This window comes from Sturnira hondurensis, unplaced genomic scaffold (assembly GCF_014824575.4).
Source record: "Sturnira hondurensis isolate 20B ecotype Veracruz unplaced genomic scaffold, ASM1482457v3 Scaffold0019006, whole genome shotgun sequence".
Taxonomy (NCBI): domain Eukaryota; kingdom Metazoa; phylum Chordata; class Mammalia; order Chiroptera; family Phyllostomidae; genus Sturnira; species Sturnira hondurensis.
The window spans coordinates 5,518,094-5,662,272 of record NW_028091637.1 but is presented as its reverse complement, the minus strand read 5'-3'; the positions used below and the strand labels follow the sequence as shown (position 1 = coordinate 5,662,272).

The 144,179-nt window shown below is 41.8% G+C and overlaps 1 protein-coding gene across 3 annotated transcripts; it reads right to left on the bottom strand.

The window, feature by feature from the left end:
- Window positions 1–31,755: 31,755 nt before the first annotated feature.
- LRRC3B (leucine rich repeat containing 3B) lies at window positions 31,756–117,601 on the bottom strand. Of its 3 annotated transcripts, none has more exons than XM_037070784.1 (3): window positions 117,057–117,601; window positions 92,088–92,174; window positions 31,756–33,383 (listed from the first exon to the last, which is right to left on the bottom strand). In XM_037070784.1, the coding sequence occupies exon 3, from the start codon at window positions 33,217–33,219 to the stop codon at window positions 32,440–32,442; it is 780 nt and encodes a 259-aa protein (XP_036926679.1). In that variant the 5' UTR covers window positions 33,220–33,383; window positions 92,088–92,174; window positions 117,057–117,601; the 3' UTR covers window positions 31,756–32,439. The 3 variants fall into 3 exon arrangements, with proteins under 3 accessions (XP_036926679.1, XP_036926678.1, XP_036926680.1); XM_037070783.1 differs by lacking the exon at window positions 117,057–117,601 and adding an exon at window positions 114,811–115,178; XM_037070785.1 differs by lacking the exons at window positions 92,088–92,174; window positions 117,057–117,601 and adding an exon at window positions 114,811–115,178.
- Between the last annotated feature and the right edge of the window lie 26,578 nt (window positions 117,602–144,179).

The following is a 144,179-nucleotide window of genomic DNA, read 5'->3' as shown; positions in this document are numbered from 1 at the left end:
GTACTGAGTACGTACTGTATGTCAGACCATTATCATATCTAATCTATGAAATAACTTGATGAGGTAGGTGCAAACTGGTCCTTATTTTATACAAAAGTAAACTAATAAACAATGTTTATGAATTTACCTAAGGTCACATATGAAACGAAAGATCAAACATATAAACTAAAACAGTTTAACTCCAAAACCCATGCTCTTAATACCAACAGTTGTCGGACCCTACTTTTATATCAGCTCATTTATCTTCAGGACCATATTTAAGGTCCATATTACTGCAGTCACTTTATATTTTAGGAAACTAAAGTTTAGGAAAATTAAATCATGCATCCAAATTCCATATAGGTAGTGTGTTGAACCAGATAAAACCTAAATCTGACGCCAAAGTTTGTGTTCTTTATCACAACGATATACCCCCTCCTTAATCTCTTGACCTCTGGAGCTATGGTGTCAAGTTAGGCATCAACAGGACAAGAAGGAAAAGGTTCCCTTTCCCATCTAAAATCTGCTCTGACTTGTAGAATCAGAAAAGCACACCTTCTTACTTTGGTTTCATAAAGCCATTGCATTAAACAGGGGGCTAGGGAGGGGTTGCCTCTAAAGAACAGTAAAAGAATAAATGCACAAAGGATACCTTCTCTTATTCCACCCCTGCCAGTGATAGAGTAGGGAAGACAATCTATTTAGAGTGACAGGTTTTGAATCCTGTCTTAAACACTTATCAGCTGTGCAATGCTGGAAAAAAATTTTAATCTCTCTGAACTTCAGATTCTGTATCAGTCAGCTATTCCTATAATGCTTTGTAACAAAACTCAGTTACAACAGTGGGCATTTATTCTCATGTTCAGAGCCTGTAGGTCCATGGTAGATTGACCAGGCTCAGCTGAGTGGTCCTGCTTCGAGTTGTGAGCTGGACTTGCCTCCTCACTGTATCTTAGAATTTCCCTACTTGGATTAATTCTGAGGCCTAGGCCGAAGGCACAGAAACTATTTGGAATAAAGCTCTTCCCATGATATTGGGAAATGCACAGGAAAGCGTGCTTAACACAGCCAACTTGATTCATGCCTTTGCTTGCCTCATAGCCACCAAACATGCCATTGGCCAGAGCAAGTCACATGACCAACCCAGACACCAATAAGGATAAGGAAATATACAAGTAGTTAAATATTTGACAAATAATTGAAACAACCATGGTTTCCTTTTACATAAAATAGAAATGGTGAAAACTAATTTTAAGAGATATGAGGATAGAATGAAGTAACATACATCAACAGGTTTGTAAAGTAGGAAGAATTATTTGAAAGCAAAATATTGCAATTATTTTTCTGGAGAGAGGCATTGCTAGTCTGCAGAATCTGTTTCTGCCTTGGGAGGCATTGATATTTCCCAAAGCAACAGACCAGCTAGTGTCTAAGGGATGATGGCTGCTGAGCCCTTTAAAGTAACTGGTGAAAATGCTGTTTACAGATAACAGGCTATGTCTGCCAGACTTGGCATTTTGATAGTTATTTTAATGTCTCAGGGCAATTAAATGCTGGCAGTAAATATTCACACATTGCAGGGAACTGGATAGGTGATTGAAATGTAAAATTAGCGTTAGATGAGGCTTCAGGGAGTTGAATGTGACAATGAGCCTAGGTGTACTGACAGTGTCATTGGAGTAGCTGGAGAATGAAGACAAAAATCAAATAAATTAAATAATGTCTTAGTGGGGAAGATAGAGTAAGTTCGAACAATTCACTGCTTCCTCCATAAAACAAGTGGCCATCACAAAGTTCTCTGTTGGCTCCTCTGGCCTTTTCTCACTCCCTCTCTGTCAATATTTTTCTGAAAGATAAAACTGAGATACTAACGAGTGAAGGAAATTGAATTCTGAAGCTTGCAAGGAAAACAGGTCTTTCCCAAATGAGACTGGGAGAATCCTTTTGATGGGAAGAGTGGATGGTGTCTGTAGATCCTTCCACTATAATGATCTGAGCCTCAGGCTGGCCAGAGTTTTGCCCTGCCTCCCTATTCCCAGACCCTACTTTATACCCACAGATTCTTCACTCATCTGCATCCAAAACACAACTGAATTTGGACCTTAGTCTGAGCTCCAGTTTCAGATTCATGTTTAGACAATAAGTGTCCTGGGGCAAGTTCATGAATTCCCAGAGGTTTATGCACAGAGTTGAAGGCTAATACTAATCCCACAGGTTGTTCAGTGCACCTGGGGCTACTCTGTGTCTTTAATAAATGGTCCAGGAAGCTCAATGGAAGGTAGACCATTTGGAGCAGAGTCATGCCTGGGTCTTGTGGGGGCATAAGAATCCAAGGACACCCTCCTCACCAACACTGGAGGCCAACAGTGTTGTGACTTGTGTCATGGCCTGCATGTCACCACAAAGCCCAGTCAGAATAGACCTCATGAGGATGCAGCCCAGCATCCTGCCAGGTGGGTGTTCTAGGTTGTGTGGCACTATTTTTATGGCTGTCTGCTTACAATATTGTTATATTTTTCATTATTAGTGATTTTTATGTCTCCCAAAGCTCTTAAGCAAAGGGCAAAGAGGAGCATTTAAAAAATTACAAACCTCATACTTTGGGCAACATAAAGAAAGAGGAGACAGGAAAACAAACCCTGATGATATTTTAGCAACATTCCAACATATTCACAGGAATTATTTGGGATTTTGGCCTTAGAGTGCCTTACTATGTCTCTGTCTCTCTCTCTTTCTCTGCTGCTGCTGCCGCCACCCCTGCTGCTTCCTCCTACAACCGTATTCTGTCTCGTCTTGCAAAGAGGCTCTCCCATCCCCACAGTCCTCTGTCTGAGCCACATCCAGAGCTAAGTCATGAATCCAGTGCTGCAGAAAAACTAATTCAAGCTTGTTACTAAGTTTTCTGCTAAGCAGCACCCTCTTCCTTGGCCCAACATTTTTCTGACCTTCTCCCTTTCCCATTATTTCCGAATATAGTTACAAAAATAGAAATTAATGCTTGTGAGGGCTAATGTGAGCCCGTCATTAGACTCAGTGCTTCGTGTACTTTCCCCTGTTCTTCTTCACTGACATGGTACAAGGTCATCACATTTTAAATTCAAGGAAGCAGAGGCCTAGTGTATATACTGAATAGCTTTAAATATTTGCTCTGTTTCATTTTTTAAATTTGTAAAGACTCCAACAATGAAGATGGCGGATTCTTTAACTTTACTTATTATTTTCTCTCCAGTCTATCTTATCTATTCCTATTCCATGTCCTTTTATTCAGTATTCTTATTTCTATCCTTTTGGCCTGCTTTCCACTGGTCTCTTTTGATTCCAACTTCATTTCTGTGATGGTTTTGCTCTGCTTTGTTTCATTTCTTTCTTTCTCGAACCCTGCCCGATCACCTCTCATTTCCTCCCTTTGCCTCAACGTCTCTGGATTCTAACATTTATTCTCTGTGATCTTCCCAAAGAGACATCATTGCCTAGATTAAGTTTGTAATACACTTTTTCAGTTCGTGGAGAACTATTGAACAAATATACCCATACCGTGGCTATAACAATTTCTTGGAAAGTCTGGGTTCTTGTATTTTTCTACTGTAGTAGCTCTCTTCTGGGTTAGCACCCCTCCTTTTTATTGCTCTTTAATTACTTCGAGGGTGAAACCTTCCAGATCACACCCCAAAGTTCTCTTCTCGTCTGCTGTGGAGACAGACGTCCTTTTCTCAGTATGGGGGGGTGGGGCGGTTGAAGGAAGAAGGGGAGGATTTTTGCCACTAGTCCTGCTCATCTCAGTTCTGTCACTGGTCGTTGGAAATGTAGGGTGTTCCACAGGCTGAGTCCTTTACCTTCATGAAAGATGTTTTTGTTGAATGTTCTGACTTCTGTCTTTTGTTGGCCAGATCACCACCCTCTGATCTCCTTCTTTCTCCTGAGAGGTTTTTTTGCACAATTTGGTTTGTTTGGGCAACCCGTAGACATGTTTGGAGTCTGCAGATTATGCATACTTGATTTGTAGTTTTGCTGAAAATTAGTTTTGTATTTTTTCCTTCTCTCTATAAGATGTCCAGGAGGAAAAGAGAAAAACTACTGACTAATACAACCATATTTATACAGAAAGTGATGGATGCTTAGAAAATAATATTTCCAATGCCTTGATCATTCTTGGATCACAATGGCTTTAGTATAAAAGGTTTGTATTCATGGTTCTTCTGTTAAAGGTGAGTGCAGAATAAGAAATCAGTAATAAGTGATATTTCTGTACCCTGTCTTGGGGTACAGACCCTGTCTTGGGGTACAGACCCTGTCTCTTAGGGTCTCTGCAGTTTGGCTCAAACCTAGCAAACATCACTGGTATTCCCTTGACCCAAGGGAAACTAATGCGCTTGGCATCTCTCCAATCTCTTTTCTCGTTGTTGAAACAGAAACATTGGGATGATTGTGAGAGTGATTGATCATTTAAAGTTCCAACCTCAAATGAATAGGCTGCTCTACTCTATGTAAGATTTGTTTGTTTGTTTTTATCTGAACTCACGTGTTTTTAAGAAAGGAGGACATCCACACAAGTTCCCATGGTGACAACCCCTGACTTTAAGGATCGTATTCCTCCCTCTTCCTCCTCTCTATTCATGATCTTCCTCTCATATTGTCTGAAGGAGGATTGGTGTTCATTATTGGTCAAGCACAGCAGAACAGTTGGTGCTTAGAGTTTTTTGTCTGAGCTTGAGGCATGGTTGCCAATCCTGGGCCAATAGAAAAGTCCAACTCAGGTTTTTGCAATGCTTATGGAATATTATGTGCTATTATGGGCTGGAGTGCAAATACGTATCAGTCAGGGTCCCTGCACTGAAGGAACAACTAGTTTTGTTAGAAATATAAGAAAAGCTAGAAATGTTCTTGCACAAGGACAAGGATGATTGAGTCCATTGTAGAAGTCACAGTTTGCTATGAGATTTTGGCAAAAGGATTCTGACCATTGAAACCCTGGAGAAGACAAGATTTGATTTGGGAGATGAAATGAGTAGGCAGTCAGTCCCTCATGAACCATTTTCTCTCAGGGTCATAGAAGGCTTGGGTTAGAAAGGCCCTTTCAGATTATTTATTCTTAAGCATTTGGAAAACCAGGAGGCAAGCTCAGAAAAAAAAGTTTCTCTTTCAGGATTGTACAGTTAATATCTGAGCCAAGGTATACTAGGATCTTAACTCTAGGCCTGGGCTCCTTCTTTCACACGATGTTGCAACACATCCAAGTTCCAAGACCACGTCAAAGCCAAGTACTGGCCATCTTGATGTGGCCCAGCCGTCCAGGTCAGATGAGGACCAAGAAATGAGGTCTATGTGTGTGCTCAAATTTTATGTAAACTTAAGGGTCTTTGGTGACTTGCCAGAAATAATCAATATCAACTCAGTAACTCCCTCTGCCGGTTCTTTAAAAGTCTGAGGATAAACACGTTTAGTCCCAATCTCCATGTTTGCTATACATTCCTTTCCTGCATTTTCTACCAACCAGCCCAATATGCTTTGGTCCATTGATTGTTTTCCTCTTCTCTAATGTTTTAATTATATTTATTTATAAACACTGATGACAGGTAGCAAAAATTTTAAGATAGTACTTCCGCAATGTTATTACTTAACCTTTGCAGCACATTTTTGTTTATAGAACACTTGCATTCTATTTAACTCTCTTCACCAGCCTTCTTGGAAGGGGGCCAGGCTGTTTATTTCTAGGCCTTACATAATAGGCTTCGATTAATAATGACCCTGTGGGACTAGAAGGGACTTTAAGAGATTACAGAAATGTCTGCCCTGCTCCCAGAAAAGCCTGCATTGAAACTATCCTGATCTCTTTCTCCCAGCTTCTAATCTTCATTTCTTCCTTCATATCATCTTCTCCTAGGTTCTCTAGGGGCTCCTAGTGCCAACTGATGCCTTGTAATCTCTTCTTGTCAGGGAGAAATTTGAGGTACGAATTCCTTGTGTTTTAATTTTGGCTTCTCAAATCCACCCATTGGAAGCCAGCAGCTCCAAATGGTCATGTTATGAACCAGGCGGAAAATCACTGTGATCTCAGTTCAACAAAGCTCTTAGGAACTGCTTTGCACAAATTCACTTTGTGGTGTTTTAGAAACAGAATGTCATAGACAAGAAATGGAAAAAATAGGGGAACTTATACTTATGGCCTACTGGTTATGGGCCATTCATTTTTCTAGTCATTTTATATACTCGATTTCCTTTAGTCAACGTGGTAGCCAACCAAGATAGAGACTTTTATCCCTATTTTTAGAGGTGAAAAACCTCAGGTTGAAAGATATTCAGTAACTCACTCCAGGTCTTCAGGGATAAGCTTGCGCTTACAGCAGGCCTGGGTTGACTCCCAAGCTGGGCGTCTTTGTGCTCCAACACTCCCAGGGAATTTGAGAGCACCTTGGGATTGAAAGTTACAGAGACTGTTTTGTTGTTGCCTTCCCAGCATTCAGTTCCCCTTAACTGAAAGTTGTGCCTGAGTTCCCCTCGGAGGATCAAACTGCCTCTGCTTTCAGTCTATGCGGGGTGGCTTGGGCTGCTTCCCCACCCCACCCCACCCCCGAGGTAAAAATGCCAGCACGTGTCTGAGGGGTGGCCAGTCGCAGCAACTCGTCTCCCTGACTGTGGAGACTTGGTCAGAGATTAATAGATGAGCTACCCTGGCTGATGAGAGCCTGTGGTCGATAGGAGAATGGTCCTCCCAAAATGTCTACATCCCAATTCCCAAAGCTTGTGACTATTACCTTGTGTGGAAAAACGGACTTTGCGTGTTTGATTAAATTAAGGATATTACCGTGAGGAGATTGTTTTAGACTAACTGGGTGGGCCCAATGCAATTATGAGAGGGAAGCAAGGAAGTTTGGGTCAGAGTGTATGAATCTGGTTGTCCAGATACACACACACACAAACACACACATACTGGCTATATACAGAAACAAATTTATATATTACATATGAGAAAATATATAAACTATATGTATAAACTGTATATAGAGAGAAGCAAATGTATGTAAACCATATATAAACAACTGTAGATAAATTATGTATGTAGAGAGAAACAACTATAAACCATATATACAAAAATGTGTATTTTGGGAGAAATAACTATGTACAGACAATCTATAGGGAGAGAAACAATATATATGAAGTATACATAAAGTGAAAAAGGTGTATCATAGCTGGCTTCTATGATTATGGAGGCCGAGATCTGCAGTGGGCAAGTTGGCGACCCAGGAGGGCGGCCGGTGATGTGGTTGCAGTTCTGGTGTGAAGTCAGAACCTGGAGGGCCGTCAGTGTGGGTCCTCAATTGGTGGGCTCAAGACTGAAGAAAAGCCAAGGTTGCAGTTGGAGTCCAAAAGATGTTTTAAGTATCAAAAGCCATTAAAATGTTATTACTTCTAAAAAATGATCGTGCATATATTTTAATAAAGTAAAGTGCATTAAACCTGTAGTTAGTCCTGATATATCTTTTCATAAAATCTGTGATTTTTTTCCCCCATGAATCAGACTTTGTGTATACATCAGGTATCTGAAAGAGCAGCTCCTTTGCTCAGTTTGGCGTTCATGCAACATGCTACAAAAATCAACCGAAAATAGAAACTCTGGGTTCAAATAACAAGATTGAGACAAGAACACAAGCTAGTATTTTTCTTGGTTGGAATCCTTGGGAACCCTGAATACTCCCACATAAATATATCATTGTCGGATTTTCTATGTAAATGCTTATTTATCTTCTTTTGGGATGCCTTTTGTGTGGAATATGGTTTTCAAAAGCATTGAAAACTCTCCTATAATTTTTTAGTAACCTTCTCCAATGGGGCTGGGAAATGTCCTTTTTTCTAACCAGTGGGAGGAAATGACTGATTTCACCTTTGAAAATATGAACATTAGGTTTTTCCTAATGAAAAACACACTGCATAAGACTCAGGGTGATATTTCTAGTACTGTTGTCATTTGTGGGCTCAAAAAGTACTTATTAAAGACCTACAATGTGCCAGACCCCACACTAAAAGCTGGGGTGGACATTTAAACGAAAAATGTGAATAAAATATTGCCTTTACTCTCATACAGTTAAGTATAGGAGACAGATGAGGAAGTCCACAAGCACAGCCGAGTGTGAGGAACATCTCACTGGTTCTACTGAGAAGTATAGGAACACAGTGTTAGGTATCCTGGTAACTGGGGTGAGGGGAAGAAACTCTGTTAGAGGAACATGTTGCAGACCTTGAGCTCTGAAGGAAAAGGAGTCAGAGCCCTGTGGTGAAAGGCGGTGGTAACATCAGAAAGAGGCAACTGCATGTGTGCATATATGTAGATGGAACCTCCACTGAGGTCTCGCCTTCCTTTTGCTTTCCTGCCCTTGTCTTCTCTTTATCAGTTTTTAAACTAGGCATTCATTTCCCCTTCTCACTAAGCTGACCACACAGCATTGTCTGTACAGACAGCTGGTAAAGCAGAGAGAATAGAAAAGACTGTTAAGGTTATGTACTTGAGCCACTGTATACGACGAGCCTGGATTTTGAATTGCCCCTAAGTGCCCTGGCCCTCCTAACAGTGAAGCTGGGAGCCGACACAGCTGCTCCCCCAGTGTGATCAGATGCACTGACTACAATGAGCTCATCCTGGAGAGGAGGCTCAAGAAGGCCTCCCAGAGAGAGCAGTTCCGGGAAAGAAAGGAAGTCTCTCCTTCTCTGGAGCTCCACCCCCAGCACTGCAGAATTTCATCCAAGGTCCTTTAGCTCAAAGGTTTGTGTCAATGTCATCACTTAGTGAGGGGCAACTGAAAGCAAAAACTGGGATTCTTTTTTTGGCTTCTCCTCCAGCACAGCCTGAGAGGAAATCTTGTGGGAAGCCAGGGGACCCTCCAACACTGCTGTGAGGTAGAGGGAGTGCAAAGCCAAATGCTAAGGAACGGCTCACACCTGGGTTGATTTGTGTTTCTCAGCATGAAAGCTTTCTCACGTTGAAATTCCAAGGGAGACTAGAGGCCATGTGCAGGCTATGGTGGGAGGTAAAATCACAGAGCTTCCTCAACACTGAGCGAAGCTGTTGTGAGGACTGGACCAGTTCCCTGGCGCCCTGAAGGGGCAAGAAGAAATATTTCTCTGGTACTGCAAACAAAACATCCGGGCATTGGCCTTTCACAGTCACTCCTATTCCCTAAGACGGCACATACTCCTTTCTGAAAGGGAGGTGCCATCTATCTTGGCGCCAGTAAATTGGGTGCTCCTCTCTTTTCTGCTTGTGTAAGTCTGTACATGTGCTCAGGATACGAGGTTCTCTGAACACTTTTTTGAATCCTGATTTTGCTCTCTTTATTAGCTGCATAATCTTGTGAATTCCTCTTTTTTTGTGATGCATTTTCTTCATCTGTAAATCAAGGGGAATAATAACAATGTCTCAAGGAGTTTAAAATTAAATGAGAAGTCCTTGTAAAGTGGTTGCTTCCAGATTATGTGGCAGAGGTGGCTCAGTGGCCGTCTACAGTAATTGGTGGAATGTGGTTATCCATTAGGGAGTACATTTTTCAGCTCCCTTGCACCAGGAGAGAATGATATGATCAGTTCTGGCCAACAGGAAATGATGTGTCCATCCTTCATCCTAGGTGGTTGGATGTACCTGTGTGTCCTCCTCACACTTTGTTCATTTCACCTTTGACTGTCTTGCCAAAGAAACTTGGAGCTTCAAGGTGGGAGCAATGTGGCTTTGAGGTAATCTTCACATGGTGGTTACTCAAAAAAGTTTCATTCACAGTTGACTTTTCAGAAATGAGAAGGAAGAAACACCTCCTTTGCTTCGAAACACTGAGAGTTTTAGGTTATTTGTTATAAAGTAAACATACCTTGATTAACAGGAATTATTATTCCATGGGTGAGTCACTAATCTATTATTAAGGATGTTACTAACACCATTTCACATTTTTCTTTACACACCATAACTACCGCAGTAAGTGATAGGCTTTAAGTAAGTTAGTGTTAAAAAGAGTTATCAGGAGGCTTAACACTAAGTAAGAAGAAAAAGGTCTTAAGAACACTGTACATTTTATGAGGGCAAAAATCATGTTTATCTCTTTTTTACCATTTTACTAGAGCCTAGTATAGTGTAGGTGCTTAATAAATATTTATTAACTGAACGATGTACTAGGTAGGATAGCTACTGAATAACGAGCATACCTAAAATTTCAGTAGATGACCATATTGGAACTTTTAAAAAAGATTTTATTTATTTATTTTTAGAGAGAGGAGGAGGGAAGGAGAGAGGGAGAGAAACATCCATGTGCAAGAAAAACATCAGTTGCCTCTTATGCCTCTAGCTGGGGACCTGGCCAGCAACCCAGGCAAATGCCCTGACTGGGAATTGGACCTGTGACCTTTGGTCCACTGAGCCTCACCAGCCAAGGCAGAACTTTTTTTTTGTTTTGTTTTTTGCTTATATATCAATTCAGTGGGGTTTTCTGGTGGGCCATGTACCTGGTGGAGATTCAGGGAAGCAGGATCCTTCCACATTCTGGTTCTAGTCCCTCACAGAGTCATAGAGGTCTCTGCCGCATTATTTTCATCGAGCAAAAGGAGATCATGAAGGATCATTAAAAATATTTTGTCGCCTTCATCTGGAAGTGATGCATCTCCCTCTTGCCATGTTCCATGGTCCAGAACTCAGTCATGTGGCTGCATTTCGCCTAAGAGGAAGTTGGAAGATGTGGTTCAGCCGTGTGTCCCAGAGAAGTGTGTGTGTGTATCCTCTTGCTGTTCTAACAAATTGTCACACATTTGGAAAATTAAAATACGACTTTTTTGTCTGCAGTTCTAGAGGTCAAAGTGTTAAAACTTGCCATCACATCACCTACTGTTCCTCTGACCCCACTGCTTTCTTCTTCTACGGACCCTTGTGATGACATTTGTCCCCACCCGGATAATGGAGGGTAGTCTTCCTGTCTCAAGATTCTTAACTTAGTCACATCTTGTAGTTTCATTTTTTCTACTTAAGGTCACTTATTCCCAGGTTTTAGGAATCAGGTTGTGGACATCTTGCACATCTTCAAGCGGTGCTGGGGGCTCATTCTTTGAACCACAAAGTGGAGACAGTTTGTGGTGAATACATAGCAGCCTCTGCCACAGATTAACAAGCATTTTCCCTGGAGGATCATCTTTGACTTTTTCCCACAGATTACAGTTTCCTAGCAAAGTGATTATGGTTTAAAGAAGGACTACAGTTTGGAGAATTCAAACACAAATAAAACAGGAATCTAATTTAAAAGAAATGAGACAATTGTGCAACTTCTAGAACTGAAAAGTAATGTGAAACCTTGCTTTCTCTCTTTTTCTCTCCCCCCTCCCTCCCTTCTCTTCCTTCCTTCCTTCCTTCTTTCTTTCTTCCTTTCCCTTCCATCCTTCCTTCTCTCTCCCCCTCCCCCCTCTTTCTTTCTTTCTTTCTCTCCACCCCCCCCCCCCCCCCCCACCCCCCCCCGTCTACAATGAGTCAGGATCCAGTTGTTACAATGACCTTTGACTGGCTCTCTTGTCTAAAATAAATACCAGGGTCTCTGCCTCTCAAATTTCTTTCAAGACTTAAGCCATGATTTATGTGTATTTCCTCAAGACCTTGGACCTAAAAAACGAGTGTCCTCCAGTGGAAAGTCCCCATAAGGGAAATTATGGTGGATACTATTTAATTTTACAAGTCATAATTTAAAAATATCTGTGTTTGCTAATTAGGAGGCTTTTCGAATACTGATTAAAATATCCTCAACTGTTGGCAGGCAAGTGCTGTTCTTAATTTGAAGACACAGCCTTAGAAGAAAAGTTTGGAAATATTAAGGGAGAATAGACTTTACTCTTGCCTCAACATCCTAACTACAACAGCTTTCATACATAGAATACTACATTGATTCCAATAATAGAAAAAACTCTAATTCTCTCTCAACTTGATAATATTAGAGATAGTATATAGAACTGATTATACTTACTTTTATGTATCTAATTTATATTTATTTAACAAAAATCACCTCTTTATACCTTTTCCAAATGTGTAGTCAAATCTGAATGCAGTGGTTCTTTTCCATTTCCAGAAAAATGCCATGATGGAGTACTCTTGGTGGAGGTTGTTAGTCACTGACAACAGAATCCACTATGGCTATTAATCAGGCAGAGACATGAGATGGTATTTAGCATTAAATGGGTACTCAGGCTTAGACGTTGCTCAGTGCAGAGCAATGCAGCCTAATGGATCAAACATACGAGGAAGTTCTCTGCTAGAAACCTCACTGCTGATACCACCTACCAGTCAGCAATGTGATGCCAAGGACTAGACCTTAGAGTGGCCCTCGTGGTGCACAATAGTCATATATCTGTTAGGCAAAAACTGGGTCTTTCCGATGAGGGCACTGCTTTCATTTTCTCCCTTGACCTTTAAGACATGAGGAATTATATCTGTGTGGGGAAATAGTTTTCCTGTGGATTTCTACCTTCTTTACAGTTTTAAAATGTAACTTTTAGTCTGACAGATAGAGCTTAGGAAAGCAAGCTAGAATCTGTGTTGAATAAAGCAATATACAGTATATATGCCATAAATGTTGTTTCCCTCTTTTGGAGTAATGTTCCCCTAAAAGTAAAGTGTTTTCTGAACAGGCAAAGCCGTGTATCTGGCATTGTATGCTTTTGCCAGGGCGGAAGGTAAATACCAAACATTACATAGACCCCGGGTAGCCTTGACCCCTGCCATATAAGGATCCTGTGGCATCTCTGTGAAACGGTGGCTTGCCACTGCTCCACACTGAGAGATTCTGTCTTCGGTGCACTGTCTTCAGTGCATGTATCTCGGTTCTGCAATTCAGAAATCAGGAGGAATTTTGACTCCAGGTACTGTGGAATGTATATGGCATAGGGTGAGTGAGGGTAGCAGCCCATGGCAACCCAGAAGACTCTGGGTGTGTTCTTTTTCCTTCTGGTTTCTTGTTGTCAGTGAGAACATGCATCCTGTCGGAGAAAATGGAGGGGAAAATCACACCATTACACATTTATAAAACACTCATACATTTACAAAGCACTTCCTTGAGAGTCTTGGGAGGGAGGCAGTTGCAAGGGAAGTTTCTGATTTCAAGTGGTAAATAGCTCTTTGAAGGGGAGAGAAAAAGCATAGAGACAATGTGGTAACGTTGCCAGTGGAAGTACAGTTTTGTGGCGTCTCAAAGAAAGCATTCCAGGAGACCCACAAGGGAGGATAAGGTCTGGTGATAAAATTTATTTGTAGTGACAGATGAAAATCAAAGGAGTCCCCCTGGGTTCCCAATGTCCCATCTCCATCCATTCCACCACGGAAAAAGTCCAATCTTGCCTTTATCAGGGCCAAAACAAAGGCCAGTGTTGAGTTTCTGCTTCATATCAAAGCTTAGTCCCTTGGAGCCCACATGTTCTGCTGCAAGTCCCAGGTGGCCTCTAGACCCACACGGCTACCATACAGAAAACATGTGAATGAACAGGGGGAGCATGTGTTATTGGCAAGACAGAGAAGGGCTTTGTTCCCTGGGATTATATTATTTTGCACTTGGGAAGGACCAGGTGGTTTTTCAAAATAACCAATCAACTTTCTGAGCTTTCACAGGCTGGCGATGGCTGCAGCCCCTAACAAATCTATTTCCTTCCCAGGCTAGACCGACAGGCCTCAATGGCTGCCATCTTGGCTCCTATTGCACATGCCTCGTAAAAGCGCTTCCCCTGAATAATTTTGACTTCTGTGCATATGCTGACCTCCGTCTTCACTGTTTTATCCCTTCCCCCAGGGATCTGCAGGAAACAGACAGGTGCGTCCCCAGGGAGTGTGAGAAGCTGTGACTTCATGGTAAAGCAAGCAGGCTTTTGCTCCCCAGTTGATTATACTTAATAATGTCTGAATCCCTTTGAATCCTTCCTCTATTAATATCTAGCTAACTACCCATGCTAACAGCAAGTGCAGGTGTAAAATAAGTGTGTAGCACTTAGAGTAAGCTAGTCAACACATTTAATTGACCAGAATAATTCCTTCCTGGATAGCTCTACATGAAAGGAAAATTGGCTGTATCTTGACCCTGAATTGAGCTACAGCTCTTGGCTAAGTGATGGGTCTTCATGGGGCTGACTACTTTGTTCCCTGGCGGATGGCTTTTAGTTGAGTTATAACAATGTCTATCCTTTAGACACCTGGTCATTTTCCTAGAAAAATGCTTGTAGTATTCCAGAAACCTCTCCAGTGGAAGCCATTTGTCCTCAAAAGGGCATTATTAGTTCTACAAGATTTTCACAATTGCTTTGGAATTCTTTTTTTTTTTCTATAGAAAAGAAGTGGATCGATCTTTGTCCTCTTGAAACTTTTAAAGTGATGAAAATCATATACAAGAAGAGCTGTGGACTGGAAGCTTCCCAGCTAAAAATAGAAAACTCCCTGCCAGTCACCAGTTTCCATTCTTCCTCTCATCTGCATATCCAACAAAGCTGAGAAGTCTTGAAGCATCCAGTAACCCAAATGCCCTGTGGCCCTGCGAATAAAGGAGATGTGATTGCATGAAAAGAAACTATTGCCTTGAAAATTTGGGGAAAAACCCATATTTCTCTAAACTTATCTATGGGCTATGTGCTAAGGTGTCTCTGCACATCCCACTATTGCAAGGTTTAATTTTCTACCTGGATTCTCAAGTCTGGACACCTTGAAAAAACTATTCCTCATATTTATTTAACTTTGATTTTCTTTCTTAGGAACCAAAACTTCTTGGCATTAAAATAACCGAAAAAGCATTCACACTTTCTCTGAGTTGTATCAAAAGCATCTCATATTACCATGACAATGAGGCTCTCTAAACCCAAATCACAAAGCCCCAATCCCTGAAATAAGCTCAGTCAACAACACACAATGTTAGTTTCTGACTCAAATGGAGAGTTTCTGACTAAAGCAGGAATTATACATTTTGGGTCATTTGGGAATTGTGAGATATTGAGACAAATTCCTCAGACAAAAACAGATGAAATTGCCAGCTTGCTTTAAAATGAAATCTCTATTCCAGAATAATAACTAGGGAGTACGGTATGTGTGTTTGTGTTTAGGTTAAAAATTGACACTCAGATGCTATTTTACATCAGCCATAAAACATTAAAAAATATCTGTAATTTTTCTGCACCTTTTCTATCTACAATGGCATTGGAATAATTTCTCAAGATGTAACAATGTTTTTATGCTGAACGTTACTGACTCTTTTTACATTTCTAATGTGATTTTGTCCATTAATCCAGGCTTTTAAGACTATATTTCAACTTCTAATTCTAACTTTTTGACATAGAGCCGTACCAGCAGAGTAGAACAGAAAGAATAGGCTTCAACTTTTCCTAAAGGCACAACTCCTGGTTTCCTAATTCTATAATGAGATTTTTTTCTGAAAGTTTGAAAGGCACCATTATTTTCCTTTAGTGATCATATTTTATATCACATTTCAACTTCTATGCCTCAGGTATTTGTCACCTCAATGTAGCTCTGTCAAGCCCTTAGTGTGGCATGGCTCCCTTTTTATTCTGCACGGAATGAAAAAGAGCATTGAGGGAAAACTGACACTTTTCATGAGTTTATCCTGGGGTAGGGATTCATTTACATGGTAGCAATGGTATTCCAGTATCACACTGGGCAAACCAAACTTCACAGTTGAGTGTTGGGGCCTAAAGACGGCGGATGCAATCTTTTCAAGAAGATAGCACCAGGAGGGCTTGGCTGAGGCAGCCGAGCCAGGTAGCCCCCACCCTTGTGGGCATCCCTTGATCACGAGTACTACCTACCAATCAAGATGCTGATCACTCGTCCACCCACCAACCGTCGCCAAGAGCATGCAGTGAGCATGCACAGGACAACCTATCAGGACCATCTCCCCTTTTCCCCTGCCCCCTATATAACAGCCCGCCTAAAATAAAATTTGCAGCTTGATCAGAATCCTTTGTCTTGCTGCCTTTCTTTGCGCCTCCTGTTCCCATCCCTATTCATCCGTTTCAGGTAGACTCGGGACCCCCGCTGACTGTTCCGCGGGACGGAACAGTTGAGAACATTTAAAATTAATAATGCTGCTGTTCCAAAGAAAGCTAAATGGGACGAAACTGCTGTCTGCTGTCACAAGATCTCCTTTGATTTAATTTGCATGCTTCCAGTATGATGTGTAGAAGGTGGTTTGTTTTGGAGGCTCACATGCATTTCCTGCAGGACATCATGTGCCCACTTGTCTACATTTTTGCTTTCTTTTTTTGGAAATAGGGCACAAGAAACATATAGGATATTCTCCCGTGGGAACGCACAGACATTTGTTCACTGTGTTCCTTCCCCGCTGACTCCTGTGTTATCCTCGTTCTCTTCTCAGATCTTTTCAGACTCAATGCCCCACCTTCTTTAAGGAGTCTCCACCTACTCTTCCCACAGAGCGTTCCTCCTGTTCTTGATTTTTGTCACCTTAAGTTCAGGGACCATGTTTTTAAAATCTTACAGTCTTATAGTGCTAGGTGCGTAGTAATTTTGTTTCACTTTTGCATTTGTTCAATCAATAATCCACGTTCGCTGAGAGCCCTCTAAGTGTGAGGCATCACACTAAGTGCTTTGAAGGCAAAAGGGAACAACACACTCACTATGTTTTATTTAGTGCAATGACTGAACCTTCCAAAAGACTTGTTCCTTGGGCAGTATAGCAGCAGCCAGCGATCGACGGTGTGCTGTGTTCATTTCTAGCTTCCTGCAACCCCACAGAGGTCGTTTTTGCATTCCAGCTTCTCCTCATCCACCTGGAGTTGGGCCTGCATGCCCAGGCTCCCAGGCCAGGAAATCCCCAGGATGCTGAGACACAGCCAGCGACAGAGCCAGGATGCTCTGACGCATCACTCTGATGGTCCCACAGGATCACAGTGGGGAAAGCTACCCTGGGTGTGTCCAGAGAATTGTGATGCCTATGGAACCAGGCTTTTTATTTCTGTTTCCTTTACACTGTGGGCCACATGGAATGAGAAGCACAGAGGCCAAGGGTCCCTTGGTCTCTCCTCATTTGGGGTCCTTACTCCTTTCCCCTACTTCCAGTATCTAAATGTCAGCTCTTGGGTGACAAAAGACAGAGGATGACCACTTCTCCACTTTGGGAAAAGCAACTTAAAGGGATTTCTAAGAGGCTGGAGAACAATATTAGGGTTTGTTTTTTTTATAGTATGACATTAGTTACCATTTATTTTTAGCATCATATTAGGTCTTTGCTGTGATCATCCCCTGTTTACCACACTGTGAAGAAAGAGATTCCTGCCCCATAGAGATGGCCAAACACAAGACATCCAACACTGGGCAGGAAGATTGACAGCCATTATTAGTGACATATACTCCCAGCCCAGGGCAGGAGAACACTGCACATACTATGCAAGGTTCACAGGGGTTGCACTTAGGGACAGAAGGAAAAACCAGGGGCTGTGGGCAGGGCCCCCCCTGACTCCCATGGGTGGAAGTGATTGACTTATTTGACTAATTCTGTGGCTGGCAGGAAACTGAAGCCAACTAGTTGAGGATAAGCAAGGACTGTGACTGGTCCCCATGATAAAGGAGGATGTTTGGCTGGGAGCTCTTATCCACAGGGTCAGAGTGTTCAGAGTTAAAAGTGATCATGCAGGCCCTTCATGCCCTTTCCAGTTTCACCAGGTGTCAAAGCAGTACGCAATACTGAACCTAAATCTGAGGTCTGGTATCCAAGCCTTATACTGTGCATTTGACACACAATATTTTATTTAAACTTCATAATAACCCCAGTTAGTAGTTATTATTATTTCTTACTTTACAGTCCCCAAACTCAAATTCATAAAATTTAAATCACTCCAGGTGACTTCCCAGGAAATGAAAAATCCAGAATCCAAGGCTAGATCTGTCTCACTGTGTAACGGTGACATATGTAATGACACAGCTTGTGACGGGTTCTTGGCAGATCACACCAGGCCGCACTTTAGACTGACAAGGTGTTTTGTCACCAAGATGTGAATGAAGAAGTGAGGTGAAAATTCTCCATGTTCCTGCCACCTACTTAGTATCGTCTCAATGAGCTGCCGCTTCACAGATGGGAAGCCCTGGGGTACAGTGAGTACTTTGGTCCTTAAACAAAGTGCTAATTATTTTGCAAAACCTCAACATATTCCATCCCCATGGATTATGTGTCCTTTGAGTTTTGGGGCAATCTAGGGCGATAGTTTAGATAAAATGTAGACATATAACTTGGAATGATTTTAATCAGCTTATGTATGGTGATTTTGGAAAGGAGCTAAACATTTGCTGGTATTTACGACTACAGTAGTTTGCTTTGTGTGTGAAAATTAGATTGAACACACTATACAGTGACATTTCATGTTGATATTTTTACCCAAAGAATCTTACAAAGGAAGAACTTGGATTGTTTCTATGCATATTATATACATAGTATATATCCCCTTGTAATAAAGGGTGTCCTCCAGGCATAGAATGAAGTAACATTAATCTTTTTTCTCCCCATTTATGTTGGGGACTATTCCATTAAAGCAGTGCACAAAATTCTTGAACTCTTTTGTTCATACTCTTAGCTTTAGATGAACTTTTTTTAAAAATATTTTATTTATTTATTTTATAGAGAGGGGAAGGGAAGAAGAAAGAGAGGGAGAGAAACATCAATGTGTGGTTGCCTCTTGTGTACCTCCTACTGGGAACATGGCCCACCACATAGGCATGTGCCCTGACTGGGAATCGAACTGGTGACCCTTTGGTTTGCAGGTCTGTCCTCAATCCACTGAGCCACACCAGCCCAGATAGCTTTAGATGGACTTTTATGGTTATTTCTTATGGATTGTAATAGTCAGCTATTGTTGCCATAATACCTCATAACAAGAAACCTAAACATCTAATGGTTTAAAAAATGTTATGTTTCATCACTACCTTGCTGAGCGGTTCAGTTGGATGGAACATCATCCCATACACCAAAAGGTTGTGTGTTTGACTCCCGGTCAGGGCACACACCTACCTTGTGGGTCAGAGACAACCAATGGTTGTTTTTCTCTCACATCTCTCTCTCTCTCTCTCTCNGAGCCACACCAGCCCAGATAGCTTTAGATGGACTTTTATGGTTATTTCTTATGGATTGTAATAGTCAGCTATTGTTGCCATAATACCTCATAACAAGAAACCTAAACATCTCAATGGTTTAAAAAATGTTATGTTTCATCACTACCTTGCTGAGCGGTTCAGTTGGATGGAACATCATCCCATACACCAAAAGGTTATGTGTTTGACTCCCGGTCAGGGCACACACCTACCTTGTGGGTCAGAGACAACCAATGGTTGTTTTTCTCTCACATCTCTCTCTCTCTCTCTCTCTCACCATCTTTCATCCTATCTCTCTAAAATCAATAAACTTATCCTCAAGTGAGGATTAAAAAATGTTATGGACTGAATTGTGTTCCCTTAATATCTGAATGTTGAAATCCTAACCCCCAATATGATGGCATTAGGAAGTGGGGCCTTTGGGAGGCGATTAGGGTTAGTTGAGGCCGTAAGGGCAAAGGCCTCATGAATGAGCTGAGTGCTGTCACAAGGGTCCTGAGACAGCTCGAGACTGACTGCCCTCTGCCGTGTGAGGATCAATGAAAAGATGGCCACTATGATCCAGCATGTGGGCTCTCACCAGACGTGGCATCTGTTAGCATCTTGATCTTGGATTTCCCATCTTCCAGAACTGTGAGAGTTTGTTGTTTGTTGTTTAAGCCACTCAGTCTGAGGTACTTTTGTTATAGAAATCCATACAGACTAAGACAATGAGGAAACATTTATTTTTCTTGCTTACGGCTCTGAAGGTCAGTAGGGCTGATTCTGCTTTAAACTACTGGGTGATTTATTTCAGGAAGTTCAGGATTTATTTCAGGAAGTCCAGTCTGTTTCATGGGTGTCTTATTCTCCTCAGGCCAGTATCTACCTAAGATACATTTTTCTCATGATGAATGGCAGGAGCACAAGAGGGTGAGTGGAAGCATTTGATGTGTCTTAAGTCCTAGACCCTGAACCGGCACAGTTACTCCTTTACAGGAGGAGCTGCTGTAAGCCATAGGATATGGGGTCATGGTCCAGTCTCTTCAGGGGTATTTGTTTTTCTCCTATTGGCTTTTCACATGGGGTCTTCTGATTCCTATACTGTATACATGAAAAGCCATTTTAAAATGTTGTTTAATTCAGGTAGGGCTAAAACTCTAAGAAAGAGCAGATAAAATTATAAAGAGATTATTTTGTTCCCAAAGCTGCTATTTTTCTTTTTTTTTTAATTTAAAATTTTTTTTATTTATATATCTTTAAAGGGGAAGGGAAGGAGAAAAGGAGAGAAATATCACAGTATGGTTGCCTCTTGTGAGTCCCCTGCTGGGAACTGGCCTGCAACCTAGGCATATGCCCTGACTGGGAATTGAACCTCGATCTTTTGGTTCCTAGGCCTGCGCTCAATCCACTGAGCTACACCAGCCAGCGCCTATTTTTCTCCCATCCAAGTACTAACCAGGCCCGACCCTGCTTAGCTTCCGAGATCAGACGAGATCGGGCGCGTTCAGGGTGGTATGGCCGTAGACAGCGCCTATTTTTCTTATTTTTTATTTTTTATCAGATTAAAAACAAAGTTGTGTTTGAGAGATATCTGTTGTTTAGGAAAAATCAGAGACAAAATTTACTGCATTCTTCCCCAAAGAAAAGAGTGTATGTAATGGCTACCGCACCCCCTCTGTGATAGAGAAGAGCAATCAGGATCCAGCATGTACCCAAAATGTGGTCACTGTAGTTTATCATTTTGAGCAAGACCTTTGACCTTGACTATAGAATCTCAGTCCTGGCAGGTAATGCAGCACAGGTGAAAACAAAACACTCCTGTAGTTATCAAATGGTATAGTTTATTACTTACAATAAATAAGAACTAGTAAGTCATGGCAGCTTGGTTAAGACATACAAGTGATAACTTTGATGAAGTTTCATGTCCCTTAATTTACAAAGTCCCCAGCGATGCTTCCCCATGACAGGTGGTAGTCAACCTGGAAAGGGACTGCCTGATCTGAGATGGGATGTGTGAGGTTGACATAGGAAATGCAGCACAAAACTTCCTGCAGCAGAAGATCGGGGCGCGGTGCCTGTTCTGTCTGCCTCACTAGCTCAGGCAGAGCTGAGGAGGGGAGTGGCTAAAGGTTTCTGGTAGAGCTCCCTACTTACAGAATGAGGATGACAGCGATGCCTGGTGTTCTCAGGTTTAATGAATTTACACAAGGGTTACACATTATGATGATGAACCATGTAGACCTGTGTTTTCCTGGCAAGGAGAAGCGCTGTGAAGCTGCGGTTGGGTGATGTGGCCTCTGGAGTTGGGTTGCTGGCACCGAAATCTCTGCTGTACCTTGGACAAGGTGTGACCTCAGGTGAGTTAATTACCTCTCTCTGCTTTAGTTCCCTCCTCTGTAAAATGTGAGACATAATATTAGTGTCCATCTTCGAAAGTTGCTGTGAAGAATGACGAAAAATGGTGTGAAAAGTGCTGAGGTGATACCTGGAACACAGTAATTGCTTAACAAGTGTTATCAACTAAAAATTATGATTTTAATTATTTTGTGGTACTTGTTAAATTTCTGCAACACAATAGGGTCCTGGAAAGCATTTTGTTTTATTGATTGTTAAAAATGATGCACTTCATTTTATTTTTTGGTAGCCAAACTTTAACCCTTTATAACAGTTTAACTGGCCTTTTAGATTGCATGAGCTGAGGCTTCATTGGCATGGAAAAAATATTCCAATTGTTCCCACCCACTCTTAAAGAACATCTCTTTTTGTGAGCTCAAGGTACCAGCATCTTGTATCCTAGTCTCCTGAACAAAAGCTCAGAGGTGGCCCAGGCCACCTAAGAAAGAGTTGCATGGAGATCTGGGAGGAGCTAGAAGGACAGAGATTCCAGCTGATTATGACTCTCTGATCAAGGATTAGACGAGAAATCTAATAAACTGCATTAACATGAGCTCAGTCATTTCCCCACAAGGTGACAAGTGGGTACGGTTTTTGATTTAAAGCCTTCATTAAAAGAGGTCATTCAAATAAAATGAACTTCATCCTTCTCTGACAGCCAGATTTAAGACCATTTAATCTCTGATGAAGTTTAAATCATGTCTATTTTTGGCTACTTCCAGTTAAACCTGACAGTGAAACCATGTTGTCTAGCTAGAATAATTAGGCTGGTTTTATGAAGCCTCATTGGTTCCCTGTATTTGATTGATTCTATTATTTCCACATCTAACCATTTAACTTTAGGGCCAGAACATGACCACAACAATAAAACTATGATGATGATGATGATGAACTTGATGGTAACGATGACAACGATGATGATTATAATGATGGCAGCATCTACCGCATGCCTGACTGCATCTCCCAAGCATCTCTCAGACCCACACACTCTCTGACTCCACTGTCACAGTTCCTTCCCAGGCCACTAGCTTTTTTCACTTGACTTTAGTGCAGCAAATACCTGGGCTCTATATCTTCAGTCATCCCCCGCCTCTGACAATTCTCTCTGACTACTGCTGCCAGTTAGCCTCCCAAAATGTAAAGTTGATCCCATTCTTCTCCCATGAGTTTCCAGGAGTTCAAGATGGGAAAGTCAGGAACCTAGTGGGCCTGGGGTTGGGGGGAGGGTCAAGGCAAGAGATCATTCTGGAAAACTGAACAAGACTGACCAGGAAAGGCTGTGTTAGCATTAAGGAGTTTGGCCTGGACATTATTGAGGGTAAAACAGGGTGCCATCTAATGTATTTGAAAAATATGCACATTGCATTTTTTTACATAAAATTTTATATATGAATATACACAGGGAGAGGCCCAGAAAAGAGTTCAAAATATTAAGAGTAGTTATTTCTGAGTAGTGGAACTGGGAGTAATATGTGCTTTCTTCTTCATGTTCTTTGATATTATTCTCATTTTCTACATGGTTCTATAGTCTCAGATTTTTAAACATTGAATTTATTTTCATTTTGCAAGCAAAATAAAACAAGTCTGTACTCTTTCTTCCCATACCACAAGCCAAGTTAAAACACAGGGCTAATTGGGCCTCACACACTTGAATCACTTAGACTAGCTGAATCTGTGACCTATCAAGCTGTGTTTGTAAAAAATTATTTTATTGTTGTTCAATTAAAGTTGTCTGCATTTTACCCCAACCACTCCCCCTTCAAATCCCAGCCAAACCCACCTCCCTCCTTTGCTTCCACCCCACCCCTTGGTTTTGTCCATGTGTCCTTTGTACTTGTTCCTGAAAACCCTTCCCCCCATTATCCCCTCCCACCTCCCCTCTGGTTACTGTCAGATTGTCCTTAATTTCAATGTCTTTGGTTATATTTTGCTTGCTTTTTTGTTGTTGTTGACTAGGTTCCAGTAAAAGGTTCTCACCTCACATGGTATTTGCCCCTTACTGCCTGGCTTATTTCACTTAGCATAATGCCCTCCAGTTCCATCCATGCTGTTGCAAAGGGCAGGAGCTCCTTTCTTTCTGCTGCGTAGAATTTCCATTGTGTAAATGTACCATAGTTTTTTTATCTTTTCATTTACTGATGGGCACCTAGGTTGCATCCAGCACTTGGTTATCATCAATTGTGTTGCTGTTTTCTTATACAGGCTTCCCATTGTCTCTGGCTTCTAAGTTTCTGGCCCATAGAAGTCTGTTGAGTGTCTTAAGTAGCTGAATTGTAGTTGCTGATAGTGTGTCATTGACCAAATGGTGAGCCAGTTCCAATTACAATGTTTTATTGCTCTGTGAGAATGAGAGGCTAGAGCCATCCTTTACCACCCTGGTTGGTGTTTTAAAAGCCCCTAATCAGAGAATTGATCATTGGCGTTGTAAACGGAGCTAAGCTGCTGTGAAAACTGCTGTAAAGGAACTGATTAAAACCCTTCCCATTGTAACCCCCCCTGCTCTTAAGGACGATTGGTTTAATGGAGTTGTTGGGATTTTTAGCTCTGAGGCAAATTCCTAATGAAGCCGGGACAGGAGGCGGAGTAGGACTTCAGATGTTATTTGGATGTAATTAAATGTGGGGCACACAGATAATTTTATCATTCTTTTAATTAAGATGCTTTCTCACCTATGGCCAATCTGGAAAAGAAGCCAGTGCAGTCCTCTAACTTATTCATTTTGTCTTTTTGCTCTCATATATCTACATGGATGCTCACATTTCTCAGAATGACTACACTTATTTTTCAGCATGGGGGCATTTCTGGAGGATAGAGGCAGATCCATTTCTAAAGCAAAAGTGTCTGTAAAAACTAAGGGGAATACAGAAAAATCCAGATGTGTGAAGGCATTAATTGTATTTCCTGCAAAATACTCACTGAAAATCAAGGGTTCGTGTGATGTATTAGTTTGTTAACCCTACCATGGTTTGGGGGGCTTTAACAACAGGAATTTATTTTTTCATAGATCTGAAAGTCTAAGATTAGGATGTCAGCAGGTTTGATTTCTTCCAAGGCCTCTCCTTACAGATGGCACCTTCTTGTTGCGTCCTTATGTGTTCTTCCTGACACATGCATCCCTCCTATGTCCTAATCTTCTTTTCTTATAAGGACACCAGCCATATTGGATTTGTGCCCACTCTACAGGGTTCATTTTAATATAATTATCTCATTTAAAGGCTCTTTCTCTAAATACAGTCCCATTCTGAGACATTCAGTGTTAGGAATTCAACATATAACTTTTGAGAGGGACACAATTCAGCTTACAACATGTGGCATCAGTTAGAAAGAGTAAATGAAAAAGAAAACAATAAAATATTAACTATTGCTGTTGTCTTATAATATCAGGAATGATGACAATATACTCTGCCAACTTGGAATAGAGATAAGTGCAAACTTTTTTCACCCAGAACGGAGTGTTCTCTTGAACCGGATCGTTACTGTTTTCTCTGCTGTTCCCTGAAGCTTCTCCAAAGGCATTCATGACTCATTGATGAGAAGTGTGGATAGAGCGAGAGAGCTCGGTTGTCAACAGCACCCTCCAAGTCCCAGCTCACTCACTGGCTTACCTGTTGACACCTTGGCTGGGTCTCTTAGCATTGCTGAATCTCAGTTCCTTCATTCTGAAAATAATGTTATCATACCCTCTATCTCCTTCCTGACAAAGTGGGTGGGGGAATCATGACAGATAGCTATTGGGAGCTGTGGGATTGTGAGGCTTGAACTTGTATTTGATCCTAAATCTTGGTGATTCAGACGTAGCTTCATAGAAAAGGATGACAGGATATCAAACTGTTTTGGAACATGGAAGCAAGGTGGAAAAAATTATAAGAAGTCAGAATTTAGGCAGTACAGAACAGGAGATGGGTCTGGATTAATCTATACATTTGGGGAAAATCTAAAAGGCAGGAAATAAACATAAATTTTTGTCTCATTACACAAAGGGTTTGAGGGGTGTTAAAGACATACTTATAAAAGAGAAAAAGACAATAAATTTAAAAAATCAGAATAACTGATGCCGTCCATGTTGCAGCAGACAAAAAGTAGGAGAAACTACACTGTAGCTCAACAGACTATGAGATGATATAAAGTTACTAAATTAGAAGCACAGATTTCTGTTTTGTTTTCTCTTCACGTCCTGGCATGCGAGGCAAAAGAGAAACTTTATTTTGGGTTCACATAACACTCACTCTTCATGATGAAATAGCGGTTTATTTTTTTAAGGTAGCTAAGTTTCATCAAGTACCATGTTTGAGGAGAAATTCTCAGTACAGGATAGCCTACTGGTCAGTGGTCACTGACTGATCAGATCACTGACTGATCACCCTAGATCTCCATGGAAGGGAGGAGCCAACAGAACAGGCAGAGGCCTGAGCCCAGCCTCCAGGGGCTCCAGTTCAGTAGGCCTGGGTAAGGTATAGGTACTTGCCTTTCAAAAGCTGTCTCAGGCTATCAGATCATTAGCCAGGCATGGAGAGCATTGATATAGGGTATCCTCAGATATCGTAGTTTGGGTTCTTCCAATTAACAAACATTGAGACAAGCATTTAGAGTGTAAAGAGTTTATTTGGGAGGTAAAGGAGACACTAATAGGTTAATGTGGAAATGAGACAAGAAAGAAAAGACCCCCAAAATAGTGCCCCACCAAGCCTGTTACCGGGATAGGCAAGGGAGCTTCATCACGCTGGTGAAACTCTGTAACACAGAGTAGGATACATGCTTCGGAGAGCAGAGGAACAGGGCGATTACACACCAAGTCTCCAGTAGTCATCACTTGAGGGCTACTCCCAGAGGGTGGCAACTTCCTAGCATCCTCAGCTTTCTTTGTAAGTGGCAAAGTGTGCTGTGCTGGCCAGAGAAAATCCTCATGCAACTGCATGTGGGGGTACCAACTGAAATTTGGCTGGTGGACACGCAATTGTGGGAGTTAGGGTAGATGGGGCTACCACAAAGCAGTGTATTTGACACCACCCTCGCCACCATCCCAGGACCAACAGAGGAACCAAGGGGCACCGCTTCCTTGATGGAGAGCTCTCTTCATGTCTGCCCCTTCCCAGAGCATGGTTTACTGGCTGTACATGTGGGATTTCAGGGCTGGGCACAGAGTGGTGGATGTGATGAGAGGATGAACCACTGTGGTCTCCAAATACCAGGCTCTGCTAACTGGCTGAGTAAGCTATCGCTTTTTCCTTTTGAACCTCATTTCTCTGTTGAGCAAATTAAGAAAAATGTCTTGCCCTATCCTCTTGCATTTATTATCATAGGCCTAAAATGAGACTTCACAAGACTAAAGGATGATGCATAACTAGGAAGTGTGGCTTAGGTGGAAAAAAATGACTTTGCAGGTAACAGGATCTGGCTCCACTATTGCACATCAGCTGTGTCATCTTGGGCAGAATATCTTTTGGGTCTTAGTCTTCTCATCTGTAAAATGGGAACCATGAGGAGGCCTACTTGGCAGGACTTTTGTGAGAACCAGGGAAGGTGGGAACAGTTGGAAGGAACACTGTGCCAAGTAATGACAACTTTGGATAGGGAGAGGTGAAATTATTTGACAGAAAATCCTTTGGTTTGTAAAGGGTTCTTTATCTGTGACTCATACACAGGACTGCTTCAGTTCATGTGTCAGTGTGAAGATAAGTCTTGTCAGTGGTGAAGGGCAGAAAGTGCCAGTGTAAGTCAGTCCTGTTCGTTCCCCTAATGCCTTGCTTCTAGGTAGCACTTTCCCAAGTTTTTGTGTTTCCTTTCTCATTTCACATTCTCCTCTTGTTACTGCAGCGGCCTCCTCAGAGACAGGGAATTGGCAAGGGTGTGAGGATGAAAGACTTGGAGAGTGAACCAGCATCTCACATACATTTTTCCTACTGAAGAAATGTGGCGACCCTAAGGAAGCTGGAATAGCCCCATTCTACTTCCTATGGGTGATTTTTTAAAAAAAATATTCAGTAAGCAATGCTATTAGCTCAACAGCTGGCTTGTTAATCTTAAGACCAACAGGCAGATTTCAGATGGCCTTCTATTTTATAAACACTTCTCTGAGAATAAAATATAAATGAACTATTGGAACAAAAAATAGAATGTTGGTCCCAGAAAGACTCACAATATATCCTTTTGCAGCCTCACTTTTAAGGTCAAATTTGAAAACTTTTGCCAGTTGGATGCTCATGCATTCACAGGCAAAGAAAGTAAATCCGTTGGTTCCTTTTTAAAATAATGAGCAACATTTGGAACATTTAGCCAAAGAAGGAGCATAGTTCACAAACTTGATCAACTCAGTTGCGGTTAGTAAGAGGCATAAATGTTTTCAATGAACTTGGAGACAGCCTTGAAAGTACATCAGTAATTTCCCCAGGAACTTGAAACCGGGTCCTCCCTAAACCAAACTACTGACAAGCAGATTTTTTTTCAGTGTTCTTACTATCTCCTTTCCTCATGCTCTCAGGATCCAATTCTCCATGTCAGTCCCAGGTGCACATGGACACACACACACACACACACACTCTTAAATGATTCGCACTAGCTCTGGTTCTTTCAATGTTGCCGGAGCTAGAGCCACAATACAAGTGGATTTCCTTTTGCTGTCACCTGTCATTCCCTGGGCTGAAAGGAAGAGGTCTTGGACCTTGAGAAATCGCCCCTGCTCTGTCTCTGCGACCTACTGAATCATTTGGTGCATTTGTGACCATCTGTGTAGCAAGTGTGGGCAAATAGGGCATGAGGAATTTAGATCTTCCTTTTCCTTAAATTCTGATTCACCTATCTGGCTTTGGGAGAGGGCTGAGGAGGGCACTTTCAAATGTGTTGTACATCAGTTTGCCTCTGATTTGCTTTGTCCGGGTCAGACCCAGCCAACCAGATGAATCAATGATAACTGCTTTGGGAAGCCAGGGTGACAAGAGCTCTGGAAATGGAGAAGAAGCTTGTTTCAGGGCACTCGCTCCCCACCTGCCAGCAGCGCTGCACTTGGCCACTCAGGGTTTATGTTGCTACTCAAGGTAACAGATGCTAATCAATGCTTACTTCTTCAGAAGTGGCATCAAGATTATTTTTCTCCACATCTCCCCTGGAAAACCAGCTCACGGACAGCGCTGGGCATGTTATCTGGGGCTATTTGTGAGAGGGAAACAGATTCTCTCATTATATCTGGAAGAAATAAGAAGCTTTTAACAACCATGGATATTCTTTATTACAACTCTGTGACAATGTAGGAACATTCAATGTCTTCTGAATCCGCAAAAAAAAATGACTGCCAATAGCCAGTGGCATTTTCCTGGTGCATATTATGATGCAGATCTGTTTCTTTGAAGACGGGAAAGAGTTTATTAAGAGAGACACTGGCTGGGGGATCATGGAGTCAGGAGTGTCAGTCCCCAAGCCTGTAAGGGTTTCAGTGTCAACACCTGTAAAATCAGTGGGTGAGATTATCTCCAGGATTCTTCCAGGCCTGAAATGTCAGGACTTTGCCTATCTCTGGTACCCTGAACATTTAGCTAAGCATACTTTTTCTTTCTCTAACTGCCAGATACATGAGAGAGCCTACCGTATGAATTGAAAGTCTTGAGCTAGTAAGGAAAATCTACTCTCATCCCAGACTGACTTATGCTTGTTGATGTCAGAACAAGAATTACTGTGGGTAATCAGAGGAGGACCTGAAGAAGAACAGCGTGTACCTGGCAGAATTTGTGTATCAGTGCGTTACACTTTGCCAGCGTGTTCTTGAAAGTTAAATCTTCCATTACATAACTTTGTATTCCTTTCTTTAAAATGTTCCAGTTGGGTTGGCATATTTTATGATTTCCCTTGCTTCAGAGATTAGCACATTGTCAGTGATTAGATTGAAATCCCCAGGTATTTTTCAATTTAAAAGGTTGAGGCGGTGATATGAAAGGAGAAGGCTGAGCAAAGAAACTGCTACTTAAAATATTTAAAAAGAAGGTATGTGCCTTAGATAATGAGATTAGAGTTAATTTTGAAAATCTCGCAGTCCTAAAGTAGGTAGCTGTCTATGTACACAAACACCTGCAAAGGGTTGAAAAATTAAGAAGTGTGTTGGGATCAAAACCAGAACATCCACATGGGGCCTTTTTCTGCACAGCCGTGAACCTCCGTAAACTGTCCCCACTCGTCGGCATCCTGAGCTGCTGGCCCACTGGGGTGCAGTGTCCTTACAAACTGAGGGGAAGAGCATTTCCCTTCAGTGTGGCCATGAAGGAGTCTGGTAGTCCATCAGTTATTCAAGAAATAAAGAATTTTTTCCTCCATTGGTTTTAAATTAAAACGCACATTTTATTAAACAGTGAAATGAATCTTATTATTTTTTAAAAAAGCACTTGCATTTATGGCAGCATTGACTAAAAATCTATATGTAAAAATCAAGCAAGGGGATAATTTTTAACCTAGAAGGCTCCTCTTAACTCTACGTATGCAGAGAATGACAAACTAAAACATCGGAATTTAACTGCGCTGTATCTGAGCAAGAATACGACTATACTATAACACTCCTCAGAGATTTTTCCTATATATAATGCTTACACTTGAGTAATTGGTCATTAGCAAGATAAGCTCTTCTTATTAGTAAAAAATTTAGAGGAGCAACCTGGAATGGATTATGCAATCTGTGAAAGCTTTTCTAATATGAATGTGACTCACACACTCAAATAGATACAATTTATTTTAAAATTTAAAGGGTTATTTTAGCAAAGGCTTGATTTTCCTATTCTTTAGGGGGAAAAGAGTGGGGGCTGTATTCGGGTAGGCATCTTTTTACGGCAGTACTTACAGAGATCTATTATAATAATGTCCTCCAGGGGGCGTTAAATCTTCAGCAAAGCTCCAGCTTCATCTGTAGGCCTGCAAATCCGGTTAGCAAAAGCAGACAGTCCAGCTTTCTTCTCACTGGAATGCAGTAGTTCTGGGGCCCATACCCTGAATTTCACATCGCAGCCTTCAGAGTAAGCTGTACGCTTTGTAGAAAAACTAGGGTGGGCATGAAAAGCCTGTGCCTTAGGGTGTGAGCACCAGTGTAGCCTGGCCACAATGCTCTGAATGCCCTAACAGGTCTTGGGTTGGCTGACCCTCATGGTCCATGCTGGTAATCCTTTTAGAAACAAATGGTGTGTTTAAAAACCGTAGTGCCTTCTAAGGGCAGAAATGTGATTCCTGGACGCCCAAAGGTAACCTAATATGGACTGCAGATGGCGAGGTGGGTCAAAATGGCAAAGGATACCTCCTTCCTACTTAAGCTCACAAAGAGCTATTTATCCTGTTGTTTTTGAATGCAACCATCACTTAGGAGTCTGAAAACCTCTAGGTCTGGGAAACCAGCAACTTTCTGTAGCAAAGTCTATTACTGTGAAGTAACATAGTTCAGTGGTTCAGAAGACTATAGGTTCTGGAGTTGGCCGATATGGTTCCCTTATCTGCTTTGTGTATTGTAAGTGCTAGGGTCCTGAATTCATTACTTAAATTCCTGTGTCTCTGATTACTCATTCACTAAAGACTATCTCCAAAGGTAATTGTGAGGATGAAGGCAATCTCAAAAAAGTACTTGGGGCATAGTAAGTGTTCCATAAATGCCATCAGTGGCATAAATGCCATCTTACCCCGAGTTTGGAACCGAGATCCCCATGGTATGGCTCCAATTTGTCTCTCACGTCACCTGCGCATAAACTCCTTCTTCCCAAATACCTCCCTACACTTTTATCCCTTTGCTCCCTCTGCTTCCTCTGCCTTCCTTGGCTACATCACCATCGGATGAGATCCCACCCAAATTTCAAGAATTACCTGTAATGACACCTGCATGTCCCCCCCCACCCCCTACAATTCCCTACTTTAAGAACTAGATGAGCTTCCCTCTATTTTCTGAACAATATCAGGGACATAATATCTTGAGGTGTATACATTTGTTAAAACTTATTCAACTGTACACTTAATATGGGTGCATTTTTTAAATATGCAGATATACCTCTTTAAGCCAACCCAGCAGGAACATAAGAAGATCTCACTCTTCAGAGAGAGGAAGACTTGGGTAAGTTCTGATGCTTTCTACCTGGCAGGTTGTTGAACCTGTTTCACCCGCAGTTTCCTCTTATGCAAATGGGGTACAGTTGTCACTTTTCCTGTCACAGTGCGGGCTTACAGACATACTGGTATATAAATGACTTGCACAGTGCTTGCACACAGCTGACGCTATGTGACTGTTAGGACCTTCCCTTTTAGCTTTGCTATTTCTATCTCGGTCACACACCCCTGTCCACTAGAAGGTAATGTTGGAAACAGAATATGGGTAGCCTTTTTCTTTTCTGTGTTTCTAGAAAAAAGTAGTGGTGTCTTCTTACTGCTATACACACCAGCTTTTGGATAACAAACACTTAGAGGCATCCCACTTGACCAAGCCTCTGCGGGATACCGCACTGTGTGCTATCTATCACCTGGATTCACCAAGGCTCGGTATTCTGAAGTACTGACAGGTCCTTTACTTGGTAAATAATTCAGCTATGTCTCCCCAGTGTACAGTAGGGTTTAATAACACATCTTTCACTCTGATAGCTCTTTAGTTTCACCAAGGTTGTTTGTTTCCCTTTCCTGTACAAATGGAATAACTATACTGTTTTCTTGACCAATAAGTCACTCTGTTTTCCATGGTTCAAAGTTAAGCTTTTATTTGGTTTTAAATTAAAAAAATAAATTTCATTATTAAATAGTGAGATGGAGCTAAATAATGTTCAGATAGTAGCTGACTCGGGGATATATCACCGGGGTGGGGGGGGGTGGATCACCTAAACTAAAATCATTTGTTATGTTGTCATGTCTGTTAAAAGGTCAACAGTGGCATAATTCAAAAGAAACTGATATACAAAGTTTGAAATGTTTACAACTGATGAGAGAAGTAAACCACTTATTCTACTGCAATTGCACACAAATTTCTTTCTCAATGTCGGTCGGTTTGGACACTATACCACAGTGCTAATGTCGTCGGGTTCATCTGCTTTCTTTTGCCTGCTTGGTAGGGATTTCAAGTATTCGAGGTGTCTGCGGGCATCCTCCTGGTTTTGCCTCACATAATATACCACATATGAGATCACCATGGTGAACCAGCCGAACATAGTGACCAGCATGGCGTAGTCGGTAGTTTTTTTAGGGAGGTTACAAAGGTCGGCGTCATTGGCAGCATTGAGAAATGGTCTCCCCGCGTGCTCATCCAACACGGAAGTCTTACAGATCACGTTGTGGGCTGTGTCGTGATTGGACGCCATGCTCCGCAGAACTTGCTGTAGAGTACAGTCGCAGTGCCAGGGGTTGTTGGCGATTCTGGCCCTGGCCTTCAGGTTATTGAAGGCGTTTTTGTGCACACTTTGAATCCGGTTGTCAGACAGGTCCAGAGTCTGCAAAGTTTCAGCTACTCCTTTGAAGGCATGCTCATCGATAAACTCAATGCCATTTTTGGACAGGTTGAGAACTCTCAGTTGATGGAGGTCCTTAAAAATCTCATTGGGAATTGATGTGATCTGATTGGAGTCCAGATACAATAAGGCTGTTTCAGGGGGAAGATCTCTAGGTATTTCCTTGAGATTTGCATTGCTGCAGGTGACATTTAAGCCCCCAGAGGAAGAACAAAGGCAGCCCTTGGGACACATACTGGCAGAATGAAAGCACAGTATCATAAGAACAAAACTTTGGAGGAGGAGACACATGGAGAGGGAACGGGTCAACCACAGGTCTACCAGATTCATGCTGGAATGTCAGCATAATCACAGGCCCATTCCTCATTTACTCCAACAAACAAGCGTGGCAATGGTTCCAGCCCTGTCCACACCACTGATTCCCTTCTTGCGTGGTTCAAAAGGCTGCCACTAACACATGTGTCTCTTCATTATTCCAGTCCTTGCTTGGATACCTAAAGGAAAGGGAAGCAGATGCCATTAGCTCATTTGCAAAGGGAAGCACATTGCAATTAAAAGTATTCTCAGGCACCTGGCATTCTATGTGGGCAGGAGAGTTGGTTATGCAGGTAATTTCCATGAACACCACTGGGACTTATTTGCGTAATGGGAATCTCCAGTTCAAATCCCAGTTGCTGGGGGAGAAAACTGGCAATAAATGAAAACATATCTGAATTATGTTGCCTTGTTTTTAGCTATACAGAATAAGAGCAAACAGTCCAGATTTCTCTCATCTCTACTGGTTCTTCTCCTGAACCCATTCTGACTTCTACAGCCATACATTTTAATTACACTTTTATCCCTACAGTTCCATGCATTAATGTGAGTTAGCCCTGCATTTTAAAATAATTCCCTGCATTTCTGCAAGGAAAAATAACAATGATATTTCACAGGTAATGATTAGAGGTAGTAATATCTGTCATGGCTTCTGACATTCCAATTTTGCATATTTTTTCTCACTTGAAATGAATGAGCGCACTCCAATCTTCACAACAAAATGTTGCTAGGGGCTGTCGGCCCAGAATCTCCAAAAGAGTTGCCTCCCCTGTAACCTCCTGAGATTACATCGTACCTGGGAGGATGCCCTTAACTGAATTTCCAAAGGATTCTCTCTCTGTTTTCTAAACAACATATTCCCACCCCAATAGATCTTTAAACATGACACATACATCCAAGCCTTTAATTTTTTAAAATTAATTTTTACAGAGAGAGAGGGAGAGAGAGAGGGAGAGAGAGGGAGAGAGAGAGAGAGAGGGAGAGAGAGGGAGAGAGGGAGAGAGAAAGATCTGTTGTTCCACTTATTTATTCATTCATTGGTTACTTCTTGTATGTGCCCTCACCAGAGATCAAACCTGCATCCTTGGTGTATTGACATGATGATTTCACCAACTGAGCTGCCCAGCCAGAGCCTCTCCAAGACTTTTAAAAATATAAGATGGGAAATAAGAAATAATAGCCTTTAAGATTTTCCCAACAGCCTATTATTTCTTTCCAGTCATAAATACAGTGTGGGGCAAAAGTAAGTTTATAGTTCAGAGTATGCAAAAGAGCTTATTATTACATTATTATTTATTATTTATTGTATTATTTTCCATAAGAACAACTATAAACCTACTTTTGCCCCACCCTTATATTATTAGTGTTTAAAGGGGTCTCAGAAATTGAAAAAAATCAAGTAATATGAGCAAGGTTATGAACTTACTCAAAAATGAGAGGAGAATATAAGTTAACCTTCAAAACCCTCTCATGTAAAGAGGAGACACATCTTTGCAGCCAGTTTGCAGAGGAGGCAAGTGGATCTGGGAGAGATTATGTGACTTATCCAAGGTCAAATAGCATATAAGTGGTAAAGAAAGGACTCAGGCCAGAAACTTTGTTCTGACTCATTAATCTCGCAACTGTTTCTGCTACCTCCACAGCTCTGCCCCAATCCATCTGTTCCAGGAGGACAGTCAGGATCCAGGGAGCATTGCTTATTGTGAGTTCTGATGCAGTTATGTTGCAGCTCAATCCCAAATGGAGACTCCCCATGGAGCTCCATGGACGGGGCTCTCTGCCTTGTGTAGGGGATCCATGCCTGACTTCAGAGGTTTCTCTCTCAGGACTGGAGAAACCTTTAGCCCTCTTACAGCAGTGAGGACCAAACCTTCAGCCCTCTTACAGAGTTTCAGCACGAGCAAAAAATGACTCTCTGCACACTTATCTTTTCTAAAGATCCCAGATGGATAAATACAGAGGGAAATGACTCCAAATGTCACCGAACTCACAGAAGAGAAGATTAATGTGAGCTGAAAACATAATGAACTGGGTTGTTAATCATGGAAAAAAATGAGATTAGCGACAGCAGACTCCTGTGGATGTGCTTTTGAAATCCTGAGTCCCTTAAATGCCAGAGAATGCTAAAGAAGGACCCCTAGGCTTACTGAAGCCATCCATCAATAGCTCATTTCACGAGCAGTGAAATTTTCTCTTCCGTCCATGTTGTCTTTCTAAAGTGGCATTTAGGGAGTCCAGGAATTGTCTAAATGGAAGAGAGAAATGAACAGGTATGGAGGGGAGGACACTCAGAAGAAAGAAGGCAGCAGAAGGACAAGGCAAAGTGTGCCAGGAGAAAGACATAGGAGATGGGGGAAATGAATGAGATCAGACAAAATCAAGGGCATCCATGTCATTAAGCAACTTCCATCAACTGAGTACATATGGCTAGCCTAAATCCTGCTGAAAGGTGGGAAGCCTCCTCTGGTGGACTCTCCACATCTTTCCAGAGACAAATTAAGAACCTGTCTGAAGAAGTGTGTGTTCTAATTTAGACTATTAGTTTTGAGAAGGCAGAGACTTGTTCTGCCTCATATGGAAACAATAGTAAACAAAAAGCAGAAAGTACACTGGGTTTGTATTCCAGCTTTGATCTTTATTAGCAATGTGCTGCTGGGCAAGTGGTTTAACCTCCCTAAACCTCACTCTCCTTATCATCATGTAAAGATTAAAAAAAACAACACCTAATTACCAGGCTGATGTGAGCATTTTATGAGATAATCCATGTGAAGGACTTAACACAATTCTTCATTGGTAGTAGAGAACTCAATAATTATTAGCTATAGTTACTATTATCCTAGACACATTCCCAACTCCATAGTCCTCAACATGTAGAAAGGGCTAAATACCTATTGTACGAATGAACCAACAGAGTACTGAAGCCTCTAGCTGTGCTTTTTCTTCCTTATGGTAATTACTTGTACATAAATATTGGCCCATGAAATGTCTCTTGGTTTTACATCTCAACATGATGGTTTTAGAAAAAATCCCGAGTGTAGGCTTCTGTTTGATAAAAGGTAGAATAGAATTCTTTCTTAGTAGGCTTCTCTAGACTCAATCATGGTTTCTCCAGAATGGTCAATCTAGTGGTCACAATCACAGACAAGAAATGGTTAGGGCATATCTTGAGTTTTCCACATCAAAGTGCAATCCCTGTGGAAGTGGTACCCTTCATACCCCAAAGGGTTTGCCTACACACTAGATGGGATGCTTGTTAGGAGTACAAATTCAGGGTATCCCTTGCATTCAAAGAGGCTAGACTCAAACTCAGTATTTCTTCATTCTTCTTCCTATGACGTTCGATAAAAGGAACATAAAACCTTTTGGGATTGCCTAGATTGCTGGGAGTTATGACTCAGCCTCCAGAGCCTCCGCCTGCAGCCAGGATGAAGAGATAAGAGATGCAGGATGTAGAGAGCTGAGCCCTCGGATGTCCACTAGGCAGACAGTAAGACCAAAGATACCGAGCCAGGCCATCTTCAGCAGGGAGGATGGAAGACCTGCCTCTTCACTCTATTATGCTGAAATGCTATTTTACAAAGGGATCGCCATATTGTTATTGCCCTAAATTACTGGATAGGGCAACAGTGGTTCTCAGAACAGGAGAACATGGGGAAATGGGCCTCAGAGTAAAAAAAGTGAGTATTCTTCCGATATTGGTTATTGTGCAGCAGAGTACAGAGCTAAAGAGGAACCTGAAAAACTCAACCTCCTTCCTGCTGTTTCTAACCAGGTCTAGCTACAAACCCCAAATAGCAAACAAAGAGTGGGTAGAACATAGAGGAGGCTTGGGGTCCCACTGGTTTGGGCAACAATAGCTATAGCAGACACTGCCTGTCCTTCTGATAAGGAATAAGACCTATCAAAGGGATGGACCAAATCCAACAGCATCTTTTCTACTTCTTAAGTCCCCATCTGCAATTCTCAACTCATTAGACTACTCTATCCTTGTCCCCTCATATCCTTCTAATACATCTGGGGCAATCAGGAAGCTATAGTATTTCTGGATGTGATGTCCAGGGATGAGCTGTGCCGCCAAGGATGGCCATTTTATCTGTGATCCCATGCCTTGCTTATATTGTCTTGTCATTCGTGCTTCTTAGCTATAGGAACTAATGCCAGGATTGGGTGTAAACCACCAAATACTATTTCCAGAAGGAAAAAATGGGGCAGTTAACAAACTGACTGAGAAGGCTTTTCTTTCAGAGGCTGAATAACAACTCTGTTTTCCTTTCTATTTCTTCTCATCATTAGGAGATTCTCAGGGTTTCTAACCCCCAAGCTTGCACTAACTTTTATGAGATAGCAGAGTCCACCAATTCAGAGAGAAATACCAGACACTTCGCTTTCTTCCAACTACATCCCATGTAATTTTGCTACCAAACAAAATTTTTTTAAAAAGCAAAAAAGAAGGTCTTTCGATTGAAGATATACAATTCAGATCAATGAGAAAAACAAACTCATAAATTTAAAGTTAAAATTAAAACATCTTTAAGACAAAAAGTAAGATCATAAATAAAGTGAAAGATGATTTAAAAAGAAGGCCTGATTTCTTTAACATAAAGAAGTTCTTATAAAGCAACAAGGAACTGATCTAATGGAAAGGTGGACATAAAACTTATTAATAAATCAAATGAAAAGATTCTTGATCTCACTGACTGTGAACTAAATTTGATCTCACTGACAGTAAACTAAATTTAAGTTAACATACCTATCATCCTGGTTTAAATTTGGAAAATGTCAATAAAAGTGGAAAGAACAAAGTACACTCAAACACTGGATGAGGGGAAAATTTGGGGCACTCTTTCTGTTTGAACAATTTAAGAACATCTATCAATGATTTAAAATTTAAGAACAAGATAGATTGACTTGTACTAATATAAAGTTCTCCAAAGATGACCACAAAAAGCAGCTTGCAAAAAAAAAGGTTCTTGGTGTAACCACAGCAAAAATTATAACTAGACTACAAAAAAATATCACCCTGAACTGTCAGAAAACTGAGCTGTATGAAAGTCCAACAACCAAGGAATTAAAGAAGCCACATTCATCTAGACAGGCCACATCACTAAGATGGGAGTCAAAGCAGCTCTACCAAACACACAGAAACAAACACAGGGAGGCTGCCAAAATGAGGAGACAAAGAAATATGGCCCAAATGAAAGAACAGAACAAAACTCCAGAAAAAAGAACTAAGCAAAATAGAAGTAAGCAATCTACCAGACACAGAGTTCAAAACACTGGTTATTAGGATGCTCCAGGAACTCACTGGGTACTTAAACAGCATAAAAAGACCTAGGCAGAAATGAAGGTTATGCTAAGTGAAATAATGAAAAATTTTACAGGGAACCAATAGTGAAAGGGATGAAACTAAAAGTCAAATCAATGATTTGTAACATAAAAAAGAAAAAAAATTTAATCAGAAGAGCAAGAAGAAAAAAAGAATCCAGAAAAACAAAAATAGTATAAGGAGCCTTTGGGATATCTTCAAAGGTACCAACATCCAAATCATAGGGGTTCTGGAAGGAGAAGAGAAAGAGGAAGACATTAAAAACTTATTTGAAAAAATAATGAAAGAAAACTTCCCTAATTTGATGAAGGAAATAGATATATAAGTCCAGGAAGCACAGAGAGTCCCAAACAAAATGGACACAAAAAGGACCACACTAAGACACATCATAATTAAATGCCAAAGGGTAAATGTAAAGAGAGAATCTTTAAAGCAGCAAGAGAAAAGTAGACAATTACCTACATAGGAGTTTTAATAAGACTATCAACTGATACCTTAAAAGAAACTTTGAGGCTAGAAAGGACTGACAAGAAGTATTCAAAATGATGAAAAGCAAGGACCTACAACCTAGATTACTCTATCCAGCAAAGATATAATTCAGAATTGAAGGACAGATAATATGCTTCCCAGACAAGGTAAAGCTAAGGAGTTAATCATCACCAAGCCCTTACTATATAAATGTTAAAAGAACTTATTTAAGAAATAGAAGAGCAAAACTATAAACATTAAAATGGCAATAAATTCATAACTGTTAACAGTTAAATCTAAAAAAACTACACAAACAAGCATAACAGAACCAGAATCATAGATATGGAGATTAGTTGGAGGGTTATCATTTGGGAGGGGAAAGGGGGAGACTAGGGGAAAAGGTGCTGGGATTAAGTACAAATTGACAGGTACGGAATAGACAGGGGTTGTTAAGAACAGTGTAGGAAGTGGAGTAGCTGGAGAACTTATACGCAGGACCCATGGACACGAACTGAGGGGGGCGATTGCTGGAGGGAAGGTGGGTACCAGGCAGAGGGGGTAAAGGGGGAAAATTGGGACAACTGTAATAGCGCAATCAATGAAATATATTTTGTAAAGGGTTCTTATAGCCCAATCCCATTTGTGTAAAAAGTTTAAAAAGAGAAGGTAAATATGAACTGTAGCCATGTAATTTCCGTGTTTACATATGCATAGATCATTTCTAACAGATGTGTAAGAACCTATTAATAGTGGTTAACTCTGATGGGAGGAACTTGGGAAAGGGAAAAGGAATTGTCTTTTTATTTTATACCCTCTGTATGGTTTTAACTTCTTATGGTATGAAGGTGTTTTGTTTGTTTTTTTACAATAGAGCTTTAAAAGATTTAATACAAAAGGACATGGGATTAGCTGGAAAAACCAATCCAAACATACACCTTAGAAAGCCACATTTGAGTAGCTAAAAAGATGATAAAATGGCAATAAATATGTATTTATCAACAATTAAATTAAAAAAATAAATGAATAGGCAGAGCAGACTCATAGATACAGAGAAGGTTTTGATGGTGGCCGGATGGGAGAGGGATTTGGGGGATGGGAGGTTGGGTGAAAATGTGAAGAGATTAAGAAGTACAGATTAGTAGTTAGAGGATAGTCACGGGATGTAAAGGGCGGCATAGGGAATATAGTCAATAATATTCTAATAACTATGTATGGTGTCAGATAGATATGACATTTTTTGTTATTACGTAACTTAGTAATTTATATAATGTCCACTCACTTGGCTATATACCTGAAGCTAACATCATAATGTATGTCAACTGTAATTGAAAATAAAAAATGATACAATAAAATTAAAATTAAAAAAGAGCTGGGACAGTCGTGGCCAAGAGGGTCAGACAAGTGTGAAGATAATGAAATTTTAAAAGCTGAACGCGTTTCCACATGAAAGACCGAGTACGCCAATGGACAATCGTGAGGCCATATATAAAAAGAAAAGTCTAACAGCATGGCTGGAACTGGAAAGCATTATGTGGAGTGAAATAGCCAGGCGGTGAAAGACAAATACCATATGATCTCACCTTTAACAGGAACCTAAACAACAAAACAAACAAGCAAGCAAAATACAACCAAAGATACTGAAATACAGAACAGGCTGACAGGAACCAGAGGGGAGAGGGGAGGGAATTTCAGGGGAAAGGGGAAGGACTCACAGGAACAAGTGTAAAGGGCACATGGACAACAACTAAGGGAGGGTGGAAATGGGAGGGACGTGGGGAGCACTGGATTGGGGGGGAAGGCTGGGATGGGCGTAAAAGACAGAAAACTGTACTTGAACCATAATTTTCTTAAAAAATGAAAAAAAGAACATGCGGTATGCATGCATCTACACTGATCATTATGAAAGATAGACTATTAACTTGTTAAAAGTAAATCATTAACTAACTGGAAAAAATAAAAGTCCGTTTAACTCACAACCTGCAGCAGCCGGCCCACATCAGCCAGGTCCTGATCAGCAGGAACTGCCCGCTTTCCTCATTTCTATGCCTGTGTCCAACTTCAGAATAACCAGGGACGGCCACATCGGCTCCCCTAACAAATCCCAGAGAATGATCTGGTTCTGATGAGCCTGCCGCCAGCTTCCCCGCGCCCAAAGCCTCCATCAGGGCACACAGAAGGCTTTCGTTTTTCCCACTCCAAAGCTTTTACACTTTCCTTCCCAAATTTGATTCTCTGCCAACTGCAAGGGATCATGGTTAAGTCCCTGGCTATAAAAAGCTTGGAAAAAATGGCCTTTGCTTGTTCTCCTGTGGGTAGTGTTTGTTTATTTTCACACACACTAAAGTTTGAGTATGTGATATTTTCAGTGCCGTATTTCCAAAATTAGCTTTATAACCTGCAACAGAAATTATATACTTATTTTTTAATATGCTCGGAGTTTTTAAATAAACTAACTATGGGTTGTGTGAGCCATCAATATGTGTAATTCCTGACCAGAAATTTAGGGAGGCTTGGGGCCTGAGTCATTCCGGTGAACAAACGGTACAAGTCGTTTTCCCTACTGCTGCTCTTTGAGGTCACGTTCGTAGCTACCGTCTCCTTCCTTCACATCTTCAGCACTGAGGCCCACCGTGAATTTTAGTTCTGGGTGTCTATTCACGACCACCTCTCACCAGAAGATTCCTTCAGGGGTTCAAACTGGGCACACCTAAAAATAAAATCATTTCCACCCTTCAATCTCCACCCAGTTACCTTCCTCCTCCACCGTAAATCACTCGTTCTTCCCTCCTGATTTTCTTAAAGTTTTTATTCTTATTTTCCCTTCTATCTGTCCCATGCTTCATATTTCCACCGCCTCTTTCCCGTCTAAACCTCCATCACGGCATTCTGAATGAAAGCAAAAAAACCTCCTTTCCAGACTGCCCACGTGCAGCCTCGCCCTGGTTCTGTTCCTCTCTAATGTCAGGGTAAAGGAACACTCTAATCCCATACAGTATTCCCGCTGGTCAGAATGCTTTACTGACCCCCTGTTGCCCACAGCAATCCTCCTTTTCCAATCCTATCTCCCACCACACTTCCTTACCCAGCACAGAAACCTGAGCTCAGTAGCATAAATCAGTGACCAGAAAGATGAAATGGCACTTGAAATATGAGATTTATCAGGAGCCATCCTCAGTGAAGAGCTCTACAGCTTGGAATAGCTTTCCTGGCTTTAAATCCGACTATGACAATCTGGCCTATAAGTCATTTAGGTGGCCCATTCCTAATGGCCGTACTATCCCTCAGTTAGGGATATGCACTGATAAGGCAGACAGATACAGGGGGACATTGGGGATCTTCATACTTAAAAGAGTATAATCTGCTTGCGGATCCAGACTATTCAAGGCAGGGAGCTGCCCAAACCTTCAAATGCTCCCTTTTCTAATGTCCTAGCCTATTCTATTACTTATCATTTTCTACTCAAATTAAAGACATCTGTTTATTTGTACTGCCAGACTATGAGATTTTAGAGGGCAAGTCCCATGTCTTACTCATTTTTATATTCTCACATTGCCCATGGTAAGGATTTGATAAATATTTATTATTAAAATGAATTAGGACCCAGTCTAATTTGATCATAAATCAGTTGTCACTAGTTTCACATTTATTATATGCCAGGTATTAACTAAGTGATGACCTCATTTAACACAATGGTAAAATTGAAATTCTGACTAGGTTCCTGGGTCAGTGGATATAGAAATCCAAAGTGACGTGTCACGTTGCCATGTGAAGGTCGGTTGTTACAAGTTCTGTGAATCCAACATCCCCTTGCCCATTTTGAGGGCAAAATGCATCAAGGCACATCTATCCTGTCACCTCCCCGTAAAGAGGAGAGAGTTATTACATGACCCCCAGAGCTGGGGGGCAAAATGTCCTAAAACAAGAACCGGGTTGATTTATTGTTTGGTGAGGGAGGTGGGTGATAGTTCCATGTTGGGGTGAGCCTTTAATCCCGGAGTTTATCAAACAAGGGAAAGGGACCTATAGGTCAGATATGGCCACGTTAAGGAATGAGATCCCCAGTGGAGAATATTGTGTGTTCCAGACCTCAGTTTCAGGCCCTGACTTTCCCCCTTTGAAACCTACTTCAGAAAATAAACATTTAAGCAAACCCTCAATGCATTAGTGGGAAAGAACAATGTCTTATGAATACATTGCCTCCTTTCTACATGATCTGAGGCCCAAGATCTCCAGGGTGGATTTAAAAGTTCTTCCCACCAGGAACACACTGGAAAAACAACTAACAAAGACAATGACTTTTTTGGACCCACAGTCTATCTTGCTGTGGGTACCAAACATAGAATAAATAGAAGACTGTCTTTGCTAACATCTGTATTTATTATCCAACATGATGCAAGTTTATAGAGACTGTGTGGGAACTCACACATCTCAGTTCCTTTCTGCTATTCTTATTTCCCAGCAAGTGCCTATGGCATTAACAACAGTGATAGCTCTGCAAACTCTTAACACATAATCTACATAAATGTAGATCTCAAAGACTCATCAGGGTCCAGAGGCAATTAGAAAGCTGCTTTTAAAAAGCACTTACTAAGGCTGAACTCTGTTGCATTTCTGAGTAGGGTGTATGACTGTTACCGTTATTAAAAAATAGATCCTGCTTAACCTTATCCACTGACTGGGTCAGAAGGGTACAGAATTGAGATCCAAAACCAGGGTCCAGAAACTAGATTCAAATTTTCTGAGGAATAAATTCCAGGAATTGAGTGAGTACTCACACATCCATGCCTTAGCTGCCCAAGGACTGTGACCAGTAATATTCACCTCATTGGTCTCATGGTCACAATGATAAAATGAAATAAATGTATGTGAGATGTGTTTTAGAAACCATAAGCGATCATTTAAAGATGATATTCTATTATGGGTTTCAGTGCTTAGTTGTTTCCTAAAATGTCAGCTCATTCTCATTCTAGAGTCTTATATATTTTTTCTTAAGCATAATCAACTAGGAAATGATTCCTGTGCAGTGGTCCCCAACTTTTTTGGCACCAGAGACTGGTTCTGTGGAAGGCAGTTTTTCCATGGCAGATGGGGTGGGTGGGGGCGGGGAACTGAGGGATAGAGACAGGAGGTGGAGCTCAGGTGGTGATGCTGGCAGTGTCCATGGAGAGGAAGGAGGGAATTGGGGACCTCTCTATACAGTATTCACGCCAAAATACCTTCAGCCCGAATCTCATGGATGGAAAAGGAACTGCCCTACCCAAAACTTGAGACGTGGTACAGGATGACTAGGGCTTTTCAAGGGTCATGGGAGGGAAATAAGAGAAAACAGAAACAGGCTGTGGAGGTGTTCTAGATGAAAGGAAAAAAACCGTGACTACTAAAGGCCATGCAAATGGACTTCTGGAATTTAAAGAAATGCTAGAAAGGGCCCTGGCTGGTATAGCTCAGTGGATTGAGCACGGGGTCTGTGAACCACAGGATCGTGGTTCGATTCCCGGTCAGGGTACATGCCTGGGTTGCAGGCTGGTTCCTGGCAGGGGACTCACAAGCGGCGACCATACATTGATATTTCTCTCCTTCTCTCCTTCCTTCCCCTCTGAAAATGAATAAAATCTTTAAAAAAAAAAAAGAAATGCTAGAAAGGGTCATTATTGGAACAGTTGGGTAAAATATTAAATACAAACTATATGTTAACTATTATATCAAATTTAAATTTCTTGAGCTTTATCATATGAGTAGGAAGGAGAGCTTGTTTGTTTTTAGGAGGTACACACTGAGGTATTCTGGGATAAAGTGAAATGACAACTGCAACTTTTCTATCATCCAGCAAAAACAAAACTATATTTATATGTGAAAAGAGAGACAAATGTGGCAAAGAATTAACAACTGGTAAATGAAAAAGTGACATATGGAAAATGGTTCATTGTACCAATTGTTCAATGTGCCTGAAAGTCTCAAGTTTTAAAAATGAAAATTGGGAGGAGGGGAGAGTCAATGCTTAACAATAAACAACAACAAAACTGAACTTCAAGAGGAGGAGAAATCCCATTATTGGAGTACTAGTGAGCATGTGGCCTATATCCTTGTAGTGACAGAAAATGGAAACCCAAGGTAAAAATGAGCATTTTTGTATAAGTTGCATTGCATGCCGAACCTTGAAAAAGGGCTGGCATATTGACATAGCACACCTGTGTGGTTCTGTTTTTAACTGGGCTGCATGGAATGCGTGGCTTGGCTACTTAGTAATCACGTAACCTCTCTACCCAAAACTTTTCTCAATGGAACGTGGAAGGTAATAATAGCTTCCTCCTCAATGGGTTTTATAAGAATTAATTAAGAAAGCACATGTAAGCCCTGGCTGGTGTAGCTCAGTGGATTGAGCGCGGGCCTGTGAACCAGACGATCGCGGTTCGATTCCCAGTCAGGGCACATGCCTGGGTTGCAGGCCAGTTCCCAGTAGGGGACTCACGAGAGGCAACCATACACTGATATTTCTCTCCTTCTCTCCTTCCTTTCCCCTCTAAAGATAAATAAATGAAATCTTTAAAAAAAAAGAAAGCATGTAAAACATCTAGAAAACCTTCTGTTACATGATAAACTCTCAGCAAGAGTTGCCATTATTGTTATTTCTATTACTACTATTATTGATATCACCATCATCATCGTCATCACCAATGTGGGGTCTAGGGAGGGCCACCTTCCCTTTATTCCAATAATGGGAATAGTTCTGATGGTGGCTAAAATTCCCTGGGCATCTACTGTGTGCAAGACATTTGACCAAATGCTTTAATTTCAGTTGGAGAAAAGTTTTTTCCCAGAGTCTCCTCCTACCTGCTTTAGATGACTTAGATAATGAGATCTGGGGCTTTGAGCAGATGAGAGTTGGATGAGATTTTGAATTTTGAGCTGTTGCTATAATGGATTAAGACTTTTGGGGATGTTGGGATATGATGAACATATTTTCCATGGGGCTGGATGTGAATCTTCAGGGGCCAGAGAATTGATTGTAGCAGCCTGAAAAATGTCCCCCAAAATATCAAAGTCCTTGTCACTAGAACCCACACATGTAACTTTTCCTGGAAAAGAGACTTTTCAGGTGTGATAACGGATTTTGAGATGAAGGGATTTTCCTGGATCATCTGGGTATGCTCTAAATGTAATTACAAATACCCTTATTTGAAGGATAATTGGGATGGTCAACACAGTAGAGAATGAGGTAATATGACTACTGAAGTGAACATTGAAGGGATGTGGCCACAAGCCAAGAAATTCGGACAGCCATGAGAAGCTGGAAGCAGCCAGAGAGAACTTCTCTAGAGCCTCTGTAGGCAATGGCCCTGCTGACAAACTGATTTTGGTCCGATGAAACTGGTTTCAGACTTCTGGAATTCAGAACTGTAAGACAATAGATGTGTGTTATTTTAAGCCACACAGTTTGTGGCAATTTGTTACAGCAGCCATAGAAAATGAACAAAGTCATAAGTGGGGGAAGAGAGCACACAGTCACTTCTAGCCAACTTCCCATTGCACAGGGTCAAGGACTTCTGCTGCAACCCCATGCCTGCCTTAGCTCAGAGCCTCCTGGCAGCCAAAGGAAGAAGACAAGAACATCAGATTATAAAATGGTCATTATCTAATATAATAAAAAGTATTCATTATTAGCAGAGTGAAACTTTTTCAAATTCTCAGAATTTATGGAGGATCCTGTGAAAGGGCTACCATACAACTTAATGAACAACAATATCTTTTTACATTTTCACTGATGATGTACCTCTCTTCTCCTTTGGCTTTAGGTATAAGGTGAAATCACTACTCTGCGAAAGACTTTCTAAGCCATAGAAAGCTAAATGACTATCTAGGGATGATGTATACTACAGATGCATAATAAAATAGAGAAAGAATAATTAGCATGTCCCCCATAATGTGTGTGGCGGGGGGGGTGGTTCATATGATTTATTATGCTAACAAAGACACTGATAGTGAAAAGTGGTACTGAGACAACAGGCTCAAACAGAAACTGTTCCAGATGAAATGAGACCCAAGATCCTATTATCATACACAACATCCTTAACAGTTAGGAGAGAGCCTAGCCAAATCCACAGAATGCCACTTCTAAACAATGTGTCAGTCCCTGACAAAGACTAAAACAATTTTTGTTTAGGGCTCACAGTCTTCCTAGATATCAGCATAAATTATATTCTGTGGACTACTAACTTTTAATTTTACAAATACTATAAAACAAATATAATTTTTATAAATTAAAAAGGCTATCCAGAATTCAAACATCTAACAAGTCAAATATATTATTCTCCCAGGACTTATAACATATGCACACACATATCTAATTTTATAATTGCCATTTTAGCATAGGTAACATTTTTTTTCTTTTTCAAGGTTCTAAATTCTCATGACATTTCTCATTTTAATACCTGCATAATGCCCCAGTGAATGGAATTATATATTAGATCCATTTAAACATTATTCTTCCATTAGATTATTTTGGTCTTCTTCCAATTTGGCCGATAATTTACCATAAATGGTGTGAAATTGAAGTGCATGTTTTGAGTCAATAAATTTTCCCTGTCAGATTACTTTAAGATAATTCTGAGAGGTGAGATCACCTGCATTGAAAGATTCCCAACTTCTCATCTGGAGTCTGTTCATGGTCTACCATCAGGTCTACCAGGGGTGTCCAACCTTTTGGCATCCCTGGGCCACACTGAAAGAAGAAGAGTTGTCTTGGGTGTACATTAAATACACAAACACTAACAAAAACTGATGAGCAAAAAAAAAAAAGTTTTGAGTAAATTTACAACTTTGCGTTGGGCTGCATTCATAGCCATCCTGGGCTGCATGCAGCCAGCCCTCAGCCCGCGGGCTGGACACCTCTGGTACGTCATCGAAAGGACCATTGCATACCATGAAGGGCAGTGTCTTTCAAATGACCAAGTTTGTTTTTCCTGTCCAGTTTATGTGAAATCTGTGTCCATAGTGTCAAAAGCAAATGATGCAGAGTCACTTCATGGGGCCTGTGGCAGCTCCTGGAGGCAGAGTCTCCCTTCCCGGGTCTCACCCATTGTGGATCTTAGTCATATGATGCCTTAAGAACAGCTGGCTCAGTCCATTTTCTCCCTGGTCAGAGCAGAGCAGACCAGAGAAGCAGGATACTATTTTTGGTCAAAATTGGCATTTTAAAAATCTGTTTATTTACAGCTCTTATAACATTTTCTTGGCAATAGCCCACTATTTTTCTTAAGAGGAGTCACTGGGGAAAAATAATGCCCTGTACATATTTTTTGGTTTTCATTTAAAACATAACTGTGCAGAGATACATATATAAGATTGTTTCTTCACTCAGGCACCGTTTATCATAGCAAAAGCAAAATATAAAAATTAAAAAATAAACTGTACCCTAAAAATTTATCAGTCCACCACAAAAAAACAAATAAGTATATTAGTACATCAGTACAAAAGAAAGAAGCAATCTACAAATCTTTATTTAAAAAAGATCTCAAATATATATCAGGTGAAGTGTCCATGTATGATCACATTATGTAAAGCAAAACAGAACTATTTATACACACAAATATAGTTTTAAAATTATGGAAGAACAACAAAAATTGATAATAATCTTACCTCTTGGACATGGTTCTGGAGTTGATGGTATACAGAACAATTTTTAATTTTTATCTTATAGCCTTTTCTACTATTGCAACTTTTGGCCGTAAGCATGATCATCATAATAACTAGGTAATCAAGAAAGGGATTAGCCGGTAGGCCTTGACTGATAACCTATTTTCTATTAGGAGTTATAGTGATTATAAAATATACAAGAGATGGTGTTTTTTTGAACCCTCTCCCCGGGCAGTCATTGAAACTCTGTGACTCTGAGCAGGTGTTTCAGTTATGGCACGACTAGGGGATCTTGGGCAAATAGATTAACTGCTCAGTTTCCTCATCTATAAATCTGAATAACACTTACTTCATGGGTTTCTGGTGTGATTCTGATAGTGCCTACGTCTTAGCACATGTTAGACACAAACTATTAACTCCACCTATACCTTCAAAGAGATCTGAATCAAGGTCAGATTTTCTAAGGGTCCTGTGGAATACTGTGTATCTGAGAATTTTACCAAGTGAATATTGTGAAGTCACATACGTTGGAGAAATGCTCTCTTTGAAAGTCACACTGGGCACAAGGCTTTAGAGGGTTCTGAAAAATTAGAGCAAAGTATTTCCTAAAAGTTCTCCTGCCCAAAGGCCTCCCCGTGCTCCATTATTTTACAGCATAACCACCCACAGCATATGATACTTGCTAATCAGATAGAATTAAACCACATTTACTACTACTCCTACTACTATACTTTCATGTTACTCAAATATTCTGGACATGGCAAGCTTTGCAAATAAAAGTTCTATTTGCACTCGACTGTCTCAGGCTTTATAACAATATTACCAAAGAAAAACACCCAACACCAAAAAAGTTAATCGTCTGCAGCTGAGGACCACTTTGTTAAAGAAATGCCCCTTGATTAAAGCTATTTATGCCTGTCAGTACATGCAAAAGAATGGGTTGGAATTATGTTTGAATTTTACCCTCTTCTACTTCTTCATCCTCAGAACCTACATTCATGTTTGAAAAGGCCATTAATGACATGTTCCCTAAAGGCCTGGAAAACCTTAGAGTGGTGTCTTAAAGGACTTTGGTGTTAGACATACCTAAGTTTGTCTACCTTTGTCATTCAGCCGCTTTGTAGTGGCTAATTAGTGCAAATAACTCACTACTTATTCATGATTAAGTTATTTTCATGCCTTTTAGGGAATGTTACTTAACACCGGACATGGATTTTTTATGTACAATGGTCACAATAGTTCTTATTTCATGTAGTACGGTGGATTGTTTTTAAAAAGTGACTTCCACTATTCCTGATCCTTATCCATCCTCTCTTGCAATGTTACCTGCAAGCTCCTTCCATGAAGAGGTGGAGTCTAAACCCTCACCCCTCGAATCTGGGCTGTCTTTGGGATTTGCTTTGACCACAGTGAGGCAGGAATGACATTATGCCAGTTTCAAGCCTAGGTCTTTCCAAGAGGCCATGCATACTCTTGCTTTTGCTCTCGGAATTGCCCCTTCCCCCAGTTACCACGTGAAAAGTCCCTGGCTAGCCTACAGGATGATGAGTGATCATATACAGGAGAGGCCAGTTGTCCTAGCAAAGGTAGCTCAGTCTAGAGCCAGCCATACTCCAAACAGGTGAGAAAGCCCAGCCTAGATCATCAGAGTCAACTCTCTGACCTGCATGTGACCACAGAGTCAAGAGTGAGCCCAGCCAAGAGTAGGAGAACCACCCAGTTGCTCATGAATCTGTGAGCAATAATAAACGCCACCGAGCTGGGGGATACTGGTTAAGGAGCAAAAGCCAGTGATATACATGATGATCTGAACAATTAAAAAAGTTGATATATTTATGTTTCTAAAATAGTTGACATATTTGTGCTGCTTATGCCAAAGCTTATTAATATTTAACATATATGCACTAACAACAAACAGAACAGTATGCTTCTTTGCAAATAAAAGTTCTATTTGCACTATTTTGCACTATATACTATTTAGTATATTATACTAAATAGTATAATATAATAGTATAAAAGTATAATAGAGATCTTATTCAATAATGTTGTAATTGCTTAATGTTGAAAAACATTAACAGTTACATTATCATTAGAAAGTAATTTATTTAATTCTATTTGGTGACCATGATAGTTAATAATGTTCCAAATTGTTATGGCAACCTCCAAATAACTCAGAAAAACTGACACACAGACAAAAGATATCCATCCAATTCCAAGGTCACATTGGAATAATACCTTTAATTATCTCTTGCTCCCATACCCTTGGTGCCTAGCACAGTGCCCAGTGTGGGGACAGTGCTGCATTGGCGTGGCCCAGTGGTTATGAGCAAGGGCTCAGGTGTCAGACTTTCTGAGTCTGAAAACTTCCCACTTCCTTCAACCCCTTTGCCTGGCCTCAGTTTCCTCATCTGCAAAGCAGGATAGCAGCTTTGCTTACTTTTTTCATTTGTAGTAAGGCTTAAGTGAGATTCCTCAGATAAATTACTCAGACCAGTGCCTGGGCCACAGTCCGTGCACAAAACACGTTGGGTATTTCTCTCTGTTGGGTGACTTCTGTTTTAAACGTGCTCCAGGACACAGAGCCTATGCAGAAGTTCGGGGCATGTGTGTGCAGCCAGCCCTGGTGCTTGCTGGTTCCCTCAGGCTGTCAGAAGCTCTCCTGCAAACACTAAGACAAACATCAAAGAGACGACGATAGAGGAAGCAGAGTTTCTAGAGATTCTGTGAAGAAGTTAAATGTCATGTCTCAGCAGCCGTGATGAAACAGACTGAAATAAATAACAGTGTATTAATTCAGGATCTATTGCCAGCAAGTCTGATACTTATAGGTGTGCATTTATTGTTTTGTCTGCAAAAGATGCCATTAAATAAAACCACCATCCACGATGCAGCCGTGAAGGGCAGAACTGCAAGTGACTGCTTTCTCTACTTTCATTTTGGCCACTCACCCATCAACAAGCCTGTCAGACCTGTGCTTTCACACAAATTCGCACCAGATAATTTGGCTGATGACCCAAGGCTGACATGTGGACCCAGATTTCAATGAAAGGTGAATAGATAACTTATATGCACTCATATTATCCTTCCTTGTAGAACCTCATTATTTTCCTTCCCAGAACCCCTATCTATCAAACCAAGTAGAGAATTGCTACCAGTACAATTTGTTAACAGAAAACAAGGGATATATAAATCATCCCCGATCTTCATGTAATTTGCCCTTGATTTCACATTGAAATTCTTCATTGTGTTAGCACTTTTGAATTTCATCTTCTCAGTGATCACACAGGGGATCCTGTAAGATCAAAGTTTACCTCATTTTTCTCATGACAAATATTTTTCCTAAAATGTATGTGCTCCCTAAACATGAAGACAGAATGGAAAAACCAACCAATACGCACAGAACAATAGTCATACTAAGAACTCCCTTGGGTATTACTGATTTAATTCTACCAGGAGGGATTGGTGTTTTAGGGTTCTTAGGATACAATCCTAGCAGTGGAATTGCTGGGTCAAAAGGCAAGTCCAATTTTAGTTTTCTGAGAAACTGTGCACCCAATGTTCATAGCAGCACAATTTACAATAGCCAAGAGTTGGAAGCAACCTAGGTGCCCATCAGTGAATGAATGGATCAGAAAACTATGGTACATATACACAATGGAATTCTATGCAGCAGAGAGAAAGGAGCTCCTACCTTTTGCAACATCATGGATGGAACTGGAAAGCATTATGCTGAGTGAAATAAGCCAGGTGTTGAAGGACAAATACCATATGATCTCACCTTTAACAGGATGCTAAACAACAAAACAAACAAGCAAGCAAAATATAACCAAAGACACTGAAATAGAGAACAGGGGGACAGCGACCAGAGGGGAGAGGGGAGGGAATTTCAGGGGAAATAGGGGAGGGATTTAGAGGAACAAATATAAAGGATACATGGACAACAACTGAGAGGGGTGGAGATGGGAGGGAGGGGGGAGCACGGGGGTGGAATGGGATGGGAGTAATAGACAGAAAACTGTACTTGAAAAATAATTAAATAAAAAAATGGAAAAAAATTTTAAAAGGAAAAAATATAGCATTTAAATTAAAAAAAAATTCTACCAGGAGGATCATCAGATAGGCAGCCTTCTGTTTACCTAACTACGCTAATGGATGAATGGGGTAGCCCTTGTTAGATGAATGGATTGGATATAGTCTAGAAATATTCTTGTCTCTTCCTATCCTCTCCCTGAGCCCTCAACCTTCACAGTTAAACATAGGCTTATCCCAATATTCTTTAAAAAACCTTCCTTTCATAGTAAAGAAACTGCACAAAACAAAAAGTGAAGTCAGAACTGAAAACTGGTTTATCTTTTCCATGCAGTGCCATTCACTGAAGTTCTACTGGGAAATGCGAGGCTTGATTTACCTCCGGGAATCACCCGGAAAAATTAACAGCTACCCAGGGACTTAGCTTGTGTCAACAACAAACCAAATACAACTTTCCAAACTCATTTAATGGTCTGCAGGATGTAGTAGGTCTTCCTGTATCTCCTTGCTCAGACATGATATGCCAGGTTAAATAAAACTAAATTGGCATTCCCCATCCTAATATTTACTATAGCTCAGTGAACCAACCAGCCAGGTGGAGAGCAGCAAAGAGTAAACCTCTGTCCAGGCAAAGCTAAGAAAGTCAAGAAGAGGAGAGAGCCATTTCTAGATAAAGATACATAAATCCCAGCCTATCTCCTCCTCTAAATGCTTGTACACTTTTTAAAAAGAAGACCATCACTACTCACCCCGGCACTTCTCGCCCTTTCTCTGTTTCTACTTCAGCAATGTCTAAAGTCACAGATGGGCAGGTTGGACAGAACAGGGCAGAACATCCATGTGTGGGTGAGCCTGTGGACCATCTGAGTGGTCCTCAAGCATCCCCCCAGTTACCTTGGGACCAACAGCATGGTACATGCTCAGCAAAAGATCAGATGGCTGAAAACACAGCGAAAGCTTTTCAAGAACCTGAGTCCGAAGGGGTGGGGGCTGGGGTCCTGGAAGGGACCCACCCTCTCCTCACCAGTGCAGACTTCCACACTCCACCCCATCTGCATGGCAGTTCCCATGGAAATGGGGGTGGAAAGAGAGCCACTAATTGTGAGCTGCTTCTTGTGCAATCAGGTTCAAAATAAAAACAGAGAGCCTCTTGCACTGGGGAAATGAAGAAGGCAGCATTCAAACCATGAAAACCGGCATCCAGCCAAGATGAGGAGGATGACGTCTCTGCTCCCCGCAAGCCACCCAGGGATGGCCCTGGTCACAGGAGGCCATGATCTGAGATGGCTTGCTACTATTAACATGGGGATGGGTCCTGGTGTCCCAGACATACTGTCACTGAGTCTGTGACACTGGCTTGGCCCATGAGTTTCAGAGACATATATTTAAAACGTGAAGGAAAAACATATACAGGAAGCAAGTCACAGAGAGAGGCTGCATCTGTACCAAGGGGATGTTTCACTTTAAATTTGCAGCATTTCCCTCTTTATCTATACTGTGTCTCAGCTCCAGAAGGTAAGTCTGCATCCCCAACCCTGAGGGACATGGGGCGTCTGAAAGTCTACACGGCCTCTGTGTGCTCAGCTGCTGGAAACTCCCTGGAGAGGAGGCAACCCCAACAGGGCCGCAGACACCAAGTTCTCTCTGGCTGCAGAAGCAGATGGTACTCATCCCATGATGAGGAAACCACAGCCATGGCCACATGAGGCACTGATTTTTCTACTATCCAGATTGTAGATTCTTGTCTGTCTGGGGGACTCAGGTGGGTCTGTTCAAACTGACCAATAATTATACAGAGCAGGGACTGTCCTGCTGTTGTACAGCCAGAACTAGGAGTGATAGAAAGGTGTACTCCAGGCAGGAATTATGGGAGTGTGAAGGAAATGGTCATTACTCTCTACTGGTGCTGGCAAATATTCCCCAACTAGGCTGGACTTTTGCCCCTGGAACAAAGAACCAGCAGGACTATTATTCCCGTGCTCCTTTATCCAAAGTGGGTACCTGTTTTCTGCAGGGGAGAATGACTTGTATCTCCTGGCCAGAGAAGGACAGAGGCCTGGGTGGGTATGTGGGGAGGAAAATATTTTTGAAGGTTCATTCCTTCCCTACTAATCAGTCATTGTAAAACTTCCATGCTTCGTCTTCCCAGGTAAACCTGGAGCACCTGAACCTTTTCTGAGATGACCAAGGTGAAAGCTTCCACGAGGTGCTTTTATTGTGTCCACAAGAGGAGGACCGATGGAAATCTTTCCAGAGGCCACTTGTGGAATGTCTCCTTGTTTGGTGGCACTGGCCCGTGGCCGCATGAATTAGAGCCCTGGGAGATGAAGGAGCCATCTCAGAAAGGGCTAATTCTTGGTTATTCAAACTATGGGTTATCTCGAGTCCTGAATTCTCTCCCCATTGCAACTGCCTCCTGCGTCCTGGGTCATTTTCACTGCTTGTTATCGCCAGCACCAGAGGGAAGGCAGATGAAGGGGAATGGCATTCAAACGAATCTCTCCTGCCACTTGTTAGCAGCTCAGCTCACATGTATACAAGGGGGAGGCAGCTGCAGCTCTTCTGTGGGTTTCAGTTCTTCATGCTATTCTTGTCCCCCCTGCTGCCAGGCAATATCGAGTGGGCTGCATGGAAATGATCTGTGGGATGAAAGAAGAAAGGAGGGAGGGGGGAGGCTCCCTCTGACAGTAGCTGCTTCAAAGAACAGGAAAGGGAATTATATGCTCAGTGGCAGCACGCCACACAGATTAGTCCAAATTGTATTAAACAAACTCCTGTTTGGAAGCATCGTATCCCCTCAGAACTAGAGGAACAGTGAGGCTGAGACCATATTTAGAGCAATTATAATGCAGAGGATGCACTGATTGTCATAGCAGCACAGAAGAAAAAGAGAAAGAATTCTGAAAAGAGTATGCCAAGGACAGCAAAAGCAGAAACAAGCAAAGACTGTCTCCAACCCTTAAAGAATAATGGAAAGAGAGAAAAATACATTAAGACGTTTAAACCCACTCTCGCCAACACAGACAATACGGCAGGGGGAAGATGGAACTCTTGAGCAAAAGCAAATGTCCTCCTCTCTCTGAGCTTATGACACAGGAAGGGGTTGGGCTATGGTTCCCAATGTCCTGTCCTGCTCTGTGGTGGACACTGAGACGGGCCACCCAGCTGCCCCTGCCATGAAGGGCTTATCCTGGCTGCTGGGAATGCTGGTGGCAAAGAACTTCCAGCTACCAGACGCTTTGGGGCTTGTGTCCATGGCAGACTTACCTTCCCTTCCAGCCAAATGACTGGTCACATCGAATGGCTGACTAATATAGGAAGGCAAAGGCCTGGCCAGTTTGGCCTAATGTGGGTCAGCTCTGAAGGCCATTCTAGATCCAGGGCTGCCTGTGGCATTGGCTGAGGCTACCACTGAGTCTGCACCACAGCTTGACTTCACCTTCTCTCTAATCCACCCCATCCCATCCACAAATGTTGATCTCAGGGGTTCCTCTTAATAAGCCTCTTGTACGTGGAATCCCATCTCCAGAGTCTTTTCCCTCGCAAGCTCAATATGCAGTAATCACTACTTCTTTCTCATCCTGACTGGGATGTACAGCTTATCACTTTTTCTGAGCTGAAGATTCACGTTTGTGTATGCTGTTGGTATATGTCAGAAGAGATGCTATGAAACCAGTCAAAGAAGAAATGCAAGCTGGGGGTGGGGTGGGAAATGCCAGTGAGAAAAACACTTTCAATGAGATGAATGGAAATAGAATAAAGAGATTTGGCTTCACATTTATCAAAAGGATCAGTATGGATGTGACCATTAGGAACATGAAACACCGAAAAGTCACAACTATATCAGTTAAGAAATATTTATGGTACCTAGATCAGGGCCAAGCACTGGGAGGAAAACAGTGAGTGGGGACAACATGGTGTTTACCTAGGAAAGGTAAGGGACATAGTCCGTGGCAATCCCCTCCTATAGCTCAACCCATTAATGAGCAAGTAACCTCTTTGGCTAAGCCAAGGAACACAACATTTTTTACTGGGGGAACTGCTTGCAGTACAATTTTAGAGAATGTTTGCCACCAGATGAAGACATCAATAGCAGAGAGACTGGACTGAATTATTGATTGATCTGGACACACTCCCCCACTGACTGTCATTAGACACAGCCTTTAGACCCTACGGAGGAGTAAAATGGGATACAGCTCAATTAATGCAGATTCATGAAACCAAGATCTTCCTGAATTGTCTTATATGAGCTTTCCATCAACTGAACTACCTAAGAAATTTAAGATAGAGCCAAAAAACAGAATAATATGCATCTGTTTTTTTTAAAGGTGAACACACACACATGCATACATATAGGCATATATGTAAAGTCTATTACATCCTAATATTAAAAGGAAAAAAAAAGCCAGTTGTAGAATGGTGTGCATGGCAGTATACTATAGTATAAATTCCATTTAATCAGCAAATCCATATATAGCATCAGAAACTACACCTGGATTAACTTCACAATTACTAACTCATTGACCACACATAACTACCTTTTAAGAAATTTACACATATAGGCTCCTTTTTCCAGGTGAAGAAATTGAAGCACAGAGAAATGAGCGAATGTGCCCATGGCCACAGAGTTAGCTAGTGGCTCGGCCGGAATCGGAACTGCTCTCTCTCATCAACACATTGGAGCCGGCCTTTGCGAGGAGGAGGTGTACTGACCCCACCTAACACCTGGGTGATGTCTTAGGGTTCACTGTGTGTTTTACAGAGGCCTGGCTGCCACTGTAGTGCTTCACACAATTTCCAGTGCTCCTTCTGGGAACTGGCAGGATTGCCCTTCTCCATCCCCTTTGAACTTAGGTGGGGCCATGTGACCACTTTGGCGAGTGAATTCTGAGCAGAACTTCAGTACTTTTTAAGCACCTCCCCTGCCTTTTGCGTCTCACCCCGTTCCATCTTCCTGGATCATTCTGTAGCTGGGAGAAGCGGATACCCTCACTGACTCATGCGGACATGTAGTGCAAATAAGAAATAAACGTCTTTGCCTTTTTAAGCCACTGAAACGGAGCTTATTTACTACTGTAGCATCACCAAGCTCATCCTCACCATTACAGTTGCTTAACCTCCTTCCACATGCCAGTAAGATGAAAAGTCCTTTGGCAGCAGATACTTAGGGTCGAGAATCCTTTTAAGAAAAAAAGGACAACTTGAGCAAAGTCAAGAAGGCAAGAAAGTATATCTGAGCAAGTGCAAATATCCAGCGTGTGTGCGAACACTGAGGTGCTGACCAGGGTGAAACCAGAATGCTGAATGCCACGTGAATAAGGAGTTCATTGTGAACTTACGAAACATAGAAAGTTATTTAAAAGAAGTGGGGCAAAGGACCAGAAATTGTTAGAGAAAAGATAGAAAAGTGTAAGCACAGATGCAACATGTGTTACGGTCAAGACCAAGACGTCATCAAGATTTTCCTACCAGTCTGCCCAATCCCTGAGGCTGCACGGTCCTTTCCATGCTGTGCCGATTGAGGCTTCGACTTGATTTCATGGGAACTAGCTGTGCGGGCCAGTCCCACACAGTCCGCTTTCACCTTTGGGTCCTTGGCCACTATCAGAAAATGCAAAGCCTTCCCAGAGAGGGCTGGAACTTTCCCAACTTTATTTTTAAAAAGAGAGAGAGGGGGGAAAAAGATACCAAGGGAATGTTCACCCTGTTGTGATCCTGACTGAATAACCCAAAAGCCATTTACACCCGCTGATCCACCAGCAGAAACGGGACAGATCCACAGCGGACAATTCAACTGGAGCGTCCTGAGTCAGTATGGAAAGGAACAAGCCTGTACACTAAGGATCAGCCAGTGTCAGACATTAATTACCATGCCTTACGCTCAGAAGAGCCCAAAGAGTTGGCTCCGAGATTTGCCTGGTGAATTGCTGGGAAGTAAGAACAGAGGTTTAGTCATGAGAAATTCTGCTGCAGGTAATTTAGGAAAAGTGGATGTCCCAGCTCTGCACAAATAAGCAGAGGAATACAAAATGGAAGGCTGGCCAGGCTGCTCCTAGAGCCAGAACTGATAGATAACTAGTGGGCTACAGTGTGGTGGAAGCTGTCCTGCTCCTGGGAGGCAGTTTAGGAATAGAGTCTGTGGCTGGTTTCAGTGCTTCAATAGGGCAGAAACCTCCGGCACTTATGGGTCCACGTAGCCACAGCCCTTACGTACTGGACCTTGAAAAATGGCTGTGCTTCTGTTCCTGATCTGCACCCTATCGCCCTTGGTGGGGCCCTGCCATGACTCTCTCTGCTCCTTGGGAAATCCAACCCCCAGTGTAACCTTGCCAACCCCTTCTTCATTTGGTTTAAATAATGGGACCCCAGGAAAAAACTGTGGGTGCTGCAACTGCTCAAATCTGGCTTTGCCAACCTTTGGAGATTACCCACGCTGCTGCTGCACGCAGATGAAATGACTGTAATGTTAATGCCTTCCTGCATCAAGCCAGTGCTTGCCAGGCCCACACAGTTGTGAGCGAACTGCTGTCTCCTACCTGGATGGAGCAAGGAAAACACTGTAGCCTCATGCATTTCCCTTCCCTAGATCCTGACCTTTCTTAACCTCCTTTCATTTCCAAAAGGTATGGCTGAAGTCTCAGCATGCCTTGGGACTAAGCATGATTAGAATACAAAAGATCTCAAAATCGAGTTGCTGGGGTTTAACTGGTATAACAAAAATGAAGACAGATTGCTTTTGCACGTCACTTTTAATACAGGCTGCAGAATGCCTGTGTAGAGAAACACAGTGTGTAAATTAGGAAATCGCAGATCGTGCATTGTGTTGGGTAAACACAATGGAAAAGTGAAATAAAAAATAGAGAGTTAATTGATGTAGAAGAAAGAAAAACAGCAATCTTTTGATGTTAATGTTCTTTGGGTGAACATCATGTGCAATATACAACGGGAAGGCAAAGAACCAGCCCACTGGGGTAATGACACCCCCGTGTGAGAACCCTGAAGTGAGGGGCCTTCACAGAAGGCCAGTGTGGCTTTCAAATGAACAATTCCACCACCAAAGAGAACATTTGATTTTTTTCCAGGCTGGGGTCTGTCTCTCTGGTGGCACCTGGCCAGGAAGGCTATTTTTCCGTCTCAGTGACGGGACTTCCCCGGGGGAAAATAAATAGCTCTTCCCACCAGGAACAAAAGCAAAAGGCAATGTAGTTACACAGTGAACCGGGTGACTAGAGAGCAACCAAAGAAGTTCTCTTCTGCAGGTGACAGTGTGTGTATGCAGGGAGGAGGGTGGGCGGGGAGCAAAGCAGAAAGAGGGAGTAAACTTGAAAATTTATAAGGGGAAGTGGCAATAATGAGACACGGATTACATGTCGAGGAGATCTAAATTCTAGGCAATGTGTAAGAAAAACAAAATCAGCATGAAATGTGTGGGCAGGACAGAGAGCAGGGGCTGGTGGCAGAACTGTGGCCACATCCTGGGTGAGAAAAGATTGAGGGTTGACTGTACAACAAGACCACGGCGTAAAATGCATCTGGTTAACTGCAAAATCTGGGAAAGCCTGCACGTGCTGATTTATTCAATGGATTGTTTCATTTAAATTTTCAATTCCAGAGCTTTTGCTTCTTTTGGAAATATTTTCATTCACACCAGGTTTATCAACCATCTCAGTTCCAGACAGTGATTGACAGCAATGATAACATAGTGATAACAATGGTTGTTATAATTGCAGTGGGTGACATTTATTAGCCCTTACTTTGGACTCTATGCTTTATACAGGTCAGCTCATCCTATTGAACCCTCAGAGCTATCTGGAAAGGTGGGAACCACGATCGGCCCCGTCTACAGATGAGGAAATCAAAGCTCAGAGGAGTTGGCTTGAGTCAGTGGCGGTCCCAGAGATGCTGACTGCACAGCCTGAGCTCATAAATCTTAGGGAATATTATCTCTTGCTGTGCAGAAGTGATGGATTTATGTCAACTCTTCTGTATCAGACTGTGAAGAAGAAAGTTTCATGAGCTACAAGTTTAGTTGTGGTTTTCAAACTGATTTCCCTGTACAACCACATCTAAACATTACACTATATTAATCATAAATTCTACACCTATGATTTTTTTGTTTGTTAACACTATTTAGTGCAATCCCACAGGACTGACATTAGGTAATCACTGTCTAAAAAACATCCATATGCACAAAAGAAAAATAAAAAGGACAAGTAAATGTCAACGAGAACAGAAGCTCTGTATTAATTACCTCATTTTCTAACCTTCTCCTAATTCTTTCTCACGTCCTCTAAAGCTATTATTTTTAAAAGCCTAATCCAGACCACATTATTTAACTTGTCTTGTGTGGTATGTGACAAAAATATATGAGAGGACAAAAGGCTTGGTTCAATGTTACCTTTGGGTAGTAGCTTTCAAAGGAAAATTCTATAGTTAATAATGGAATAAGAAAGATGAAGCTGAAATATTTGGAAATCTGTGTTTTAAGATATACCACAATAGGTCCCACCTTTTGGGCTGGACTTTAATTCTTTTGGTGACCAGGGAACAAAAGACCTTGGAGACGAAGAAGGAGGAGCCAGCTACAGTTTCCTTTACCAAATGCAACAGCCAAACAATTTTTACACGGGTTTCTGGCATTCTGCCTGAACAAACAAAAGGTCAACTGTTTGAACTATTCTGGGCTGCAGAGTAGAATAGGAGTTTGACATGGAGTGACAGAGAGTCTACAGGAACTTAGAGTGGTGTCTTATGTGTGACATTTCTGGGCCACCTACCCTTCCAAAAAATGGGTAAGATGAAAAGTCCTAGTTCCCAGACCCATCAGGAAGTTTACAGTCTCTGTCCCTGGCATTACACCTCATCTAGAAGAAATGCTATCAAAACTTTTAAAAGTTTTATTGGTGAAACAAACACATACTTGATTCCTAAGTAGATCAATGAGATATATTTCTCAAAAGTGCAACTTAGCAAGATTCTGAAACATAGAGAGCTCAAGCAGAGCATTCGTGCATACAATTTTCTTCATCAGTGGATATTTTCATTGGGAAATTTTTTGAGACCTTGAGACAATAATCATTATTTATTGATATCTTTGGATTAACATAAGAAGGAACAATTTCTACCTAGCAAGAACCAGAAGATTCAGATTCTTATGGATACTAAAGCTCTGTGCACCCTATTTTCAATGACTCAAGTACATATGACATTTCTTCTTAAAAACAAAATAGTTATTCTAAGCTAGAATCTTTAAATGATCATCTATGTAATTTCCAGCAAATTACTTTAACCTCTCTCTACGTTGGTTTTCTTTTCTGCAAAATGGGGACAGTTGTCCCAACCTTAAGATTTACTTACCCGTTTCCACTGTCATTGTACTAATTCTCTCTCTACCTGACTCTTTCATAGAGTAGTAAGGACCTCTGACCAAACTCTGCAGGTAGGAAACTTGATATTCTTGCAAATGTAGTGCTCAGAAAGTCTCTCTCATAAAAATAGTAATAACAATAATAATAACAATTTGCAGTGAAATGGATTTTCAGGGCAGCTATTCTCTTTTGCATCCTGCCAAATGTATCGTGGATGTTACATGGATATATTAATTAATGTATTAATCGAATAATATACCCTTGAAATTCGAAAAGGATGGTTTTCCGCGCTGAACTGTGGCGGGTGGGTGGTAAAGTGGTGTCTGGTGTCATCATCCCAGCCCTCCTTCACAAATCATGCCTCCGGGCTGGGCCTCGCCTCTCCTCCAGGTCTCCGGGTGGGGGGGGCAGTGAGAGAGGAAGTGTCTGAGGTTTCAAGTTAGGGATTCTCGGTGAGGATATCAGGGTTGCCTCTGTGTCTCCTGGGATTTGGGTGGAGAAGAGAATAAACCTCTAGAAGACAAGAAGGATGTGGAACGCTACTGGAGAGGAAGAATGTGACAAGTAAAATACAACCACAGTGCGTCCCACCCACTCTTAGCCCAGGTGTTGCTATAGCCCAGAGTCCAGAACAACTCCCCAGAAAATGAAATACTCATCTTTGCAAACAGTAATGGCATCCATTTATTCAGCGGCTTTGTACTGGGAGCCTATTACATGCCAGGCACCGATTAAGGAGCTGTGGATGCAGAAATAAATATAACAGCACAAAGTGCTCCTTCACAAGACTAGTCTTCCCACAAGCAAGATGGGCACCGCCTCCCTATTTGACAAATGGTTCCTACGTCTAAACCTTAGTGACCACAGGGCATCATGGGAGGCAAGAAAAAGCTCAAGGCTCATGGATGTGCAGTCCTGGCACAGCAGTGATTCTGGGCACATGACTTAAGAGTTCTGAGGTTCTGCGAATGTACTTAGAAAATTCAAGCAAGAGCCCTGGCTGGTGTAGCTCAGTGGATTGAATGTGGGCCTATGAACCAAACAACCTTGGTTTGATTCCCAGTCAGGGCACATGCCTGGGTTGCAGGCCAGTTCCCAGCAGGGGACGCATGGGAGGCAACCATACATTGATATTTCTCTCCCTCTCTCTTTCCCTTCCCTTTGAAAGATAAATAAATAAAATCTTGAAGAAAAGAAAATGCAAGCAAGACCATATGGTCTCTCATGTACTTTCTTTAGTCTTCACCTGTTAATTCTAAATAAAATACAGAGAGAAGATACTTTCCTGTTCTGGCAAGAAAATCTCCAGGACAATCAATACAGAATGTTTAACACTACAGATTTAGGATTCTTAATGCTATCCAACACACAGTTCCCATTTCCTAGAGGAAAAGATGACTCACCATCCCATTTCACCCGCCACCCCAGGACTCTGGGCTGTTCGAGAAATGATCCAGTCATGCTAACACTGTACCAAATTCCTAACCAGACTGGCCCAGCAGGGGTCTTTCTCTACTATCAGTAGAAACAGAATGAAAAGGCTAAATAACTCGTTATATATTGATACCCAAAAGCATGAAGGAACTATCCAAATAAAAAAGCTCTTATGTTATTTTGGCTCTTCAGCAACAATGAGACACATGGAAATTTAAATGTTATAATTTTAAGAAAAAAGAAAGACCCAGGACAAGTTTTTTTCCCCCTTGAAATACAAAACAACACCTGGGAAAACAAGGCTTATTTTTAAAAATAAAAGTAGTAAAAAAAATGTATGTCCCAGAATTCCAAGTAATCTGGGTTTTTGTTATTTTACAGTTTCCATGACCTTTAGTAACTTTCTTAAAAATCAAAAGTAGCATGAAATTAGATACTCAGGACAACTAATCCATTTTTCTTAGTTGCCCTGGAGTGAGAAGCTGAGTCACACCTGAATCTTTACCTTTCACCTGTCATGACTCCATCTCGCCTGAGACCCAAAGGTGTAGACAGCAGGTGTGTGGAACCACGAGGGCAGGGAGACTCTGGCACCCTAGGGTGGCTTGGTTGCCCTTGTCCGTCCCTGGTCTATGTACCAGCAACACTCACATTCTTAGAAATACAGAATCTCAGGTTCCTCTCAAAACCTACTGCATGAGAGACTGCATTTTCACAAGAGCCAGGTGATATGTTGTACAAGGAGGCCTGACTCTCTCTGCCTGGGCCACCTCTGCAGACTGAAGGAACAAAGCAAGTAGTCACTGCAGGGGACAGGTTAACGGAGAACGCTAAACTAAGGGACTCCTGCCCTCCTTCGTGTGACATTCCTTTGCTTTTTCCCCAAGTCAGTCCTTGTATAGCTTCCCTTTTATTCATTCATTTGCCCTTTTCATGAATATTTACTTATTTATTTATTTATCTTTAGAGGGGAAGGAGAGGGAGAGAAACATCAATGTATGGTTGCCTTTCATGCATCCCCTGCTGGGAGTTGGCCTGCAGGGAACCAGCCTGCAACCCAGGCATGTGCCCGGACTGGGAATCGAACCTCGACCCTCTGGTTCGCAGGCCCGCGCTCAATCCACTGAGCTACACCAGCCAGGGCCCTTTTCATGAATATTTTTTTATGAGCTTCCCATGTGCCAGGCACTGCTCCCCAAGTTGAAGACAAAGCAGTGAACACGACAGACCAGGTCTCTGCTCCCATAAATCTTTACATTCTGGTGGAGGAGGGTGGGGCAAACAAGAGGCAAATAAACTGTTGAAAGTTAGGAGCAACAGCTCCTGTGTATAATAATACAACAAAATAGAAGAATGAAGCCTGTTGGTGTGTGACAGTGCTATTTAAGAGAGGAGGATTGGGGATACCTCTTCAAGAAGGTAACTTTTCAGGCAGGGGCACAGTGGTAGGGATAGATTTGGGGAGGTCAATAGAGGCCAGACCATAAAGGTCCTCAAAGACCATAGTCATGGTAGGGGGTTTGGGTTCTATTTTAAACATGATGAAAAGGTACTGGAGGATTGTGAGCAGAAAAGGAAGATGGTCTGATTTCTACATTGAAAGGATAACTCTGGCTGTTACGACCACACCCATGCAATTTGCCATTACCTTTCCTGCAGAAGCACCTACACCCCCATAGCTTGTCCATCCTGGAGGATTTTGTATTCCCTGTTCAAGTACTTGATGACTGAATGAATAACTGAATGTGTCCATGAATGAATGAAAGTTTCTAGTAGTCAAGATCTTGCCTACTCGAGGCAAACAATGGTATGTTATATTATTCATTAAGATCTTTTCTCATCAAATCTATATGGATTTGCCATTGGACAATAGACATGTCAACAGGAAGTACACTAAAATATTCCAGGAAGATCTAAGCTTCCTAGAGGAAGTTGAATTTTCACTTTGTTTTCAATGAAAGATAATGAGAAAATACACATTTTTTCTCACAAGCAAAAGTTAAGTATAGGAAAGAAATTCCTAATACTTCCCCCTAGAAAGCTTTTCTTCCTTTTTTTATTCTCAAAGGTTTCCATGCTAAGCTTCCACAGACTGTGAGTTGGGTATTGGATGATCTCCAAAATAATTTTTACTTTTGTTTCAATGAATGTATGATTTTATGTCCTCTGATTATGGTGTTTTTCCAACCTTCCCACCAGAAAAAGCTTCAGAAACCAGCATTATGCTTAGCACGGGGCTTTGAGGGTCCCTTGGCTCACAGGTACAATATCTGGACCCCTGGGCACCAACACTGACCTACAATCCGACCACTGTCAGATGTTCACAAGATCCTCTCTGGGGCTTTCCTATGTACCGAAAACCACTCTAACATATCCTAATCTGGCTACTCTATATATTCAGTATTTTTTTTCTGTCAATTAAAACATATACAGAATGACAGAGTTGTTTAGCCATAGTTGTTTTGTTGCATTGAACATCTTGGTAGGTGGACACCAATTTATTTCAATGGGTTGGAGCTTAGAGTTGGAAAGAAGGAGAGTGCAGAGTCACCATGTTTTTAAAAGATCTATAAAATGAGTTTGACAATGAGTTCTTGTTACTTTATTGGGTTTTCAACTTTCTGGCAGGGAAATAGATCTTGTTTTTATTTATGTTTATTTTTTAGTGGTTTTCAAATTGTATTTATTTTTATTTTTGTATGTATGTATGTATGTATTTTTAAATCTTATTTTTCCTTTTTTAAGAAAATTGTTGTTCAAGTACAATTGTCTCCATTTTACTGTTACCACTTTCTTGTTTTTAAAGCCCATAACATTTTAATTCTTGGCTTTTCTGTTAGGGAAGGATGTAAAGCACAAGTTTGCAAATATAGAAGAAAACATTTTAGGACAAAAACTTGAAGGCCCAGGATGTGGTCCTGGTTCAAATAATTTGCTTCACATCCCTGAGCCTCAAGTTCTCTATCTGCAACGGGAGGCTAGTTTTGATACTCTAAATGCAGGCATTATTTTGGTAAGACACATGCAAAGAGGACTGGGTCCACCTCTCCCGAAGTTAAGCACACTGTGATGGGACTGGCAGAGTATACACAGAAGACACACTCAGTGAAAGAATTGAAATATCAGAATTCTCTGGCTAGTTCTTTCTATGTAATAATAAAGACATGAATGATTATTCAGCTTCTATTATGTTCCCAGCATCTCACTGAACTACTTATGTAAATTATGGCTTTCCATTTCTTAACCTAATGAGGTAGTAAGTGTGATTATCTCTATTTTATGCTCGGGGAAACTGAGACACAAAGTGATCAAACAATTTGCTCAAGGTCACATAGATAGCAGTAGGACTGGGAATTCATACCAGATTCATTATATCCTTCAAAAAATGACTTTTGCCTTCCGTTTATTATAAAAACTTTGACATCATGAAAGTTCCTGATATTCCCATATAGCACATATGGTATTTCATGGGATTCCCAACCAACCAACCTGGGACTATCATAAGCTCCATTTTATAAATTAAGAAACCCAAAGCTCAGAAAGAAGAAACAAGTTACAAGTGGCAGATGAAAAAGAATTCAGTATGTCAGAATAAAAATACAATGAATGGCCTCTTGTATCACCCATTGTAACTGTCAAGTATGCAATGAGATAAGAGGGAGGGGACAGGACTCAAAATCAAATCCCTTGTTATTTTGGGAGATACCCTACTAATATGTCTGTCTGTATTCTAAGGGACTGATTCATGTTTCTTATTTGTAAAAAGCAACGTGATGAAATGATTTCTCTTTGGAACTGAGTGTCTACCAGGAAGTGCAAACCCTTTCCTAAATGCCCCCCCGCCACCTCTTCTCTTGTGATGAAAGTAATGGATTAATTAACGGCACGCACGGGCTAAAAATTAATGGGACACAGGAGAGAAACGGTTACAATGAGGGGCTAAACTGATAGCAAACTCAATCAAGTACAGACAGGGAAGAAATATTAATTCAAATAAGTTAAAGAAAGCTAAGCAGTGTATATGGGAAGGAAAAGCCTTTATCAAGCTCATAGAAAAGTGCTTAAATTTGGAATATAATGGAAGGACGAGGAGGCTTGATTTTTCATCTGGCAGCCAGTCCCCATCCGCCAAGTAACAGAGCTGAACACAAACAAAATAACCTGAAATACATGGTTTGGAAGGGGTATCTGTTAACACTTAATTCTGCTTATGGAAAATCCAAGGAATCAACTTTCACCAGCAGCCCTATGACTTTTAAGTAAGATACAACTTGGGGGAATGAAAAATAATAAAGTGTGTAATAATTTTTTCTTTAGAATGGCAAATAAAAAACCTCTTTTATTTTCCAAGTTATTGGTTTGTTCTCTTCAAGTAAGACACATTTAAGGAAGAGAATAAATCTGAAAAAAAAACCTTAGAAATTAGTAAAAGTTGGGATTCAGCTCCATGACCCTTAAGATCCTAATGGGGTAAAAAGGCAACAGTCACCATCTCCTTCTTTTATAGATATTGTTTTATTTTTTAATGTTTTTAACATAAAATATTAAACAATATTTTGGCTTCAATAATCAAATCTTCCATTTTCTGAATCTATCTAAGGCAGCTCAGGTTTGTTAATACAACTATGGAAGAAGAACCACCCAACTACGGGAGGAATTTGCTTCACCTTCATGAAATAAAATGAACGGCAAATCAAAGGCAAAGGCAACTCTTCTGGAAGCACGTGACTGGTGCACTGCAGTGGGATGTGGTGGAAGCAGCAGTGACTCTGTATGTCCCTTTTCCCCTCATCCAATTTTTGTTCCACGCTCACAAGTACAAGGACCTCTTGGGAACACCAGAGCCTCTGTGAATCTACCATAATATAGTTGAATTTTTTAATGTTCATTGACTGAAAAAAAAACTAATGGTAGCAAGGTACTCTAAATTCAGTAGTGCTTTTGAATGAATTTACATTTATTAATTTCAATAAATAGCACCTTTGTATGTTTACTCAATGGTTGAACATGTATATGTGTGACATTAAATCGTTCAACCTACAGACGATGTTGATAAATGGATGGCTTTGAGAACCCTTATAAGCAATGTGTGGTGCTTCAGGAATCTTCAGCTACTAGACGGAAACTATTAAACATTTTCTTTCTCCTAAGAACTCCATGGTACAAAAATAGGCTTTTAGAAGGAATTCTAGCACGTTACCCTGTAAAAATTTGCAGCCTATATGCATTGAAAAAGAGCCAGAGAATTATACACTGAAATGGTAACAGTATGCATTGCTGGCTTAGAATAGTTTCAGGTTTATTTGCTTTTCTGTATTTTCCCATTTTTCAACAATAATGATTTGTTCCTTTCACAGAAAAAAAAAACAAACAACAAAAAAGCCAAACATGAACACTTCACCAAAGGTTTTCATGCCGCACCACCAGGGAGGCCCTAAGAGTCCCAAAGTCTTGGAAAATGTCCCTAGCATCTGCTCTCAATCTCTCCTGGGGACCCATTCCTTCAAAGTGATGTCACAAACTATGGGAATCTAAATGTGTACTCTACTACCACATATTCTCAAAACCAAAGTTTGTGGCAAGAATAACTCCATTTTCATTGTGAAAGTAATCCTGTCTGGCTCCTGCCTAAGTCCTTCGATGGCTCCCCCATTGACCTGTAGGGTAATTGCATGCCACAAAGCTTTCTGATTCTGCCGAATGCCTAACCTTTCTGCTTAGTGACCAACTCTGGATCTGTTATGACCCTTGAGGGCCATCTTGCTTGCCACTTCCTGGGAGTCTAGTCTTTTCCCAGAGCACATCCTCTGGAACAAAGACTCCCCAGTTCTTTCAGTAGGGCTCAGGTAAGGAAAAGGATGAATTCACTATTCTACCCATTCCCAAGATCGGTGAAAAAGAAAGTAAACCTATTTTTAAAGGATTTGACTGCAATCTAGGTATGCCTCCATCATCTAGTTATTTGAAAAATATAGGTCCAAAACACTATCCATGCAAAAATTAACGAGAGGTCCCAAGCAATGTTGAGTCCAAAAACTCAACGTTGATGGTGCACTGAAAATTGTTAGTAACCCAAGTATCAGTGTTTATATATGCAGGGGGGATGTACAACAGTGTCAAGTATGGTACTGACCACTATTTATCTCACAATTTTCAGTCAATGTTTGCTTGGCACATGTCTACCTGAAATAAAAACCATGCACCACAGCCTCTTTTGTAGTTAGTTGTATCCACATGACCAAGTTTTGGTCAAGGAGATAAAGAGCAAGTTTTGTTGTGCTGTACTTCAGGTCTCATCAGAGAGAAGGCACACATGCTCTTGCTCCATCCACTTGCATGGAACGTGGATGTGATGAACGATGCAGTTTATGAGCCCTTCTGGACCATAAGGTTGGGAGCATGCTCTACAAATGACAGAAGAGTGAATTGGAAGGGCTTAGGTCCCTGAATGAATAATTTCTATGGCTCTTATTGCAATTCTAGATTGCCTACTCTAGAAGGTGTGGAGTTGATTGCCTACTCTGGGTTGTTTCCAGGTGACGAAAGGATAAATATTTGTCTCTGTGTTTGTGGGACAATTTCTTTTTTGAGATCTCTATACTTGTAGTTCAAACTAATCTTAAAGGATATATGAAACTTTGTATGACAACCAGGCATTTTAGCAGAATACATAATTAGAACCCTTACTAAAATTAATAAACTACTAAGTTCACTAGGTAAATAACATGTATTAGGGTTACTTAGCAACTCATTTAGAAAGTTATCATTCTCATCATTCTCCCAGAGATTGAAAGACCATGGGGTTGAGTATACCTGCCTAAATTGAGTTACTTTTTTCTCTTTTTCTTGGAAGGAAACCTTTACTAACAGTGAAAAAATTACAGAAGGAGACTTCCCAGAATTTAAGTAGCCCAGGCTTCACTACAAAACAGTTCAAATTCATTCTTAGTTTTAACATTGTTGCTGGCAAAAATTGTTAGTGATACCTCTCTTCTCAGCTTAAATTCCTATCTTTGAAAAAATGTTATAATTGATATAGTTCTAAAGTATAAAAATAGCAATTTCCATCCTACAAAATACCAAACCAACACTCCTCAAAACTGTTGCAGTCAGGCAAAACGAGGAAGGATTGAGAAATTGTCACAGACCAGAGGGGATAAGGAAGCATCACCTCAGGGTGACGTGGGTCCTGAATTGGATCCTGCGGGGTTGGGGGGAAGCGCTGTGGTAGAAACAATGGTGACATCCAAACAAAGCCTGCAGCTGGGCTGGAGTTCCGATTGCGACAAACCAGGCCAATATAAGGTGTGAGCAATCAGGGAAACTGGTGAGGGCGCACAGAAACTCTGTTCTATCTCTGCAGCTTCCTTTGTGCACCTAGAACCATTCTAAATTTTACATTATTTACTTCAAAATAGCAATATGTATTGACAAGCGCTTAAAAGAATTGGTTGAGATAATAGGTATAAACCCAAGGGCTTGTCAAAGGCATCCAATATATGGCAATATCCTTCCGTCCAAGTGAACCCTTAAATCCCACCAATGCCTTTGTTTTCTGATAAATTCTATGGCATGTACTTCTGTTTTGGCATGGCTGAAGAACTTATTTTCTTATCCTAAACTTTCATACATTTGAGGGTGTTTTCCTGGGCTTTTCTTCTCCACCATCAATTATCTATTTGTCATCAGCTTTTCCTCATAGTTCCTCCTCATTTTTCCTTGAAATCCTTTCTCCCTGCTATTTTTCTAAAGGCCACACATATCACTATATTTAGGATCTAAATAATATGACGTCCTCACAAAGACATCCCATAATAAGCTTCTTAACAACAAAAGTCCTCTCTTCTCCCTTCCTCTCCCTGTCCCCAGGTTTCCTAGAGTAGGTTCACAGTATGTTTCTGTTAAATTGATTTAAGTTAATAAAATTGGACTATAGTGGAAGAATGGTTTCAGGATTCTTGAATGATTTATTACCTTTGCAAACATTTCAGCATGACGTAAGATTTAATTACAACACTAAACTTTTCTCTCTCTTATATTTATTTCAAAGTCCCAAGTTAGACAGATTGTCTAGTACATGAGTTACTCCTGTGAACGTCAGATGCCTCTGGGAGCTCCATGAACTGTCAAACCACCAGGAGGAAAAAAGTGATGGAAACCCTCTTAGAGTAAAATAAAAGCATACCTAATGTTTGACCAGAATCCAAATTGCCAAAAGATTCCTCACTTATTTCCAGAGAGTGTCTGGCAAATCACACAGTATTTTTTTGAGAAAAAAAATCTAGGTTCTTTCTTGCTCATTCAGCCAATTTTAGTGTCTGGTTATAGATTTCTTGCACCATATATGTTTTATCATCTCTGGCCTCAATTCTCTCTTCTGTAGTTATCAGTAATACATTGCACTCTTTTCTAAGAGATACCATTTTGAAGTTTGTTTTGGTAAATTATGATAAAAGAGAACACAATGAGTCATCTGGGAAGAAAAACACATCAATGAGACAAAGCAGTGGTGCTTCTAGGAAATAGATTTTTTTAGCAGAACTGAATGAAGAACACAAGAAAAGAGCAAAAGATGGTAAGAAGAAATAGTTTAGTGCATGTGATTTTTAATCATAGCAAAGGGAAGTCTGACGTGGAAGTTAATTACTCAGGTAGGTCAGTCCCCCAAATCCCAGATGGCCTTGTATTATAAATGGGGCCAGAGGCACTCCAACCTCTGGGCAGCTCAGACCCTGTTGGGCATTAGTCATGACCCAAGCAGATGGTCCACCCTCATCACCAGTGGTTCCTTGATGGTCTTTAGTCCTCCAGCTTCTAGTGTGCCTTTACTCCCTACAACCTACACTCATGCCTTCATTGTAAGATGACCCTCGAGGTGCTGGAACCCATTCTGCTTAATCTAATACTTCTCAAANAGGTAGGTCAGTCCCCCAAATCCCAGCTGGCCTTGGATTATAAATGGGGCCAGAGGCACTCCAACCTCTGGGCAGCTCAGACCCTGTTGGGCATTAGTCATGACCCAAGCAGATGGTCCACCCTCATCACCAGTGGTTCCTTGATGGTCTTTAGTCCTCCAGCTTCTAGTGTGCCTTTACTCCCTACAACCTACACTCATGCCTTCATTGTAAGATGACCCTCGAGGTGCTGGAACCCATTCTGCTTAATCTAATACTTCTCAAAGTATGATCCACAGACAAGGAAATTCAGTGTCACCCGGGGACTCATTGGAAATGCAAATTATTGAGCCCTACCCCAGACCTAATGAGTCAGAAACTTTAGGGATAGGGCTCAGCAACCTGCATTTTAATAAGCCCTCTGCTTTATCCTGACCCATGCTCAATTTTAGCCTTACTGACCACAAGTGGAAAGCCAAATGACTGGAAGATAATATTTTGGGGAAGAGGCAACCCTTAGCCCATGCAAATAAATGTGCAAATATCAACACCCTGGCTGCCTCACCCTGGTGGGGACAAATCAGGGGTGGAACCCAAACTGTCTCCAGAACTGCCCTGTAGAACAGAAGCAAAATGACCCTCCGTGGCACTCTCTTGATGTGCAACCTCACTTGGTCTTCTTCCCTTCACTTCTCTGTCTCACTGCCTAACATGGGTCTCCAGCTAAGTATCTGTTTCTAGGGGACTAAACCAAAAATACCTCTTTCAGTGAAAACCTCAGTGTCACTGGTTACAGCCTGGGGGCTCCAGGCACTGGATATCCCAGAGACTGGCCATAACAAGATAAATAAGACTCTCTCTGACCTCAGAAAACTTAGAGCCAGTGGCCATAGTGGTGGGGAGCGGATGCATAAACGCATACTGTCAAGTTAACACTCCTGAAATTCTCCACTGTGCTAAGGAAACATTTTTACCAAAATCCTTTAAAGAGGCAATAGGCCCAACTAACTGCTGAAGCATGGACAAGAATTCATGCGTTGGGTTATGAAAAGTTAAGTATTTCAGCCAAAGCCATGAACTGGAATGTGGAAATGAGGAACAGAGAAAAGCCACACATCATTTGGTGCTCATGTGGTATCAAGTAGAACTCGCAGATAGGCAGGTGAGGAACTTGAAAAACTGAGAAAGTTTATATCCTGCTAAGCTGTGTGGGCTTTACAGTGTGGGTGATGAGTATTCACTGATGAGTTTTAAGCACGAGAGTAACATGTTCAGAAGTGCATGGAAAAATCCTCCTGGCTGAATTAAGAAGAGCAATTTCGTCAGCAGGGAGACCAAGTCAACGACTATAGTGATCAGCTAAGCGAGACATAACAAGGGCCTGAACTAGAGGAGCATATGGAACCCAAGAGATATTTAGGATGTGAAATTGGCTTTGACCGAACAAATGCAGTCCTGGATGAGAGGGAGGAATTAGGCAAGGCCGAATCCAGGTTTTTGTGCTTGTGTGGAAAAATGAACTTAGAGTCACAATCATTTTCATTTTGCTAGTTCAGAGTGAGAACTAAAACGGTCATGCTAGGAATCGCTCCCCTACCTTAGGAAAGTCGGATACAATTACTATTCTAAATCAACAGCCAATAGGAAACTTTGTGGGAGCTGAGAGACACAAGGCAGTTTCGATTAGCTCTGATACGGAATTGCCAATGATACAGAGGGGGTAGGGTTGCCAGGATATAAGGGAAATGGGAGGAAGTTAAGGGCTAAATGGGGGCCCCAAAAGGGAACATAGTGGCAGAAAGTATTTATTAATCAGCACTAGTGCATTTCAATATTTCAACATCTAGTATGCTGGTACCATGCATGTTAGATGAATAGCAGTTCTAGAAAACAAGATTGCTTTTCTTATATTAAATTCTCCAAATCTCAGAATGTGGAGTATGGAAGGAATCTAAGAATAGTAATGAATTAAGTTAACTTAAATCAGCAAAAACACCAGGCACCATCGATCAGCCCTTTCAGTTAAACCAAGTTAGGCATCATTACTTTAAACGGAAAGTTAATGAAATTTTTCATTCTTTCTTAATTAAGAAAAGTCTAAGTCAGGAGAAAATTAGACAAGAGACATGCAAAAGCTTACTAAAAGAACAAAGAGTAAAATGAAGATGTATGTGTATCTGTTATATGGGAGAGACAAAAACATAAGCAATGTGAGCTGTCAACAAAATAAATTCCACAAATCACTCTTTGGACAGAAACAAAGATAACTCCTAACTCTGGTATATAAATATCCTCATTAAATGTGCCCCCTTTTCAAAGACACAACAAGATTTATTAATCAGCACAGAACTTTATTTATTAATCAGGCAGAAGTATATATTCATCAGTACTAACGCACTTCAATATTTCAACAATGGGTCTGCTGGTACCAGGCATATCAGATGAATATCAGTCCTAGCAAACATGGATGTTTTCCTTGTATTAAACTCTCTTGACAAAGCCAAAAGATGCTTACAAAAAAGGGATACCCCTTTGGAAATGGTTTGGAAGAGGTTTTTTTTTCACTGGTGTCTTGGAGTTCGGAGGGGCCTAAAGTACAATCCAATCTAGTCCCACCCTCTTGCTCCCGAGGCCTCAGTAGCACAAGTGGCAGAATGGCAGTGCCAGCAGAAGGTTTCCATTCCCCTTCCGCCCAACGGTTCAGTCTCGATTCTTAGAAAGACCTCCCTGAGTACCACAGACGCACATGCTCGCTTCGCGCCTTTCCCTCTACTCCATCTGCCTTCAACTCCTTGGTATCAAAATGAGAGAAATACCATGAGGAAACACCAGTTTCAGACTTTCACAAAAAGAACCAAAACATCAGTGGGTCTCATCGCATCATCATAATTGGAGAAAAGATTGTCTGCTAGAGGAGCAGGCTGGGATGGAAGGCAGCTATGCTCACCACTATACCCCCAGTGCCGCACAGGCTGGGATGGTAAGTGCAAGAGGTCGTGGTGGGAATCAAGAGACAGCTCCACCACCAAGGGACCTGCGCTCTCTCCAAGAATGGATAATTGCCGGCTCAAGTCCCACTTTGAATAAAGCAGACTATAGTGTTACACACACACACCTCTCTCTCTACCATCTGAAGACATGGACAGAAACCAATCAGCATGAGCTGATAGGGGCTGGATGGTAGAGAGATTTCAGAGGACGGTCTGGGGCTGCCAGGGTATAATGGAAATGGGAGGAACTTGGGAGCTAAATGGCAGTCCCTTAAGGGGACACAGTGGCAGAAACTATTTATTAATCAGTATTAATGCATTTCAATATTTCAACAACTGGCCTGCTAGCACCAGGCATATCAGACGAATATCGGTTTTAGTAAACAAGAATATTTTTCTTATGTTAAACTTTCCAAATCCCAGAATGTGGAGCCCAAGTCGGGTATGGAAGAGAGTCTGAGGACAGTAATGATTGAAATTGGCCACAAGGATCTAGAAAACAAAAATGATAGGGCAGCCTAGCACTAACAGCCAGAAGAAATGACAATTATCTAACTCTAGAGCAGATCAAAGGAAATAAGATCTGAAATTCACGTTTTTTAAAAAATAATGAGGTTAACATGAGCAGTTTTCTGAAACCAATAAGTAAAGCTGGGGTGATACATTAAGGGCAACAGCATTTCTCAGGAAAGCCTCAGCTTGGAGTTCCTGAGGGCTCACAGAGATCGGAACACAGTTACGGGGCAAGCTCTCTGTGCAGAATGAGTACATTCTCTCCATTCCAGACCTGTCTGCGCTTTCCTGACCTTCCAGCCTTCCCAAGACACACTACTGTCAGAGACCAACTTTGGGCTTTGGGTTTTGGTCTTGAGCTGGAGGAAGCTAAGAAAATCAGAAAACTCAGTGCAAGAAATTACATCGACCCAGTTCCAACTGATGATTTTCACAGATTTGCCACGTGTGGGACATGAGGGTTCGTTTTCACAAATGCTGCAGGGTTAGCGTGCATAGACATGTCCTGACAGCCGTGTTTATGACAGCTCGTTGGTTGGACAGACTACAACACATGCACTCACTGTGATGTTACACAGCCATTGAAATGATGTTTATAAAAGCGCTATCACAGGCCTGGCTGGTGTGGCTCAGTGGACTGAGTGCCAGCCTGTGAACTAAAGGGTCGCTGGTTCGATTCCTAGTCAGGGCACATGCCTGAGTTGCAGGCCAAGTCCCCAGGAGGGGGTGTGTGAGAGACAACCACACATTGATGTTTCTCTCCCTCTCTTTTTCCCTCTCTCTCTCTAAAAATAAATAAATGAAATATTAAAAATAATGCTAAATAAATCTTGCAATATAGTGAAAAGGGAGGATATAATATAATTAGCTGCACAGTATCATTACAGCTAACTACAACAAAATTCATAAAGATTAATGGCACTTGGTTGTGGGGATTAAGATTTTGAGTGGCATTTCTTTATCCTCCTAGTTATTAACATTTTCCCAATTTATTTTAACAAATGAATAGAACAAACCAGTGTGCTTCGGATAAATTGTGGGCTCTTACATGCTTACAGAGTTCTGTTGGTAGTAAATGTGATCTTCAGATATGAATTACCCATTTGGTACTAAATTGAAGCCATAACATGTTTTATTCTCTTCACATAAGATGTTCCTGTAAATAAAGTCCATTGAAATGTTAATGTGTGTGTGTGTGGGCGGGGCACAGGTAGTGTGGGGATTTCAGTTAAAGATGCACACACGTCCAGAGTCAGCATTTGCATTGGCTGGCTTGAAAGGCACCTATAATCCATTCAGGATGCTTTTGATATTGTTCAAATGTCTAAAAATATAAAATAAAAGAAAGAAGAAAAATAAAACCATTGAAGCTATTAAGACTACACATGGCTTAATAATAATAGGTCAAAAATGAAATTATCTGAAAATTAACTGAAGAATTTTTATTTTTTAAAAAATTTTATTTATTTATCTTTAGAGGGGAAGGAAAGGAGAGAAGGAGAGAAGTATCAATGTATGGTTGCCTCTCATGAGTCAGTCCCCTCCTGGGAACTGGCCTGCAACCCAGGCATGTGCCCTGACTGGGAATCGAACCGTGATTGTGTGGTTTGCAGGCCTGCGCTCAATCCACTGAGCTACGCCAGCCAGGGCTTAAGAATTTTTATTTTTTAAAGAAATATATACTATGCTGACATCATGGCAGTACAATACCCATCACAACCCTGTGGGGTCAGTACACTTATCGTCCCCATTGTAAAGATGAGGCAACAGAGGCTAAGGCAAGATAGGTAACTCACTGAGAGTCATGCAGCTAAGAAATGGAAAAGGCAGGAACGGAACTGAGTACTCTCAGAGTTCAAGTTCTGCATCTGTGACCACCACTCCACATCATCTGCATTTTTGACACTGGAAACACACACCTAGATACCTCGACAGTCAGCAGGCCGCAGAGACCATCCTTCCCTATGGATTTTGGCTGTGGAACAAACCAGAGAAGGTGAGTGATGCACTGGAAGACACAGATACCTATTCACGACTAGTTCCCTACACTGACCACATCAAAAACCTACATGACCCCTATTTTAGAAGCCAACAGTTAAAGAAAAAATGATGATGTCATTGTTTGATCGTTCTCCTTTTTAAATCATCTTGAAAGTGTTACCTATCTGCACACATCAAATTCATTCCATCTTTGCTCTGTTTTGAACTTGCTACTTTATTTTAAAAGATAATTGGGTCTAACATTTAAGCTGAAAGGCTTAAACCATGATTTTTGCCTAAAAGAAGATAAATTCTGATTGGGTTCAATGAAATGAAATAAAATAAAGTTCTGGTTTTAAACTCACTTGCTTTACTACTGTGGCTTTCTGACAAAGAGATAAGAAAAATTAATCTCTAATTATACCTTTTTAGTTGAATAACCAGGAGGGACTTTCCCCACATACATTCAGGAACTAAAGTCATAGAAATCTTGGCCCCAGCAACACAAGCAAAACCCCAATAAATTCTTCGTCCTTATAGTTCCCTGGTCTCAAGTTGTCTGAATTCTCAGGCTGAGCAGGGATGTACTAATGTACAATGATGAGACCTGTTTTATCTCCCACTAAAATTTAGAGGAAGAAAACTGTGTGCCACTGGAACATAGAGATTTTAAGAAAAGTGAGGGTTTTTGCAGAATGAGAAACATGTTAGAATGAGACACAGCAACAAGAGAAATCATGAGCTAAATCGGATGTAAAATTCTGTGGTGAAACTGGTTTCATGTTGAAACACCTTTCCAAATGAAGAGCCAAATACAAGAGGAGCTGGGGAATCTTTTTTTTTTGAGAATCATTTTGTTTCAGAGGGGCTGACACTGACAAAAAGAATCTACAGGGAATAATATTTCACAGAATGGGAATGAATGAAATCAGCTGATGGGTCTTCTATTGGTTTTTGGCCTCTACAGAACATTCTGTTTTCAGAAAACCTAAAGAAATTAAATCCAAAAAGAATTTTTTTAAGTGTTCAGGCAAAACAAGCTCTTCCTGAGGAAGCAGCAAATATATAAAAATATAGACTAAAAATATAAGCTGGCTATTTACACAATACTATTTAAAATGTCTCAGCTCTGACAGGGTGACTTGGTTGGGGTGCAATCCCATACACCAAAAGGTGGCAGATTTGATCCCAAGTCAGGGCATATACCTAGGTTGCAAGTTTGATCCCCAGCTGGGGCACATACAGGAGGCAATCAATCAATGTTTCTCTTTCACACTGATCTCTCTCTCTTTCTCTTTCTCTCTAAAGTCAATAAACATATCCTTGGGTGAGGATTAAAATCAAATCAAATAAAATAAAATCAAATCAAATATATCAATGATAATCAAATGTTTCTACCTAATCCTAAGAATCTGTCTCCATGGTTGTATATAATCCATAAAATTTCATACGCATTACCTTATTTTGACTTCTCAACAATTCTGAGAGGTTGCCAGGGCACCATTAGACTCATTTCATAGATGATGGATCTGAGACAGAGAGCCTAAGGATATATTAAAGGACAAGGCCAACTTGTGGAATCTGAACCTGAACCTGAACTCACATGCACTTGTCACAGGTGAATCCAGGAAAAGCATGGTAAGAGAGTGTACTGAGCAGCCAGCCTGCCCAGGCTCAAAATCTAGGCTCTGCTGATCTGGGCAGTGTAAGAAACAAACCTTTCTATGACTCAGTTTCTTTATTTATAAAGTAGAGATAATAATAGTACCTACTTCATAGGGTTGTTGTAAGGATAAAATGAGTTAATATTCACAAAATGCTTGGCACCTGGTAAGCACCACCCACGTGGCTGTTATTATTAACATACAGATAGCTATTTGGTTCCACCTCCCCTTTTAAATATAAAGTGATGTTTGTGAAGTTTTGTTTCCAATTTTTATACTTATATGTACTAATATTCTCAATGTGCTAAGCAGAATCATTAGCAAGTTAGCATGTGACACCAGCCCAGAGACCTAATTGTCTGTGGATCCTAACACACCCTGCAATCACAGCTAACTGCCCCTTCTGTCAGGTTATTGATTATAGTCATGCCCATCCCATCACTCAGATGAAATGGGATCTGGTATCTTCTCATTTATTGCCGCCATAGACACGACCTTAGAAGCCATGCTGCCTAAACTATGCAAGCTCACAATGACCCAGAGGAAGCACTTGGTAAAATACTGTGCATTGAAAAAACATGAAAGATCCCCCTTTCCTCCTGATGGCAATTTTTTTACCTATTTCCACAACTGCAGCCTGGTATTTACTCCTTATCACAGACACCATGTCATCTGAAAATGTTTTGTGTAAAGAATGAGGCCTTGGTAAGGATGGGCGCTGCTCTGCCCCAGCTCTCCCCTTCTTCTCAGCCATGTGGCAGCTGGACCAGGACCAGCGGGACCTGGGGAGCTTGTGGGAAATACCAGATCCCAGGCCCCACTTCAGACCTACTGTATTAGCATATGTATTTCAGAAAGATCCCAGGTTCCCATGTACTCAAAAGTTGGAGCAGTGCAGGACCACCTCTCTGCAGGTGGTTTATTTGCCATTTCCCTTTTGTTGGAAGGGAATAATAAATGGTTAGCTGTTCAGTGCCTGGGTAAAGTCAAGACTGGCCTGAATTTGATAGTCAGAACTATGATACACTTCAGCAACCATTCTAGAACTAAAGGCGGCCAGTCTCGTGCTGAGTTTCTCTAATGTCTCTTGTTATTTACTTACCAAAGCTTGAAAAAGCAGATGTGGCCTCAGCTGCCACAACCCAGAAAAACACAAGAATGAGCCATCACACTCCATAATTAGATGAGCAGGCTTGGGTTTATAGTTGGATGAACCCAGAAATGAATGAAAAGCCAGGCCAGACAATCATCCCTTCCCAAAACTGGGCTCGGAAGGCAACCTGGAAAGGAACAAGCACCTTGGCTGGAATGAAGAAGTTTAGGAGTCTCCCAACTAGTTAAAAAAAGTGCAGGAGGGTAGGGGGAGTAACTTCATGAATCACGCTAACTCTGGAACCACTCAATGCCTGAAAGAAAGTCTGAGTCTGTTCAAATGACCAACGCCATCCATTCAGGAAGGTGACCTACCAGGTAAAAAAGTTGTAATGCAATCCTTCAGGGTAAGCCCTACCCTCAGAGAGAGACATAACCATACCAGGTTATGTCTCAGGGGGGTTAGTCACAAACCATGATTGCACCAGCTCCTTGGTCACTTTGTCTTTGGCAAGAAAGTATATTTGAAAATGGAATAAAATTCAGTAAGTATCAACCGGGTGGCAAGCATCTACCTAGCGAGGTGGGAATGCCAATCATGGAGGTGATTCAGGCGGTCCTCTCAGGAATTTGCAGTTATTCACGGTATGTTATTTTCATGCATAAATATTCTACTTCATTTGTGTGGGGAGAGAAGGGCAAAGCTGGGTGTTTGGGGTCCAGAAAGCACTCTTCGGGTGACGGGTCCTTAAACAGCAGGACGGGTGATCACCAAAATGGCACATGTTAATATCTCTTTGACATGTGATGGTTTTCACACACTTATGGATAGGCTCTTGACTTGAATGTACTCTGGATCCCCATAAAGAAGGTAAAGGGAGTGTTTTTTCCTCTTAACAAACGTTCTGCAGCTCAGAAGACTGGGTGAGTCACGTCTGCATGGCCACAAAGGGCCAGAAACAAGAATTGGAACTTGGATTCTATACCAGTCTAGGTCTTTGTCTGCTCTTCCATGCGTAGTCCTAAATTGCTTGCCAAGAATGTCCACGCACCTATTTCACTCTAATCTTGACCTTTCTACCTTGTGAAGTAGAAAGCAGTGTGGGCCAGTGACTCTGATTTTCAGATGAGAAACATGACACCCTTGGAAGTCATGTATTGGTGATAATAGAGCCACAGTCAGCCTAGGTCCCCGAGTGACCACATGGATCAAGGTCACTTTCCCTTTCCGCCTGACCACCAACCTCAAATTGTTCTGCCCAATCCTATGAATGAGAAAGAAACTTTTGTTGTGCTGAGTCATGACATGCTTGGGTCCATTTATTTTAGTATTAGATGATCTTGGCAGCCCTGCATACCAACTGTTTGGGGAAACAGCAACAGCCACGCACCCCTTTCTCGGCTTCACAGAGACAATCAAATCTCCCCCTGCAGTGATTCTTTAGGACACTCATAAATCACTGAGTCAAAGTGACCTGCAGAGGTGAGCAATCAGACACAGCCGTTTGGAAGCAGTGTAGAGAAGTAGATGAGATCAGGCTGTGTGAACAAACCTCAGTTTGAAGTCCAACTCTATCATCTACTAGCTGTGCAAATTCTGGCTGGTCCGTTAGCCTCTCAGAGTCTCAGTTTCCTCATCTGTAAAATGGTGATAATAAGCAGCAATTATGTTATGGTGCATTTTAAGCCATATCACGACTTACATGACATGTTTAGCACAGACCCTGCCACATAAAGGGTACGTGGTAACTGCCAGGCACTACTGATATTATTTAGCATGTGCCCGGCGGACCTTTTCTGTCACCACAACACAGCTTGAGTGTAGCTGCAGGTCATACAGGTAGTCGATCGTGGAGTAGAGACACGAGCTCTTCTTTTGATATTCTAAAGAGGACAGAACTACGGAAGACCGTTATGACTATTAAAAACACAAAGGTCATTGCTGTGGATGCAAAGCAGCAGAAATGAATTGGTGAAATGAACAGAAGTGTATTTGTCTCCAGCATGACTGGGTTTTACTAATAATCCCCAGTCAACCTGCTGAGTAAGATGTACTTATCAGCGAATGCCTAAGTCATACCACGGCAGAGGCTCTCAATTGGATTTTACCAACAGTCTACATCAACAAAGCAGCATGTAACTCAAGATACAGACATTAGTATGCTTCTAAGCGGCTTTCAGAGAATTCAAGAGGGTTAAAAAGAGTTACATTTCCCTATCTGTTGTTCACTGGCTTTAGGATAGGGTCATAATGTTTGGTCTATGACTACAGGCTTATTTCCTTCATTACTATCTTTGCCTTGTCCTTTTAAAACTTGACTTTGGAAATTTCCCCTTTATTGTAGCGCCTAGTGAACATAACACAGACATATCAACATGACGTGTGGACACTACAGGGNCATGTAACTCAAGATACAGACATTAGTATGCTTCTAAGCGGCTTTCAGAGAATTCAAGAGGGTTAAAAAGAGTTACATTTTCTTATCTGTTGTTCACTGGCTTTAGGATAGGGTCATAATGTTTGGTCTATGACTACAGGCTTATTTCCTTCATTACTATCTTTGCCTTGTCCTTTTAAAACTTGACTTTGGAAATTTCCCCTTTATTGTAGCGCCTAGTGAACATAACACAGACATATCAACATGACATGTGGACACTACAGGGTTCCCGCCTAATTAAATCTAATTAAACCGCCCTGGCTGGTGTAGCTCAGTGGATAGAGTGTGGGCCTGTGAACCAGACGGTCAAGGTTTGATTCCCAGTCAGGGCACATGCCTGGGTTGCAGGCCAGTTCCCAGCCCAGTGGGGGACACATGAGAGGCAACCGTACGTTAATATTTCTCTCCCTCTCTTCTTCCCTTCCCCTCTAAAGAGAAATGAATAAAATATTTTTTAAATATCTAATCAAATCATCACCAAAATAAAATGTGCCCATATAAAACTATAGCCATGCAGTACACTGCTTTTAAACTCCATGCCATTCCAAAATTCTCATGTTATTCAATATTGCATTTTAACAAGGGACAATCCCTAAGTTCAAGTATCTTTATTGACATTCTATGTTACCAGTTAAGTTCATTCACACTGAGAGCACGTACATCCTTCCTGGGATTATCAAACCATCGGGAGCTGCCTTTTCTGCAGGCAGAATAAAAGGATATGATTAGATCCGAAAGCATCTCCAAAGATTCGCTGTTGTGATTTTTACTGTGATTCTCCCCACGTCCCTTGCTTGTATTTTAGCATTAAAGCTGACACATGGCAGACTGTGACTCCATTCTCTGGGATAACACTGACAAAATGCTCACCACCTCCTGCAGAGCCAACAAGGCCCACTGGTCAAAGTGTGGGTGCGTCTGCCTCTGAGCTGCCTCATCTCCATTCCTTCTACTCCATCCTCATGGCCACCATCAAGCGTAGTGCTACTCTGTCGTTAACGCCACTTGCAAATCTTCCCTTTTCCTGAAGAGACTAGGCCCCAAACTCAGCATTGCAAACAGGTAAGAGTGTCTAACAAGAAACAACTTGGTTTTATTTTTGTAGTATTATTTCCTAAGACTAAACGTCTATCTATGAGAAATGACACTAGTTTTCCATTGAGGATGTCATAGAAATATTTGATAAGTAGATAAATACGCATATATAGTCATACATTCTACACAGATCTATTTCAGTAAAAATAAAAAAGTCCATTTATAGGAAACAGTACAGACAATAAAAACCATAAACACGTAAGGTAATAAGGTTAGGAAATGTCATTTTAAAGCAACTTTAGCCTCCTAATGTGCTGTAGGTTTATAGTTGTTGCTTCATTCTAGGCACTTGTTCACTCTGGTACTATGTTCATTAAAGACAAAAACACAAACAAAACACCTTCTCTGCCCAGTGGTTGCCTTTGCCTACGAAAGTCTACACACGGGTTTTAGCCGCTTGGCATCCAGACCCTTCACAGAATAGTCTGGCACTCGCTGGTAGTCTCTCTGGTCCTTTATGGCTCCAGGCTGCAGCCAGAAAGAGCTTTGTACTGTCTCGCCACCCACCTTCTTATCTCTGCTTTTGCTTGTGTTGTCCTGCCTAGATCGACCTCCTTACCCCCTGCCGAAAGTCTGCTATTTCTCTCATCTCTGAAGTACTCCTAGAGCGTAACCGCATTTGCCTTCAGCATTTATTATACCTTACTTTATTTTATAGTCATGTATCAAAACCTCCTGAGAGACTTTTAAAACAACTGATGATTTAGCCCCGCCTTAGAAATTCTTGTTTAATGTGTATAGAGTATAGCCTGGGCTTTGGAGGATTTTAGACACTTTCCAAGAGTCTCTAGTATGGAGCAGGATTTGGGAATCCATCACTAGGGATGTTTATGACCTTCCCTGGGTCCCTGCTTTGGACAGTCGGCTTTTTATGTGTATTCACCTGGGTACAGATGGAGTGGCAGTGGGAAAACGACTCAAGAATTCAATGGAGCATTCTGAACAGATCTGAGTTCGGGCTGGCTAAGCCTGACGTGGTCTTATTCTAGCACATCCAAGTCTTTGGTGGATTTTCCATCGTGATTCTGTCACATAATTGTGCAGGTTGTTATGAACAGACCACCAGGAAGAGGAAGGCATCACGGTAAATTCTGCCGGGCTTTGGACTGTGTCTGCACCTAGGAAATGCATCCTGTAGGCTATTTCAGGTTGTTACTTAGACACGAGAAAACGAACCAAAACAAACCAAAACAGTCATCTGGTGTCACCAGGTATGGACACTATAAATTCCTCCAGTGTCCACAAGATACAAGTCACCTCTTTATAAACTAAATGCCATCAATCCGATGAACCACTGTTTTCAAGATGGCATTTTACAGAATGACTGTGCCTGATACCTCCTGACACACGCCTGGTACAATCTGTTCTCAGAAACAAACAAGAGAGAATTTAAAAGGGTAGCATGATAGGTCATAGTAAAATCTAACACCTGGTTCTGAGCTGTGATCAGAAAAATGATTTAAGGGTCTAATAAACCCAGCGTGATCAAGAGTTCTCAGAATCTCTGCTAGACTTCAGGTTATCTTACTGTTATTTAAAGGACACCGTCAGCTTTGTTTGCTGTGAGTTCTTCCTCCTGATAGTGTCCAGGTTTTGTTTTATACTCCACCTCTCTCAGCCTCCTCGAGGCTCAAATTGGTGAGAAATGCCGTGCCGGTTTCTCCTAAAACATTATTAATGACGGACCAATTTCTTAACTCACATGCGCATTTCAAATCAGCTTTTCTGCCATCTTTGTTATTCTGCCTGTGGAAAAATGACAGAAATTCTAGATTTCAGGGAGAAACTGTCCTGATATAAGACAAGTCAGCCAAATTTAATGTCAGAGAGATGCAAGTCATTTTCCTTTCATTAATTCCCACTAATATCTTCTTCTTCCTCATTTTCTCTTTCCCCACCTGTGTCTCTTCCATTTTTTAATCTAGTCTTTTAGGCACTTTTGTTCTTTCTTCCTAGTATGTCCACTGACATCTTGTCCATTCTTTTTTCTCATAAGCTCACCCTCCTGTTTTGGGGTGACCTCTTCCTGAACATGAATCTACCAAGGGGTGCTGTCACCCCTTCACCTCTTCCTAGACCCTGACAATACCTTGCCCTGGTGGCCGTGAAAACAACTCCTTCCAGAAACAGATTCTAGCACTTTAAAGATACAGGCTTATGCTGTAATAAAAACGTGTGCATATGGATCAGAACTGGAAGGCAAAGAATCCAAAAAAAATTGAACATACTTTGTAGTAGCATAAAATTTAGGGAGATGCTTTATTGACTTCCCTCAGTGTTGTTATGACTGTGTTAGTTGAATTTTAAACTTTTAAATAAAAAAGTATACACTTTAAAAAATATTATCTTAAAGTCCATAAACATCTATGGATTATTTTTTTAAAGTACGGCTGTGGGTGAGTCATTCAAAGTCTGAGACAAAATGATGAGTACCTTTGCAGAGGCACACTTCGTACACGGACATTTGAAACGGCGTGTCCTCTTTGGATTAAAGGATTCCTACATCCCCTCCCCAGAGAGGAACTTTATTCTTGCTGAACTTGAGCTGCTCCTGTTCTCTTACCTCCCTGGAGCCTCGCATTTAGTTGCCTGGCTCCTCTATGCTATTCCATTTGCTACTCTGTTCTGCCCCACTTCACAGCTGTGCGATGACACCACACACTTCCCGGCAGCAGATGCTGGTGGAAGCAGGTGCCAAAGCAGCAGAGGCTGTGAGAAACGGAGAGAACGCCTCAACGGGTGGGGCTCTTCTTCGCAGTCCCCAGCTGTCCTTCCTTCCCGGTCCCGGGGACAGGACAGGCCTAGGTGATCACAGGAGTGTTGTCATTTCCGCATCTATAAAATAGCCTGTTTGAGAATTCGTGGAGGTCATACATATTAAAGAGCCTAGCTATAGTAATCTCTCGATATATGGCTATTTTTTCTATGCTGCCACCTTTTGAGTTAGCATTCCAGGCAGAATTGATCGGTAAGGACATTGAGACAATTTTCCATCTATTTCGAGAAAAGCATGTTTGTTAGGATAGGCAATAAGGGACTTCTGTAACCCGCGTGAAGGTTTGTTTAGATGGGCTCCTGAGAGAAGAAAATAAATGAGAGGTGTCTGTGGGATGTATTATGACATTTCTCTCATTCATTCATTCACTCAATGAGTATTTATTGAGCCTTGATTCCATGTTAGACTACCTTGTAGGTCTCCAGGATACAGCACAGATAAAGCAAATTCCTGACCCTGTGGGGCTGGGTTTCACGATAGTTTCAAATACAAACACTCACTTGTTAGACAAATACTAACAAGTGAACATACACACCTGCAAGCTCCTGTGTAGTATGTCAGGGGTGGTAAGTGCTGTGTAGAAAATCAAACTTGGATAAGAACGACAAAGACTGGGGTAGGGGGCAAGGGGCATGGTCACCTATCTCAAATGCTGATCAGAGAAAGCTTCTCTAATAAGGTGGCATTTACATTTGTGTAGGGCTGTGTCTGGAGACTTCAGAAATTGTTCTTCAGTAAAACAAGCACAGCCAATGCATGGGAATTCTTACTATAAATGCCTCTAGGAGTAAATAATTTTTAACATATCCTGCCTCCCTATGGAAGAAATCATTTTCTACGATAATCATAAAATGGAACAATATAGTTCATGTATCAACTAAAATGTGCACATATCAAACAAAATCATATACTTGGATTTGATTTCTAGAGCATTTCTTAAGCGCCCAAAAGCTAAGCAAAAACCAAAACCATAAGCGGTCACAGAGAATGGCAGAATTAATGTACCTCAAGGTCTACCTAGTTTTACAATCCCTGTGCTCCACTGTTTGTTCTAAATCTACTATTTAAATGGCAGAGTACCTGGTACCACAGAGCATAGGCCACGAGCAGTGCCTGAGCAGGAGAAGGGTCTGAGACCATTGGTCCTCCTCAGTCAGTAGATAACTGAGGCCGTGTGCACATCTGTATCACCAGGACTTCTCCGAATTAACTTCCATGTAGAATACGGCACTTATTCAATAATCACAATAACATGCTTTGGAGCTTACTTATGTTATTAAAATTTGACAGTAACAGAAATGCATATTCCGAGGAAGAAAAGGTGTTCTATTATTGATATTTGTTGAGGTATGCTAATGTTTGGTGATAAGAAGCAGAACAACTTGTAGTTGGTTTCACGATAGTTTTAAATTCTCTATGTGCATGTTTATTGCCTGTCTCCACGATATGCTGCTTCTCCTGCCTCACCCTAGATATACCACTTGGTGGGGGAGCTGAGTGACCCCTCTCTCTTCATTTGCAGGTCTAACATGCTCCCACTTCCAAATATGTTTCACACTCTCTTTCATGGACCGTTGCGACTCTGGCAATGACAGCCCATATTCTGGAAGTAAAGTGATCTGACATGGTTTCTGAGGCTCGACAGAAAAGCTTATTTGACTCATAAGTCAGAAAACTCAAGAACCATGTGATTTCACTCATGGGCATATAAAACTGAAAGCAACAAATGAATAAGACAAACAAACAAAGAAACAAACAAAAACTCCTAGTCACCGACATCAGAATGGCAGTTATTGGAGGAAAAAGGGGTTGGGGGCAGAAAAAGGTGGTCAAATATGTGATGATGGAAGAAGATTTGATTTTGGATGGTAAATACACAATGCAATATGCAGATGATATAGAATTGTACACTTCAAAGTATATAATTTTATTAACCAATGTCACCCCAATACATTTAATACAAAATTTTTTTAAGAAATGGGAGCCACCTAGATTTCCTATTTACCAGAAGAGGCTTACTTCACTTCTGAGAACGAGTAACAGATATTTGCAGAATACCTATCATGTAAGAAGGGAAGCTAGGCAGTGAAAAGAGGTAGACAAAGGTATGAGACACAGTCCTGGACCATAAGACATTTAGTCCCGGGCACAGCTTATAAAAGGCAAAATAAAAAAAAAAAACAGAGCAAATAAATTCAAGAGCAAAAAAGCTTATTTAAAAGTAGGGGGTACTTTAATCAGAGGTGGTCAAGGAAAACTTCTACATTAGGACTTGACCTTCATTTGGAAAGGATGCAATACCACTGGGTAAGTAAAAAGGAAGAGGAGGGAGAAAGTCTTAAGTGGAGACTACATCAGGGCCTAGAAAATGTAGAGGATATTCAAAGTCTATCAATCTTGGGATGATGTTCAGTGTGAGCATTGAGATGCACCATGAAATACACTAGGAGAAGGAGAGGGAGGCCATGGTGGGCCTTGAATGCCAGGTCAAGGGATGTACAATTCATAGCTGAGAGCCACCCAATGCTTTAAGCAAGAAAATAGCCAACTCAAAGCAGTATTTTAGGAAAATGAATCTGTTGGTAATATAAAGCAAGCACTGAGGTAGAGTGAGAAGGTAAAGAGCAAGTAAATTTGAGGGTGGGCATAAAATGATAGAGACCTGAACTGAGGAAATTCTCCTTCAAATATAATGGGAATATATGGATGTAGGTCAAAGACCATAAAATTAAAACTCTGAGCCTGAATTAATTTTTTTTCATTTGGGGAATATGAAGATAAGGGCCTGGGGAAAACTGTCACAGAACCAGCATCTAGGAAAATTCTCTTAATAGGTTGATGTGATGTTCTGAACTAAAGATGAAGCATTCCAAACTAAAGTTTCCAAAGAAACAGTACGGAGAACTCAGAGAGTGGCTGGGCATTCTCCCTGAACCCTAGGGCTCAAATGTAGTTTCTTTACAGATGCCACTGGAGGCTTTTTTTTCTTCAAAAACAAGAAAACAAGGGAAAGAATCACTTATGTGATGTTCCAAGAAAATTTTATCTTGTGGTTAGTTCTACCGGGAGCAACCTGGCCGTCCGTGAGATGATCAATACGAAACCCTTGGACACCTTTAGGAATTGAAGATCCATCTTCTATTTCTAATTGTTTTCTTGAAAACACAAGAAGCTTCAGGAAAAAAATGCTGTGTTTAAATCCTCTGAATAAGCTGTATTTCAGGGCCGCGCTTAATTTTTTATTTCTCCTGTGCTAATTAAATTAATTCACCTCTCCTCTTTAAACGGAACTCTGGACAAGGAACTTCAGTTCTCCAAAACAGAAAAATGCCTGTTCTTACTTTTGAGTTGTCTTAAGGGAGAAATGTAATTTTAAGATGGTAGACAGTCAGTACATTTATCTTTCTTTATTACGGATAATGTACTCATTTTAAGGCATAGTCCATATTACAAATTTGGTGTTTTAACTGTTTTTTAAGTCACTCAAATTAAAAATACTATGATTTAAATATTTGTGCATCAAAGTCCTCATGATATATTTTTTTCAGGAGATGTGAACATTTTCATGAGGGTTTCTCTTGGAAGTTCAACAGAAACACCCTATGTCCTAGGACAAAGGGGCAGGATTCTGGTCCTCTGGAGAGGGGGGAAGAGAAATCTGATTGGCTGTGCACTCTCCTTTTCTGACTCAGTTTACCAAAATTCTTATACTTCAAAGTAGAGGGAGATCATACAGTTTGAGAGCCACAGGTGAAGTCATTCTTTCCAAATTCAAATTTTGTTTTCATTTTCTTTTTTCTAATTTTTTTTAAATTTTATTCATTTAGAGGGGAAGGGAAGGAGAGAGGGAGAGAAATATCAATGTATGGTTGCCTCTGGTGTGTCCCCTGCTGGGAACTGGCCTGCAACCCAGGCATGTGCCCTGACTGGGAATTGAACCGTGATGCTTTTGTTGGCAGGCCTGTGCTCAGTCCACTGAGATACACCAGCCAGGGCTGTTTTCATTTTCTTAAACTAGGAATTTCAATTTCCAATGACACTTAACCCATTTTAACTTCCTGAAAAACCGGGATGCGGAGGGGAGAAGGCACAGCACCGTTCAGTAGCGTCTCTACAGGGTGGCAGAGAGGAAGAGGTTTTGCCCTCTGAAATCAACACACTCCNTAGGTTGATATGATGTTCTGAACTAAAGATGAAGCGTTCCAAGCTAAAGTTTCCAAAGAAACAGTATGGAGAATTCAGAGAGTGGCTGGGCATTCTCCCTGAACCCTAGGGCTCAAATGTAGTTTCTTTTTTTTTTTTTAATATTTCTTTAGAGGGGAAGGGAAGGAGAGAGGGAGAGAAATATCAATGTATGGTTGCCTCTGGTGTGTCCCCTGCTGGAAACTGGCCTGCAACCTAGGCATGTGCCCTGACTAGGAATCAAACCGTGATGCTTTTTTTGGCAGGCCTGTGCTCAATCCACTGAGCTACACCAGCCAGGGCTGTTTTCATTTTCTTAAGCTAGGAATTTCAATTTCCAATGACACTTAACCCATTTTAACTTCCTGAAAAACCGGGATGCGGAGGGGAGAAGGCACAGCACCGTTCAGTAGCGTCTCTACAGGGTGGCAGAGAGGAAGAGGTTTTACCCTCTGAAATCAACACACTCCACTGCCTGATTCAGTCACTATCAGGGTAATTTGCTCACTTATTACAAAAGCACATCTCTCTAAACATCATGCACGATGAATTGAGATTTCTGTAACCGCCCTTCCTTCCCCTCCACAATTTAAATCAAGCTCTTTCAAATCCAACATACTACATCTTGATTGAAGACTGAAATGATCATAAATAGTAAAGGTTGAAACGTATCCACAATGGTGGGTAGATGAAAAAATAATCCTCTTCCCCACGGGTAAGATGTCCCCAATGGCTCATTGTCACCACTGTCCCTCATCACAGAGCTGTCTTGAAGGAACACAAGGAGCAAAAATAGTTCACGGCCATGGCCATGGCACCACTGTGTCTGCCTCCAAACTGAACCCTCTGCATTTGTTTTCTGACTCCCCCAGACCAAGCATACGATGGCATTTTCTTGAGGCCTAACTTGGCACAGGGAAGCTGTGGGTAGCCTGAGTTCTTAATACAGTCTGCCTCGGAGGCTGGGCATTGTTTAAACGCTGCCTGCTCTGTGTACTTACATCTGTAAACTGTTTGCTGAGTACCAGTTTCCAAGCTGGAGAATTTTTCATCGTGCTTCAAATTCCTCCAAGTTTCATTTGAAATGCCTGCCAATGAAAGCAGTTAAATTATGTGTCAGAAATGTGAGACCTTTACAGAAAATGCCGCAAGAATGCGAAAGGACACTTCAGGTTGGGGCAGGGGGAAGGGGTGCATCATAGCAGAGGAGGCCTAATAGTAAGTGTTTGATAGTTTCCAAACGACTCTCTGAAACCTGTGTCATCTGACCTCAGAACAGCCCTACAAGCCTCTTCTTTCTCTCATGGATGTCCCAATAACTTCCATGCAACAAATTTTTATTGAGCACCTAATATGTACCAGCGGCTGGTATCATTACAACAGTCAAGGCCCTCTACTCCCATAGAGCTCAGGGTTGAAAGAGGAGACAGATAATGAAAATGAACAAATAGGTCATCAAGGTAACAACACAGTGAGAGGAGCCATGAAGAAAACGGGCAAGGCAATATGTTAGAGAGTGACCAAGGGCGGAAAGTCTGCTCTGAGTGGTGACATTGGAGCTGAGAGCAAAAAGTGAGTAGAATGCCATGGGGTGATGTGTGGCAGGGGCATGTCAAGCAGAAGGAAGTGTAAGTTCAGCAGCTTAGAAGGAGGAATATGCTTGGCATGTTCTGCAGACAGAAAGAAGGCCAGCATGGCTGACTGCAGCTGAGGGAGACAATGGTAGGGGCCTCCCTACCTGAGCATGCGTAAGCATGCATAAAGAAAGAAGATGGAGGAGGAGGAAATGAGGCTCATAATTGTTGAATGTTTACAATGAGCCAGGCCTTGAGCCAAGTTCACAGTCATAGGTGGCAGGGCTGGGCCTCCATCCAGGTTCTCTGACTCTAAATCCTTTAGTTTTCTGCTATACCATGCTGCCTGGCCCACACCCTGCCATCTGGAAGAACAGCTTTGGTTCACCCAGGTGGAAACAGAGGAAGGAGAAGCAACACTGATATTCAGAATCCTACATGGGATCTTTTTTATCTGCTGGCTTATCTCATGAGTGATTTTATATGAAGGGCATGTGTTGACCTGGTTTTTTAACATCGCAATTTCTCTAATGCTAAGAAATAGTGTTTCCACTTCCTGTCCTCGGTGGCCCCTCAGCTGGAGAACCAGCTGATGGATTCTGCACTCTGGGGTAAACTGAAGCAGAGCAGATAGCATACAATTATCAGATGTAACTGAAAAGGTGATGGAAAAAGAAAAAAATTAAACATATTTAATGCCTCCAGGAAATGAGTCCAAATAGATCTTGATCTGTGTTACAAGGAGATTGCAACGTAAGTTCTTTCCCCCACCCTCCTTTAAGCAAGTTTAAATACTCTCTCTGCCACTGCTTTCGCATGAACTCAAATTGCTTTAGAAACCTGTCATATTAAATTAGCCAAAGCAGATAGTAATTCAGAGGGGTGCCAATGTGGCATTATTGAAAATTGCCGGTTGGAAGGCTTCTTTGCAGCATTATTCAGGAACAATAACTCACTTTCATCACCGTGTGTCAGTATGAGCAAATGATGAGCTTGGTGTGGTTTTTAAATTAAACTTCCTTAAAAGTCCGTCATGAAGATAAAAAGTGTGGCGAGAACACCTGCATTCATCAGTAAGAGAACAGGCGAACAAGAGCACACCCGTGTGTTAGCGCTGCTCTGTAGTGTCAGTCGGTGTGAAATACACCAGAAACACTGACCCTGTGGCAGTCCAGCAGAACAGTCAGGTTGCAGAAGGTCCTTGACCTTGACATCAGGAACAAGCTCAAAGGCCCTGAGAATTAGGGATACACAGCAACAAACATTTAAAATAAAAGGACTCTTCCTTGTGACATCAACGATCGATCATCTCCTCAGAGAGGCCTTCCACAACCACCCTGCTTCATCATTCCCTGTCATGTTACCCCCGTGCTTTCTTTTTTTAAGGAGACTTAGTAAATGCCTATATTCCGCTTCATCTCATCACTTGTTTGGCTACTTCTATCCTTCCCACTCCAGAATGTAATCTCCATAAGAAGCAGGAGCTTGACCATCTTCCTTTGCCCCGAGGAACAATACCGGGAACATAGTCAACAATAAATATTTATTGAAGGATTTTTGAATCCACAAAAAGTCTTCTTCTACCAGAGCAGAGGCTATTCTGGAACAGTATTGTTTTGCGAGCTGTAGGCTAGAATCCAGGCAGTCACCATGAACCGTCTGTCCTGGGTTCTGCTGACCAGAGACTGGCTTTATGTCTAATGGTTACTTAGCAGAGAGAATATTCGTGGTGGAATAGCTGTGGAGCCATTGTGGGTCCTGGCATGCTCCTGAACAGGTTAAGACAAATTTTATCCCAAACCATCAACAAAACAAAAAGACAACCTACTGAATGGGAGGAGATATTTGCAAATGATACATTTGATAAAGGGTTACTATCCAAACTGTGTAAAGAACTTCAGTAACTCCACATAAAAAAAAAAATTAAAAATGGGCAGGCGACCTGAATAGACATTTCTGTAAAGAGGACATACAGATGGCCAACAGACATATGAAAAGATGTTGAATGTCAGCAATCATTAGAGAAATGCAAATCAATTGTAAATTGGTGCAGCCAATATGGAAGCCAGTATGGGGATTCATAAAAAATAAATAAATAAATAAAAACAGGCTGCTATACAAGCCAACGATTCCACTTCTGGGTATTTATTGAAAGAAAAAGAAAACGAATTTAAAAACACATATGGGCCCTTATGTGCTTTGCAGCATTATTCAGAATAGCCAAGATAAGAAAACAACATAGGTGACCACTGACAGGTGAATGGGTAAAGAAGAGGTGTTACACATACACAGTGGAATATTATCCAGCAATAAAAAGGAATAAAATCTTGCAATTTGCAACACCATGGATGGACCTAGAGGGTATTGTGCTAAGTGAAATAAGTCAGACAGAAAAAGATAAATACTATATAATCTTACTCATATGTGGAATCCAAAAAACAATGGATAAACAAAGTCAAACAGAGACAGACCCACAAACACAGAGATTAAGCTGGCAGATGCTAACGGGGAAGGGAGGGTGGGCAAAACAAAATCAAGAACAATTTTTTTAATGGGGTGTACTAAAGAATAGAAATAATAGTAAAAAATTTTAATTGTTATCCAATTTCTGAATGCCTACTTCTTTTTAAAAAGATGTTATTTATTTATTTTTAGGGAGAGGGGAAGGGAGGGAGAAAGAGAGGGAGAAAAACATCAATGTGTGGTTGCTTTTTGTGTGCCCCCTACTGGGGACCTAGCCCACAATTCAGACATGTGCCCTAGCCAGGAATCAGACCAGTGACCCTTTGGTTAGCAGGCTGGCACTCAATCCAGAGAGCCACACCAGCCAGGGCCTGAACACCTACTTCTTGATTTACACAATGAAATTCTTTTAAAAAAAATTCTTAATGTATTTTTTCCATTACCATTTAACCTCCTCATATCCCCCTCAAACAGTGAAATTCTTAGATTATCTCTGTGACCTATCTCAAAAAGTATAGTATTTTCTTGCAGTGTTTTTTTTTGGAAAAAGTTAAGTCTGAGTCTACAGAAAGGGTGCAATAATTGCACAGTGAACACTCTGGGTTAACCAACTACTAATATTCTGCCACATTTGCTTTCTGTCTCTGTACACTTGCCTGTGGCTTGTGTTGATGTATGTGGGTACACGTCTATGTGTCTGTATATATGTATGTGCCTATGTGTGTTATCTGCATGTATATATCGCTGTGTTTTTGTGGGCTTTATGTGTACATGTGAGTATATGTGCATGTAGATATATTTTGGTTTAAACTATTTGAAACTTAGTTGCAGAGATTGATGTACTTCATCTGTAAATACTTCAGCATCAATCTAATAAGACCAAGGTTAGTCCCCCAGACTAAAATCATTACATTCAAGCAATTTAAAATTTAGTACACCATTTTCTAATATGCAGTTGGTTTTTAAATTTCCTTAAGTGGACCCAAGTGTCCTTTATAACTTATATTTTATCCAGGGTCCAGTTAAGGATCACACATTATATTTCACCATTACATCTCTTTAATCTCTTTTTTCTCTAGAGTGGTTCCCCAGATGTGATCTTTTGGGTTTTGTTTGTTTTGGTCCTTTATGACATTGAGATTTTTGTAGAGTACAGTTGTTTTACAGATTTTCCCTTCATTTTAATTTGCTTGATTATTTCTGCTAATCATATGTGGTTAAAGTTTCACAGTCAACGAAGTATCTCACATAATCAAAATAAAGTGGATGTGAAATAACCCATATTTCCCAAAGAAATTTTTAGGCTGAAATACTAGACCAATGAAGAATAAAACACTCTGGCATAGGTATCAGGTGTTGCCTGATCAGACCATTCCTGAATCTGTTCAAATCTTTATGATGCAATTAGGTTAGTGCTTCCCACATATGAGTCACTCACCTACTCCCTTCAAGGGTTTTGCTGCATTGGAGTTCTGCTTGTATAGGTATTTATGCGATCTTTTACTTTAATTCAATTGACTTATTTAAACTATTTCTTATCCTAAGAAGCAATACTGATATTAGTGCTTTTGCTATACTTTCTATATTTTCTAGTGTTTACCAAGTATACATACATATGAAAAATTATTTGTGTACATCTATAAGAGGGGAACTAAAAAAAAAACAAAATTATCTTCTGGAGGGCAGTCCCTTGGAGTACAGGCTTCATCCACTAGTGGAGTGTTCTAAGAACCCAGCTATATCAGTGCACCAGCTGGTATTGTTGTGAGAAGCTGCATTCTGCTTCAGTGAATTTTTCTGAAGACTCTTTCAATGTGTTTGCCCATTTCATGATGGGTGATTGACAAGCACACCTGCCCACACAGCACAGAGTGTTGAGCAGTTTTTTATCAAAACCGGCATGACCCCCCATGCCCCACCTCCCCCATTCACCCGATCTTGCCCTCAGCAACTTTTTTTTTGTTTCCCTGAATGAAAAAAGTCCTTAAAGGGAAATGTTTTGCTGATGTGGAAAAGGTGAACAAAAAATAGCAGAAGCACTAAAAGGCATCAAAATCAACAAGTTCAAAAACTGTTTTGAGCAGTGGAGAAAACATCATGGTAGGTATATTGCATCAAAAGGAGAGTATGTTGAAGGCGTCTGAAGTTTAAACATGTATGAATAAATACACAATATTTTATAAATAAATTTCAGGGGCTTTGTGGGCCCCCCTTCATACAACTACCTCCCATACCACAATAGAGAATGGTACTTGGGGAAAGTCTGAGTAGAGTGTGGGCTATTTGGGGGCTGGGGGTGGTGGTGTGCATTTAGACAGAGTTGGCAGAAAAGGCGTGCTGTCTCAGGAACTAAGGAAACAAGAAGGTGCCAAGGTTGGCAGGCCAAGCCGAGGACACCATCGAAACAAATGACAAAACCTGCAACTTGAGAGATGGTGCATCTATGTACAGTCGGCCCCCAGATGTCAGATTGATTGCTTCTCCATGCATTTCCCAACCCCCTGAATAGGCAAGATGGAAAACAAGGCTCAGGAAAATGCTTTTCAGTCAAACTCTGATGCTGAAGAAACCACTGTGTCTTCCAGAAGACAAGTCTTTGTCACTTGCAAAATATGTATATTGGATCACAGGATTCCTGATCCAATATATTGGCTATTTCATAGCCCTGACACTTTCCAGGAGACTGAGGTGCAGAAATGCTGAGTGGGCTGTCCAAGCTCATACTGCCAGTTCCTGGCAAATCAGGAACTTCATCCATGACTTTGGATGCGCAGACCAGTTCATTCTACTCCCCAGGCTGAGGCCTGAGTCTATACAGCTATTTATACACAAAACCACCAGGTACAGAGTTTCCAGATACTATTTTATGGATTGGTACACCATACACATATATAAACCATATCCATACACACATATATATAACCACATCTATATATACCCATACACACACACATACATGTATATGTGTAAAAAACATTCTAGCTTCCTGAATCGATCCTAAATTCTCTTTTTAACCACAAATGTGTCCAGCCCCAAAGAGATCATTCCCCAATCCTTACCCTGTCATCTTCGCTACTTACCAAACGGCCACCTTTCTCTGTGTCCCTGCATATGTGAACTGTGCAGCCTGGCCCAGCCCATACTTGAATGCTTTTAGTAACTCTGGCCACCCTAGGTTCTACCAATGTATGAGCATACTGTAAACAGTCAGAGTTAGACCCCCCAATAATTATTCTAGGACTGGGCCTATCGCCTTCTTTCCACCTCAGGTCAAACCCTTTGGAATAGAAGGCTGGCTCAAGAGTGAGTTGAGAACACCCTACATTTGTATCAGCAGCTGGTAGATATTTCACCATTCATTGGCTCAGGATATTCTCAGGGACTCTCCCCTCTCTTTGGTCCCCACATCTAATTGGTTATTAAGTTCTGTGGCATTTGTGTCCTGAGCATCTCTGTCCATCCTTGCTTCTCCTTGCTGGCTCATATGCCTTAGTGCAGGCCCTCATTTTCCTCTGAACGCTGTTACAAGATCTCCTTCCTGTATCCATGGGCACTGCCTGCCCGCCAAGCCACCCTCCACATTAATAACTTTTAAAGGGTCGTGCAGGGACTCCTGGAGGCCCCTGAAATCCTTACAGGGGATCCATGAGGACAAGACTATATCTATAACATTGTAGATATGATTTGACTATAGAGATGATATACACTATTCCCATAGTATTATGTCATAGTACTTAAGATATGAGTTGCCTTTGCTACTCATATTCTATCACCAGTGTCCAGAGGTGTTTTCCAAAGTCTTTCTGACATGGCCCATCACGACAGAGCGAATGCAGACCAGAGAACCAGCCTGTCTTCTATGACGCCGGACATGAAGGAGATACGCAAAAATGTAAAATGACATTACTCTTCTCACAGAATTTTTGTTTTGGAAAACAAGTTATGTTTCCTATAAAATGTGTTTTTATGTTCACATGTAATGGGGTTGTGATAGTTAATGAATTAGTAACCATGTTTTAAATTTCGGTTTTAACTTCTAAATACGGTACATATGGATAATATAACCCCACATAAACAAAACTCTTTGGGAACCTCAGTAACTGTTGAGCATCTAGAAGGTTTCTGACACCAGAAAGTCTGAGAACCACTGCTTGTATTATTTTCTTAAGGCAAACTCATTTTGTAACATTATTTCTTCACTTATAAACCACTGCCACCTGGGGATAAAGTCCCTGCCGTCGATCAAGGCCCTCAAGGCCATTCACTGGAGCTTTATCTCCTCGCAAGGGCTGTTACCTGCCTTACTGCCTCGCTGCCCACCCCAACCAACGCGCCCTGTGCCCATGCCCGTCCAGCCAGCCACCCCCAGCATAGGTTTCCTAAGTCAACTACAGTGGTTTTATATTGTGTTGACTTCCTTCTATTTGGACCAAGTTTCCTAGAATTCCCTTCCCTGTGGGGTTCAAGTTAAGGTTGGCCACCATAGAAATCTGAGTGAAAGTCGGAAGCGGGAGTGAAACTTCAGCATTACACGTGAAAGGCAGTGTAGCAGCTCCCATACATTGTCGCTGATCATGTAACTTACCTCCTAGGTGAGGGCAGAGGCGGGCTCCTATCTCACCCAGCGCCTGCTGCATTTCCACCCCGAGTTTCTGAGTTTGCCTGTGCAGCTCTTGGGAAAAGGGCAGCGGCTGCTTCTACAGGCAGGGGTTTCAGTTCATCCTCCCAGGTGCCAGTGTACCTTTGCTTCCCCCTCACTTTAGTCCTGTTCCCTCCCCGAAACCCTGCTGACCTAGAGCAACGTCAGGCCCAGCAGCAGCCACAGAGGCGATGCCTTCTGTCGACCTCCTCATCAGCTTCCTTCATGGGCTTTGGTCGGTGATGTTTCTCTGCTCCTCCACCTGTGTCCCACTAGACCCCCACCTGTGCCCCATTAGACCACCACAGCTCCAGCGGCTCCTGCAACTCCGCAAGGTCTGACTCCTACAGGAAATCCATTATTCCATGTCATTCACATTGGCTCTGCTTCCCTGTTCGCAACCTAATTCATGATAAGTTTCTAGGTGTCTTTCCCTTCCTCTCTAATGGAATATCAATGTTATCTTCCCTAAATCAACCCAGGGTCTCAGAAGCCCTTTCAAACCATTCTCATCAGCACACCACCTGGGTGGGTATGCCTCGTCTCCTTCATGTGCTCGCTGTACTTAGCACGCACATGCAGCCCTCCACCTGAAATGCTTTAGGAACTGTTTGCCACAGAGGCCTCTCCCGCCTCTGTCTGCCAGCTGTCTGAAATCAGAGACAAGATCTCATGATCTATGTCTTTGTATTCCCCAGTCCCTGGAGCAAATGCATGTTTGTTAAATGACCAGAACACAGAAGAGGCAGAAAACTATGGCACTGTGGCCTTCTAAATGTCAGACACTGGGCAAGAGGATGAATGGGAAATTGTGGGAGTAAAAAATTCCAGTTTTCTAAGCTGGAGGGTCTGCATAGAGTTTAAAGTTTTAAAAGTCTACTGGCTTACTAGGGAGCTTATTAAAAATGTGGTTTCCTAGTACCACAGATATTCTGTGAATATGTAGATATTTCTGATATTCTGAGTTAGCTGCTTCAGCGCCTAGAACTCTTCAGTTTAACAAGACACAGTCTTCTGATGGAGGGAGTCCTCAGAACACACTGCTTAGGGCACTGATTCTTAAATCAGGCTGTTCTGAATCACACGGTAGGGGAGGTAGGGAAAGAAAGGAAGATTTGGTAAAAATGTCATTTCCTGGGCCTCAGCCAAATCTTCAGAATCAGAGGCGCTTTGAGAGTGGTGGGCGTTCAGTGGGGCCGAGAGTCAGGAAACGTACTCCCCTGGTCTAACTACTTGGTCCTAAGAACCTGGGGCAGTGGCATTCATTGCCTTCCTGTCTTCGTCTAATCATCTAAACTCCTCCCTGAACCTTCCTTCTACAAAGCAGGGAACCTATGGTGGCCCTGGATGTAAACGATGAATATCAAAATGATGAATGACCCCTATTAGGGGGTCATCTAAAACGATCCTAAGGAGAAGAGAGGAAACTTTCGGAAAAATACTGAATTGACACAATCCAAGAACTGATTCATAGAAAGGACAGAAAAACTGGAAGACAGGCATCTCTCCCCAGTTTTTCCGGAGTTTAACTGTGCCCATGGATCCTCTCCAGCTGTGTCCCCATGTGGTCTGGACTCGCACCACCAGCTGGGTGACCACTGGGCACGTGGGGAGATGCGGCACTGGAAATGTGGCCAGCGACACCGAAAAGCTGAATGTTTGATTTTGTTTGTGAATAATATAAACTTAAAACTAAAACTTAACCCTCGATTCAGTGCCTGGAAAATATTTAAGTACAGTTCAAACAACTTAGACATGTAAAAGTACTTTCTGAACGGCAAATTTTATGAATTCTAAATACAGGTCAAGTGTTCCTAATGAAAATTCAGTGCCCAAGTGCAATATGCTGTAAGTATAAAATACACACTGGATTTTAAAGACTCACTATGAGAAAAAAATTCAATAAATTTTATTTGACTCTGTTAAAGTGATAATCTTGGATATATTAGGTTAAGCAACATGTATTACTAACATTAATTTCATCTTTTTCTTTTTATATGTTTAATGTGGCTGTTGGAAAAATTTTAATTACATAAAGAGTGAACATCATATTTCTATTGGAAAATTCTGTTTAAGAATACCTAGAATATGACTATTGAATGTCATCACTAAATATTTTGGAATTATCTTGGAATGTTACTTTATAGAAGGAAATGAGGGCCCCTCTACTGCCCCTTTGGAGGGTTATCACCTGATTCCAAGGATGCACTCATTCTGGAAATGCAGTCTTTTCGGGGCCTCATTCCCTCTCCCCTCCAACCAGTATGGCGCAGTCTTCCGGGAAGCTGATGAGCTCCCTTCCAAAAAGGAGCCTGGGGATTTTCAAGTCCCAATCTGGTGCTTACGCTCCTTGATCACCCATCATCATTCAGCAGCCTTACTCTAAATGACCTTGGCCTATTTAAAAACCAGACCCACCCAAAAACAGCTGGAGAATTAACGTTGATGAATATAGTCAAAACATTCTATTACTCCCTCTCAAAAAAGATCCAATATCATTTTGAATAAAGGCAATAGCATCTCTCTCCTAAAAGGTCAGTCTTAAAGCCAAGCATCACACTCTCTAGGGTGAATTCTGGCATGTTTCTTATATAAACTATCAGCAGAAAATGACATTCTTTTATAATACCTTCTATGAATCTCATTGGTCAGAAAACTGCTTTGGTTGTAATATTCCACGTTATCAGGTACAGACTCACAGGCTGAGACAGAGGTTTGTGACTCAGGTCCACGGTCCTTCCGTGTGGCCACAGCTGTAATGCAGGGAATCCACAAACATCTTTTCTGATTTTTTCCCATTGATCTCCAACAGGAATTTGATATTTTCTTTTATTTTAGAGATTTTATTTATTTATCTTTAGAGGGGAAGGGAGGAGAAAGGGAGAGAAACATCAATGTGTGGTTGCCTCTCATGCGTCCCCTGCTGGGAACTGGCCTGCAACCCAGGCATGTGCCCTGACTGGGAATCAAACCGCGATCCTTTGGTTCACAGGCCCATGCTCAATCCACTGAGCTACACCAGGCAGGTGATATTGCCTTTCATTTTAGATGCAAACAACAGACTACACTACTATTATCAGTACCTATCATGTCACCAATAAAAGTCACAGGTTTTTTTATGTGAAAACACTTGTTCCAGAAATCCTGAAATATCACTTATGTACATCATGACTTTAAGGCCATTATGGTTAATTCTTCTCATGGTAGCTTCTTGCAATATATAGAGACAACTATTGGTCCAGTTTTCATCTGGCAGCATCAAAGTGGACAGGTGCATCTTCTCCTAGTGAACCAGAACCCTAAGATGCTTTATGGTCTTCCCTGTGGACACTTGTTTGTTCTTTATAGATACATGAAAAGAAACCAGTCATTTAAATTATCTGTTATAGTTTAGCAAAACTGAACAGTTCAAATGAGACAATTTAATTCTCCTAAGTTATCATCGTCTTTTGAAATCTAGTAGGCATGTGGGTTACAAGTCTAGACAAGGCAAGTTCAAACACCCCTAATGGGCAAGTTAACTACTGAAGTGTGTTATTAAAAGTAATTTTTAAAAGTATTTTTGACAGATTAGGCAGAGATACAGGTCATGCAAAATGTAAGTTGTATGAGAATCAATATGTTTTGTGTATTTTTTATCTTTTTATTTTGTTTTTATAATCCTATTACTTAAATCATTACATTTAAAAGATTTTTACATTTCATTTAAACAAATGAAAGAATATTTGATTTTTACACTAAAAAAAATTTTTACATTAAAAACATGAGGAGGGGCAGATAGCTTTTTCTAGACTGCCAAGGGGATTAAACCGCACCCCCCCAAGACTTAGGCATTACCTTACTGATGTAGGGCCTTGAGTAGCCACGTGTTTTTAACTAGAGACACCTGCTACACGTGGCACCCACACACGTGACCATGCACCGGTCACAGTCATGTTCACACTTTCCACTCCACGCACACACATGTGGGAAGGTTTCTCTGCATTCCTCCTCTGTTGTCCCCCCACACACGTACCCAGGTAGAGAAAGGGAGGTGAGTTCAAAAAAGAAGTCGTGGTGCACAATTTCACATGCGAAAGACCTTGGCGCGGATGATGACTTAGAGATTCTGAAGCTTCGAAAGCAAGCACTCATTCCCTAGTAACTAAATAAATTACCATGCTTGTTTCCAGAAACCAGTTGACTCTTCCACCTTCAGTATATGAAAGCGAATTAAAATCCTGCCTGTTATTACCGAAGCTATTTCCCTCTGTCAGTAGAAGACAATACAAATGTATATTTAGAAACACTCCAGCACCTACCACTTAAAAAAGAAAGCTATGCGGGGCTCACACAGGAAAATCCGGCTCGGCAGGAGAAAGCCACGCGTATTGGAGGCCCGTGTTTCTCAGCGCTGTTGGCCCAACTTTGAGAAACGCCCCGGCAGAAAACAACGCCGTCGCTTTTAGAAATCTTGCTCTGTTTTTTTTTTTTAAACACCAAAACCAAGCTTCAGCCCACAATTTAATATTGTCAATACATTTTCTTCATTATACAACTGGCACGCCAACTGTTACCTAAGCACTTCGGATTCTTCAAATCCCACACCCACACGTTCTGAACTCATCTGCACCCAGATATGAATAAAGATGAATAGCATCTTGAGGAAATAGCTTCTCCATTCTCAAATGGCAAAAGCCATGGAGCCAACTCCTTGTAGTGTCTGAGGGACTGCTTAGACAGACAAGAAAGAACCCTAATGCCGCCATTTTTTTTTTTTTTTTTCAGAAAAATCACATCCTTCTGTGGCAATCTGCCCATTGGAAATATAAAATGAAAAGGTACCTCAGAAGTCCTTTCTGACATCGAGGTGCTATGTTTCTTTTATAAATAAATTACTTTTTTATTTTTGCTAAACTGAAATTAATTAGGTTTGGGTAGGTCAGCAGCTCAACTCAGCATCATTTGCTAGCATGCTGGGTAAATAGGAAACCATGCTGACAGTATTTATTCTACTATCATTATGTCTCCGTGGGGTGAGCTAGTAAAAAAGTTCAGACTGTTAACAGTTTGGTGATATATATATATACATACACACACAACATACTCAAGAAAATTATTTTCCTTCATCTCAAACCATGATTTCATGACCTTTCCAACCCTCCAATAAATTTTTCCCCAAATGTGTGTTTATAAATGAGGTATTTTCACTCCATTCATTAGTGTTCCTTCATTCATTCAACAAGTGTCTACTCTTGTTGATGGTGTACTCTACTCTTGCCGGGCTGATGGTGTACATAGGTGAAGTCGTACAAAAATAGGCACACTTTTGTTCAAAAAGATGTTTTACAAGCTGCCTAGGACCCCGGGCTAACTTGCAGTAATTTCCTGTAGCAGTCAGCTTAGGCTGCCATAACAAAATACCATACTCATAGACTCAATAGAACAGGAATTTATTTCTCACAGCTCTTGAGACTGGAAGTCCAAGATCAAGGTGCCAGCATGATCAATGTCTAGCGAGGGCTCTCTGCTCAGGTTGCAGATGACCATGTTCTGGCTGCTTCCTCACATGGCCTTTCCTTGGTGTTTGTAGATAGAAAGAGAGGAAGAGAGCTCTCTGATCCCTTATTATCACAGCACTAATTCCACATGAGGTCCTCACCCTTGTGAACTCATCTAAACCTAACTACCTCCCAAAGACCTGCCTCCTAATACCATCCTGTTAGGAATTAGGACTTCAACACTTCCTTAACAGCAAACATGTTATTTCACCTATAAGGTTAATTCAATACACCAAACTTTTCCAATCCATCTCCGAATAGTGAGATTTTGGCTCCTCTCAAGCTTTTGCGGTGGATAAGGGGGACAGGGTCCCAGACATCAACAGGGGATGAGAGCTACAGCATCGATAGACACCTCAGTACTGAGGGCCAGGTGGCTTAGGGCTTGGAATAAAATGAACTACACTCTGAGGCTCAGGTCAGCTCCTGAAGTGGTGTTAAGATCTCTACAGTGGGGCCAAAATCTGTAACTGATGTGCTTGTGCAGATCAGGTATCTTTACCTCAAGGTTTGCCTGCATTTATGTATGTATATATGTATGTATGTATGTATTTATCTTCACCCAGGGCCATTTTTTCACTGCTTTTAGAGAGAGAGTAAGGGGGAAAGAGAGAGAAACATTGATTAGTTGCCTCTTGTAGGCTCCCTAACCAGGGACTGAACCTGCAATCTAGGCATGTGTCCTGACTGGGAAGCAAACCTGAAACCTTTTAGTACATAGGAGGACACTTCAAACAACTGAGCCATACTGGCCAGCGCAACCTGCCTGCATCTTTGAAGCTTCTCAGGATTGAGTTCAGTCAGGCAATACAACAAAAAGACATAAAGATAACACAATCAGAACAGCACCAAGATTCAATGCATTTAAGGTAACCTTCATTTTGTTTGTTTGTTATTTTGTTTTTTGCATTGCTGCAGTTACATAGTGCTTTTGACCAGGCCTGATGGAATTGGCTGGATGCATAGCCACCTCTCTGCTGTGTGAACGCCAACATCCATCAGGCTCAGCCCCTCAACTAGAAATAATTAGACTCTTTAAAGGTCTGATCATTTCCTTAAAAGCCTGCATGATCAAAGCCAGCTCGGAATGGAAAGAGATCAAAAGAGGGGAAATTGCACACAGATGCAGGTGCAGATTTTAACATGACCTAGACTAATACCTAGTAGAGCTGACTGCTTCTCAGAGAATCCTCCCTCACCTCAGAGAAACAACACACACCACGCAGAGGCTGCGTGCACCTCTCCTGGTGATCCTGGATCCATGTGGAAGCAACCAATAGCTTAGATCCATCTTAGCTGGATCTCTGACATGCAGACTTCCAAAATGGAATGTCAAGCTCTTTCATGATGTTATTAACAGAAGGAAGGGGAACAAATACTCCTACATTTCTCTTCCCCCACCTACTGTTAAAATTAAAGAGGCAGGCGGGGACATTTGGGGTATCTCTGGGTGACTAATTAAGGCTTGGGTCTGCACTGAGTGTATGTCTCTCTGCCAAGGAGGGCCTACAAATAATTCTAATGCATGTCTTCCCCTTTGCAAAGGCTTCTATCCCCATAGTCCAAAGGACCCTCAGAGCAAGCCATATAGGACATGAAATGTGATAGCCATCTGGCAGAAACCAGAGCTCAGAGGGCTTAAGGCACTCTACCTGTGGTCACACAACTAATGGTAGAACTGTATTTGAAATCAGGAATTCTGATTGTTGATCTTACCTTTATACAAGCTCAGAAACTCCATTCTCTGCAGAAAGCCAAATATAGCCTGTGGATGAGTTTTGTTTTTAATTGAATTAATCCTACTACTAAACAATAAAAACTTTCATGTAAAAATCTGGAATTCTGACTCTTTGAAAAATCCAGAGGTCTGGCCTGACCTGGTGCAGACAAAAGTGGATCTTACGGTAACCCACATATGATCAGAGGCCCCCTCCCTCACCCTCCACGATCTCATGCTCAGCTACACAAAACTCAAACAGCCCATGCTGTTCCCTCGTCCATGCCTGTGCTTAAATGACTTCCCTCCTCCTGGGATGCCTCTACCTGTCTTACCAGTTTGGAGGGCATATGGGATCAGTCTTTCAGGATTCAGTTAAAATGCTCCCAGCTCCGCGTGAAGTCAATTCTGGTATCTCTGGAAAAACGAACCAAGCTTTGTTCGAGGCTCTTGAATATTCTCTTGTGCTTGTTTTATCGAACCTCTTTTCACATCACACATGCATATTCAATACTATGTACATGGTAAGCAATCAATAATATTGTAATCATTCCTAAAAACAAAGACTTCAATAGTATTTCTCATGTGCCAGAGACTGTGTGTACAGAGCACCTTATACAAATTAATTCACTTAAGACTCACAATTACCTATTAGTATACGCATTCTACTGAGGCATACTAGAGGTTAGGGAACTGAGGCATATTGGAGGTTAGGAAATTTTTCCAGAGTCACTTACTTAGCTATTAAGTAGCAGGAGAGAAATTAGAACAGAGTCCGACTGTCTCTGGACAGACTGATAGATGGTCGGATGGATGGACAGTTAGATGGATGGAGGAAGAGAAGAAGAGAGAGAAAGGGGGGAGGGACAGATGGACCATCAGGAACAGAGAATGACAAACCAAGTAGAGAGAGATGTGACGGAGCACATCTGTTCTTGTAGAAACTTCACATCACATCTACTCTTGTAGAAACTTCCAGTCTTTTGATGAGGCAGAGGCAGTTCTCTGCGTAAGTGAAGGTTAACAACAGACTCTCGGCCCAGTGGGGGCAGGAGGAAGCACTGCTTTGTAGTGTCTGACTGTTTCTGTGATGTAAATACTCCTAGCATAGCTGATTTCAAGCTACCAACAGCATGTTATTGAATGCAGAGATGGAGAGAACACGTGGGAACAATTGCTGGTACTAACCAGTACTAAAACACCAGCATTAACACACCAGGGCATGGGATATGACAAGGAAAACGACAGATGCAGTGACAGGCAAGGCTGGGTGATAAAGGACCTATTAACCCACACTAAGGATGTAATCCTCCTCTATGCAACCATGAGTAATTTAAAAGTTGTTAATAGGGAGTGGCGTGATTTATGGTTTTAAAGGGTTGGATGCAAGATAGACAAAGAGTCCAAATTTTAGAAACTCCTATCATACTTCCTAAATCTTTTCTGAGTAACAATTATTGCTGTAAGGAAATGTATCAAGGGTTCCATTTCTTTCCTATTGTATCACTTTATCTCTCTGGTATTTTTCTCTCCACTTCCCACTCCCATCCCCTTATTCTAGGTTCCCAGAAGGGCTCCACCTGTCACCGAGCCTCAGGATTGTGGTGTCCATCCATCACTGTAGGATCTGTGGCATGTAAGGACTGGAAGGGCCTAAGCCAAAAAGTGGGTCTGAACCAGTTTAAACAGAGAAGCCCCCACGTGGAGTAGAAATAAGACAATGGCAGACGCATCTTTGACATTACAGACCATACAGGTGGCATGGGCTTTAGGGACCATTGAGATTCCGATTACCCACTTACTTGGGAAGTGGAGTGGAGGGCAGTCAGCTTCAGCAGCACAAAGCTGCCACGCTGGCCAGAACCCAAGCTGGAATTAGAACCAGGTCGCCTGGTTCCCAGTCAAATACTCCGTATGCACCTAAAGAGTGTTTTCTGAGATGTTGCCTTCCCCCTGCAAAGTCAAAGGCTTTCTTCAAAGATGTTTTTCATCTACTGAGCAGGTTCCACTTCACCAGTTAGAACAGACAGAAACCTGGCGATATCCTGGAGCTGGAACATTCTGTCACCCTCCCCCAACACAGGACAATATGAGCCATCTGTTTAGGAAACACTGCATGGCCACAGTCCCTCCCCATCACTTAAGGCCTTATTGTCCAGTCTGAGAATTCTCTAGATCCCGGCCTTTTCCCTTGGGTTTCCATCCACCTGCCTGTACCGAGGCCATTTCCTGATAACTAGGAACTGGGCAGGGAAAGGAAGTAAAGCCTTAAAAGCCATTGTGGCAGCTCTGTTTTGAAAAAAAATTGTTAGAGGGGAAGTCTGATAATTGAACCTCACTTCAGGTGAAACTGGCCAAGGCGACAGGGCACCTGGCCAAGGGGGCACTGAAAACTGAAATGGAGGCCAATGTTCACTCAGCCCAAAGTCAGAGCCTCCTGCTCTGATGACAGCCATTTTCCATTTTTTACAAAGGCATCCCAAAGCCTGGCTGTGGCCCTGACATGCGACCCTCTTTCAGCTAAAGCGATTCTCTACTTCCAATGCCAGTCAGTATCCACACCCATCATCCCTATGAACAGGGCAAAGAAAGCCAATTCCTTGGGCCAAAGAAGTGAAAACTGGTCTGAGGAGAAGGATCTCAGAGAGAGACAAGCTGCTCCCAGGCCCGTCCCCAACTTACACCTGCTGTCTTAGGGCAACAACTACAGTCCTTTTCATTCTCAAAAGTACCCCAGTTGTACTAGATAGTAAATTAGACAGTCACCCTCGTCCAGAGTTCTTAGGGGTCACACACTCCTCTAAAACATCTATCAATAGAATCGAAGGGACCCATGAACTCCAGTGAAAAACAATCCTAAAGTGAGTGTTTAGTAAATTGCCAACAGTGAGTGACAATTCAGAATTTCAGGTTATTGTGAATGCAAGACACAAACGTCAAGTGCAGGAGCAGTCGCAACGATTTTGTCAACAGTGTAAGTCAGATATCTTCATGTCATAACACAGTGGCTGTAGTCGCCTCCCAGCAGCATTTATGCTCCTCTCTCCTTCAAAATGATGACGGCCATTAGTCCCATCAATAGATCTTGTCACAATGTTTTATATGATTATAATATATGAGGTTGAATGTATACTGTAATCATATAAGGCATTTTATGCACTTGAACAGATAATTCTGGGGTCCCTAAGCTCATCAGACCACCAAAGGATACCTAGGCATGAATAGGATTAAGAGTCCCCATTAATCGGGAGATTAAGAAACCACAGTACCAAGGAACAGGGGAACGTGAGAAAGAGACCACGTCCTCTAGCTGAGGTGCTAGCCTGCCTTTGAGTTCTCCAGCCCATGAGGAATTATTTAGGTATATTTTGCCTTGCATGCCTCTTTTTTATCACTCTTATTAGCTTTCTTTATCTTCTTTTATTTTTATGTCTTTCTTTTTCTTATACTTCAGTTTCAGCATACTCTCAAACACTCTTTGTCTTACTGTTAATCACTGGGTTCCCTTCCCTGAGTTGTTTTCCCCGATGGCCTACCTCTCTTACCCCCACTCCCTTTTCCCAAACCCCATTCCCAGCTGCTTCTCTGCTGCCTCTCTGGGTTCCCATGACCTGGTTGGGTATCAGCCACACGTTTTCCATGAGTTTTGTAGCAAATACTTAGGGCCCCAAGAGTCTATACTATCCCTTCCATTAGGGTAGGGTATTAATTTTGTTTCTAGAAAGTGTTCTTGAGAAAGAACCTAAAAACAGGCTGATCACCCACATAAACAACTATGAAACACCTCATAGCAGAAGTCACGTAACTTTGCAAATTCAAGTTTGAATATAATTTGTGGAAAGGATGGAGAACATTTCTTTTTGATAACCCCCACTGATCAGACATGTAGGAAAGGTCGGCGGAATGGGCCAGGATACCGCTCAGTCACTGCGAACAGGGGGAGCCCACTGCAGCGGGCCTGTACAAGGAATCCTTGTGGGAAGCAGAGCTGAGGTTGGAAGACTAGAGAAAAAGCCAATGTAACTTCATGACCTTTGTGTGTTAGCCTTGGACAAATATATGAGCACCCTCACTGGGGAAAATATTTGTCCTGAAACTCGTCTCTCCCAGCCGGGTACTGAATATTTACATGCAGACTGAAAATTCTATCAATGACCTAAAAAGAAAAGAAAGAAAGAAAAAGAAAGGAAGAAAGGAATCTGCACTTGAAAGCAGTTTTGTCAAGTGTTACTTCATGTGTGAGAATGACTCACAGTATTTTTTAAATATTTTTTCCATTTTATTTATTATAAAAAGCACAAAGCCTTTTATAAAAACTGAAGTACAGTGACTGTGCTTTGGACTAGTGCTAACACAAAAAGCAGCTCAGAGAGCTTAGGATAAAATGAAACCATAAATTTCATAAACTTTGCTGACGTGCTCATTTATCCTCTTAAAGATTATCAGTGTGGTTCTTTTTAATATTTACTGAACTATTTTTATGAAATGAATGATAGGGCCCTTACTGTTAAAGTATTCTCTTTGGGAAAATAGTATGTTCTAAGTCTTTAAGCTCTTGGGAAGATCTCAGACTTCATTCTCATATAAAAAGGGCACTACATGTCTCATGTTGTGATATTTTAATTCACTAATTTTTTATAAAGCTCGTGTCGCTATAACTAGTATATACATCAGTCATAAAAGCTTCCATCCTGGTTGCCAACCACTTGTAGAATAAAGCTCGTCAAAGTGGCAATCTGTGGATAAACTGCTAAAGTTCATAACTGTATGTTATTGAAATCTAAAAGCAGATTAAGATATTATTTACTTATTTAAAATAAAATGCATAAGGGTAAATCTTCTCCGGTTTTACTTACTCATCTTTTTTTACTTGTTTGTTTCCCTTTGCTAACTTCTTCAAACTCCACAGAAATTTAGGATTTGGCTTTTCTTGTTATTAGAAGCAGATTGAGTCCAGATGCTCTGGTTCTTGACTTTTTTTTCATTTTTGACTATCTAACAAAAACTGGGAATTTTAATTCATACTCTGTATTGCATAAACATATTTATTCATTGTGTTCTGAATAAAAACAGTATTTTTATAATCTTTTCCCTAAGGCATGTTTCTTGATAGTAATTTCAACTGTGAGTATGTGTGTATGTATATATATATATATATATATGATAAGCGTGTGTGTGTGTGTATATATATATATTTAAGATAAATGTACAGCCAAAGAATTGCCCCAGCAGTGTGTGTGTCCCCTTTATCACTATACGACACAGGAGTAAAATAAGCAGAAGGGATGTGGGCCCCACACATTGGATGGCAGCTAACTCCCCTATGGCCCCTGGAAAAGCCGGGAATTGGGAACAAGATGCACACCCAGGTGCCAAAATTTCTCTTGCTGTGCTTCCTAAAAAGATAGACCATTTCGTTTAGTTGTTGTCACACCTGATTTTAATATTGCACCTTTTCCCCCCTCTAACACTGCTGTAATCCAACGAAACCAGTATCCCCACCCCCAGAGGGTGGCCCGTCTGGGATGGTCTGATGTTCTTCCTGAGGAGTGGGACAGCTGTGCGTATTTCCCCTACGTGTGTAAACACAACGTCCATTTCTAATGAATTCCCTAGAAAGGGGATGCTTTCCTTGAGATAACTGAGGATGCTGGGGTTCAGATTGGCCAACCCAACACAGACAGCAGACCGAGGAGGTGGAAAGGAGGGAAAGGGTGGAGGACAGCTCTTCCTGCAGGCTCTCCAGGGCCATTTCTGTCCCACCAAAGCCTTTGATCAGCCAAGCCCCACCTCCCGGACCCCAAGCCTTGTGGCCAGCCAGCCACTATTCCCTCACCCTCACCTTTTCCTCCCCAACCCTCATTCCTGCAGGAGGGCCTTGGTCCTCACTTGTCACAGCAACAGGAGTGAAAATCTTGTTCCAGGTGACATAAATGGACCATGTTTCTACTCTCTGCCTGTACTTCTTATCCCTCTGGTGTGATTCTGATAAACAGGGTTTGCCCATCCTCCCTCCCCGCCCAACCTCTGTTCCCTCCAGCGGACTGTTGGTTTATGTCCAGGGGAAGGAGGACGTCTTAGTGATGCAGCTACAGGGGAGAGGCATGGGATGTTCTCAGAAACCAGATTTCTGCCCTAGAAGAACTCCCAGGGGTGCATGGGAACCCTCAGCTCCTGGAGATAGTCCGCTTTGTGAAGGCACTCGATGGGTGAGAAAGTGGCCACAAACTATTTTTTCCCCTTTCTGAGTCCCAAGTATGTTTTGCCTCATATTCACATGAGTCTAAAGTCTAACCCCAGGGTCAGAAATCCAGAAGACACAAGAACAAATCATTTCACTGGATTCAAAAGGATTTTCCCCTTTGAAGCACTACGTTTTTTCTTATTTTCCACAGTAATTGGGAGTGAGGCAGGACAGACCCACTCAACTTGAGAGAAGAACTTGGCTAAAATGGTTGAGAATCCATTTGATTTTCACTTAGAATCATCTAAAAAGGTTGCATAGTTGGTTGATTTTCGTTGACTTGAAATTTAAACACTCTACTGCAATCTTTTGCAAAACAGGCAGTTTGTGGTGGTTTGTCCGTTATGTGATGGTGACTTTTTCTGGTTATGCTAATTGATGCATTTATGAAGAATTAGCAAAATGATCTATTTTAATAACATTTTTTCACTCGTTAATTAATCTTCCCTAATTGATTTTAAGATGCTGAGAAACAGCAGCAGTGAACATAATGTATTTTATGCACGGACACAGTTTACTTTGACCAGGGTCAGAAGACCGTGGTTCCGATAGTAGTTACTCTATGAACACACCAAGTGGCCTTGCCTATCAGTGAATCTCCCCCCTACCCCTGGAGGGAGAGGGGTGGTAGCTGACATTCCTGTAGCTCTAATATTCTGTGATTCCATCACTTGAAAGGGACCCATTAGAATACAGTGTCTGCAGTTTGTGACCACAGAGCAAATCTCTGTTCACATTCAAATCCCTCCTTTCATTTCTCCTTACAAAGGGAATGTCTACCAAAAGGTTCAGAAAAGTCCAATGTCAGCAGCCAGTTCCTTAAGTCTGCTTCTAGTACCAGGATCCCATCCTACCAAGATGCACCTCAATGGACTCTGAGGGGAGTGAGATGTCCCCAGTGCCACAGCTACAGGGGTGCACAGGCAAGGGCTGACCCTTACAGTATTTCCCCTGGGGTTTGGATAATAGGCTGGAGGCCTCCCCCGCTTCCTTGTGGACAAGGGGCTTGAGGACCAAATAGGCAGAGAATGTGGGACACACCCAGGGTTCTCTACTGACAAGAGAAATCTGCCCCATCACCTACTGGCTGGATGACGATGAGCAAATAACTTTTCCGTGCCTTAGTTTCCTCACCAATAAAATGGGGAAGTTAACTTCAATTATTTTACTGGGTTGTGAGGATTCAAACTAAAATAGTGCACGTACAACATCCAGAATAATACCGGGCATAGGGTAAGGACTCAATAAATGCTAGCGCTGATTAGTATTACTACCTGTCCCCCGCCCCCCCCCGACCCGCCCAGAATAGTTCAGCAACCTGAAAAACAAAACAAAATAGAACACCTTGGTGTGGATTTGAAGTCTTCCTTCAAGAGTTCTCAAAGGACAGGTCTCAACCTGCTTCTTTGTGCAAAGGGAAGTGGCCTACGCACAAATCCAGGTGATAAGCATTGGGGGGGGCGGGGAGAAGAGGAAACGGACCCTGGGTCATCGAAAGCTAAACCTTGTGAGTGAGGGGCTCTTAATTCTGAATTCTGGGCTCCTACCTCAGGTATCCAGGTAATTCAGAAGAAGCCAACGCTCTCTCCCCGGTGCCTGGCCTGTGAGGGTGTGGCCTTGGTGCTCAAGAGCAGCGCCTGGAGCGGAGGGAATCCCTGTCACTGCTCCTTGGGGCTCTGAGGCTTGCCGCTGGGTGGCAGGGGACTCGCGGCTCCGGGGGTGTCCCGGGATGGGAGGGCCAACCTCGGGACTCCTCCCCGAGCCCTTGCCAGTCGACGTCTCTTCCGGAAGGGTCTGGCCAAGCAGTGGGGCCCCAAAAAAGGGGACTGCGTTGAGCTGTGCTTTCTCGCAGTTGGTGCGGGAGAGCAGGAGACGTCCACAGGGCAAGTGCAGAGTCACTTGCACCCCTAAAAGCCTGCACGTGGGGGGTTTGAACAGGGAGGACCAGAGGGTTTTACACGTCTCTAGATCCACGCAACCTCCAAATTCTTCTCTTATAGGTACAGAAGGAAATGAGAACCAAACTCTTTAAGCTGAAGCCGCCGCCAGGAGATGGGCGTGCACCAACTCAGAGAGAAGGGTTAAATGAGGTGCATCCAGGCCTTTGGCAGCTCAGAGTGTGCCACACCAGGATAAATGGGGCCCCAAGGGCTGCTCGCCTTTTTCGCAGCAGCATCTAAGCCCGCTCCCACAAATGCTCTTCCTCCCAGACTGCTGAGGCGCAAAGGAAAAAAAAAAGCCTTCCCTTCCTGCATTGGCCAAAAGGTCTGGAACAACTAGAAGGATTTACCTTGGGGCAGCAACCTAGACAGCCCACCCCCGCAAGGAGCCCCCGATCTGCTGGGTCTTCCCTCATCCAATGTCCACACCCCATCACCCCGCACTCCCTGCAGCTCTGAGCTCCTGAGCCTCCCCAGGCTCAGCACGGGGCTCCCCCACTCCCTTGCTCCGCCCAGGTGCGATTTGCGGAGGGAAGTGGGGGAGGTGACTCCCAGTGCAGCCTTCACCTCTGTGCTCTGCTCCAACCGGTTCGGACCCCAGTCTACTGTCTCAGAGCTGGGGACTCTCCCCCTACCCCGAACACAGGTCTCCCCCGGGTGCCAGGAATCCCCTTCCAACACTGCAGCTACAGAGACCTCCTTAACTCCGGGAGCACCCTGTAGGGAAGGCGGGCGTGGGTCTACAGACCTGGCCGAGGAGGTGAAAGGGTGTAGAAGCCGGTGCCAGAGAAAAAAATGGGGACTTAAGTCCTCTTAGAGCCAGGAAAAGCATCCCTGGTCCGTGATCTAAGCCACTCAGTCACCGCCCAAGACACCAACGCATTCAGAATCTCGCCGGGAGGTTTGTTTCTCCAGGAGAGGGAGATCGCCCCATCCCAGGCACCCAGAAGAAGCCTGCCTTCCCAAGGTCCCCGGGGCCCCAGCATTCCAAGACTCCATTTCTCCTCTCTGCGATTCTCCCATCTGTATTTACACACCCGGCCAGCAACCTTCGGACTCAAATCCCTTTTCCTCTCTAGCAGAAGCCTGAGCGGGACTGGCCCCTCACCCGCATTAGCAGAGCCTTTCGGTTTCCCCCTCAATGAGACCTATCCTCGACACTCAGCTTCCTCCCCTACCCCCAAGCAAGCTTTTCCCTCCCAAAACCACTTCCTTCACCCACCCGGACCTGCACTTGGGGTTCCCAAGGCACGAAGCCGCAAGCCCCTACAAGGGTTTCATTACCTAGTTAGAGGTGGCAAACACAAGGATGGACCGACTCCCGAAGCGCTGGACGGAACCCCAGGGGTGGCTGCAGGCTTTTCCCACTCCCCACCTTTCCTATTCCACCATTTCGGCTCCTAAACTGCCCCTACAGGCAGGATGAGTACTGCTGAGTCCCAAACCCTCGCCTCTCTAGCGAGAGCTGCAGGGAGTGAAAAGTCGACTGACAAGAATACAGAGAGAAATGGGCATATGCATTCGGCAAGGAAGGGGGGCTGGGGGAAGGGCGCACGCGAAAACTAGAGGTTCAACTTGCACGGCACGGGGTGAGTACAGCGCGGAGAAGGGGGTGCACAAAAGTTTGCAGACTATTTCGTGGCAGCTGGCTGCACGCGAGCAAACAGGGTCGACTCACCCTGGCCAGGAGTGCTCTCTCCGAGGGGTCTTCGCTAAGGGGAGCAGGAGGGTTGGACGTGGCTCAGAAGTGGTGTGATAGTTCTCCTCTACTTGTTCGTGGAGGAATGGCCTAGGCACCTGGGCAGAGGGTTGATACCGCTCTTTGCGAAAAGCAACAGGCGGCCGCACCTTACCTTGCGCCAGTCCCGGGCTAGGGTGGCTGCTTCATCCTGGTGGCGCAGGGAGAAGGCGTTAGGTACGTCTGCCGGGGGGTGTGCGCGCCGCCACAGCTGCAGCGCCGCTATCCACACGCGGCTGCTAGCCCGGCTGCCTACTCCAGACCTGTCGGGTTGGGCTGGCTGGCTCCCCCGCTGCGCCCACGGCGTTGGCGCGCGGTGGCTGGAGCGCGGGATGCGGGCGGGCGGTGAGTGGCTCAGCTGGTGTCCTCCGGAGCCTTCTCACCGCTCGGGTACGGCTCCGGGAGGCGGTGCAAGGCACGGCTCGGCTCCAGCTGCTGCAGCGGCCGCTGCAACCCCTGCGCCGGGCCCGGGAGCCTAGCAGGAGGAGGAGACAAAGACATGAGGGAGGCGAAGCGCCTCTCACCCAGATGCAATGGGCTCAGTCACTAGAGGGGAATTGCTTCCAAACCTGTGCTGAGGAGGAGGAAGGAGGGGCGAGAAGGCTGGGTACTGGCAAAAGCAGCAGGGAATAATGAACCTGGTCGAGCCCTGCCACCGCCTCGCTGGCGCTGCCCTCTCACCTCCCCGGTGCGGGTCCGAAATAGAGAGAGAGAGGGAGGGGGCTGAGCTTTTGCCGCCGGAGACGTGGGGCTGAGGTGGGAGTGTTTAGCACCCGCTGCAGCCCTCGCCTGCCTTCCTCACACCCGCTTGCCCAGCTTCACTCTCAGAATGCTATGGCCCCATTCTTTCTCCTGTTTTCCTAACTACTGAGATCAGAGCTAAATTAAGCTGGCAGATAAGGATCGCATAGTGATGGGTTGGTTGATTGTCCTCGAACAGAGAAAAAGAAAAAGGAGAATGCTTCGAATCCATTTGACAAATGATTGCCTACCGAGTACCAAGTACTCCACTAGGCTATTCGGGGGAAAGATGAATGAATAAGGCCAGCTAGCCCCTCTGGAGGTTCCGTGGCCAGATCTCAGAATGATCCCCTGCAATTTCTGAAGGCCAGAGTTTTGGGGTTGAGTCATGACGCCTGTTCCATAACCCCAACCAAAATTCCCCTGCTTTCCAGGGATAACTGTAAGTGTGGAGCTGAAACAGAGTCTGTATGCCCCTTATTAAAAAAGTGTGTGTTTTCAGATTAAAACCAATACCAGTTTTAGTAATGTTCTTATTTCATGATTTAATTTATTTATCAGATATGCACCAAAAACAAAAAAAATTAATTTGGACCAAAGGAACTGTCCTTCCCAGCCATTATAAATACCTCCTTTGTTATAGCCTTTCCCAACTCCACACCTTACCCCTACCCCCATGCTGAATTACCCTTTCCTTTGTCTTCACTCTCAGTAGTTGTATTTGCCAACCCTTGCAAAATTTACATATCTATAGATTTTAAAGTAGATTTCTATTGCTTCACCGACCTGTATTTATTACCTCTTTCTCTTTCTTTCTTTCTTCCTTTCCCTCCCTCCCTCCCTCTCTCTCTCTCTCTTCTCTCCATTGCAACATTGCAACATTCAGCATAGTTTTGTATCTAATGGGCATTCAAGGAAAGCTTAACCAGTTGAAGGTCATTTCCTCCTTTAAACACAGTTAAATCTCAGTGTCTCTACAATGAAAAGGATTTGGTGATGACTTTTTTGAGTGCCTGGGGTGGGGAGAGGACACATATAAGTATACTCACCTCCCCTTTGGCCTAGAAATGTGAAACAATCTCATTTATTTCTATTTCTAAGCAGTCTTCATCTCCCACTGACCATCCACCTGTTTGCTGAATTCCCAAAGGCAAAGGAACCAAGCAGTTGCTCACCTGCCTAGATCAAGGGACAGGGATTCAGCTGCCAACACCTGGAACAAATCCATTTTGGACGGAGAATGACCAAAAACACTTTATCATTTCATGACCTGTGTTCACGTGTGTTCAAAGTTGGCCAAAGTGTCCTCGGTTCCAGTGATACTCTCTTATCCTGGATGAATTTTACAATGGCTCGGGAAGTGTTTTATTGCTGAGAGGTTTAGAAGTGTGCTTCGTGGTATGAATTTTTAAAATTTCTCTGTCTCCAGAACTTCCTATTAATTACATAGGATGGATAATCTAGATCAGAGATGCGCTATGAAAAGGTCTATAATGTGTAGGAGATTAGAAAAAATAACTCTTAGGGTATCATCTAGTCCCATGATTAGGAAGGTTGTGGTTTAAAGTTTTGTTTATTTTGTTTTGATTTGGTTTTTTAAATGAGGTTTTAGGACCCAAATGTAGGTAGATGTGGATGGCCATTAGGCAGTTTGGTATAATTTCTCTGGAGGGGAATTTGGCATAACTATTGAAAACATTAAATTCTTGTATGTCCTTGTCCCAACAACTCAACTTCTAGAAATTCATTCTCAGGAAATAATCAAGAATGTACAAGCAAGATTGATCTACAGGATATTTATTGCAGTGTTGTTTGTACTGGTAGGAAATTGAGAACAACTCAAACCAAACTCAAGTGACTAACAAGAGAAGAACCGTGAACCATTTTGAAACATTGTAAACACCGGTCAGACATTAGACTGTTGTTGTAAGAGAACAGGAAAATATTATTATGAATGATAGTTATAACATAGTTTTAGTTTAAAAATTCAGGTGCACAAGATGAGAAATAGGATAGTAAAAATTTGTTAACAAGTCTAGGTTTCTAGACAGAGTCAGACATTTCTACTTGCTAGCTGTGATCTTGACCTCCAAGACCTCAGTGCATTATTGTGTTAATGTGATTTATAATAACATTAGTTACTAGTGTTGCTGTGCTTTAAATGAAATAGTATTTATGAAGCACTTAATATAGTACCTAGTATATAATAAAATATCAACATATTTGGGGATTTTGGCAATCATTAAATGTGTAAAGGTGAGTTCATAATACAGTGCATTTTTTGTTAATATGTGTGTATTTAGATTCATGTCTAGAAAATACTCTAGTATTAATAATGTTTATTGTTGTTAGTACTTGGATTATGACTCTTTTTGAAAATATGTAATCAAAAACAGTGAAATTTACTCTTAATTTAGTTTACTTGGTATTTGAAAGTACAATTTCTGACAATTGGCACAGTCATCTGTTGACTTAGATGTTTTCTGCTTTAGTTGATGCACGTAGTCATCAACAAGACTTGCTGTCTATTGGTGTCACCCATGCTATAAAAAGGATAAATGACAGGGTATGGAGTTTGTCACCTCTGATATAAACTTAGATCTGTTTTGTAGCAACCAGGAATCAAGTCCAGCTCAGCAAAATACACTGTTTAATATTAAAAGCTGATTGGTTGCTGCCCTGCCTAGCCTTGACAGCCAATAACAAAGAAGAGGAGAGAGGAGGTATCCGAAGCTATATTTGTAACTTTTGATTAGTGAATTAGAGAAGAGAGCCCAGCTCTGAAGGTTCATGAGCTCCAGTGACCTTCATATATACAGTAGTGGCCCTTTTGAGTCAGAGGTAAAGATTTTGTAAAAACTGGTCAATGAATATTACAAATGTTACAAATGCAAATGTCATGAAGGCAAATACCATTTATTGGTGTTTTTAGCTTAAGCTTTTTTTAGAAATAAGAGGGCATCATTTTAAAATTAATATTTCAGAAATTTCACATGTAAAGGAAATTATTTAAGTTTTGAATTGCATTCTCCCTTTGAAATTCTATAGAAAAATGGAAAGGCATCTTCTGAAATCCCGAGTTAAATTTCTGAAATCTGAATAGCTGGGGTTTCTGAAACCTTGCTGTGCAATGAATAATGGAAGCAAGGAAAAAGATGTTACTGTCATGACATCTTCACGGAACATGTTCCAGTCAACTATTTTTAAGAACAAACCACCCAAGAACTTCTTGGCTTAAAAATAATAACACTTTTTTTTTATTAAGCTGAATCTGGTTGGAATTTGGACGAGGCTCGGGGAGGAGAGCTCACTTCTGGCCCACTCAGCGTCAGGTTAGGGCACTCAGTTCAGATCTGGAGGATTTGCTTCCCAAAGGGCTCACTTGCATGCCTTGCAGTCTGTGCCTGCTGTTGGCATTTAACAGGAGCTGAGGGCCAGGGACCTCACTTTCTCTCTACGTGGGCTTCTCCATGTGCATCTCTCCACAGCTTCTCATAGATTTCTTTGCTTCATGGAGGTTGATTTCACAAAGAGAGCCCCAGTAGAAATCAGAACTTGCCTGGATAATGAAAACATGCATAGTTAATGGCCACCTATTTTACAAACACTCCAGTCTTCACTCGCTATTATACATTTTAATCCAGAATCCACAGGGCAAAGTAAACCGGTGAACTAGCCAATCATTTGAATGATTTAGTCAAATATATCTTTTTTTCTTTCACTTATTGAGATCATTTAATTAAGAATAGAAGGAGTAGCTGGGAATGTCAATAGGTACAGCCACTATGGAAACCACTATAGAGGGTTTTCAAAAAATTAAACATAGGCCTAGCATATGACCCAGCAATTTCACTCTGGGTATTTATCCAAAGGAAATGAAGTCATTATGCATAATGATATGTCTGCACCTCTCTGTTCATCGCAGCATTATTTACATTAGCCAAGACGTGGGAACAACCTAAATGTCCCTGGATGGATGAATGGACAAAGAAAATGCGAGACACATACATACACAGAGAAGTGTTATTCAGCCATCAGAAAAGGAAATCCTGCCGTTTGACGACATAAACGGACTTCAAGAGCATTATGCTAAGTGAAGTAAATCAGACAAAGATAAACATTATATCATCTCACTGATACGTAGAATCTAAAAACCGAACAACCAAACCCTTAGATACAGAGTACAGACTGATGATTGCCAGAGGCAGGGGTTGAGGGTAGGAGATATAGGTTTATTATTGATTTAAAAATAATCACAGAACTACTCATTTAAATGAATGTATAAGAAATTTATATATGTAAATTTTAATGATGACTTTACATATCAAAGACCAAATTCCTATGGTTTTCGTGTGCAATTTAACTTTGTTTCCAGCCCTATCTCATAGCTTTCTCTAGCTTGTTATGTTTGTCCATCTTATCCAGATCTTATGCTGACTTGCATTAGAGCTAGTTATTGAAAAGTTCTCCTTTTCTGCTAGACTGTAAGTTCCATGAGAGAAGAGACTTCATTTCGATCAGTTTATAACCCCAAAACCGTCTGCCCAGAGCCATGCATGGAGTAGGTGCTTGATAAATGCCTATAAAAAAAGAGGAATCACTGGACACCTCCTGCTTTTCCAACTCAACCATCCCATCTCCAAAACAGCAATATTGCTCCCCGAGCTGCCCCACAGGGGATCTAATTAATCCTATGAAACCGGGAAGTGTTTTGAAGTTCTGCAGTACTTTGGAAGCACTCATATGGAAATGAGCACTTCTTTGGAAGAACATTAATATGTGCAATAAAGATGTAACTGTTACTTCTCTGATACATAAATGGTGAATAATCCATTTTAATGTGTTTGCTTTGAATATACTTGACCAATTTGCAGGAAGTAATCTACGCATGGGTATTCCTCTGTGGGCTGAGTAACATGGGGCCTCTTCTAGCTCTATTGTTTTGTTCATTTCTTCAGCTTCCAGAGCTGCTATTATACATACTTCCTGCCAGGAAGGTGTCCGTGGTGTGAGAATTAGCCTTTTGGAGGTTCCCTGTCTTGACAGGTTGTGTGGGTAGCTATGGGATTCTAGCAGCGCACTCCTAGTTTCCCAGCCTTATAATTAGTGTGGGAAATGCTGTGTAAATAACAAGGCTGAGTGATCCAATAGAGAATCCGTGTCTCAGGCTGTGACTATCAGAATCTCTTCCCTGGGAATTTTAGATGAGAAAACTGGGACAAGTGGGTGAGTCTCTTCTGTGGCTGAAGTTGCGAGACGTAAATTGTCGGAGCCATGAGCAGGCTCTGTCTTCCATATGGAGAAAGCCACACTGCAGCGTGAGTGATAGATAAAACTGCCACACAGGGACAGATGCGAGAGGCACTGCGACTCTCCTGAGGGTCTCAGTTCCTGGTTCCAGCTGTTTGGAGGGTCAGCCATGGGTCTGCTCCCCCCCCCTCAAGCTTTTCATTCATCCTCTGTTTTCAATAAATTCATCTTTTTCCTTGAAATGGTTCAAATTTGGCTTCTGTCATTTGGGACCAAACAAATTCCAACTAATGCGATGTCAAAGAAAGATTTGAGAAATGCTTCTCAGAATATGTTTGATTAAAGGTTGGAGAGGAAGCACTCAGGGACATTTTGATATGAAGCTTATATTTTGAGAAGTTAAAAGCCCAACGGATAACATAAATTAAACCCTGCTTTTCTAGACAATGAAAATAGGATCTGACATGTACAAACAGAATTCCAGTATTTGTGATTTACTAGAATGTTGGCTTTCTGAAGACAGAGATCTCGAGTCTTTGCCCCTCTATGCCAGTGACTGTAATAGAAGTTTGCACATAGTAGGAATTTAATAAATATTTGTTGAATGAGTGCATGTATTTTTTATTGCATCTCTTTCTTACTCCAAGTAAGAAATACACACACACACACGCACACACACACACACACACACATCCCTACTACTTATTGAATTCACATCATAAGCCAGCCACTGTGACAAGGGTCATTGAACATTTCATTTTATGTTACCAGACTGTGGAGTGGAGGTGAAGGCACCTATGGATTGAGAGAACTTGTTCTCAGAAATTAAATAGTTTGCTCCAAGAGTTTGCATACAGAGTCTATACATTGGGGTCAGGATTTGAGCTCAGGGGCATCAGTCACCACACTGTGTGCTCTCTACCACATTGCAATCACATATTACCGTATTTCTCTATAGAGCAGAAATCTCTTTAAGCTGAAAAGGGGTGGGGCTGGACTGAGGTATTGCTTCACACGTGATTCCAGTTCTAATTAGCAAGGGTTTAGTGATCACAGACCTTGTCCTCATTTTGATAGACAAGTAAGTTCAGGGCTATGGTATCACCACTAGCTGCTACCAGTCAATGTCTCCTCCGGAAGTCTCATTATCGGGATGGAAGCCCCCCCACTTCTTCCTGCCTTTTTCATAAGGAGATGTATCACTGCCCAGGGCATGTAGTTGTTGGCGCCACCAAACCTTGGCCTCATCATTCCCAGTCCCACAGCTTCTGCAGCCAGCACCTGCTACTCTATGCTTGGTTTTTTGAGGGGTAGCCTGGAAGGGCTACCGGGGAGACTTACTGCCCCACCCTCGCTGACTGATAAGGATTGATGGGTAGATACCCTACACACTACTCCTCTGTTGGTGTGATTTCAAAGAATGTTCTACACTGTCTCGCAGAGGTCCTCGGCATTTCTGTGTGGTCCCCAAGTCCCCATAACACTAGCTTACTCTATATTGGTTTCCTTCCTTTCCTTTCATGCCTCACTTCTCTAGACCTCTTCCAGAACTTTCCAAATAAACTACTCAACCCCTCACCTTTATCTCAAGGATTGGCTTCTCAGGTAACCCAAACTAAATCATCTTTCTGGTTCCTGTACTGTGATCCCGAAGGGAGAAGATTGATGTGTTTGAAAGAAGAAAGTGAGCATTATTTATTACATTCCTCTCCGGGAAATGGTAGGCCCACAGGACATGCATGTTTGGACTGTCCTGTGACATGTGTTTAAAGGACTTGCCCTCATGGGAAGGTCATTAGTCCGCAACTGGATGAATAAGTCAGTTCAGTTTAGAAGTGCTGCATTAGGACACCCTTCAGGTCTAAAATCATGTTCTTCAATCAGCTTTTTCAGCAATATAGTAGACATTTTGATTCCACCAAAATTGGGTCAACATGCTTCTTAAAGGCCAAAGATGGATATGATGCAACTCTGCACCAACTAACAAATGGTTAGATGAAATATGTTATATCCATAAAGTGGATATTATTTGGGCGTTGAAAAAATGAAGTATTAATACAGGCTACAGCATGGACTAACCTTGAAAACACTATGGTAAGTGAAAAAAATTAGGTACAAAAAATCATAAGATTTTTCATACTATTATAAGATTACACATATTTTAAGATTATAAGATTACACATATCATAAGATTCTGTTCGTATGCAAAGTCTAGGAGATTTACAGAAATATAAAGTAGATTAGTAAGGGATTGTATAGGGATGCTGGGGATGGGGAGGGAAGGGATTAGGTAAATTGTATGGGGGTTCTTTTTGAGGTCATAAAAATGTTCTAAAATTGACTGGAGTGATAACTGCTCACGTCTATGAATATCTTAAAAGCCACTGATAGGTACACTTTAAAATAGGTGAATTCTATCTCAATAAAACTTTTCAAGTTAGGTCCACATGGTGATGCAAATGTTAAAAACAGAGGAAGTTGAGTGAAAGGTATATGAGAATGCTGTGTACCATCTTTGCAATTCTTCTATAAATGTAAAACAATTTTGAAACAAACAGTTTTTATGATTTGCTCTGAACTTGGGAAAGCCCAAAGTTGGGAAGTTTCAAAACCTCTCTAATTTGGTTAATACTCATCTCATAAGGTGTTTGCCAGAATATTTTGAGATAAAGTATGTGACACTACTGTATCTGATGAATACTCTCTCTCTCTCTCTCTCTCTCTGTTTCTCTCTCTCTACTAAAATAGGAACCAGGGTTCATAAGTCAGAATCACCACTGTGTCTCAGGTATTTCCTTTCTTCCCGAAATCTCCATTATCCTCCATGTTTCCCTGTTAATTACAGATGTAAGATTCGTCCTGACAAGGTGTGGTCACAGTTCAAGAAATAAAGTTAATATTCTTATGACTACAATTTAACAGATGCAATGAGTCAGCTCAGTCAATGCCAGATATTTTTTTGAGGGGAGGAGGGTAAAGGGTTATTAACAATTGATGCCACAGTAGCCCTCCTTAGCAATTAGTTGTTATTACTTCTTTACATCCCATCCTAGCCATTTTCTCTAATTTTTGTGTGTTTTATGAAAATGGCATCATTGCATCAGACCCACCTCTACGTACACCTCTAGTTGCTAAGGCAGGCTTCCCGTTCCTCCTTCTGTGGCCCTTACGGAAACAGCACAACATTTCTGCCAGTTGGTCTGGAGTCAGTCCTGTGTGTAATTAGGGGGTTGATTTTCTTCTTTTGTATTGACGTTTTCTCCGCCTACTGGGGTTGTTCGGGATGTGATAAAGAAGCTTTCCCTGTAATCTTGGTTTCACAGTGAGAAGCCTAGAGCCTGGAAAAGTGCCCTTGTTGGAGTGGAGGCTGAGTTTTTAGTTCTCTCTCCAAATTTAAGGGACAAAGAAGCCATGGACAAACCATTTAATGCTCAGGCTTCTGTGTTCTCCTCCGTAAATTGAAAGGACCTTCCTCAATCATCTTCAAACTTTCTCTCAGTCCTGACATTCTCCCAAATGCAAGCCTTTTTTTTTTTTTTTTTTGCTGAAGTTTACTGACAAGTAGTTGCCAAACACCAGAGGAGTGTGGATATGTTGTTAGCTAATATTATCTCTCATCTGTTTGCAGCATCTTGATGGGAAATCCTCTTGGGGAACAACTCTGTGTGCTGGTGTCTGCTCTGAGCATAGGGTGAGAGAACACAGAGAGAGGGAACTCGGGAGAGGGTGGGTCCGTCCAATGTGGACAGGGATGGTGTTGCTTCGCCATGACACTGAAACCGATACAGAGAAACCAACGGAAGGCTGTTCTCCTCAATGCCTGGGAGATGAGTGTTACATAAGTGCAATTTTACTTTCTGTGTTAATCTCTGCTGAGGTAATTGTCGTCCTTCTATTTTCGGTGTGTTGTTGGCAATGCTACATGGCCTACTGACAGTTGTTCAATAAAAATAGAGATTGTACTCAAGAGGAAAGTACAATATTCACATGCGGTCAATGCCATGTTTCTATGAGCCACAGCACTCTATTCCTCAAGAGTGGATGTGGAGAGGCACTTGCCAGCGAGCTTTACCAGGAATCTAGGCTGGGTGCTATTTACAGGTTGTCGGATATAGCTGGCACACAGCTTGGTACACAATGAGCCGTGCAACAATTTCAGCAGAGGGGGAGGGTCTTTGCACGTTGAAGGAAACTGGGACTCATACTCTCCTCTTTGCTAATTACATATTCACCTTGAAGTCATATTTACCCTTATTCAACATAGGCACTGCCAGGTTTACCTCCTAAATATCTCTCTAATCATCTACACCACATTGTCAACCCCCTACCCCACTGCTGTTTTGATTCAGAGCATTATGCTTTCTTACCTGAGAATTGGAATACCCTCCCAAGAGGCTTCATTGTCCCCAGGTCTCCGCCCACCCTCTCTTTCTTCTCAGCACAGCACCTGTGTGAGACCTAAGCCTGCAAATATGATTGTGACATACCTTCCTCAAAATTCTTTAGCGGTTCATGCTAAATCTTCACTTTGTAGCCTACAGTCTCATTATAATCTTCTGTCTGCATATTTCAATAGCCCTTCCCTCTCCCACCTTCCCCTTCTTATAGGGTGCAGCCTAATTCAGCTGCTTGCCTTCCTCCCGAATGTGTGCCTCTTGCTGAGGTGCTGCCCAGCCTCTTATCCTCACGCAGCCAGCTTCTCCATACTGTTTGCATGCCTCTTGCCCTATCACCCCTGATTGCCTTTCCAAACTGTCCAGGAAAACCTAAAGATTATTTCCTCCCCATACCTCTTGTTCTATGTACATACTTTCAATCCATGGCAATAATCAAACTACCACTGTCAAGGTAAACTCAGGTCTGATCATTTAAAGGCTGGGACTATGTGTTGGGTTTTCAACTCTACCAACAAACCAGAGAAGAGGTGCTCAATAGATTTGTAAAGGAGAGAATGGAAAATCCTTTACCGAGCACTTATTAAAATATATATCAGGTTCCATGCTTGTTATTTTGAGTGGCGGTAGACAGAAAGAGAAAGTAAGCCATTTCTGACTTACACCTGGCAGAACAATGAAAGTAATGAGAGGATGGGCAGAGATATAATAATAAAAAATCATGCATATTGAAAATTCAATAAGCCAGAAAGTCTTCTACTCTTGGATAGGACTTAATAAATCACAGAAGAGAAGGCATACTAGAGTTAATATTAAGGAATTAAGAACTTGGACTCCTAATGACTTCCAGTTTCTTAGTGAATGGAAAGGCCTTGAAAATCTCAGTATTAAATCCTCCTAAATAAATATATAAGGATAAAAATTAAAAAATGAAAATAAAAAGGTAAAAATGAATAAAAATAAACCCTCCTGGGATAGTTGAGAATGACCCTGATGATCGAGATTATAAGATATGAAATAGATCAGAAACTATAGATGTTCCAAGCCAGAGGAATCCTTGTAATCACTCATTATGATCTGTGAAGATACTTAAAGGAATTCTTAAATGGATGACTTTATACCTGTAGAATGTAATTATCAGTCCTAGGAAAATTACTCTCTTATTCTCTTTAAATCAAAGACTTTGACTTTGGTAGGAAGTATTGGGAGGTGAGTCTGGACAAGTAGCAGAGAGGAAATTATAATGAGACTTAAAGATTATATTGTGGAGTCAATATTTTATCACAAACGGTATGGAGGACCATTAAAGAATCTTGAACAAGCTATATCATAGTCACATCTGCAGGCTAGAGGTCTCTGACTGCTGTATGCAAGATGAATGGGTCATTTAGATTCAGCGATGGGGGTAGTGAGATCGTTTAGTACTCTATTACGATACTCCAGGTGAGAAATGTTAGTGCTCTAAATCAATACAATAGACGGGAGGTGGGGGGAAGGGATGGTAAGTCATGGACCAATAGAGGGATATGGCAATGAGGTGAATTAAGGCATCTGACATTATCTAAGCACCCACACTATGATGGGTTCCAATCGTCCCGTCCCTGTGCTGACTCAGTGGAGTATCATTAGCACTTTGGAATGCCCATGGCCAACAGAACCCTGGCCCCACTGTGGTAGATACCATTGGCTATCCAACTAAATGACCATTCTCCTCCCCCACCATATTTTCAACAGAGCCTGTATCTCACTATAGAAGTTGAAAACCTGCTTTCCCAGAAGCCTTTGCAGGGAAGTATGGGCATCAGACATGATTCAAATAAATGGAACCCAAGGGGAGATTGCTACTAGTAATTTTTTTAGTGAGGTCTTTTTTTCTTCCAAAAAAGAATCACAAGAGGAAAAAAAATACTTTTCTCCTGCTAGTCATGCACTTTGCCATGCTTGTGCATAATAATTGGGATTATGGCAGCCGTTCATGACCATGAGGGAAAATCCTGAAGACAAAAGCTGTCATGTTGAGAAGAGAAAGATTGGAAAGACCCTGGGTCTTGCTGATGTCACTTGAATTATGATGAGGCTTGTAACCACCTACTTCCAAACTTTTGTTATGAGATAATACAAAGAAAGACTTGTTTTGAAAGCATTTGCCACTCAAAAGAGTGGTCAGTGGAGCAACCATATCAAAATAACCTGCAATGGGTTACAACTGCAAAATCTCAGTTACTATTCCAGAAGTACTAAATCAGAATCTTCACTGTAATAAGATCCCCAGTAGCAGTTGAAGCCACTTTTAATGAGATATTCTGTTACTTGGAAGCATTCTAATTCATATGCTCACTATGCGGAGCTTTTATAAGTAAATTAATTATACTTTCTTTGTTATTCTATAATAGTTGACCACTTCTCTATCATTTTGCCATGTATATGCAGTACAGTTAGCAATAGCTCTGAGTCTGACCCATATGACTTCATACATTTCTTAAGAGCAGGCCATGTGTCCTATTGACCTTTGCATTCCCCTTTTTGCCTAGTATTGATCTATGTGAAAATAAACACACAAATCTCCACTGAACAAAAATAAAAAGAGAATAATAATTAAAAAAAAATTCCTCTGGTCAATGAAAAATTTAGACACTCCTATAAAAACTATAATGGGTTTTAAGTATGCTGGTGATCTGCCTTAGGCCATAAACATGTTGTATATTCTTAGTCAACCAGTTTTCCAGGTAAAGCACCACTCCACAGAGCTCTTCAAAGTTGAGATGGTCATTAAATCTTGGGGCTTTTGCATGGTGGGACAAATCATTGCCATCTTCCTAAAGCTTAATTGCCTTATTGTCACTAGAATAATGAAAGTCATCTCAAGGATTCCCCTATCAAAATCATCCGTTCTAGCCCTCTTGGGAGCACGCTATACATATGGTGTTTAATTTAAAGTAATCAATGGCACAAATCAATTACCCTTTAGCATCCAGCATTGACCCCTGAATATGGCCAGAAAGGAAATCTAGAATTCCCAGGCCATCTAGAATTCAGGAAAAGCCAAAAAGGGGGCTGGCACATTCAGCTGACTTAGCTTTTGTTAAAAGGCTCTGGCAGTGGCCAAGCTTAGTGAAGCTAGAAGGCTGGGATAAATATAGAAAATGGATTTATCTTTTTCATTTAATAAAAAGCATTCACAGATTTTATAAACCAGAATCGCTGCATATAGGTCATCCAAATAGAGGGCATACACACCAGACACACACAGAATAGCCTGTAGCCGCCTTACAACACAAAACACTAATATATAGCAATATTGTTGACTTCCTATTTTATCCACGATTTTGTAAATAAACCTTCCTAACCAACCACATATCTGTCTTCTGGCCTGCTTCCTCAATATCTGGCAAAGCAACAGGCATTGTAGATGCCGTGGGCATAGCCCAAGACCTAAAATGAAGAGACCTAGGCGCTGGCTCCGGCTCCACTCTGGTTAGAGGTGAACCTACTTCCTGTCAGCCTCAGCTTATTTAAATGAGTACCACAATTTTGATTTTGAATACTCCCCCATTTCAAATTTTGGGGTGGATTAGAAAAACTGTACCATTATTTAGAGGAAATAGTTTCACAAATATCGTAGGAGACTTCTCTTTTCTGTTTCGACAACAGCTGATTGGGACAGCACTAACTGGGCAAAGGAGCAGAGGCAATCTAGCGAAACAATCCCCGGCAGTTCCTGCCATAATTCAATATTATCAACCAAAAGCTTAACTTTACTGAACCAAATTGCCCAATAAGGCCCACAAAAAAACCACACACAGACAGCTGTGGTTGTAAGGCTTCAATTGTCCTTTGCAAATAGGGAAATTGCTGAAGCTATTTCAGAATCTGGGAATGCCTATTAGCAGTTTTTTTTCCTCTTCAAATTATGGCCTAGACTGAGAAAAATCAGTCCTATAATTGGTGGGGGCATTTTTCACTCCCTGAAAGAAAACTGATTTTATGTTTATATTAGTAAGCTGTTTTTGAGCCTGCATTTATTTGAAATTCATTGGAAGTTCATTGCTCACAAAAATGAAGTTAGTTAACTAATTTCTAGAGTTTCCAAACTTGGGATAACAAAGAGTCTACTTATATGTATGATAAACGCATTGGGGAAGAAATAGAGCTCCAAGAAGTTCACTGGCTTGCCAGAGGTCACTCAAAGGAAGAACCGAGACCACAGTCTAGGTTCTTGACTTTTGCTCAGAGTAGTGATTCTTTTGCTCTGTGTCACTTTTGCTCAGAGTAGTGATTCTTAACTGGTGGCAGCTTTGCTCCTCAAGAGACATTGGAAAATGTCTTGGGACATTTTTGGTTGTCACACTAGGAGGAAGGTACTACTTGTATACACTGCTGGGATAAAGGCCAGGATGCTGCTACACACCCTACAACTTACAAAACAGCTCCCCAGTTCAACAGAGTGGAGGCCAAGGAACAAGACATAGAAGTAACATTCAGATACAGAGGCTCTCATGCTGCATATGCACACACGTGCTAACACAAAAGTCATCAGAAAAGGATGCAGTAGTTGCCTACGTTATTTCTAACTCCTGCGTAGAAGCCGAACAGGGACAGGAACAACAGCAAACCTCAGCGCTTCCCCATAGCAAGTCTTTTTCACTCACATCTCATCTAACATCAGCACCTCCTGTCAACACCACTTTCAAATTATATTCTGAGACAGCTGCTTCTTACCACCTCCCCTGATAGCTACCAGCTCGGGCTATCATTGCCTTTCGCCTGGGCCACTGCAATATCATTCTGTGCGGCGTCATCTTCTTCGTCTCTGCCTCCATTCAATCTGTTTTTCACTCAGCAGCCACAGCGACCTTAGCAATCTTAACCTGATCATGTCACTTCCTTGCTATAAATCTTAGTCCTCCATTGGGGATATTTTTGTGTCCTGTGTTCTATTTGTAATGAGTAGGACATGTTTTGGTTATATAATAAGTGGGGTGTTATAGCCTTTGGTAACTGGGGCCAGAGGAAGCCAATTGTCCTGTAAGAATAGAGGTTATGAACAACTGACTTGCACAAACTATTCAGCACCTCTGGTAAGGTGCAATAGCCTTGTGCCTACCTTGCTCTTCACCTTGTTCTCTGCGCTCCTGCCAGTGACCTTGATGGTCCTTATCAATCATGTTTCAAGGATTGGGCACTAGTTGCTCCCTGCCCAAAATATCTTTACCAAATATCTGCATACCTTGCTCCTTTATTCTATTCAAATCTTGGCTGAATTGTCATCTGATCCAAGAGATAGTGTTATACTCTTATCTAAGTTAGCATCCCCTTCATTAAAGTGAGGTGTTATTCTGCTAAATGTTTCTTTCATTTATCAATATCTGATATAATAACACATGTTTGTCAGTGTATTTGTTTCCTTAGCTATTTCTCCATTATAAAGTCAGCTCCAAGACAAGAAGGATTTTGTCTGTTTTGCTCATCCTTGTATCTTCAGTGGCAAAACAGTGCCTGGCGCGTGGAAGGTATTAAACAAATACATGTGGAATTAATACAGAAATGTATGTCTTCACTTGAACCAAAAAGAATCCCTCCAGAAATATGTGAGCAAAGTACAAAAAAACATGAATTTCCCTTTAACTTGATGGCTGTTAAGAAAACCCCTAGCATTTCTGGGGAGAAAATTATATATTCACCAATTACTGCTTAAAAAATTATACTTAGGAAACAGTCTTGATTGTTATTTTAATTAATTGCTAAGCAAAACCTGTCTTTGTGGACTGAGTAGTAGAAATATGTCAAGATATGTTTCAAGAACTTTAAGAACCATGGAAGAAAGAATAGAAAACAATCAATTCCCATAAGATATAATTAATAGTCTTATTAAGAGATGCAAAGTTTCATGGACTCTTTTATGCTGACAATCTTACATGTTTAAATTCAATAGAAATGGTGAAGTAAGAAAAATTTCTCTCCATTAACTTTGATGGGAGCAGGAAATGTGTTGAAACGGCAATTGCCTTGAGGCCTGGTTCCAGGCCAAGGAAAGAAACTGCTCCTCTCAGGGAAAAGGTTGAGTTTGGAAAGACAAACTCCCAGCAGTCTTCTGATTAGTAGACAGAACTTGGCAACCTCTTTGCCCACACTTTTCTGAGCTTTGATTGTCCCTGCACCTCCTTTACCTGCCTGGCTAAAGAACAATAGTGATGGAATGGGGTCAAGGAGAATGGCAACTCTGAAGGCTCAGTGTCATTTGGATGTGTTGAGCCATGTGTTTTGGGTCAGGTTCCCTAGGCCCAGAGCCCTAGTGGCCATTTTTGTGAAAGTGATTTATCGGAGAATGCTCTCCGGAGCAGGGGAATGCAGGAGGCCTCACAGACCAGGGAAAGAAATCTAAGCAAGTATGTAATCTTAGTTGGAGTCTAGTTTCAGCTTGATCCAATGGGGAGTTCTAGAATACACAATGTACCATGGAATTGGTCCTCCTTAAAGCAAGAAGTCTGGTTTTTTATACCCCTTTTTGTCAGTCTTGAGTCTTTGCTCAATGGGGTGGAGCATGACTTCCCAGAGTGGGGCAACTCTACCCTCAGCAGCGATGATCACAGAAGCTGGGCGTGGTGTGCTTCTATCCTGTAAAGGGCATTCGAACAAGGCAGCAACAGCATTTGCTTCATATCTGTCAGTCCCAAAGAGACATGAATCATAGTTTCAAAAAAATACCCAAGAGCACTTCCTCTAAGTTCTTTGCTTGACACAGCATTATTCAGAGTGGCCTTGAGAATCATGTCTGGCATCTTGAGTTTCTTCTGAGGGAATTCTGCTAATGTAGGGCAATGTCAACATGGTATTTGCAACACCGAGTAACATTTCCTTTTCTCCTTGAAATGTTTCAAGCCATATTAACAAGTCTCAGAGAGCGGTGGAAGAGCTTAAAAATAGATGTTAAAGCCACTAAAAGATTTTAAAAAGGAATCCATTTTATCAGCAACTTTGAATAATAATCAACTGAAACCATTTGAGCAAGTCCTTTAGAAACCTTATTTGCATTTATTTTCTTTAAGAAAAAGAAATCTCTGAAGCAGCGTGGTACGGCCCAGGGCTCTCCACCTCAGCAGCATGTACATTCTGGGGACAACATGTTTGTGTCTGTCCTCTGCATTGTAGGATGTTTACTGTTGCATCCACCAACCGCGAGAACAAATGTCGGAGACTTTCAGGGTTCCGAAGATGTTACTTTATTGGCCAAGTTTAACCTGCACAGGGGCGAACTCTCAAAGTGTCTGGAGACACGATGCCCGCAGGGGCTGCAAATGAGAGTTGCGCGCAGTACTTACAGCTAAGTCCTTATATAGAGGCAAGCAAGCAAGCGTTGCACAGAAGCAGATGTGGCGGTAGCTATTGGCTTACAGAGCCCACACTCGGGAACAGGGTGGGGTCTGTCTCAACTGAAAGGAAAATTTTGAAACTAAACAGATGGCAATCAACTTACAGGATGTTTGCTAGGGACACAGGCTCCTTGGGGCTGAGACTATTTTTCTTGTTCCCAATATTTACCAGCATCCCTGGCCTCTCTATCTACTAGATGTTAGTGGTACCCAGGCCCTACCCCTCTCCCCTCATATTGCCAACTGTCTTGTAAAGGGCAACATCCTCACTGATTGAGAACCACTGACAAAGCAAAAGGAACCCAGTATAATTTTTGCAGCCATGGCAGGCCCATAGAGCAGTGATGTGTCTTGAGCAAGCTGAAAGTTCTTCCCAAGGTTGGCTTTCTCGTATGTGAAGCACGAATAACATCTACCTTACATGACTGCTATAATGGTTTAAACAGAGAACATTTGTGTGACTTTGAAACTGGAGCATAAGTCAGTGTATGTGTGTGTGCTGGTTCCCTTCCTTTCCTTCTGAATTAAAAATCCTTTCAAAAGTGGTTAGTCTTTTTAAGGGTAGAATAGCGATTAAAGGACCGTTTAATACAAACTAGGACATGAAGCACAGTTCTACTTCAAAGATCTAAAGTTGATAGAGAGAAAAAAACTAATTCTTTCTAATTGGAAAAGATGTCACTCCTACGTGTTCCCTCTCAGTTTTTACTAAATATTCTTTGGGGAAAGTATATTGGGAACTTAAATAAGAATTTAAAATAACATTTTCTGAATGCTTAATTGGGTAGCAAATACTGTGAAAAGCACTTCATGTAGAATATCTCTTGAGTAGTTACTACTATCTCCAATTCATAGATGAGAAATAGAAGCAGGGAAAGGTTAAGTAACTCCCCGCAAATAGCAGACAATGATGGGGTTGGAATTTACTCTGAAGTTGTCTGTTGGAAAGCAGACGGTGGTTTGGGAAGAGGAATACCCCCAACGAGGTGTAGCTGCAATAATTTTTTTCGTTTATCTTTAGAGGGGGACGGAAGGAGAGAAATATCAATGTATGGTTGCCTCTCGTGAGTCCCCTGCTGGGAACTGGCCTGCAACCCAGGCATGTGCCCTGACTGGGAATCGAACTGCAATTGTATGGTTCGCAGGTCCATGCTCAATGCACTGAGCTACACCAGCCAGGGCACAGCTGCAATGATTTGACAACTCTTTGATGACCTGCTTTAAAGTCTAGTCCAGTAGCCACAACTCTTCCTTGAATTAGATTATAGAGACCCTGTGCATGGAAGAGTTGCCTCCACATGCCATATGCAGTTCAAATTAAAATAATAAAAAATGCATTCAATTTAAGGAACAAGAAAAAGTCCTGTTTTTCTATGATGAATACATTCATTTTTGGAAACATCTAATAACATTTTCAATGATATTTCCCTCATATTTAGCTCTTTGATTGGGTGTCCAGTATGATAACTTGGAGTTCTATCATCCTCCTGCAAATGTCTTGGTATTGAATTGGTGACCTTAACCTTGGAATGAAGGATTCATGACCTTGGAATAAAGGGTTCATGACCTTGGATTGAAAAACATAGCTCCACTCTTCTAACCTTGGTTAGACAGCCTCATTGGGATCCCCCAGGTTTCTTCTAGTTTAGGGGAAGCACCGGCAAACTTCTGCAAAGGCCCAGATAGTAAATATATGAGTTTTTGTGGGTCACAGCATCTCTGTCCCAGACACTCAACTCTGACAGTAGAGTTCAAAAGAAATCACAAGCAATATATAATCACCACATGGATATAACTGTGTTCCAAAATATTATATCACCCCAAATAAGCAATGGCTCAGATTTGGCATATGGGCCATAATTTTCTGACCTCTGGTCAAGGGCCATGTTATGCAGTTTTTTGCACAGTTACACAATAAGAACAACCAGCTTTAATGAGAAAAAATGTGGTTCAGGAAACAGCATCCAAAAATTCTATCTGTGACACAGAAAAAATATAGTAATCTAATTAAATCAATGTTACAATTTGCAATGTTGAATGGTTAAGAAATACACAAATGCTACAATAAATATGGCACTCTCCCTTGAAAAAGACCTGAAGTTTGCCTGTAGAAATATGCTTTGAAACTGCTGTCCTTTGTGAGCTACTGTGAACCTGGTATCACACCGGTGCACCTGCCACCTGAGCAAGGTGCCCATAGCCCATTTGCGGGGTGAATGAGGTGGCAGAAAAATATGCAGTTTAAGAAATTATAACATATCCTAAGAAAAGAGAAAAGATGCTGTTCATGTCTACCTGAGCAGGGCATTTCACCAGAGTATGGGCTGTCATGCAAAAAATTCCCAGGTCCTCCCATTAAATTTATCTGTGGGGATTTATATTAATATTCCAATAAGCCAGACCATGGGCTCTCTTCTGGACCATCAGATATCCAACATTTTCACCTGCTTCCCACATGTGTCATCTGTACAGTTCATTGTGTGCTTACTAATAAATACGTTTTTCTCTAACTGCTTTCCTTAGAAACTAGCTGTACACCAAATGCAGATGAAAGAGGTATTTTTTTAAAAATGTTTAGATTTATATTGGTGTTTCTTTAAATTAAAAACTAATGAACATTGAACTATCAGTAATACTGGGCAATCCCAGGATTAAATGTGCCACATGCCTTTTTTCCCTACTTAAGCATATATCTCTTTAAGGTTGAACTTATGAGATAAAGTTGAACTTTTTTAGTTGGGAAACCTGGGGCTCAGAAAGCTAAATACCCCAAGAGGTCACACAGCGAGCAGGTGACAATGCCAGCTCAGTCTGTCTGTTTGATTCAACTCTCCAGTCTAACTACAAAGCTGGTACTAGTGAAATATTTCTCTATAATTACTCACCCCCACCCCAAAGCTTAGCAGTGTAATATAGCTGATATGGGCAATCTCACCCATCTGAGAGTCAGGAGTCAGGGAGCATCTGAGATCAATGGTTCCCATGAAGGGTCTCTCTTCAAGTTTCAGTCAAGATGTGCCCTGAGTCTGCGGTCCTCCCCATGCTTCACTGGATTAGACATCTGAACCCAATCACATTCATGCTGGAGAGAAGCTTAAGCTGCCTCACCCTATAGGAAAGGTCACTGGGCAGCTTACACTATGACAGACAGCTGGCTTCTCCAGAGTGACTGATCTGAAAGAGAGAGAGATCTATACACAAGATAGAAGTTCTAAGGAGCATTTAACCTAAGCTCAGAAGTGATATACCATCACATTTGTAGTAAAATGCTATTGGTCACAGAGGCCAACCCTAGTAGAATGTGGAGGGCACTGCACAAGTGTGTGACTCCCAGGAGGCAGAGAGTCTCATAGATAACCTTGGAGGTTGCACATCACTGCCCCCCAGAGTTGATGTTATCACATGAAAGGAACCCAACAGACCATTTGGCTTGAGTTCCCCTGTCAGCTACACAGCAGCGTGGAAAATGTAGGAGACCAGGAAAAGGGGACAAGAAGAGTTATATAAATTAGTTACTTTTGCATCCTTCACAGTTCTTTGGATTGCATTGATTGAGTATGATATGTTGAGTGTAGTTAACCCTTTTCAGGACACGCACACCTATTTGTATGTATATATGGGTGCGTATGTGAGAGAGAGACAGAGAGAGAAAGAGAAAGAGAGAGACACTACTTTTCCAGACTCTCTGTGCGCATATTCACCATCAAAATTAGTAGTGTTTTTCTCATATCAGGACAAGAAATCATCTAGCTTAGGAACTTGGAAAACCTGATGGGGAGAGAAAGGGAGAAATGATCCATAAATGTTGGAATTACTCCATAGCACCAACAAATGATAAACTCCCGCTGTTCTTCTCGTAGATCTATAACCACAATTGCACTTGTCCCTTTTAAAAATAGCAATTGCAGTCAAGAGTATTTCTAAGAGAGTAGAGTGTCATCTTCATTTTTTAAACATGAATAAGCTACACAGATGAAGCCTGTGGGGGCTAAGGCATTAAACAAAGGAGACAGCAGAGAGAGGTGCACAGGCAGATTCTATTGGAGGTTCCAGAAAAGGGTTGTTTGTTCATTCACTCTGTCAACTAGCATTTAGGCAGCCTTTATTATGAGAAGGCTCCTAAGCATTTCAGGGCATATAAAAATGTGCAAAGCACAGGCCCTGCTTTCTATAAGTGGAATATTATTGATTGGTTCCCATAGACTTAATAGACAGACACAGCCTCAATCGCTTATTCATTCATTAACCAAATTTTGCTGGGTCAGGCTTTGTGCTGGACACTGGTGTGGCAAAAATAAGTAGAATAAGTTGTCAGTTCTCCAGAGCCCACAGTCTAGTGAAGGGTCTGTACTGAGGTGGATCCAGCATAATAAGAGAAGAAAGAACAAGGGAGCACCTGATTCAGTTTGGAGGAGAGGAAGTGCAGGTGTTAGGAGACATTTCTAACAGGAAGTGATACTGCAGCTGAGTCTCAAAGAGAAAATTTGAATCAATCTTTAGATCCACACCTGTATAACTGACTTTCTATCTGTCTGTTCACTAAAAGTATATGACTTAGAGATTATAATCATGGGCTCTTGTTTGAACCCCAGCTCTGACACTTAAAAGCTGTGCAACCTCGGGTAAATGACCCTCTTAATGCCTCAGTTTCCTCATCCATAAAATGAGAATAATGATAGGGATTATTTCCTATGATCCTTATGAGGGCAAAGCAGGTTAATATTTGCAAAGTGCTCAAAAGAATACCCAGCCCCAATAAGCTCTATGTAAATGTTAGTTATTTCTATCTATAGAGATTCTAAAATTTTTTCTGAGTCTTGGGAATTAAAATGAGGACCCATGAAAGTAAAGCCCAAGGTGCAACTTTGACAGGGGTTCCAACAGATAAAGTGGGAAAGCCAGAGTGGCAAATGTTTTTTCAGATAGCAGGGAGAGGAGCCAGGCATCTCAGGTTCCTCACAGTATCAGAGGCCTTAGGAGGAAGCTGTTGTACTGACAAATTCGTGGACGTTCTTGCATATATGACCACAGCCCACAAGAGTACTTTGGTGTGCCTGCAGTGGCCTTCTGTTGGAAAGAAGAGGGCAAATAAAAACTTATCCTGACTTCAATCTCTGTCTTCTCATCATTTCTCTCCTTCCCCACTCTCCCCCTTCTGGTGGCCCAAAGACCGAACCCACTGGAGAAATGTAGGCTGCAGTCAATGAATGACATGTATCCAAGTTACTGCTTTACAAAGTATGGAGTGGGAAATCTTATTTGTAGCAAAAGAAATAACAGTAAACATGACAATATTTTGTTGATATTATGGTACCATGATGTATATGTGGAAGTTCCATGTCCTTTAGTTCCAAACTGGCTTCCTGATGAAGCTATTATTATCATCCCCACTTTAGGATGAATGATGAGTTATTCAGAGCAATAACTTTGCCAATGTTATTACTAGCAATTGGAGGACCTGGGTTTTGAGTCTATGACTCCACAGTCAGTGCTTGTAACTTCTGCGATAGATATGTGGCATCAGAACTGAGGGGTTATGGAGCGTCAGTGAAGGGGTAGCGGGGTAAATGATGACTTCTTCAGAGAGGTGGTGTTTGAGTTGGGGGTTAAAGATGGGCAAGGTGTACAAGTGGAAAAGGCAGAGCACCTCATTCTCACCAAGAACTGCTGAAGGTTATGAGGACCTGAGAGTCGTGAACCTCCCAGGGAAGGGGTAAGAGCCTGGGTTGGCTAAAGCATGGGGATGTGGGGTCAAGTTCAAGGAGAGTCATTTTTCCCCCCTCAACCTGATGGAAATGCAAACCCAATTAGGGAGGTGATGGGCAGGAAGAATGGCGGGAGTGGCCAAGTGTCCGATGATGCACCACACACGGGCATATTCTATCCCCCCAGCCTTTTGCCCATGGTCAATACTCAGTTTCTACATTGTGACTTTTCATCATTGTCTGAGGACAGTGGCACAGAGCCCAGCTGCTAGGACTCTAGACACACTGCAAGTGGCCCAGACGCCTGGATTGAACTTGATGATGGGAAATGAAGGCAGAAGAGAGACCAGTAAGGAGCTGAACTTCAGACTGGAGCCTGGTGGATCGTGAAGCAGAGAGGGTACCAGCTCATTCAGGAAGGAATCCCTTCTCTCTCCTGTAGATAATAACACTGATGATGTCCCACAGCGATGCTGTCCAAACCGGACACAGACATTCCACAGAGAGCCGATGTTTCCTTGAATGGTGGTTCCTGGAGATATCAAGTCCAGGTTTTTTTTCCCAATGATGCTATTTTTCCCCCCACACCATTCTAAAGTAGATATCATCCCCAGTCAGCTGGCTTGACATTTTCCGAGGTAATGTGAATCCAAAACAACAAAACTTTGATCTATTCATTAGAGGAGCAGATATGCAGTGGCAGTAAAGCCATGGTAGCCAAGATAAACAAGCTACCTAAGTGCCCATCAATAGAAGAGTGGATTAAAAAGCTGTGGTACGTCTATACAATGGAATATCATTCAGCTGCAAAAAAGACCATTTGCAACAGCACAGCTGTATCTAAAGGGTATTCTGCTCAGTGAAATGACTCAGTCAGAGAAAAAAAATACCATATGATTTTACTTATATGTGGAATTGAAAGAACAAAATAAATGAGGACACAAAATTGAAACAGATTCATAGATACAGAAAACAGACTGGTGGTTGCCACAGGGGAGGGGGCTTGGAAGGCTGGTAAAAAACATGAAGGGATTAAGCACTGCAAATTAGTACTCACAAAATAGTCATGGGGATGTAAAGTACAGCACAGGGAATAGAGTCATGGTACTGTAACTGAAGGAGGAATGAAGCAGTACAAATTAGTAATTACAAAATAGTCATGGTGATGCATAGTACAGCACAGGGAATGTAGTCAAAAATATTGTAATAACTATATGGTGCCAGGAAGGTACTGGAAATATCAGGAGGAACACTTTGTAAAGTATATGATTGCCAAACCACCATGCTGTGTACCTGAAACTAATGCAAAACAGCACTGAATGTAAACGGCAACTGAAAAATAGGATTAAAAACACCAAAACATCAATTGGTTTTGAAACCCATGCTTCAGATGCAAGCACCAGCTCTTAGTGTTAAGCAGCTCTGTGATTTTGGACAGAGTGCTTGCCTTTCCTGAGCCTTTTCTTACCTGTAAAATGGGGCTAAGAAAGCCTGTTTCACAAGATGGACATGAGCAGAAAGGAGATCATATGCATAAAAACACGGTGTTATTTCAAAGCAGTGAGCATTTAGGCTGCAGGAGAGATGACACAGCCATGGCAGACGCTGAGGGAAATGTAATCTGCTTCTACAGCTGCAACCCCTAGGCGTCCAAGTGAGGTGCTCACAGACACTGTTCTAGGCTCTGCTCTGCTAAGTTCCTCCCAAGTACAATAGTTGCTTCCTCCCCCCAATAGGGTAGAAGATAGCAGGACTGGGGGCATTAACGGCTCCTTTAGGAAAGGTTTCTGATGTAAAAAGCCTCCCTCTGCACTTCTTCCCTGGCATGATTAGTTACTACGTTTGTACTTCTGTGGCCTTGGGAAAGTTAGTTACTCGCCATGCCTCAGTTTTCTCATGTGTAATATAGTAATCCTAATAAGTACCTCCTTAGTTATTATAAAGAAGACTTAAGATAGTACCTGTAAGGAGAGTCCCTGGCACATACTACGCACTCAATAAATATTCACTACTGTTAGCATGGTGATTCCTGCACCCCACTGCAATCATATCATTCCTTTACGTGAGGGCCTCAGCCCCACAAGACTGCCTGTCCATGGGAACTGGGCAGGAGGAGGGGGCCTGGCATAAGGTAGCTGGAGAACAAATGAATCCAGGAAGACCACTGTCCCACTGGCCATGAGTGGGGTGCAAGCATGGCAGGAGAACGACTTGGAGGAGCAGAAAATGAGCTGAGCCTCACAGAATGCAGAGGTCATAGTGACGAGAGTGAGGCAGTCACTCCAGGAAAGGCCCAGTGACTGACAGGAGGGCAGGGCTCCAGGCAACTACAAGGTGACAAATGTCAGCGACGGGTGAAAGAGGTGGTAATCAATGAACAGGGCTGGAGAAGGAGGTGGGAATGGATACTGGAGGCCTTGAGGGGCGTGGTGAGTAGCCTGATCTGGTCAGTGTTTTCTAAATTCTGGTTTCTAAATTCACCTTCACAATTGTTGTCTGATGTGATCCATACAGTATCTTTTACTTAACCTCTTCATATTTTCTTTGGATTGATTTATTGTTTACTGTCATAAATAATAACCCATAGCACTGTGCCATAAATATAAGCTAACGGTGAAACAAGTAGTAGAAACAAACTACATCAGTAAACTCTTGCCAGATAGTTTTTCCTGCAAAGGCTCTTTGCCGACTGTCTGTCTCTTGGCTAAAAAGGGAAATCAGTAGGTTTTCGAGGAGTGTGAAAGCCTTCGAGCACATATGGCCAGCTTTTCATTTGGAAGGATGGAGACAAGCTGGGAAGGGAGCGGGCTTGCTGCCGTGGAATTGGATGAGGGAGCAATGCCACCACAAGCCTCTAAAAGCATCTTCACATCTGTCAGTGACAAGGCTGCTGTAATTAGGGAAACTCTCTTCTGGGTGATGGGAACATCTTTGAAGGGTTTTAGGGAGGACACTGACCCTTTTAGAACATCATTCTGGCTATCGTGCTGTGGTTTGGATTTATGGACACTGTCTGTCAGCCGAGAGATCAGGGAAATGAAAACTGCTGAAGCCCAGATGAGAAGGGAGGCGTGTCTGAGTAAGACGCATTGTTGGGGTGGGAAGGAGAGAAGCTACCTAAGGACTATTCGGGGAACGTGGATTGTGCTTGGTGATTGACTGTGCAAAGAAAGAATCTGATTACTCCCAAGGGGTCAACTCGGGTGAGAGAGAGAATGTCGGTACCACAGTGAGAAGGAGAATTCTGGATGGGTTGTTGCCACTTCTCATTTTTGAACTTGCCTGGTCATCTGTTCCCAGGCTTCCAGACTCTTTCCTTTGCTTTCCAGGACACGCAGACCTCCAGATGCCCCTACTCACACCTGGGGAAGAATGCAGGGTCCAAACCCATCCCAAGGTAAGGGGCAGGCTGAAGACAAATCCCTCTACAGCTCACCATCCCCACTTCGCTGCTATTGTATAGTTAAGGACTGGTTAAAGGAAAATGAAGCACAGGGGTAGGGGGGACCTACACAATATACCCGGAGAATCCCACAAATCCAGGTGTGGATTCAGCAGCTGACCAATTTTCTGTTTCCATTTGGTGACAAAGTGGGGTAGAGAAAACTTAGAGGCTAAGTATATCCATTTGTGTCCCAGATAATTTCTTAATACTGCTGAAGGAACAATTTTCTGGGCTTCAGACTGTCCTTTTTCACTGCTCAGACAGATATCTTTAATTGCGACAGTGGAATTTTTGCCCTTTTCTCTGAGTGGCCAGAGGTCATCACATCAATTT

Bases quoted from the DNA above. Each gene is read 5' to 3' on its own strand.
- LRRC3B (XM_037070784.1), bottom strand. From the start codon at position 33,219: ATGAATCTGGTAGACCTGTGGTTGACCCGTTCCCTCTCCATGTGTCTC.